General features: G+C 44.5%; 6 protein-coding genes and 1 long non-coding RNA gene across 11 annotated transcripts in view; 6 read left to right on the forward strand and 1 right to left on the reverse strand.

Moving 5' to 3' along the window:
• Positions 1-9909: 9909 nt before the first annotated feature.
• On the reverse strand, positions 9910-15207 carry LOC116734705 (prolyl-tRNA synthetase associated domain-containing protein 1-like). The gene is made up of 4 exons (XM_032586236.1): positions 15026-15207; positions 11804-11929; positions 11615-11704; positions 9910-11529 (listed from the first exon to the last, which is right to left on the reverse strand). The coding sequence occupies exons 1-4, from the start codon at positions 15104-15106 to the stop codon at positions 11317-11319; spliced, it is 510 nt and encodes a 169-aa protein (XP_032442127.1). The 5' UTR covers positions 15107-15207; the 3' UTR covers positions 9910-11316.
• Positions 15208-25603: 10396 nt separating this feature from the next.
• On the forward strand, positions 25604-40322 carry LOC116734645 (melanopsin-A-like). Its single transcript, XM_032586155.1, has 10 exons — positions 25604-26089; positions 27616-27749; positions 28170-28373; positions 35262-35433; positions 35533-35688; positions 36843-36950; positions 39125-39317; positions 39388-39552; positions 39854-39910; positions 40002-40322. Exons 1-10 carry the CDS (start codon positions 25953-25955, stop codon positions 40164-40166), a joined length of 1491 nt encoding a protein of 496 aa, XP_032442046.1. The 5' UTR covers positions 25604-25952; the 3' UTR covers positions 40167-40322.
• A 1555-nt stretch (positions 40323-41877) lies between these two features.
• LOC116733696 (uncharacterized) lies at positions 41878-44017 on the forward strand. The gene is made up of 3 exons (XR_004342090.1): positions 41878-42163; positions 43616-43762; positions 43864-44017. It is a non-coding gene; the product is annotated as an uncharacterized LOC116733696 (long non-coding RNA).
• A 3177-nt stretch (positions 44018-47194) lies between these two features.
• LOC116734569 (LIM domain-binding protein 3-like) lies at positions 47195-67653 on the forward strand. 2 transcript variants are annotated; one of them, XM_032586046.1, is made up of 14 exons: positions 47195-47280; positions 49461-49596; positions 54033-54184; positions 54300-54369; positions 56456-56478; positions 58034-58222; positions 59496-59647; positions 59719-59761; positions 61826-62034; positions 62854-63220; positions 63294-63474; positions 64448-64568; positions 65745-65860; positions 65927-67653. In XM_032586046.1, exons 2-14 carry the CDS (start codon positions 49501-49503, stop codon positions 66014-66016), a joined length of 1809 nt encoding a protein of 602 aa, XP_032441937.1. In that variant the 5' UTR covers positions 47195-47280; positions 49461-49500; the 3' UTR covers positions 66017-67653. The 2 variants fall into 2 exon arrangements, with proteins under 2 accessions (XP_032441937.1, XP_032441938.1); XM_032586047.1 differs by lacking the exons at positions 59496-59647; positions 59719-59761.
• A 2848-nt stretch (positions 67654-70501) lies between these two features.
• LOC116734128 (bone morphogenetic protein receptor type-1A-like) lies at positions 70502-93511 on the forward strand. Of its 2 annotated transcripts, XM_032585305.1 has the most exons (13): positions 70503-70731; positions 75213-75291; positions 82908-83157; positions 84582-84744; positions 84969-85071; positions 85174-85273; positions 85343-85430; positions 86351-86486; positions 87996-88188; positions 89051-89348; positions 89480-89655; positions 91997-92127; positions 92237-93511. In XM_032585305.1, the coding sequence occupies exons 3-13, from the start codon at positions 83103-83105 to the stop codon at positions 92360-92362; spliced, it is 1569 nt and encodes a 522-aa protein (XP_032441196.1). In that variant the 5' UTR covers positions 70503-70731; positions 75213-75291; positions 82908-83102; the 3' UTR covers positions 92363-93511. The 2 variants fall into 2 exon arrangements, with proteins under 2 accessions (XP_032441195.1, XP_032441196.1); XM_032585304.1 differs by having other exon boundaries at positions 70502-70731; positions 85174-85430.
• A 4075-nt stretch (positions 93512-97586) lies between these two features.
• LOC116734572 (protein ZNF365-like) lies at positions 97587-102105 on the forward strand. The gene is made up of 6 exons (XM_032586050.1): positions 97587-97849; positions 99570-100174; positions 100249-100558; positions 100636-100807; positions 100928-100968; positions 101226-102105. Exons 2-6 carry the CDS (start codon positions 99580-99582, stop codon positions 101434-101436), a joined length of 1329 nt encoding a protein of 442 aa, XP_032441941.1. The 5' UTR covers positions 97587-97849; positions 99570-99579; the 3' UTR covers positions 101437-102105.
• Positions 102106-106688: 4583 nt separating this feature from the next.
• Positions 106689-114739, forward strand: part of LOC116733687 (acylphosphatase-2-like) — an 8694-nt gene continuing 643 nt past the window's right edge. The window contains exons 1-4 of one of the 3 annotated variants that reach the window (XM_032584494.1): positions 106704-106938; positions 107070-107086; positions 107514-107623; positions 114027-114562. In XM_032584494.1, coding sequence (XP_032440385.1) covers positions 106881-106938; positions 107070-107086; positions 107514-107623; positions 114027-114141 — 300 coding nt within the window. In that variant the 5' untranslated portion in view covers positions 106704-106880 and the 3' untranslated portion in view covers positions 114142-114562. Of the gene's footprint in view, positions 106939-107069; positions 107087-107513; positions 107624-114026; positions 114563-114739 lie in introns of those variants that run through there. The other 2 variants (XM_032584493.1, XM_032584495.1) reach the window with 2 other exon arrangements.

Consider the following 114739-nt stretch of genomic DNA (forward strand, 5'->3'; position numbering starts at 1 on the left):
AGCTGTTAGCGGATTAGCAGACGTGTGATAGGCCTGTCGCGATAAATGATAAATCAATTAATCGTACGATAAATTAAAACTATCGACGTCATTTTAATTATCGGCATTATCGTCTCTTCCCGCCTTTTTCTCTTTCTGTTGATGACACCGAATGAAAAAGGCTCAACTCCGGTGCTCTCCACTGACTCCTCCCTTCCTCATTTCCTTAGTGTAAAGCCCAGCGCAGACGATACGATCTTAGAGCTGCCGGCCGATTGTCGGCCCATTTTCAAACCCTGACAGACCCACACATTAGCAGACAGAAATCCTAGGTATAACGGTTCTATCAGGTTCGTTCCTGCCCTGTGGTGTCCAACAATGGGCACAAAATAATGGCTACAAGTTCAGTGAACTAATTTTAAAACCAGGCATTAATCAATGCTTTACTACAATCTACCTGCAATGCATGTGGCTAGTGTCAGCGTAAAGTCCTGACTGAATGAAAATCATTAGAACCTATTTATGTCACGTTAATGAAGAACAGCTGAAAAGTTACCGGGTTTATCAACTGCGGTAGTAATTTCGCTCCAACTCCTCCTCTTGTCATTTCTATATTCTTTGCATGTTGAATAAACATTAATGTTGTTTCCACATATCATCTCCAATGTCCGCTGCGCCGTGTCAACTGTTTGGGATTCCCCTCCGTAATTTCCCCTCAGAAAGCAGGGAGGGGAATCCACGCTTTCTGATTGGCTGCCTGTCACATTCAACAGGTTGAGTTAAGATCCCAGTTGGGGAAAACCCCTGATTTAGATCAGAGAGGCAACAACGATCTACCGTAACACACCACACAATCTTAGAAAGACCAACGTTTTAAGATTGTTGTATGGGGAAAAATAGGAGCAAAAAATCATGTAGTGTGAAATATTGCATCAGGTAGTCGATGTGCCCATCTTCTCTATTTAAATCTAATTATTACTGAAGGGCAACATAATATACAGACTTCATAATCTGCACTATTTTGGTTGAATGCAGTATTTATTTCCACTTTGGCTTTATGTTGTTTAGTTTTTTTTCAAGTGAGTTTTTTGTTAATGGAGACTGAGAATCCATTTTATTTTTGTTTTTGGTTGTTTTGTTTATTTTGTTTATCATTTCCAGTGTTAAATATTCTTTTGAAAATAAAGTGTATCTATCTTTGGCAGGAAATCGCATCATTATTACATCATTTCCTTTACATCAGTGTAAAAAGGTCTTCAAACAATATTATCGTTTATCGCAATAATTTTTGAGACAATTAATCGTTCAGCAAAATTTGCTATCGTGACAGGCCTACGTGTGTAAAACATGTCTGATCCGGAGGCCGGGTCCAGGTCTGGCCCTCAGCCTGTCAGCTGCAGCAGCCACCACCGTGCTTCCTGCTTCCTGTCTGAACGGCCGGGACGTTTCTCCTCAATCCAAAGCTTCCAGGATAATCTGGGTGGATTTAATCCAGACTCACCCTCAGAATAACCAACTTCAGATTAACGAAGGAGGAAACAGAAACCAGCAGATCGATAGGCAGGGCAGTGACCTCTATAGGTCGGAGGTCGTCCTGCAGGTCAGAGGTCGTCCTGGCGACGCTGCAATTGGACTGTTCTGTAAGACCCGATTAGTCACTTTACTGCTGCAGAACCAGAGATAATCACAGGAAAACACAGAACCCAGTTTTTTTTTCTTCACTTTGTAACGTTTGTTTAAAAGTTGCTATAAATTAAAGTATCATCATCAGAGTGACGACAGGCAGGTGGAGGCTGCGTCATGCTGTGGGACTGCCACTTCCTGGAGTTCTAAACACAAACCAGTACGGTCCAAATGGACCAACCAGAACCTTAGCTGGCTGGTCCGTTCTGGTTCTGGGTCGATAAACCTGGATCAGAACCCGGCTGACACTTCTGCTAATGCGCTAACAGCAGAGCTAACTTTCAGCTTAGCTCTTAGCATTTAGCACTTAGCTTCCAGTAAAACAAATTACAGATAAATTTTAAACTTTAACTGAATAAACTTCAGCGTTTATATTCATAAACGTTTACATAGATGCTGTAAATTAAATCTGTTTATGCAGCTTTTTCATTTCCTCTCTTCACGTGCAGCAAATGATGCTTATTCTCTACCCAGAATGCATCACTACAGCCTGTAGTGGGATTCAACATGGCTGAATTTAGCACTTTAGCATTAGCATAACCATGGTTTTTAATTAGCACTTCATGGTTAGAGCAGCTAATGTTTAGCTAGCTAGCCAGCCGCTGGATGTGATCCTCTCCAACCGGGTCACAATCAGTCCGGTCCAGTCAGAACTTTACAGAATATTCTGACCTTATGAAAAATCAAAGTCACTTCCTGTTGGTTCTGTACGGTGGCCAGCAGGTCCAAGTGAGCAGGAAACGCATAAACAAAGCAAAACACAAAAATACAGAAAAAAACCAAATGCAACAGAAAAAAGCTGCAGATACAAACATCGAGTATCAAACACTGTAAACTTTCTCCACTAAACGTAAATCCTCCAGGCCACCAGGGGGCGCTGACCTTCAGTGAAGATGAGCAGTTCAGATATCGTCATACTTCATGTGTTTCTATTTCATAGAACAGCAGAATATTTACCGGCTGCAGACGCCCCCTGGTGGCCTGGAGGATTTACGTTCTATGGAGAAACTGTAGAGTTTTTTACTTCCTGTTTCCTGTTTGCCACAGTTCCCTTCCTGTTCCAGACTTCCTCTTCCTGTTTCTGGAGTTCACATCATTCTCCATAGTTCTAGAGAACAAGGTTCTGATCCGATCTTTTGTCTGAGCTCCACCTGAACAGAACCTGGACGTGTAAACGGATCAGAACCAGATCCAAAGTTCTGGTTTCACTTTAACAATCTGGGAGGAGCTGCTCTTCCTCATGGTTCTGCTGCTGACCCGTGATGCTTCAGAACCGGTCCGGTCAGAACCACTCTCTGCCTCAGGCATCAGTTTTTACTGATTGACCGGATCCAGAACCAGGGTTCTGTTCTGGTCCGGACAGCTGGAGTCTCCTCAGTGTGAAGAACGGCGGTGGCAGCATCATGACTGGGAGCATCAGAACCGGCTGGTTCTGGTCCAGATCGAGTCCGATGGAGAAGAGCTGAGCAGTCAGTATGTTACCGGCTGAACGGGTCGATCAGAACCAGCTTCTGGCACCAGAATAAAAACATCCAGAACCTCATTAATGGTCCCAGTAACACCAGAACCCACAGGCCTTAAAGCTAGAGTTCTGACCCAATAGAACCAGGCCGGGTCGGGTTCACCAGAACCGATGGACTCTCCTGGTCCGAGCAGAACCTGGTCATGATTCCAGATCAATTTGAGTTCTAATTGATCTGGACCGGGGCTTCTAGAACTTCAGCAGAACCGCAGCAGCTTTGGGTTCAGGATGAGTCCAGAACCTTCAGAACCTCCAGAACCGGGTCTGGTCTCCTTCCTCAGCTTTCAGGAAAGTTCTGCTCAGATCAGAACTTTCTGGAGGAACGCAACAGAAACTTTGTTCCAGTCACAGTAGAACCAGAACCGGGTGAAGGACCAGAACCATGTCCAGAACCGGAACCAGGAGCAGAACCATGTCCAGAACCGGGTCCAGGACCAGAACCAGGTCCAGAACCGGAACCAGGACCAGAACCAGGTCGGTGTGGGAACGGCTCCTCCTGCTGTTCCCGGTGGGACTCATCCACAGCCGGGAGTCCAGAACCCACGAACCCACCCGGATGGCTCTCATCAAACCCGAACCATCCGGATCCCTCAGAGCCGAACCCGTCCCGGACCCGGGCTGAGCAGAACCGGCCGAACCGCAGCGTGAAGCGGCAGTTTTCCAGCCGGAGTCCGGAGCGGGAAGCATGACATCACTTCCAGCAAACTTCAGGGAACAAAGAGCCCGGAGCGGACCGGAACCGGGCCGGAACCGAACCCGACCAGCACCGCAGGCCGGGACAAGGTCGGACCGGAGAGGACCGCAGCTCCAGAACCGGAACCGGACTGCGGAGCAGCGGCGGCTCCGTGGCAAAGCATCACAGCGAGCAGGACGCGGTCAGAACCGGAACACCGAGGTTCGGCGGAGCGGCTCACCTGCGGCCGGAGGGGGAGACCTTCACCCGGCCAGGATGCGGGGCGGCCCGGGGCCGGACGGCAGAGTCTGGACCCGGACAGGACGGACCGGACCGGACCGGAGCGGAGCGGCGGGTATTGTGCTGAACGGAGGGGGCGGAGTTACTACCTGCAGCACGGGCACGCGCACAGCCCGGCGCGGGCACGACCGGGAGCGCGCCGGGCTGTGCGCGTGAGGGGGGCAGAGACCCAGTGGACTCGGCAGACCCGGTCCATTGAGGTTCTGGTGGGTCCAGGTTTGATAACCTTCAGGTTTCTGATCGGATGAAACTTTCTGCTTTGTGACGTCATCATTTCCCATCAACATCCCATAATAGAAACTGGATCCGCTTTGTTAAAGTTTGATGTTTTTCTTCTTGTTAAAAACAGAAATAAAAAGTTTCCGGAGGATCAGAAAGAATGAGCCGGTGGTTCTGACGGCTGCAGAGCTGCGGCCTAGTCAAAGTCCAGGAGCAGAGAAACACGGTGGAAACCAGCTGGGATTATTTCCTTATGAGGGAATACATTCAGATAAATGTTTAAATAAATCAGATCTAAGTTTCTGTTTTTCTGGAATCAGTTTTTTTTGTTATTTTCAGTAAATTTAAATATTTTTTTATTTCTTTTGTTTTGAATTTTGACTTTAAATGAGATAATTTAAGATATTTTATGAATTTCTTCACCTTCTGCCTGTTTAATAAATCTGTTCCTACATTTCCTGACTTTTTATTCACATGTTTTATTGTTTTATCATTTCTGTTTGTATTTTATTTATCTTTGTTTATAACTGAACTCTGAGTTTTTATTTCACATTAAAATAAAAACTCAGTTCTGGTTCTGAAACAGAACCAGAACCAGAACCGTTCAATATGATTCCTGCTACACAAATATTCACACAGAGGAAAACGATTCTAGGGGAATAAAAATAAATTTAATTTTTAACCAAACAAGGAACAAAAAATTCCAGTAAAAAAAAAATAATCTAAAAATATGATTTAATTCTTTTTTATTTTATTATTTTCTATTTATTCTTCTTTAATTATATAAATTTATCCCCAAATATAAAAATCCCAAATCAAAAGTAGGAACTAACAGTGAAAGGCTGGTTTGAATTAACCTCAGTTATTCTCTCCCTCAGCAGCCGGTTGGACCGGGTCGACCCACCAGAACCGTTTGGACCTGGAACGCCGCTGTGAGCTGACCGAGCAGCCGGCGGCTCTGAGTATTGATCAGGTTATTGATCCGATAGAAGCTGTGAGAATCGACCCGGCAGCTCTCTGCTGACTCGTTGGTTCTGATCCTGACCCGTTTACTACAAACAGAACATACTGCGGTTCTGATGCAGACCCAAAACCACAACAACACGGACAGAGTCAGGAGGAACTGGGCCCCGGGCCGAGCTGGATAAAGAGGCCCCATCAGGCCTCAGAACAGGAAACATCAGATCTGATCGTTGGGTTTGGTCTCGGTTCTGGTTCTGGTTCTGGTTCTGATGCTTTAATCGGTTCAGATTCTCTTTTCTCTGTTTGTTTCTTTCTGGTTTTCTTGTGAAATATTCAGTTTTTATCTGAGCAGAACATTTATTCTGAGCATTGGTTAGCTACGCTAACCATAAAGCATTCATCATAAGCATTAGCTATGCTAACCATAAAGCATTCATCATAAGCATTAGCTATGCTAACCATAAAGCATTCATCATAAGCATTAGCTATGCTAACCATAAAGCATTCATCATAAGCATTAGCTATGCTAACACTAAGTCACTACACCAACATGGTATTTAGCAGAAGCTAATGCTAAACCCGCTAAATTAAACCATGTTGAAAAATCAAAACAATTATCTGTAATTTTTTATGCATTATTTAATTAACGGCTCTGGTTGTTTGTAAACGATTTGTTCTGTATGTTTCTTCCATTTGTTTGTCACCTGCTCAAAGTTTCTAGAAAAAAGTGAGAGGAGGTGAGGAGAGGAAATGAAACAGACTGCCAGCCCTTCAAAATAAAAGCATGGACATAAACATAAGAATTTACAAACCCAAACTTCAACACTGATGTTGAAATTTATTCAACTGAAAGTTTAAAAAAATTAGCTGAGTAAATTTAGAATTTATCAGGGAAGCTAACTGCGCTAAAGTTTAGTCAGTGTTAGCAAAAAGGCTAAAGTTAGCTCCAGTGTTAGCGCAGTCAGTGAGACGGAGCGAGCTGCTCTTCTCTGGTTCTGATCATAAAACAAACAGAAACATTTAAACACGCTAGGACAACCAGGACCAGTCCCATCTGGTTCTGCAGCACTCGGGTCATCAGAACCCTCCAGAACCAGCTGCAGGGCCGGCAGAGAGTTGGGATGTCTGGTGCAGCAGCAGCTCTGGGTTTGGGTGGAGATCTCATCTGAACCGCAGCTCAGAACCTCAAACATTCCTCCTCCGCCTGGCTTCTATTAAACCGGGCCCAACCGGGTCCAACCGGCTCAGACGGGCTGAGGCTTTTAAACAGCCGGGTTCTGCTCATAAAGAACCGAGACCTTTAGACTCTTCTGGGTTCAGCAGCAGCTGAAGGTTCTGGTTCTGAGTTTATTAAGATCTACAACTTTCAGGTCCAGAGTCACATTAAAACACTGAATCAGAACAAAATCTGACAGGTTCTGATGGGGTTCTGATGATCCGTTCAGGTTAAAACTTTCTGACCAGCTCAGAACCAGAACCAGAGCCGGGTCAGAACCCTCCTGCTTCCTGTTTCCTGCTGTGGAAAACGACCCGCCTGTTTTCAGTTCCTGCTGGGTCGGTCCGCTGAGCCGGGTCAGAACCGCTCTGGACCTTATCTCTGCTGCAGCAGCTGCTGCTAAACCCAGCGAGCAGAACCGGGCCTGAGCGGTTCCGGTTCTGCTCTCGTTCAGCAGAACAAACAGAACCGGTCCAGATGGAGGCCGACGTTTTTATTCCTCTAATGGAAAAACATCAGAGCAGGAACGGCCACACAGAGGTCAAAGGTCACAGCATCTATTGACCTGATGTTTTCCTCCAAAGAAAATCAGATTTTTCATTTTAAGTTAATATTTTATTAATTTTAAAGCCTTTTGTTAGAATAATGTTTATTATTTTGGTTCTGGAGACACTTTGTGGGCGGGGCTTAATTTATAATTATTTGAAAAGAAAAAACCTGAAAACTGATTAAAAGCTTTTTAATGTTTCTAATTATTACATTAATTTTATTTCTCTGTTGATTTATTTTTAGTCAAATTTTCCAGTTTTTTGTGATTCCAAAGAAATTCAGAATTATCTGCATCTGGAGGAGATCCAGTCTGGACCAGTTCACCAGCGGAGAATCTTCCTCAAACCGAAACCAACAGGCAGAAAACATTTGAAAACGAAGCAGAAACTCGATGGGAGAAACTGAAGGGAGATGAGAATCAAGCAGGAACATGAAGGTAACGGCCAGGTGAGTAAAGGTGAGCCTGACTGCAGTGAGGAGTCGGCCATCTTGTTCAGGTGGAACCAGAAACAGCTGGTCGAGTTTCAATGATGATCAGAGGAGGAGAGTCAGAACCATTACAGTCTCACAACAACCAGTTTGGTTGAACCAGCTGAACATTAAACATCCTGTCAGGTGACACACACACACACACACACACACACACACACACACACACACACCTGAGAGTGTATGTGTGTGTGTGTGTGTCACCTGCATGACATCACCTCTGTTATCCCACATCACATCCTAGCTGTTTACTCTAGCAGTCATATGATGGTGACACACACACACACACACACACACACACACACACAGAGTTTGTTCTCAGCTCCAACTCGCTGCAGCTCATTCTCACAGCCGGCCCTAGACATACGTAGACTAGCAGCCCCATCAGGAGTTTGAACCAGAGATCTAAAAGGTTTATGTTTATTTAAATTACATTTAATCCAGCAAAGATCAATGAAAATATTTTCATAGTTTAAAGATTTAAAGGAACAGTAGTTTGCGTTTTTCTGCCACGCTAATTGCTGCTGGCTAGTCTGAAGGAGCTGAGTGGGGGAGGAGCTGCGCCTCGAAGGCGGGGCTAGGTCCAGCCAGGCGTTTAGCACAGCTGAATGGTTGCCATGGAGACTGGAGCAGCTCCAGAACATGATATAATCAACATGTTTGTGTTAGTTTTGGATTCTTCTGTGAACCTCATTCAGTCGTTTGTTTGTTGTTGCCTGTTGCTCAATAAAGTTTCTTGAAAAAAAAGAGAGGAAGTGGAACTGCTGTGTAAACAGACTTCAAAGTAAGAGCATGAACATAACCGTGTAGCTACTAGGATTCTTATCAGTCAATAACCAAAACAGATGTCAGCTGAATGTTTACAAAACAACTAAATAAATCATCACTTTAGAAATTTATACGGAAAATTCATTTAGAGCAATCCAAAATAAAAGTTAGCAAGATGCTAAGCAAAAATATTTCTTCGTCTATTAGCAGGAGAGCTAACAGACTCATCAGAACTGCAGTTTTATTAGCTAACAGGTGTTAGCCTTTTGTTTTGGTTTAAATATTTTATAAAAGTGATTATCTGATGATGTCATCAGCCTGAAGCGACTCTGACGCAAAAACTGGAGTTAAAATTACAGGAACATTTTTAATGCTGGTAACATTTTAAAAAACAACCTGACTTTTTATTACAGCCTGAAGTTAATGTGGTTAAACTGAACTAAATCTGTTTCCTGATGAATGACAGCAGAACCAGTTTATCAATCTGAGATAAAACTTTATTTATCTTAAATGTTCTGCAGGAAGGAAACATTTACTGAGCTAATCCGGTTCTGGAAGATTTAATCATAAAATCAGTTTAAACTGGAGATTATTTCAGATTTTAAAACTTTACTGTTAAAATTTGATCTAAATGTTCAGAACCGAATCAAACAGTTAAAACCTGTGACGGAGTTTTTAAGTCTCTATTTGCCCATCTGGCTCTGATCGATGCTTCACCTGAGTCTCCATCTGATCCGGAACCAGAACCGCAGAACGTTCCTTTAACGGCCCGAGACCGGCTCACCTTCACTCGGCCTGCTGCTCCTCCTGCTGGGTCTCCTTCCTCCTCCTCCTCCTCCTCCCTGCAGGAGATTCAGCCAGGAATGACATCATCCTGTCAGCAGCACACCTGTTTCCTCCTCCTGCCGCCGGCCACTTCCTGGATCCCTTAAAGGGCCAGCAGCAGCGCCAGGACAACAGGTGGCAGGGCAGAACCGGACCAGAACCGAACCAGAACAAAACCAAACCCTAACAATGAAAAATGCACATTTGGTTCACACATATTTTCACATGTGAAAACACACCAGAACAGAACCAGAACCGGAGCGTGTGAAAGAACCCTGGGAACCGGGTTCTGCAGGTCACCGCCATTCAGCTGCTAATTTTATCCAACAATGCAACAATACACAGCCTCATTAGCCATGCAGACACACACACACCCCGACACACACACACACACCCCGACACACACACACACACACACCCCGACACACACACACACACACACACCCACACAGACACACACACACTCATCGCTCCTTGTTGCTCTGATTTATGCCAAACATTCCTGAAGTTTAGAATATAAATTAAATGTTGATCATTTTAACAGATTTTGAACATTTCTAGAGGTTCTGTTTGACCCGCTGGACCGGGTTCATCAGAACCTGCAGAACCAACAAAAACTAAAAGATTTGATGAGTTTTCTCTGTTTGGACTAAAACAGAAAATAAGGAGATTATTGTTTATGTTCATTTGATAAATGAAAAATAATGAAAAGTTTGTCAGTGATATAGATTAAAAACTGATTTATTTCTATTGATTGATTTTCTGCTTCCAGTTAATAAAATCAGAACCTTTTAATAGATGTGAGTTTAAAACCTGTTTAAAGTTTTTGCTGTAATCTAAACGGGCCTCATCAGAACCAGATTCTGATTGATTCAGCATCATTCTCTCTTATCTTATAACCAAGTTTACGGTTCACTAAACTTTATTAAATCAGGTCATTTTGTTTCCTGTCTGGTCTTTCCAGAACAGCGCCCCCGGTGGCGGCGAGTTGGATCGGTTCTGCTGGTTCTGGACCGTTCTTCTCTGTGGTTCTGGATGCTGAGCAGCTGGAAGGATTTTCACTCTTTACATTCAGACTGTTGTCATGATGCATAACCATGGCAACAGGGTTTTTTTAGCACGTTGATTAGAATCTCAAAAGCCCCAATAGTGGCTGACCTTTGACCCCAGAGGAGACGATGCAGAGAGAGGAGGAGGAAGTCCATCTTATCCCCTACTCCAACATCCTTCTAACCAGATGATCAGTGAGATTTAGCTAGGGAAAGCAAAAGCAAAGGAGGTGGATTAGCAGAGATGCTAACGGCTCTGCTAATGTTACTGCTGCCTGGATGTTAGCTGTTAGCATGTCAGGAGAGTTATGGCAACATTTAAGTTTCCTTTGGGATAAATATCTTTTTTTATTGAATGAATTTGTTTTTTAAATTTGTTTCTGTAAATTCATGATAAATGAGTTTGTTTCTTCACTCTTTGGGTTTTTGTTCAGTAAAAACAGAACTGTAATCTGATTACATTAAATCAGAATTTCTGCTGCTTGTTTTATAAACATGTTTGACTCAAATATTAGAGAATTGATTAATGATTAATTCAGATTAATAATAGGACCAGCATGCAGTACCTCACTGACACCAGCAGGGGGAGCTGCAGTTCACAGCGCTGGTTGAATCAGCAGCAGATCCTCTGGGTTTGCCTCCACTTTCTGAACCTTTATGAAATATTTTCATCTTTCTGGATGTTCTAGTAGAACCTGGACCGGGTTCTGGACCCGGAGCTCGGTTCCGAGTCCGAAGGAGGAATCTTCCATCAAGCATTTTGCTTCAGTTTGGGTTTTAATCGGGTTCTGCGGACGGATCGTCGTTGTGGATGGGTTTTAATAAAAACTGGACATTTATCTACAAGATTGTTGACAACCAGAGACAGAACGAGACCGAAGACGGAACCAGAACCAGAATCAGAACCTGGAGGTCGGGTTTCTGGACCTCAGGCTGAAGTTCTTAGAACCAAACTAAAACCATCAGGAGTCGTGTTAAAAAGTTCTGTTCCCTCCAACTCCCAACCTGAAGCTCAGGTTCAGAAAGACAAAAGTTCTAGTCCAGAACCAATACCGGGTCCAGAACCAGAACCGGGTGGTTGCTAGTCGAAGATCTCCAGGACGGGTTCGTGACCCGTCTCCCTGAGGAAGCGCAGCAGGTCCTGCGGCCGCAGCCCCATGGTGGCGCTGTTGGTCATGGGGTGGAAGTAGACCAGCTGATGGCCGCCGTCCAGCAGGTCCCGGTCCAGAACCAGCCGCACGCTCCGGTCCGAGTCGAACAGCAGCGCCAGCGCCGAGGCGCAGCCCTGACCCACCTGGGGGAAGAGGAAGATGTCAACACGGAGTCCGCTCCGACTCACCAGAACTGCCACCAGGACCGCCATCAGAACCCGGACCCACCTTGAGTTTCTCCATCATGGCGGCCTCGTCGGCGAAGCGCAGGTTACCGCTGCCGACGCCGAGCTTCTTGGCCAGATCGTTCAGGTTCACCTGCAGACGGACAGGTGAGACTGGGCCAATGAGAGGCCAGCTGGGCCAATGAGAGGCCAGCTGGGCCAATCGGAGGTCGGGAGGCGGAGCCGGACTCACCTGGCGGTCGTGGCGAGCCGACACCAGCCACAGGCCTTTCTTCTTCTTGTCCTTCAGGAAGAGGTTCTTGGTGATGGCGCCGCTCACGTCCTGCAGGTGAGGCATCATCTCCTCCACCGTGAACACCTGCAGCGACGAAGAGGAAGACGAAGAGTCACCTGGAGGAAGAATCACTTTACCTGTTCTGAGTGAAACTCCTGATCCAGGTTTTCTTTCTGACTAAACTTTAACAACGTCACGTCAAGTAGAGTAGACGTGTCCTCAGAACGTGCTCTGGGGAGCTGGCAGCAGTGCTGACGGACATCTTCAACCTGTCCCTGGCCCGCGCTGTGGTACCGACCTGCTTCAAGTCTACCTCCATCCTCCCAATCCCCAAGAATCCCAACCCAACCAGACTCAATGACTACCGCCCGGTAGCCCTTACCCCCATCATTACCAAGTGCTTGGAGCGGCTGGTCCTAGCACACCTCAGATCCTGTCTCCCCCCCACACTAGACCCCCACCAATTTGCATACAGGCAGAACAGGAGCACAGAGGATGCAGTCTCTATAGCGCTGCACTCTGTCCTTTCTCACCTGGACAGTAAGAACACTTACGCCAGACTGCTGTTCTTAGATTTTAGTTCAGCATTCAACACTGTCATCCCATCACAACTCATTACCAAACTCACAGACCTCGGCATCAGTCCACTCATGTGTAACTGGTTGCTCGACTTCCTGACCAGTCGACCTCAACATGTCCGGCTGGACAACCACTTCTCATCCACCATCATCATAAACACCGGAGTGCCACAAGGCTGTGTGATGAGTCCCTTCCTCTACTCCCTCTTCACCTACGACTGCAGACCTGTCCATGGCTCTAACGCCATCATCAAGTTCGCAGACGACACCACGGTGATCGGCCTCATCAGAGATAATGACGAGGCCGCTAACAGGGAGGAGGTAGACCGTCTGGCTGAGTGGTGCGACAAAAACAACCTGCAGCTGAACACCGAGAAGACCAAGGAGCTTATTGTGGACTTCAGGAGGAACGCTGACCCACATCCACCCATCCACATTAAGGGGACAGTGGTGGAGCGTGTGGACACCTTTAAGTTCCTGGGAGTCCACATCTCCGAGGACCTGACTTGGACGACCAGCTGCTCCAAACTCATTAAGAAGGCGCATCAGCGCCTCTTCTTCATGAGGACCCTGAGGAAGAACCACCTGTCCTCAGAGATCCTCAGGAACTTCTACCGCTGCACCATTGAGAGCATCCTCACCAACTGTATTACAGCTTGGTACGGGAACTGCTCTGTCTCCGACCGGCAGGCGCTGCAGAGGGTGGTGAAAACTGCCCAGTATATCGCCGGGGCACCGCTCCCTGCCATCAAGGACATCTACAGGAAGCGGTGTTTGAAAAGGGCCGGGAAAATCACAAAGGACTCCACTCACCCAGCACACACACTCTTTTCCCTCCTGCCCTCTGGGAGGCGCTACAGAAGCCTACGGACCAGAACCACCAGGCACCAGAACAGCTTCTTTCCCACAGCTGTCACGCTTTTGAACGCCTCCTGACATAAAACATAAACTATAAGGACTGTACTCCCCTATCCTCTCATACAACAATAACACATGGACTATCCTCACACACACACACATCACGGACTGTTTTCTTCACACACACATACAACCTGTAAATTTTATCTGCCATTATTTATCTTGTATTATATTATATACATATATAATCCATTCCCTAACATTCTTGTATAATCTGTATAATCTGTGCATATAGCTCCCATATTTATATTTATACACAATATCTATATCTCTTGCTATAACCCCTTATAGTCCATACATACATAGTCTTGTACATCTGTAAATAAATATTTATATCTCGTAGAGCACTTCTGGATAGATGCGAACTACATCTTGTTGCTTGTACTTGTGACAGTGCAATGACAATAAAGTTGAATTCTATTCTATTCTATTCTATTCTATTCTAAAACCTCCAGCTTCATTAAATCAAACCCAAAAATTTATAAAGTTATTCAAAAATTATCAGCAATAATCTGAGTTATTTAGCCTCTTATAAACTAAAATCTCTCATTTCATTTTCCAAAGTTGTGTTTTTACCAAGTTATTAATTCACAGTTTCAAACTAAATGTTTAATAAGCAAGAAAAGTAAATATTTAGCTTCCAATTAAATATTAGTTAGCATAAGTGAATTAAATATTTAGTTTATAATTAAATGTTTAGCTTTAAACTAAATATTACTTAGCTTTGACAAACTGAATATTAAATAGCAAACTACAAAGACACACTTATTTAGCAAATACCATAATATAATATTGAGCTTCTAGCTAAATATTAGTTAACATCATCAAATTAAATAATTACCTTGCTAAATACATATTTACCTTGAAATTGTGACATTTAGAAATCAATTAAGAACATAGTAAAGTTAACACAAGTTTTCCCTCTTATGGAGGCTGAATATGTTGATTTTTGTTTAATTTTACAAACGGAACCAGGTCCAGTTCTCAGCTCTGATTCTGCAGCTTTAGATTCAACACATGCGGGTCGGTACCGGGCCTCTGCAGCGCTGGATGACCTGTTGGACCCAGATGTGTGTTGGACTCTGGGAAATCAAGAAGCTGCATAACGGGATGTGTTATGGTGTGGCGCCCTCTGCTGGTCCAGATGGATCAGCGCTACTAAAACGAGTCAGTCATGAAAACTGAACGTTTCTGAAAAGTTCAGAAAAGTAATTTAATTTATTATATTTAGCACAAAAACCTGGTCAGTTAGAACCGATTCAGCAGAAATCACAATGAAGTTAATAAATAAAAACCTAAAAATGAAAACCTGCAGATTATTGGATTGAAAACGTTTTGCAGCAGAATGCATCCCAGAATAACCTCCCAGCACATGACTGAAGGTGATCCAGGTCTGCTGAAAGGTTCGGCTGATGAACCGAACCCAGTGGGTCACTCTGTACGTGTCCATGTGGAGAAGCAGAAACTTCTTCTGAACTGAAACTGAAGCACAGGAAGGCCCGCGATGCTGAAACATGGCGCCGAATTACAGAGCGAGTCAGAGGGAATCAGAATATGAAGTTATTTTTACTGTCAACTTTTCAAAACGTTCAAATAAAGAGGATTTAGTTTAAACAGACAGAAACGGTACTGCGATTCAGCAGGTTCCACCTACAGCCTGAACAGAACCGGTTCCGGTTCTTACCGGAGGATGCTCCACGCAGCTGGTCTGGATGTTCAGCTTCCGCAGGAAGTCCTGCAGCTCGGCCCGCAGGTCTTCATTCATTCTGGGTTCTGGTTCCGATCAATGAGGACCGACTGGATCGGACCCAGAGGCAGGTACAGCTGCGCCTCTTCTTCTTCCTCTGTAGCGCTGAAACGCTGCACTCTGCCCCCTGCCGGAGGCTGCAGGTAACACACGGAGCCTCCGGCTGACTGGAGTTATGAAACGGAACCACTAAGCCTGAACTCTGACCCAGTTCGGCTCCTGAAGCCATCAGTCTGATGAACATTATGAAACTGCAGAGATTCAGGTCATGTTCTACAAACTCACCTTGACCAGAACCAGAAACCCAACAGAACCGGGATGAGGAACAGACAGGATCCAAACTGGACCCTGGAGGAATCAGAACCAGAACCTGCGGCTGGTTCAGCTGAGCAGAAGTCCTGAGACCTCTGGTGAACTTCCTCCAGAGCAGAGAGAGAAACGGGCCGGCGCCTCGGCCCGGACTCCAGGAAACGAGAAAAAAATTTTATTGTCCCAAAATGGAGAAAATTCTCCAGCAAAGAGACAAACTGGTAAAGCAAACAGAATCCCACTAAGACAGAATAAAACCAGTAAAAAGAATCAAATTAAAACATGAGGGGAATTTTCTTACACTGCTCAACAATGATTAAAAACCCAAAATGTTTTTAATGCGCCTGGATCTGAACTGACCCACCAGCTGCTCTCTGATGAACATTAAACTATGAATTGTTATTATTATTATTTCCCCAGTCCCTCCAGAAGCTTCTCTCCCAGTAAAACCAGTATTAATGGAACCGCAGAGTTTAGATTTGTGTTAAAGTTCTGATTTTTATGATCTTTGGCTTTATTTATCTAGAAATCTGCCGCAATAATAAGATTTAATTAATTAGATTGACTGATGAAGATCAATTTTTCAGATTTTATTTATGATTTTAAACCAAAACAAACATTTTTATTAAAAAATAAACTCCTTCCTCAGCAGAGGAACATCTGGATCCTCTGGAGGATTTTCCAGATGTTCGTCGTCATGACGACCCACAGAACTACAGCTGATCTGCCACCAGCAGGAGGGACGGGGTTCTGATCGGTTCTGATCGGTTCTGATCCAACATCAGGAACAAAGCTGGCTGCCCGACCCAGAGCATCTGAACCCTGAAGATTCGAACTCCATCAAACAGAAGCAGAACCTGCAGAAACGGATCAGAACCAGAACCTTCAGGAGAACCTGGACCCAACAACACCTTAAAAATAAATAATATAATTATTATTATTTTCTCCTTTAGTTCTGATGCATTTTTCCTCCTTTATGTTGAGATTAATTTTAATCTCCTGATTCAGTTGCTGATAAAAATGGAAAAACTATTAGATCTAAAAAATAAATTCCTCTAAATGTTCACTAATTACTTGTTTTTTCCTTAAATTTTCCCCATAAATGATCCAGAGATCGTCTTCCTGCTGATTCTGTCACATTATTGTTATTCTCTCTAATATTGGAGCAACTGGTTGATAAATACTGTATGATCAGTTCCTGGTTATTGATTATTGCTTTTCCTCTGGTTGAGATCGTAAACACTGAGTCATTTCCAGACAAAGGAAATGTAATCAAGTGAAGATGAAAGGAGGCCTAACTCTGAGCCTTGTGGTTCTCCAGAGTCCAAACTGTTTTTCTGGGTTCAGAGGAAAACAGTTTTTATTAAAATATGATCAGCAAACCTCCGTCTGACATCCTGGCTCTAAAACAAAAAATACTGTAAACATGATTTCATTCCCAGATATTGATGATAATTTTTTCTGTTTTTATTTAGTTGTAACAGAAATGATTATTATACTGACCTGTCCAGGTGACCCTGCCGCTCGCCCGGAACGTTAGCTGGAGAGGCAGCAGCTCCTCCTGACCTCCTGACCTCCTGACCCCACCAGGGACAAGGTGTTAGAAAATGGATGGATGGATTATTGTACTTTTGATAAAACTGTAAACAGATTTAACCAGAGTTCTGGTCAGCTGGTCTGGTTCCAACCCGAGTTCTGATTGGTTCACCTTTCTCACCTGTTGTCCAGGTTAGAACGTGGAGGGGTGGGGCTAGGGGGAAAGGGGCGGGGCTCCAGAGAGAGAGAGAAAGAGAGAGAGAGAGGTGGATAGCAGTCCTCCTCCTCCTCCTCCTCCTCCTCTTCCTCCTCCGCCGCTGCTGGCCTCCCGCGGCTCCAGCTCCTCCTGCGGACCCCACGAGGCGCTCTGCCGCGCGCTCCGGACACTCTGGCGCTGTCCACGGTTCCCGCGTGGAGCGAGCCCGGCTCGGCTCAGCGGATCCAGGATCTGCACCTCCACGGAGCGGCCGGACCCACGGTGAGCAAAGTTCACTGGGATCAGAGGGGAGGAGAGAGGAGGCAAGATGATGGAACAGGATTAGATCATGTTTAGATCATTTTTAGATCACCTTTAGATCATGTTTAGATCATCTTTAGATCATGTTTAGATCACGTTTAGATCATCTTTAGATCATTTTTAGATCATCTTTAGATCACGTTTAGATCACCTTTAGATCATGTTTAGATCACCTTTAGATCATGTTTAGATCATGTTTAGATCACCTTTAGATCATGTTTAGATCATGTTTAGATCATTTTTAGATCATCTTTAGATCATGTTTAGATTACGTTTAGATCATCTTTAGATCATGTTTAGATCACCTTTAGATCATGTTTAGATCATGTTTAGATCATCTTTAGATCATGTTTAGATCACCTTTAGATCATGTTTAGATCATGTTTAGATCATGTTTAGATCATGTTTAGATCACGTTTAGATCATGTTTAGATCATGTTTAGATCATGTTTAGATCACCTTTAGATCATGTTTAGATCACGTTTAGATCACGTTTAGATCATCTTTAGATCACGTTTAGATCATGTTTAGATCACGTTTAGATCACCTTTAGATCATGTTTAGATCATGTTTAGATCATGTTTAGATCACGTTTAGATCATGTTTAGATCATGTTTAGATCATTTTTAGATCATTTTTAGATCATCTTTAGATCATGTTTAGATCACGTTTAGATCATCTTTAGATCATGTTTAGATCACCTTTAGATCACGTTTAGATCATGTTTAGATCATGTTTAGATCATGTTTAGATCACGTTTAGATCATCTTTAGATCATGTTTAGATCACCTTTAGATCATGTTTAGATCATGTTTAGATCACGTTTAGATCACGTTTAGATCATCTTTAGATCACGTTTAGATCACCTTTAGATCACGTTTAGATCACGTTTAGATCACGTTTAGATCACCTTTAGATCATGTTTAGATCATCTTTAGATCACCTTTAGATCATGTTTAGATCACGTTTAGATCACGTTTAGATCACGTTTAGATCATCTTTAGATCACGTTTAGATCATCTTTAGATCATGTTTAGATCACGTTTAGATCATGTTTAGATCACGTTTAGATCACGTTTAGATCACGTTTAGATCATATCAGGCTGCAGGTTTTGATCAGATGAAATGATTTGATTGATTCTGACATCAGAGATCAGGAACTGAAGATCAGATTGAATTTATTTAAATGAAGAAATGTTCCTTTAATATCCGGATCATTGATTGATTGATTGATTGATTGATTGATTGATTGATTGATTATTCAAGGCAGGGAGATCAGGAGGTTCAGCTGTTTTGTTTCTTCTTTCTTTATTTTTTTCAAGTTTATTTTTGTTTTAAATTGAGACACAAGCTGAAGGCAACAGAATAATTAACATAATTAACGATGGTACATCTTCTTTCTATCACCTGGATTAGAACTTTAATCTACTGAACCGGACCAGTAGAACTGGACCAGTAGATCCAGACCAGTAGATCCAGACCAGTAGATCCAGACCAGTAGAACCGCACCAGTAGAACTGGACCAGTAGATCCAGACCAGTAGAACCGCACCAGTAGAACTGGACCAGTAGATCCAGACCAGTAGATCCAGACCAGTAGAACCGGACCAGTAGATCCAGACCAGTAGATCCAGACCAGTAGAACCGGACCAGCTCATTGAGCTGATCACCTATATTCAGAGCTTTTGGTGCTCAGGTTCTCTGTCTCTGTGGGTTTCCTCCTGTTGCTCAGTGGGTCCGGTTTGGGTCCACCTTGTTGCTCCAGAACCTGCAGAACCTGCAGAACTCCGGGTTCATGCTGCCCTCTGCAGCGGCTGCTCTCTTATTGACGTTTGTTCTCAGAACATCAGTCGATGCGTCGCTGAAGCTCAGTGATTGGTGCTGCTGCTTCCTGCCAACTTTCCACTGACTGGCTGCTGGTTCTGGTTCTGTTCTGGTTATTTGGACCATCGGGTCTGAATGTGAACTTTATCAATAATTCTGTTTAAAAGGATAAATATTCAGCCTGTCTTTTGGTCACGACTCATAACAGAACATCGGTGCTGATTCAGGTCCTGAATTTCCTGATGAGGGCTAAATGGGCAGCTGCCCAGGGCGGTATTAGACAGGGCGTCTGGGAAATAGAAAATAAAACATATCTTATCTCTGTTGTTTCTGAATGTTTCTGTTTCAGAAACATATCTGTTTCTGAATTGTGCAGTAGTGGAGTGAGTCCTGGTGAGTACCTGAGGTCAGGGTGATTGCCTCAGGGCGGCAGGAAGAGGGGCGCCATTTCTGCAATAGCCTCCACTGATTGTGACAGATTAGATTTAACTGTAGACACGTCACCACGGTGACCCCTGACCTGCAGAACGACATGGTTCTTCTTGTTTGGCTATATTTCATATAAACAATGTCACTGGTTTGGGGCGTGCTGTGGTGGCGCAGCGGGTTAGCACGCCCCACGTTTGGAGGCCTTAGTCCTCGACACGGACGTCGCGGGTTCGACTCCCGGTCCCGACGACCTTTGCCGCATGTCTTCCCCCCTCTCCTCACCCTCCTTCCTGTCGGCCTACTGTACAAAAAAATACGAGCCGCTACGCCGCAAAAACTCTTCGGAGAAAAAAAAAGGAAAAAAAAAAAAATCAATGTCACTGGTTCTCACCACTAGCTCACAAACATTACTTCTGCTGACGTTAAAGTGCTGCAGCAACATGGTATTTAGTGGAAGCTAATGCTAAAGCGCTAAATTTAACCACCAAGTGTCACAAAGAGAATGTGAAGAGAGGAAATGGAACTGCTGTGTAAACACATTTCAAAATAAGATCATCAATATAAACCTCTAACTACTTGAAGAGTAATTAAACATAGATGTCAAACTTTATTCAACTGCAAACTTTCTGATCAACTGTCGCGGACAAAAACTATTTCCAATCACTGTTCAGGTGAAATCTGTCAATCAGGTTGATTCATTTATTGAATAAACCTGAGAGCCTGTAGGACAATCAGTAATGAAGCAGGTCTGGATGAAAAGCTGCCAGGCAGAGAAACACATGAGTTTTATACAAAGGGATAAAAGATCCAAAGCCTGTGAACAGTTTGGTTCCCCTGCAGCTGGGAAAACAACGTCCAACCTGGTACATGTAACCCAAACAGTTTTAACTTGGTGGGAACATACAGGAACTTAGAATAAACATGTAGCAATACAACTAGCAGGTGTGACTTTATTGTAATTTTTCCACATCATCAACAGAGTAAATTAGTGCTTTAGAATTTATGCTGAAAAATTAACTTAGAGGAAGATAAGTGCACTAAATGCATATAAAGTTATAAAAAGTGCTAAGCGAAAAACTAGTTCCACTATTAGCAAATTAACTGTTAGCACCATTAGCGAACATTACAATCCACAGGCAGAGCAGAGCGATTTATCTGGACCAGAACTCTGCAGAGCCTCTGCTCTGGACCGGGACAGGAGAGCTCCTGCTGGTCAGCGCCACCTGCTGGTCTGGAGTTCCTCTGCAGTTATTAACAAAAAACACTCAGCCGTTTTTTGAATAAATAAAATGGAATCAATAAATATTCTGCTGGCATCTGGAAAACAACTTATTTCAAAAATCTCAAAACTGTTTAGTCGCAATTTGCTACCTAGCAACCCCGAGCCAATCCAACTCCTCACCTGGCAACCAGGTGGAGCTCCGCCCACTTCCTTCCTGACGCCGCAATGGCGGCTGGAGAAGGAAAAGGTTGTTTTATCGGCTGTAATCAAAGTCCAGTTATTTTCTCCCAGTTACGCAGAGTAGAGCCGCGTCGCTTCATTTCAAGCAGAGACATTTGCGATGTTGAAAAAGAAAGTTGTAGTTCAGGAAGGATTAATCTGAAAAGTATCAACATGGCCGGATTAACCAGGACCTGGACTGAAGGAGCAGCTTCTGTTCTTCACTAATCTGCGGATGATGTAAGCTCATAATGATCTGTTGACTGTTTTTGTTGTTCGCCATGAACATTATTTGTCAGTTAGCATAAGCTAACGCTGAATGCTAGTCTGTGCTAGCCGCGTTTCTGACGTCACGTTACTCAATATAACTACTGTCGCGTTAAACTGGATGTTTGTTTGTTAAACATGGCGGACAGCTGGACATTACCCACACTTTTTTATTTTTTATTGTTTTACATATTGAGAGAAGTGCTTCTCCTCTAACCTCGTAAATTTATTTTAAAAAACGGTTTTGTTCTAAATTATCCTGCTAAATGTAATGAACATGTTTTGTTTAGGCCGTTTAGACCTTAAAGCCTGGACTTCCTGCTTCACTTCAGGCATCGTTTCTAAAATGGCCGCCTGTAATAATTTGATGATCTGCTGATATTTGATGCAGCTCCAGTTGTTCACATCAGAGCTGCTTTAATAATCCGGTGGCCGGGTTCTGGTTCTGGTTCTGCCCACATTCCTTCATGGCTGCAGCTTATTTCAGGGTCGCTGTGTCAGCAGCAGCGAGGCGTGAAGGATCTGGGCTTTTCTTTTCTTCCTCACCAGTTGAACCAGTTGAACCAGTTAAACGTTCAGAACTGGACTTTATCTGTAATAAAACATCCGTCAAACAGCGTGATTGAGGCTGACCCTCCAGCGCTGTGCCAGTAGGAGGCGCCATCATGGCTGCTGACCCAGAGAAGAAGAGTAGGCGGTTCCGACCCATTGGACCTGGTGGTCCTCCATCTATGGAGCCGTTTGAGCTCCTCGCCGTCGCTCACATTCCTGCAGCCTGAGCGGCGCGTTGACCCGCCGGATCAGCTGCTGGACCGGACCGGGAGGTCTCCGTGGAAACAGGAAGATTAGAACCCTCTGATCAGCTGCCGAGGTCCTAGTTAAAGCAAACATGTTGATTTTCATTTTGCATCTGCTTCCAGTCTGGGTCCAGAACTCTGTAGAACCTCCTCCTGTACAGAGAGGCGTGTTCTGATTGGTCAGCAGTTTGTTGCCATGTTTTACAAAAATATTGATATTTTCCTTCAACTGGTCGACTTCCTGTTTCCGGGTTTTTATAACCGTTTGTCCAACTTGGTGAGGAATTCTGACGTCTTTATGATTCTTAACTAAATAACTCCAAACTTATCATCTGCAGGCAGGTGGCGCCCTCTCTGTGAAAACAAAATGGAGGATGTAGAAAGATGGTGGAGAAACACTTTAGTGTTTCTGTTTGTCGTTCAGACCGGATCCTGAGGATCCTCTGCTCACCGATCAAATCAGGAATCGTTTTAAATCAAATCTTCTCCCCAAAGATCTGATTCAAAATGTCGGACGGTAAAATGTTCGCTCAGCAAGTTAGCTAGTGCTAGCTAATGTGTTCTAGCGCTAGCTAACCTGTTCAAATAATGTTAGATTCTAATGTTTGGCGCCCCTTTCTGATGGTGCCCTGGGCAGCTGCCCATGAAGCCCAGAACCTGTTCAGATGTGTAAAACTTTTCCCATGTTGCTGTTCCGGTGAGCAGAACCTCCAGAACCAGCCAGTCCAGAGCGGTTCTGCTGAGAGCCTCAGAGGTAACGATGCAACAATCAGACGAGTCGGGAGGAATTCAGCTCCAAGGTCTGCAGCGATGATTCAGAACCAGAGCGGCAGCTTCATTCAGTCGCTTTGTCCAAACCTGACTCCAGTCTGAGGAAAACATCTGAAAAATGTTTAAGAACATTTAAAAACATCAGAAAACGTCTGAAACTGTGGGAAAACGTCTGAAACTGTGGGAAAACATCTGAAAGTGTTGGAAAACGTCTGAAAGTGTCGGAAAAAGTCTGAAAGTGTCGGAAAAAGTCTGAAAGTGTCGGAAAAAGTCTGAAAGTGTCGGAAAACGTCTGAAAGTGTCGGAAAAAGTCTGAAAGTGTCGGAAAAAGTCTGAAAGTGTCGGAAAAAGTCTGAAGCTGTGGGAAAACGTCTGAAAGTGTCGGAAAACGTCTGAACGTGTCGGAAAATGTCTGAAAGTGTCGGAAAACGTCTAAAGCTGTGGGAAAACGTCTGAAAGTGTCGGAAAACGTCTGAAAGTATCGGAAAACGTCTGAAAGTGTCGGAAAAAGTCTGAAGCTGTGGGAAAACGTCTGAAAGTGTCGGAAAAAGTCTGAAGCTGTGGGAAAACGTCTGAAACTGTGGGAAAACGTCTGAAAGTGTCGGAAAACGTCTGAAACTGTGGGAAAACGTGGTTCTCCCTGCAGAACGAGCTCCTTTGTCTCTCCAGCGTTCCGGCTGTTGTGTCGCTCTGCGTCTTGCTGACTTTTGACCTTCTGTCCAGCAGTCAGGACGGATTAGGAAACCTCTGTGCAAAGACAGGAGAGGGCTCGACCCGCTGAGACGGGAACATCCAGAACAGAACTGGATCGGAGCGGGATGTTTGACCCAAACAGAACCAAACGATCTGATTATTGACAATAATGTAATTTATTACTTTAAAACTGAAAGTATTTGGGCGTGCTGTGGCGGCGCAGCGGGTTAGCACGCCCCACATTTGGAGGCCATAGACCCCCGGACGTCGAGGGTTCGACTCCCGGTCCCGACGACCTTTGCCGCATGTCCTCCTTCAAAAATGGCGCCGGCTCAGCTGGCTGCCTGCAGACGCAGCTCCCGTCGTGTGTGTGTTAATCTGTGTATAAAAAATTCTTGCTGTAACTGCGAAATAATTTCCCTGCTGGGATGAATAAAGTAATTCTTCTTCTTCTAAATGAAAACCGACTCTAATCCTAATCTAACCTCTCAGATTAGACCAGATTTAAATCCAAATTTAGAACAAAACAAACATTAAAAACTTTTTAGTTTTGGATCAGCAAATGTTTTCACAAAAACCTGACGACCTTTGACCCCAGCATCAGGAGGTAATCTGAAGTTTTTCTGCTGTGATTCGGAGGACAGACCTGCTGCTGCTGACCTTTGACCCCTCACTGATCCTCACTGCCCTCAGAGGGATCACTGGAAGAGCAGCTATGGGGTCAGAGTTCAGGTCAAAGTTCAGCTGTGGTTTATGGCCGAGGTTCTGTTGTCATAGCAACAGAGACTCTAACCGGTTGCTACGGTAACAGTTCAGTCTGCATGAACATTTAGAAACACACTTGGTGTCTTTCCTCAGCCATGTTTTTTTACTTTCTGTTTAATTATTAAAACCATTTATTGAATAATTTCTGCTGTGAATCGTTACAGAACCCGGATCACATGCGACCCAAATCCTGTCCTGGGAAACGGTTCGATGTTCTGAATTCATTTCATTTCAGCCCAAAAGAAATAAACTGGATGTTTTTCTTTTCATAACTGAAAAAACTTCCATCTCCTAACAAACAACATAATTACTTTAATTATAATCCTTAGTTTATGATTTATTGCTGGAATGTTTTGTGGTTTAGAAACTTTTCTGCCGATGGGACAGAAAGTTTCGTCTGATTTGGTCGTTTTATTCCTCAGTCGGTAGATTTAGCAGAAATGAAGCGTTTTAAACGTCCTGAATCCTGAGAGACGTTCAGTTTCTCACCTGATGACGTAAAAAGGACGAAATGAACCTGACAGAAAACATCTGGATGAAGCAGCAGGGCAACAGCTGGACAGGAGGAAGATGATGATGAGGAAGACGATGCTGTCGCCGCATGTTGAGCCTCGCCACTGGTTGCTAGGATACCAAGGTTACTGCGATGCATTCAGGGTCTGTGTGTAAATCTGACGTCTGACCGGTTGGAGGGCCGACTGCAGCGCAGAGGATGAGGAGGACATCCTTCATCAGTTGATCAGCTTATCAATGTTTTCTGGATTGTTTTGAGAAGCAGAGAAGTATGTAAACTTCTGACCTCCCCCTCAGAGGTCTGACCCGGCCGATCGGATGAAAGATGGCGGTCGGTTAACGAGGGCGGGTCTGGTGGGGCAGACATGAGCAGCAGAGCGCAGAGCTGATCCATCAGTAATTAACTCCGACTGCTGAAGGTCAATCAGCTCCTGATGAGGTCAGCAGACATCAGAGGGAAACAGAACCGTCTGCAAATCAGAAGAAAAAATTAATCTCCCAGCAGATTCCTCAGAGTAACGATCAGATCTGTTCAGCAGGAAGTTTACCAACAGAAAAACCCAAAACTTCCACTGACAGCCTTTTACCTGAAGGTTTCAGCTAGATGAAGCTAGATGCAACGCTGTTTGTCCACCAGGTGGCCATGTAGCCTCAGCTAGCTGTAACTCTGTTTGTCCTCCAGGTGGCGATGTAGCCTCAGCTAGCTGTAACTCTGTTTGTCCTCCAGGTGGCCATGTAGCCTCAGCTAGCTGTAACTCTGTTTGTCCTCCAGGTGGCCATGTAGCCTCAGCTAGCTGTAACTCTGTTTGTCCTCCAGGTGGCCATGTAGCCTCAGCTAGCTGTAACTCTGTTTGTCCTCCAGGTGGCCATGTAGCCTCAGCTAGCTGTAACTCTGTTTGTCCTCCAGGTGGCCATGTAGCCTCAGCTAGCTGTAACTCTGTTTGTCCTCCAGGTGGCCATGTAGCCTCAGCTAGCTGTAACTCTGTTTGTCCTCCAGGTGGCGATGGCGGCCCCGCCCCCCCAGCCGTTCCCCACTGTGGACGTCCCTGACCACGCCCACTACACCATCGGCTCCGTCATCCTGGCCATCGGCATCACGGGCGTGCTCGGGAACTTCCTGGTGATCTACGCCTTCAGCAGGTAGAGAGAACACTTCCTGCGACCAAATATGGTCAGAACGGTTTCTGACCAGTGGTTAATGAAAGGACCTCTAAACGTTGTTACATTTTAATTTAAATGTTTGTGATCGGCTGCTTGGTTTAATAAAGTAATAGTTTGATAATTACAAAGCAAAACAGTAAGCTAAATATTTTATTGTTTAATTTAGACTAAATTTGGAGGATTCTGTTCACTAAAAAAGAAAAGATCTTAGATCTGAAGGAATTTAACTGTGAGAATTAAAAGGAGTAATTTTTGTTTTATAACAGAAAATACCTAAAGATCTGATTTCCTCAAGGAAAAGCCCAGATATCAGAGATGTGTTGGTGAACAGGTGTTGTTCTGTTTATCGACCCGGCCCATCCATCACTGCTCAGCGAACATCTTTGTTTTTGTTAAGGAGCGATTCGATCGGCACGTTTCCAGGACGAATTAACCATCCGTCCTCCCTGGAAGTCCGGCCCGGTTTCTGACGTCCGCTTCATCCATCCGACGTTTATTTAGAGGGAAACCATCAGATTTAATTCTGATGGTTCTGACCCAGAATCCTTCCATCAGAACCACGAACCGAGTTCATCCTGAAATTAAAACAGGAACCCAGAAACAATCTGAAAACCTGAAATATTCACATTAATTCTGTTACATTTACATTTTTAAAGTTAAAAAATTATGAAAAGAGTTAAAATAAATTCATGTAAATATAAAAATTGATCAGATCTGCTGTTATTGATCGGGTATCACTGAAGGTAGATTCAGTTTGATTTGTGTCATTTTTTCTTCTTCAAGAAAATATTTTATTTTTGCAGATAAACTTTTAAAACTGATTTGGCAGAAATCCTGAATTTAACCTGGATCTACGGGGTTAAATCAACACCAAAAATGTTACAGCATACCTGGGAAAAAATCTGATGAAAAAATAACTTAAGAGAAAAATATCAACTTTTGATCTTAAAAATAAAAATGTATATATATTTTATTCAATCATTTTTGTAGTTTTCTCAGTTTAACATGAAACCTCTGTATTCGGTTTTAACTTAAACATTTTCATCTATTTCTTGAAATGATAAACATTTAAGGATTTCTGGCCCAGATTTGGTCAAAACATTAAAATCTGCTGAAAAGAAGAAGAATTTCAGATGATTGACTGAGAACGATTCATTCAAAATAAACGGTTAAAAATCAAATTATTCAAATCAAATGAAACATGAAATATTTTCAAAACGTTTTAAATCAGTAAAGGTTTCCCTAACAGCACAGAGGCGCCGCCTGCTGGCATAAATGTGCATTAACATGATGCAAGAGAAGTTTTTATTTAATTTCTCATTTATTTATGTATTTGTTTTTAGTTTTTATGTATGCATGTATTTGTATTTTAATTTGTTTTAATTGTATAACTTTATTTACTTTAGTAAATTTTTGTTTTGTGTTGGTTTTTAATATATTTCTGTTTTATGTGTTATTTATTGCTGCTTTATTTAGTATTTATTGTGTTTCTGCGTTTCCTGCAGGAGCCGCAGCCTGCGGACGCCGGCCAACATGTTCATCATCAACCTGGCCGTCACCGACCTGCTGATGTGCCTCACCCAGTCGCCCGTCTTCTTCACCACCAGCATGAACAAGAGGTGGATCTTTGGAGAGAAAGGTAACCATGGTAACCAGCTGGAGCCAGCAGCAGGGGGCGCTACAGAGCGGAGGAGTTTCTGTCTCATAAATGACTCTGGATCATTTTTCAGTTATTTAAAAATATTTTAACAGTTTTTGGATTTTCAGAGTAAATTTGCTGCCAGATATTTGTCATTTGGTCGCCATGGTTACAGAGCTGACAGCTTAACATGGCGTCGGTTAGAGAGCAGTTACAGAGGCTGAACACCAGGGGGCGGCAAACTGGAACCGTTCCTCTGACTGGTTCCGGACTGGTTTCTGCTGTGTTCAGATCATCTCTTCCTGTTTCCTGTCCATCAGCCTCACCGAGTCCAGTGTTTGGTTCTGTTTGTCAAGACTGGCTGTGATTCTGTTTTCGAACCAGAACCAGAACCGACTGATCCGTCATTCTCCTCTGCAGGCTGCGAGCTCTACGCCTTCTGCGGCGCCCTCTTTGGGATCTGCTCCATGATCACGCTGATGGTGATCGCCATCGACCGTTACTTCGTCATCACGCGCCCTCTGACCTCCATCGGCGTGTTGTCACGGAAACGGGCGCTCCTCATCCTGCTGGCGGTGTGGACGTATTCGCTGGGCTGGAGCCTGCCGCCGTTCTTCGGCTGGAGTGAGAACGCACGATGATGTCATCATGACGATGATGTCATCGTCATGATGACATCATCGTCATGATGACTGTCACTAGACAGTTTTTGTGATAAATGTTAATATTGTTTTTAGACCTTTTTGCAGCAATATGATAATAATGACAAAATAATAAAGTTTATATTCTAATGAACTTTTAACTCTCGTATAAAATGGAAGACATTTTGGGCTTCCGGTTTGCCATGCGGACAGGTTAGACGTAGCAACGGACTGCTCCGGAAAAATCCAGACTTTTAACTAAATTCACCCCACAGAAAACTAATTCTACGCCGCCTATCAATACAAAAAACATTCTTGGCAAGTATTTTTGATTATTTGCGCACTAGAGATGGCCTGTAAGAGCGCGAAAGGAAGTAAGAAGGAGGACGCTAGCTTAACGCTAGAGGCTATCACCGCACTTTTTCAGCAGCATGGTGAGGATCTGAAATCTGAGTTCAAGTCTTCTGTCAACATGCTGAGCTCCAAGCTAGACCAGGTGCGGCAGGCCCTGGAGGAACAGGCAGAGCGTATCTCCTCCTTGGAGCTCGCAACAGAGGATCTGGGCCAGCGAGTGGCTAGCCTCGAAGACTCATGTGCTGCTCTCCGTGAAGACAACGCTAAGCTAAAAAGTAAAGTGACTGACCTAGAGAGCCGCAGCAGACGGCAGAATATTCGCATCCTCGGTCTGCCCGAAGACACTGAAAGTGGGCGCCCTACTCAGTTTTTTTCCAACCTTCTCTGTGAGCTATTTGGGAAAGAGGTGCTCCCATCTCCACCAGAGCTCGATAGAGCGCACCGTTCTCTGGCAGCCAAACGGCCCGCAGGACGTCCTCCCCGCCCGGTGATCCTTCGCCTGCATCGATACCTGACTAAAGATCTCATCATTCGGGAAGCCAGGAAGAGAGGAAAGCTCGACTACAAAGGTGCGTCTCTTCGTATTGTGGAGGACTACAGTCCAGACGTCCTGGCCCAGCGCGTAGAGTATAAGGACATCATGGCGGAGCTCTACAAACGGGGCTTGAAGCCGGCTCTTCTCTTCCCAGCCCGTCTCCGCATTACGCAATCCAGCGGTGCCAAAAAATTTTTAGGTTCTGTGGAAGAGGCTCAACAGTTCATCAAGAGGCTTCCAAAACCACAGGAAGACCAATAAAGGAGCAACGTTTTGCCGAGGGCTTTCTTCAGAAACACAGGCAGGCTGCTTTTCCTCAGGACGCAGTAGGTACTGTAAAAATAGACTTGTCATATTGCCGTATTTCCAATGGACTTTTTCTGGCCATCCTTTTGGCTGGTATTGGACTTAATGAATGGAAGGGCAGCTCTGTCATTCCATTTCTTTTTTTTTTTTTTTTATATTAACATTTTTATTGAGAAAGCACATTACAATACAATTATATAATTACACCGATTACATTCACGTTTTTACATGCTTCCTCTGTTTTCTAATTTAGACAAGAGAGAGAGAAAAAAACAAAAAAAAACAAACAACAAACAAAAAACCAAAACTTGAATGGGAGCGGCGGGGCGGCCTGAGTACCAACCCATAATTGACATATCAAATTAGAGCATAAATCTGAATGACAGCAAGGTTTACGAAAAATCAGACACAACAGGTTTGACATATTCTGTCCACTTTGACCATATCTTGTAGAAAGTATCTCTCTGCACATTAATGGAAAAAGATAGTCTCTCCAGTACATAGATCTCTTTCACTACATTTATCCAGTCATCAGTTGTTGGAGGTTCCCGTTTAAGCCATTTCCTTGTAAGGGCCTTTTTGCTCCCGGCCAGTAAAATGAACAGAAGTTTTTGATCGTTGTGGTTCAGTTTGTCAACCGGTATGTTACATAAAAATATGCATTCAAAAGTTAAAGGAAAATTAGCAGTGAAGATGTTCTGTAAATGATTATGGATTTGAGACCAATATTGCTGGATGGTTTGGCAGTCCCAGAAAATATGGAAATGATTGGCATCATCCCTTCCACATCTCCAGCAGGTAAAACCCCTTCCCTGGTATCGTTTCTGTTTTGGGGTTATGAAAAATCTTATAATATTTTTCCAGCAGAATTCACGCCAAACCTTCGATCTTGTTGTTGTCCATGGTATCTTACAGATGTGGCCCCAATCATCTTCTGAGATTGTCAGGCTGGCTTCTTTTTCCCACTTCACTTTAATATAATCAGTGCTGTCTTTCTTACACCGCAGGATGGCGTCATATAACCTGGAAATAGTTTTACCTGGTTTTGATTTAGTTAGTAATATAAACGTTTCCACAAATCTCAAATTATGTTCATTCCATTTCTTGTGGTTGCCTCAATTTGTATTGCAATACTACTTTCCTATGGTGTTTACGACAACCAGTAAACTATGTCTCAAAATCTATATCAATGTGGGGGGGTCTATACCTACTTCATACCCACTAGGAGCAGTGGTTAGTTTGCTATAGAAAGTTCAGTTTTTTTTATTCCAAGGTTATTGGTTACTGGAAGATTGGATCTCTAAGAATGTTAATTTTGAAGAGCTTGCTGCTACATTGTTATTTTTTGTTTAGCAGCTGTTTATGTTTGGGGGAGGTTTTGGGGGGGAGGCTAAGGTCACTGCCAGGGGTCCTGCAAGGTACTGCAACCTCTCTTCACCTCTTTTGTTCCAATCTCTGCCTGCCATACTGCTATCGTACTTATCAAAGTAGGACAACATGTACACTCTGAAATCGTATGAGTCAGTATTTAAATTTTTTAAGTTGGAATGTCAAAGGCTTAAACCACCCAGTGAAGAGAAGGAAGGTTTTTTCCCATATTAAACGATTTAATACAGATGTGGTGTTTCTGCAGGAGACTCACATCAGGACCTTGGACGGGGGTCGTCTCCTGGCTTGCTGGAAGGGACAATGTTTTCACTCCCATTTTCAGGTTAAGGCGCGAGGGGTTTCTATACTGATCAGCCAGGGCACTCCGTTTGAGGCCGATAATGTGGTGGCTGATAAACATGGCAGGTTTATTATTGTAAGTGGGAAACTGCATGGCACTCTGGTCGCCCTGGTCAATGTTTATGCTCCTAATACAGATGATGAGAATTTTTTTAAACAACTATTCTCTTTCCTACCTGACCTCAATAAATACTCACTGGTCCTGGGGGGTGATTTCAACTGTTGGTTGGCCCCAGCTTTGGACCGCTCATCCCTTAAAAGTAATGCCATAAGCAAATCTGCATCAGTCATCCAAACCTTTTTATCTGAGTACGGGCTGTGTGATGTGTGGCGTACTTTAAATCCTGACAAGAGGGAGTACTCATACTTTTCACATGTACACAAAACTTACTCAAGAATTGATTATTTTATTACAGATTCTAAATGGCTGCAGCAGATCCGTTCCTGTGACTATCATAGCATAGTTATCTCAGACCACGCCCCACTCACTTTGTCCCTGTCCCTTCCTCACCTCCCCCTAAGAACTGGATCATGGCGTTTCAATTCAACCCTACTGTCTGATGAAAACTTTGTAAAGTTTATTCAGGATGAGATACGTTTCTTTTTCGCCACTAACTCCTCCCATGAGACCTCCAGCCTTGTGGTGTGGGATACTTTTAAGGCCTACATTAGAGGCCAGATTATTGCCTACTCAGCCAAAATTAAAAAACAGTCCACCTATGAACAGAACAACCTAATTCAACAAATCAAAGAGGTTGATATAAAATATGCTCTGAATCAGTGTCCTGAACTGTTCAAAAGGCGCGTTGAACTTAAAACAAGGCTTGATCTATTGACAACACACTCAGCTGAACGCCTGCTCTTACACAACAAATCCAAATTTTATGTGCATGGCGACAAACCCGATAAACTATTAGCGACCATGCTCAAGGGCTCTAGGGCAAGGCAAAATATCTCTAGAATTCGAAAACAAGATGGCAGTATAGTCACAGATCACGGTCAGATTAATGATGCATTCAGGGACTTCTACGAGGAGCTCTACAGCTCACAATCACAGACCAATTCCAACATGACTGTTGATTTCTTGGCTAAACTTCACATCCCTGTAATTTCACCAGAACTTAAGAACAGGTTAGATGAACCCATTTCCCAGGCAGAAGTCTCCCTAGCAATAGCCTCAATGCAGTCTGGCAAATGCCCAGGACCGGATGGTCTCCCCTCAGAATTTTTCAAACAATTCTCAGACTTACTCTCTGTGGAGCTCAGCTCCACCCTTACTGACTGTTTTAAACAAGAGTCCCTCCCTCAGTCATTTTATGAGGCTTGCATCACTCTTATTTCAAAAAAGGGCAAAGATCCAGTGGAATGCACCTCATACAGACCTATCTCTCTCCTAAATACAGATGTCAAAATCTTAGCCAAAATTCTTGCCCGTAGACTTGAAACTGTTTTACCATCGGTTATTTCAAAAGACCAAACAGGCTTCATTAAAGGTCGGCACTCATATTTCAATGTTAGAAGGTTGCTTAATATCATTTATTCCAGCGCCTCAGATTCAGATGAGTGTGTTGTCTCTCTGGACGCTGAAAAAGCCTTTGACCGGGTTGAGTTTGACTATCTTTTTGCGGTCCTTAGTAGATTTGGCTTTGGAGGAAACTTCATTTCATGGATCAAACTATTATACCAGCAACCGTCTGCCACAGTTCGTACCAATTTTCAGACCTCAAAACCTTTTAAATTACAAAGAGGCACCCGTCAGGGCTGTCCTCTTAGTCCCCTGCTTTTTGATCTGGCCATAGAGCCCCTCGCCATTGCACTTAAAACCAGTAAAGAGATTTCCGGCATTTGGAGGAATGATATGGAACATAAAGTGTCGCTTTATGCAGATGACCTTCTACTTTTTGTTTCCAAACCATCAACCTCATTGCCTTTTGCTCTCGACATATTTAGCCAATTTGGTCAGATTTCTGGGTATAAGCTGAACCTCACCAAAAGTGAGCTTCTCCCAATAGGTAATAAAGCCAATATGTCAGATTTAGCCAATCTGCCGTTCAGAATTGAAAGACAAAAATTCACATACCTTGGTGTCACAGTGACAAAAAAACATAAAAACCTGTTCAAAGAGAATCTGATTCAACTGTTGAACCAAGTGAAGGGATCTCTCACAAAGTGGACGCCCTTTTCCATGTCCCTTGTGGGACGTATCAACTCAATTAAAATGAATATACTGCCCAAATTTTTATACCTCTTTCAGGCATTACCTATTTTTATTCCTAATACTTTTTTTAATGAGCTAGACTCGACTCTCTCGTCTTTTATTTGGCAGGGTAAACGCCCAAGGCTTAATAAATTACAACTCCAAAAACCTAAACAGCAGGGGGGGTTTGCCTCCCCCAATTTCCGGTTTTATTATTGGGCTGCCAACCTTAGATGCTCAGTGTTTTGGTATTTCTACTACAACCTGGGTGACTGTCCTGACTGGGTGGCTATGGAGCTGCGCAGTGGTAACAATATATCCATTCCTGCCTTGCTCTGTTCCCCACTTTCACTCTCTTCAGTTAGCGCTATTTCAAACCCTGTAGTGAAACACTCACTGAAAATATGGGGCCAATTTAGGAAATACTTTAAACTTCATGACTTTTCCCTCTTAAGTCCAATTGCACTTAACCATTTTTTCAAACCATCTGTTCAGGATGGGGTGTTCCTAGAGTGGCACCGGAGGGGGCTTACTTATTTTAAGGACCTTTTTTTAGAGAAGAATTTGGCATCCTTTGAGGAACTTAGCACTAAATATGGTTTACCTAAATCCCATTTTTTTAGATATTTGCAAACCAGAAACTTTATTCAGTCTCACTTATCAGGCTCAGTTTCTCTGCCAGAGTTTACACTATTGGAAACCATCCTATTATTGAACCCGACTCGTAAAGGGCTGGTTTCTTGGCTTTATGATAAAATGTTGAGTATGAAAGAGACCTCCTCACCTGAACTTAAAACTTCATGGGAAGAAGATTTGAATATATCTATACCAGATGAGACATGGGACTCTATACTTAAACTGGTGAATACAACGTCTCTGTGTGCGCGCCATTGTCTCATTCAGTTCAAAATAGTACATAGAGCCCATCTCTCCAAAAGCAAACTGTCTCGTTTCTATCCAGAAGTCACCCCATACTGCGACAAATGCAAAACTGCTGTAGCCACACTAGTTCATATGTACTGGTCCTGCCCCGCTCTTGGTCAGTTCTGGACAGATGTTTTTCGTACGATGTCCGGGTTGGCCGGGGTGGTGGTAACACCTGGCCCCCTCTTGGCTCTCTTTGGGTTCAGTGGTGGGGGGTTGCCTTTATCGGCCTCTAAACGGCAGGCCCTGGCATTTTGCTCACTGATAGCGAGGCGCACAGTTCTGACCAGGTGGAAGGGTGCTGCCCCTCCAACTCATAAACAGTGGCTATGTGACCTTATGTCGTGTTTAAAACTGGAAAGGATCAGATGTTCTCTTCAACACGCAACTGGTAAATTTGAAAAAACATGGGGACCCTTTCTTGACTCATTTCAAAACATACAATAATGCTCCAGATTAATTAAGTTAATTAATTTTATTAAAATGTGTTCCGTTTCTGCCAGGGATAGGAATGTAGTGGGTGGACCTACTAGGCAGTGACCTGGGTGGGCTAAATGGGATTACTTTGGAGGGATTATTTTCTCTGTGTGTATTATTTTATGTATGTGTTAGATACACTTCTTTGTACTCACAAACTGTATGTACTAAAGGAAAAAAAAACTCAATAAAAAGACAGTGATTAAAAAAAATGGAAGACATTTTAAATATCTAAAATAAAGAAAACAAAAACAAACGGCAAATAAAATGATGAAAACTCTGGAAATAAAATGATCCTAAAATGCTGGTTGAGCAGAAAATCAGACCTGACTCTCTCTATCCCTCACCAGGTGCCTACGTACCTGAAGGTCTCCTCACTTCCTGTACCTGGGACTACATGACCTTTACCCCCTCGGTGCGGGCCTACACCATGCTGCTCTTCATCTTCGTCTTCTTCCTGCCGCTCTTCATCATCATCTACTGCTACGTCTTCATCTTCAGAGCCATCCGCTCCACCAACCGGTTGGTCCCGGTTCTGTTCAGGTGCTGTGGGGTCGGAGGCCCAGGAACCCACCGTGTATGTGTGTGTGTGTGTGTGTGTGTGTGTGTGTGTGTGTGCAGGGCGGTGGGGAAGCTCAGCAGTTCTCGGGACGCGGTGAAGAGTTTCCATCGCCTGCAGAACGAGTGGAAGATGGCGAAGATCGCTCTGATCGTCATCCTGCTCTACGTTGTGTCCTGGTCGCCGTACTCCGCCGTTGCCCTCACCGCCTTCGCAGGGTAGGACACACACACACACACACACACACACACACACACACACAGCTCTGTGGAGGAATAGCTGTATATTTTAATTAATTATCATATTTATGATCATTTTAAGAAACATCTGAAACAAATCAAGCTTAAGGAAAAGTGAAGTTGGTTTATACAGTTTCTATCTAAGGCCAAAGCAGTGATAGTAAAGTCTTCTGGTCAGTTTTCAGGTAAGAAAGTAAAGATTTCTATAGCAAATTAGAGACTTAACAAACCGGCACCCTGTCATGAGCCTCTGGTGACACATTACATTTAATTAAAGCCATCAGTATTGTTACTCTGTGACCCGGTCTGAGGTTTCCTCCTGATAATGGCTTCGTGACGGGGAGACATTAAACATTAAGCTAATGCTAACAGCTAACGCTAACAGCAGAGGTACAGTCTAATACTGTCTCCTTCATTTGGCTCAGACTCTGAGAAAAATGAGTCACAGTAGAAGAAGAAGATGAAGGTTAACCAGGTTTGTTTGGGTTTTGATTTGACCCAATCTGGACATGAAGCATCTATAGACACCAGGACTGAAACTATCAGATTAATTTAATAAAAGAGAAACAGAACAGTAAGTAAACCAAAACTGAACAATAAATATAAACATTTTACATTTAAGATGAAAAAAAAAATCTTCTTGGTGTTTAAATTTGTTCCACCAGAACTCCCAGTTCAGCTTTAGCTTCAGCTGCTTCACATTCTGGAAGAATCTCCAGTTCATCACATTTTCTATCCAGTCATTAATCAATAATTCATCACCAGATCGGCTCTGCGCTGTTCAGTCCATCATGAGCTTCTCACATGATGTCAGGAGGATTTTAGCTGCAGATGCATCTTTTACTACAAAAGATCAAACTTTCACCAGAAATGAGTTTATTACTGGGAGAAAAACTTAGATCAAGTAAAATCTTCCTCTTTTGACCAGCTGGGGGCGCTCTTTTATTGAAACCAACCATTAACCAAACCGTGGGTTTGTCGGGTTGGTGCCTGACAGACACAGCTGAGGGCTTAACGAGGCGTTCTGATTGGTGCCTGACAGACACAGCTGAGGGCTTAACGAGGCGTTCTGATTGGTGCCTGACAGACACAGCTGAGGGCTTAACAAGGCGTTCTGATTGGCTCTACTTCAGGTACGCGGACATGTTGACCCCCTACATGAACTCCGTCCCCGCCGTCATCGCCAAGGCCTCCGCCATCCACAACCCCATCATCTACGCCATCACACACCCAAAGTACAGGTGAGACCCGCTGGGCCAGCAGGGCGGCGCCACACACTGTTAGCATTTAGCGATTAGCTGGGTTAGCATAATTATCACTCCAATAAATTTACATTTGAAACTCTGATCCATTTTAAATTCTTAGACATTTAGAACGGCCGAAGGTAGTCCACGTAGACAACACTCCTATGCAGTCTAGAGATTGTCCAAATGGCCTGAATGGATTGTAAGTACCCTTAAGTACCCTTAAGTACCCTTAAGTACCCTGGTAATGGCCTCAACGCATCTCACAGTTGCACAATTGTTCCTTAGCCCTCTGATGCATGAATTATGATCCTTTGTGTCAGAATTTTTTTTCCATTTTTAAAATTTTTTTTCTTAAGGCATAAAAAAAGGTAGGAACATTTTTTTTGTAAAAATATATTTTTTTAAATTTTTTATTTTTATGTGATGAATTGTAATTTTGTCCAAATACAAAGTTGTTATTTGAAAAATACATCAGTAGTATTGTTCCTTAGGGGTTATCTGATGTCATAATATATTTTTTACTTGCAAGAGTCGTCTACAGTAGAAGGAGGACCGGGTCGGTTCTCATGCTTTTTTGTCTGTCGGCCATATTGTATTTAACAAAAATAATTTCTTGCATTTGCAGCTGATGGCCAGCAGTTGATGGTATATTTTATGATGCATTAGTGTCCACTTCAGTGGTCTGTGTGCATTTATAACATAAAAATCCACAGGAAGTAGAAGAAAATGGCTTTTAGATAGCTGTCCACTGTAGTGACCACTATGCATCAAAGGGTTAGACTTAGACTTAGACTGGATAATGCAGCACAACATCAGCTGCAAAAGGTCACATCTCTCCAAAAACACTTCATGTATGCTTCAAAACTAGACTGAAGAGCATTACCTACAGGAGATCTGATCTCCTGTTGGTATCATAGATACCCACCCCCAACATGGACTATTCACACTCCTACCTCCTGGCCTGACGGTCAACGACCACATGTACAATAGAAGAATAGAAGCATAGAAAAATGGATGAATGGAGGCTAATTTGAGCCATCAGTCGTCAGTTTGGACTCAGGGTCTTGTGGCCCTGTTTCAGCCAGTCTGGGGAGAAATCGAAAACCTAGCCATCCTAGTGTTAAACACAAGTTGTTTTTTAAAGCTACAGCGCTCTTGGTGGCCCCCTGCTGGCCCGGAGGCCCTAAGACAGGGGTGTCCAAAGCGTGGCTCGGGGCCGTTTGGGGCCCTTTGAGTGATTTGTTCTGGCCCCCATAAGTAGTTCAAGAAATTTGTTTATTAAACTTTTTGTTTTTAATCAGGGTAAAATTATTACCAAGATAATTTTCCTACAATGGAAAATATAAAGTACAACAGAAATTATTAACCTGATTATAACCAGGTTTTTATAATACATAGAAAAATGTTTATCCAGAAAGTTTTACTAGAAAAACGACTTTGCTGAACTCAGATCAGCTTTTATTTTACTTATTAATCATGTCTAAATATAACCAATGATCCAAATCTTGTTTAATAACTGTAAATACATTTGTTCACTAAACCTAAAATAATTTGAAACATTTTAATACATAAAATGTCAATAAATTATTTTAATTATTTTTTCTTGGCCCACCAGTACTTTGACTAGACTATTTTGGCCCAAAAGACAAAAAGTTTGTACACCCCTCCCTGAGCAGCAGCTTGGTTTGATTTGTAATTATTTTTTCTCTGTTTATTTTATTTCTCTTTACAACAAGAATCTTAATTATTTTATATTTATTTCATTGTAAAAATGTGTTAAATCTGTAAAACTGCCAGTGAAGCAGAACACACTCCTTGTTGATTTAATTATTAAATAATTTAGTTGATTTTGTGTGAATTTTGACCCGTTCCAGACGCCGGGTCTGATGCTGCGGTTCAGAATGAGGGGATAAACAGGAAGTGGGTCAGATGAGGCTCCAGATGAAAGCGGTGAAGCGGCGGCTGATCGGATCGATCAGGACGTTAATCTGGATGAACCTGAATCATCCTAATGGCTGCTAACTGGAGCGCATGAATTAAACTCCACAGGATGAGTTTTTACAGCGCTCAGGTTAACGACCCGGATCCATCAGGGGGATCTGGCGCCGCCCCCGCTGGTCGGACCTGCTGGTGTTAGTGGCTCAGAGTTTCTTCTTCTGTGGTTCCAGGCTGGCTCTGGCCAAGTACGTCCCGTGTCTGGGCGCGCTGCTGTGCGTCCGTCAGCGCGACCTTCGCTCCTCCAGCAGCAGCTTCCAGTCGACGCGCCGCTCCACCGTCACCAGCCAGAGCTCCGACATCAGCAGCCAATACCGGCACGGCGCCGCCAAGGCCCGCCTCTCCTCCGTCTCTGACAGCGAATCGGTGAGACCCACACTGCAGCGTTTCCTCTGCGGACAGGAAGTAGCATTGAGCATTAGCGTTCCCGTTGCAGGGTCTGACGGACACGGAGGCCGACCTGTCCAGTCTGGGCTCGCGGCCGGCGAGTCGCCAGGTTTCCTGTGACATCAGCAGAGACACCGCCGAGCCGCCAGGCAGAAAACAGTCGACCAGCTTGAAGGCCAAGCTGAGGAACCACGACTCAGGAATCTTTGAAAAGGTAAAACACCTGATCTGGATCTGGATCTGGATCTGGATCTGGATCTGGATCTGGCTTCACTTCAGATTTGCGCCGTCTGATCTCTGTAACGGCGCCATCTGCTGCTGTGGGACGTCTGGAGGGACGTTGTCCTTCAGGACACCAACCTGGACCTGACAGGACACTCGTCTCCTGCAGATCTTGGTTCCGGCTCTCTGGTTGACTGGGACATGTTCCAGTTTGTCCTTCTGGACTTCAGAGACCGTCTGTCCTCTGTCTCTGGTTTGTCCCAGCTGACATCTGGTCTCTTTGTGTCCTCCAGACGTCGTTTGACACCCTGTCCATGGGAGGAGTCGGTGAACGCAGCAGCGTCCCAAATGTGAGTGGAGACGACCGTACATTACCTCCGGTCTCCTCCATGTTGTCCTCCTGCTGACCTCTGACCTCTATGTCCCTGCCTCCCTGGACAGAGCGGGGACGCCTCAGAGGGACACCTGATGAGGGGACAGATCGGCCGGATCCCCAGCATCGTCGTCACCTCTGAGACCAGCCCCTTCCTGTCCATCGGCCGGGCCGGGTCGCGGACGTCCCGGCCCAAAGCCTCCAGCGGCATCCTGGGGGCGGGGCCAGGGTAGAGCCCCGCCCACCGGTCATGTGACCGGCTCAGATCCAAGCTGATGAAACCAGAGTTTATAAATTATTCAAGTTTAAAGTTATTTTAATGCAACAGAGATCTGTCGACCTTCATGAAGACTGAGGGAAAAACTAAACTAAATAATAAACAAAACTAAATAATAAACTAAACTAAATAATAAACTAAACACTAAACTAAACAATAAACTAAACAATAAACTAAACTAAATAATATCTGACAGTCATTTTGTTTCCAGTAAAAATGGAAAAAATCATAAAATAAGATCATGTTGGATCTGTTTTAACCAAAGATCTGATTCCAGCTTTTAAGGTTTTTGTGATGTGAAAGTAATAAAACTAAAACTGCAGTGGTGGGCGCTAATCTGCTAATCTGCTAATCTACCAGTAGCTGAGCTAATGTTTTGTTTAGCGCTTTAATGTTAGCTTCCACTAGATACTGTATTGTAATTGAACTTTAGCATTAATGAAACTAACAGTCATGACTAGTGCATCAGCATTAGCAAAGCTAAGCTAGCATTAGCATTGTTAGCATTAGAGGAAGTAATGTTTCTGGTTAGTGAAACTAAACTTTGGTGTTAGCACATTAGCGTTAGCTGAACTCATGTTTATGATTAGCGTTTTAGCATTAATGGAACAATATAAATGGTTGCTGCATTAGCATTAGCACAGCTAACCTGTTAGCTAGCGGTGCCCACCACTGATGAGCAGTCATTGAAAACAGACCAAATTAATCAAGTTCAGCTTTAAACAATTGATTCCAGATTCAGACAGAAACATGTTGGGACAGAATCCGGATCGGGTTTAACTGAGATGGTGAGGGAGCAGAACCAGCTGGGAGCAGAACCAGCTGGACGGTTCTGATCAGATTTATCTGCCAATGTGATCAGAAAACTTCTGCACACCTGTACAGATGTCCTCTGCTCTGATTGGTTGGTTCCGACTGAACCACTCCTAGTTGACCCCAAAGAGACCCGGTCCAGAGTCGGGTTCTGATGGTCGGGTTCTGATGGTTTGTCCCCTGAGGGGAGGAAACCAGATGTTCATGTTTATTGTTGTGTATTTATGGGATGTTTCTCCTATTTCACTTTTTATTGTTCTGAATGTTTAGATGTTCTCTGGTTCTGGAACCCAAAGTCGGTCCAGCTGAACCGGAACAGAACCCTGTCCTGAAGCTGATTGGTTCCAGACGACATGATGTCACCATGTGACCCCGTTTGGGTCGGGATGTTCCGGTCCAGCGGAGCTGGAATGTTCTGCTCTTTGTTTTCTGGACAGTTTTTGTTTGGTCAGTAAAACTGGACCAGAACCTCCGACTGAACCCGGCTGCTAGAACAGAACCTTCAGTCCAGAACCTTTGAGTGGTTCTGTCACTTTATTTCCCCCATCCTGCGGAGTAAATATTAATGTTTGTGATCCTGGAGCTGTAAATGTTCTGAGTATTTATGCTGACCCGTATTGACCCGGTTTATTTTTCTAAATAAAGATCCGTTCTCCAGCCCAGCCGCTCCGTCTGGTTCTGTTCTAGAAATATCAGTGATGGTCTGCAGCTCAGATTCTAATCTGAGAAAAAAGAATCAGGACTAGGAACGTCTCCAGTCTGGTTCTGGTTCTCCTGGATCCTTCGGCAGAGGCGGAGCTAGAGGGGGGGCCGGGGGGGCCAGTGCCCCCCCAGCCATCTGATTGGCCCCCCCAGCGGCCCCCCCGAATGATCGACATGTCACGACACCCAGTCATTCCTTCACAGTAGGTAGCACTATGTACCACAATGGGTTGTGACACTTGTGACTGTTGTGACTGCTCAAAAGCAGCAGGGGGCGATATGCACCATTTACGTTTATTGTGATACACCATTTGGACACAACAGAGTTGACCCAACAGAAGAAGAGAAGGAGAACCGCGAAGAGACGATAGAGAAATATTGTACATCTAAGAGGAATACAGTCGATTTGACTCCAAGACGGATAATCTGACTTCAAAGGTAAGTTTTACAATGGTTTACTACTACCAATAAAAAAACCCCGTTAAAAACATTTTGTGCTCAGCCAGGAAATAGTTTCTGGTAGTTGAGTTACTACTATAAGTTGCGAGCATCAAGCTAACAATGCTACAGCTATAGACATACGTAGACGCCGACTTAGTGAGCGAGTCGGCCAGTTGCTATGATACGTCACGTCTGCCAGTCAGACTCAATGCACGCAGAAGCAAAAAGTATTGTAAAGACGCTGACGTGTTTCAGTGTGTTTACCACTCACGTCTGCCTGAACAATGTCGGGAGGATAAATACGGGAAGTAAAAAAAAAAGTATCCAACGTGGTGCATGTGTTATCAGACAGAATGGATCACGACATTCCTGATTATATGACCTGCCAAAATCCTCTGGTCTGTAATGCTCTTTCTTTCTAACAGCGATTTCTTATTAGCTCTCGCATTAAATAAAACTATACAGAATGAAAAATGTTAGCTATACTAAGAAAATAAAAATCAGAGTAGTTACTTCTGGCCAATATAATTACATGGGAAATATTTATTGGCTCAGAAGCTGTCGTTTGGCCACAAAGTCAAGAAATTCTGTTCATAAAATTGTGTTCTTTCTTTCTTACCTGTGAAAGGTAATGCTAATGGAGCCAGCTTGTACTATAAAATGAGTGAAAAAACTCCACACAAGTTCCCCACTGACATTTGCTATTTTTACTAATTCTTTTCTAAACATTTTCTATGAAACGGCAACACTTTGTTAGAGGTTCCGTTTCCCCTAGGAAAGGGCATGAACTTGTGACAATTTAATCTGTTACTCTTTTTGCTTTATTATGTTTTCCATGAAATGTTTAATTTATTTAAATTCTTATGTGTTTAGCTTTGTCATTTTCTTTTATGTTTTCTTTTATCTTATCGCTGATGTTTAGCACTTTATTTCAGCTCTGGCTGCTGTTAAAGTGCTTTATAAATAAAGTCGATAATGATCATGAACAAAAACAGGTTAGTCGGTCCAGTAGCTGAGAAGTTTGAATGCTGAACATACAGCCACAGTCTGTTTCCCCTGACCTACACACTGGAAGTGGGGATCTATTAACACTAAGTAATAGGAAGTGATACTTGGCATAACATGACTGGCTTGTTTTTTTTCCTAGGGTCAGTTGAGAATGAAAAGACAGGGAGGCAGGATAGACAGCTTCTTTATAAAAAGAAGCAAATCGGGCACAGATCAAACAGGGTTCAGCTCTGACATCAGCAGTCCTGGTAGCTCATGTCCTGAGAACAGTCACGAGAAAGAAAGTCTGGCAAACACCAATCCACCATCACCAGGTCAGAGTATCTACAGAAACAGTCAAATTCCTGCCCCGTTTTAGGTTATTTTTACTTGCTGGCTTCTGCTAATGTGTTTCTTTAATTGTTGGTTCAATTATGTTAATGTACTGTTTTTACAACGTAGTTCCATCAAAGGAGGAGTCTGAAAACACAGAAAGCTCTGCGCCTGACCAGGATGATGATGAGCCAGAAGGGGCAATTGCAGGAGATACCACTGATCTCTTCTCAGCAGTGTCCAGCACTCCTTTTGCTTTTCCAAAAGGACCCAGTGGTAATTTTACTTACACTAAGACCTGCTTAGTAGCTGCACAATTTACATGACATAATGATCATGTAAATTATGTGTACATAACCATTGTGTTTGTATTCCAGATATTTCAAAGTCAAAAGAACAGGGCCCTGTTCAGCCAAGTTTGACAAACTTCCCCAGAACTCAGCATGGAACAAGAAAGAGAACTTTTCACAGCTCCTGGTACAAAGACTATTCTTGGTTAGAATATTCTGTTATTAAAGACTCCTCCTACTGCTTTGCCTGTAGGCATTTTTCTTTGCCTAATGCACCAGATAGTGTCTTTGCTTCGCATTCCGGCTTCAGTAATTGGAAAAAGGCATTGTCCAAGGAGTCTGGATTTAAGCTTCACTCAAAGTTAGAGCACCATGTAAATGCAATGTATGCATGGAGTCAATATAAAAGGGCTAAAAGGGCTACTTGTACCAATGATAGTTTAGGAGTCAGTACATTTGGTCATAGCTGCATTAAGTTCGAAAATAAAATGCACATGTAGCATCTATTAAATAACAGTTTCCATAACATACAACCTTCTTTTTTGAGATATTGTAATTGTGAACTGTGTGACACTGCATTCTCATTGTAAGTCTTGTCTTGTTACAATGGTGTCATTTAGAGGTTAATGTCCACTTATGCTTTGTGTGGCATGCATTGATAATAAACTGCAAATTACATGAGCAAATCTCATTTCATGAGTCTTTATTTATATATAGTATGTGAATGAAAGTACTTTTACTGTATTGTCATTGTCATAGTCAGTGGACCCCTTACAGATAGCCCTGGCCCCCCATTCGCCCCCCCAGAAATAAAAGTCTAGCTCCGCCACTGTCCTTCGGATCAGATCCATCACCGGTTCTAAAATATTCTGGTTCTCCAGAATATTTTAGAACCGAACTCGTCTGTTCGGTGTCGATATAAACTGGCTGTAATTGATGTAGAGCTGCTGGCAGAAGAATCGTTTGGCTGAAGGCCGAGCGTCTCCGTTTCCATGGAGATGATCGGCACAGCGATGGATCCCGACCCGGAAATAAAGTTCAGTTAGTTCACAAACATCAGAACAGGAAACTCACGATTTTCATTTAAATGAAATCCAAACTGAATATTTAAGGTCTGATGACTTTGCATAAATCAAAAATCAATCAATCAATCAAATTTTATTTATAGCACATTTCAGCAGCAAGACATTTCAAAGAGCTTTACATCATTACAAACACAGAAACACAAAGCAACATAGAATCAATAATCAAAACGCAGCATTAAGTCAAGTTCCATCAATAAATTTGTAATTGATTACATTTCAAATACAATCCTAAACAGGTGGGTTTTTAGTTGAGATTTAAAAGAAGTCAGTGTTTCAGCTGTTTTACAGTTTTCTGGAAGTTTATTCCAGATTTGTGGTGCATAGATGCTGAAAGCTGCTTCTCCTCGTTTGGTTCTGGTTCTGGGGATGCAGAACCAGAACCAGAACCTGAGAGGTCTGGAAGGTTGATACAACAACAGCAGATCTTTAATGTATTGTGGTGCTAAACCGTTCAGTGATTTATAAACTAACAACAGGATTTTAAAGTCTATTCTTTGAGCTACAGGGAGCCAGTGGAGGGACTTTAAAACTGGTGTTATGTGCTCTATCTTCCTGGTTTTAGTCAGAACGCCAGCAGCAGCAAATAAAGAAAATGTATTTCAGAAATCTTTATTGTACTTATTCAAACGAACAATTATTGGCAAACTTATTACTTAATCAAAAAACAGAATGGAGAGTGAAGAGTTTTAATAAATTAATGACATTTCAATAATTTCATCTATCTATCTATCTATCTATCTATCTATCTATCTATCTATCTATCTATCTATCTATCTATCTATCTATCTATCTATCTATCTATCTAAATTGTGTTTCTCTAAATTATTCTATATTAAGAATAAACTAGAGATGATATACATCGTGCTATTAACATTAGCTTTAGTAGAGGTAGAGATACAGACTGTTGTTTCTAGTTATGCCGGTTTCACGTTGCATTTGGACTGGAAACTCAGATCTGGCAACCCTTCCGAACGGCGCCATGTTTGTTATTTATGAGCGTGAGGCGCATGCGCCGTGCTGGATAGCGACATGGCGCAGCTTCGTCATCGTCGTTTTAAAAAAGAGGCGGCTCGCTCATTAACTCTGAACCCGGATTGAAAACTGGATGTTCCTGATCTCCCAGGACTCCGACTGAGCGGCCAGAATAAGTTACTCAGAACTTTTATGATTATCCTGAAATCATCTCCGTTTTGACGGAGGCCTCCTAGTTTGGCGCCTTGTACTTGACCTGCTGAAGATGTGAAGGCCAACAGGCCGCGGAAGCGCCATGTTTGAAACCGCTGCTTGTTTTTCGGTAAGTTATTTACCGAAAAATAAGTTGCATGTTTTTTTCCATTATGGAGTTATGGAAGCTATTTTTGTGTTTAAACAGCAGCAGAAGAGGAGCGACCGTCTCAGCGCGGTTCGTTTGGCTGCTGACTTACCTGAAATATCTGAGAAGAAAAAAATGGCGTCTGGAGCTAGCAGCAGATCGATTATGGATATTAAGGCGGTCTACAATGAAGCTGAGGATCCTTCAAGCTGCTGGGGATCCACCCGACCCATCAATGGTTGGTTTGTTCCAGCAACTGTTCCGATGGTGGGTTCAGAAGACATCTCAGAGTAAGATCTGCTGCTGGTTTGATGCTAAGGTAATGCTGTTGTTGAAGACCTAAGTTAGACCTCCTCCTGATTTGGTTTGATTCTCTGTTGACAGTCGATGAGCTGAGAAGGATCCTGCTGTTGAAAATCCTTCTGTTCATGAAAAATCAGGTTTTTCATGAATCTTAATGTTTCGTTGTGAAATATCTGAAGTTTTATATCTTTTTCTTTAGGATATTAATTCAGCACAAACCTCTGATATAAACAGAAACTTTCTGTAAGAAGGAAAGAAATAAAAAAATACATCCAGACTATTTGGACTATTTCTGAGTTATTATTGGGGGCAATAAATCATCTGGCAGTTTAAACTGTGTTGTTTAAAGGGCCGTTTCCATCTCAGCCTGACAGACAGACAGAGTTATGAATAAACATTGAGGCTCTTTAAATGTGTATACGTTTGAAATATTAAATTGACATTTGTGACTGTATGCAAAATAGAGCAGCATATTGGAGGGAACACAAAGCAGGTTTCCTCATGTCCCTTACAGGGCTCCGTATGAATACTTTATGTTTACATTAATTCTGTATTATTTGTGTTTTAATGAAGCTGTGTGTGTGTGTGTGTGTGTGTGTGTGTGTGTGTGTGTGTGTGTGTGTGTGTGTGTGTGTGTGTTGTTTACAGTAGCTCTGAGGCTCCTGCCTCTTTAAATCAAAATCCCGTTAATGAAAATCCCCTGTAGCTCCCCCCCCCCTCCGGTCTCCCTCCGCTCCGTGGCAGGGAGTTCGGACGGGACCGGAGCTGGATCCCGGACCGCCGCAGACCCGTGCTCCCAGCCAGGTACGGTACCGTTCACCTTTAGCTGCAGCGCCCCTCCTCCCCCCGGGTCACCGAGACTGCCTCCTCCCCCCGGCAGCTGCTGTCCGAACCGGACGAAGCTGCGCTCTGGGTCTGGACTCTCCCCGACAGGTTCGGGTTGATTTCGGGGTGTTTGCTGGTTTCTGTGCACAGGGCGGCCCTGCTGGGCGGAGCTGAGAGCCGGGGCGGGGTTACCTGGCTCAGGTGGAAAGTCATCAGCCTGTTTCTATGAGAGGCTGCAGCTTTTAGTTCACAGGCTGAAAACATTTCTCCAGTCAGTTGCTCTGCTGGTTCTGATCCGGATCTCCTGGGCTGGTTCTGGTCCAGTTCCTCTGGTTCTGTCAGGCTGATGGAGCAGCAGAGCTGACCTTTACTCAGCCTGAGCCCGAGGAGGGGACGCTCCATTTACCAGCCGGTCTGACCTTTCAGACGGGGCCACTTTATTAGGTACACCTGATGGATGGATCGAGCAGCTGCTCTCTGTGGTTTCCCTTCAGAGGCTGGCCCGGTTCTGCAGAACCATTGATCTGGATCTCTGTTAGGGTCCACAGGTTGGTCCGATTGGGAGGAAGGGTGGATCCAAAGCCTGCAGATCCTCAGCAGCATCTCTGTCAGATTCCTCTCTAAACTTAGTCGGTGACATTCGACGCTGAGCAGAACCAGCTGCTCTGGGATCAGCCTCCCTGCCCTGAACAACAGGCTACATGCTACAGGGTACAGGCTACATGCTACAGGTTACAGGCTACATGCTACATGTTACAGGCTACAGGTTACATGCTACAGGTTACAGGCTACATGCTACAGGGTACAGGTTACATGCTACAGGCTACAGGCTACAGGCTACAGGTTACAGGTTACATGCTACAGGTTACAGGCTACATGCTACAGGGTACAGGTTACATGCTACAGGGTACAGGCTACATGCTACAGGTTACAGGCTACATGTTACAGGTTACATGCTACAGGTTACAGGCTACAGGTTACAGGCTACATGCTACAGGGTACAGGTTACGTGCTACAGGTTACATGCTACAGGTTACAGGCTACAGGTTACAGGCTACATGCTACAGTTTACAGGTTACATGCTACAGGTTACAGGCTACATGCTACAGGTTACAGGTTACATGCTACAGGTTACAGGCTACATGCTACAGGTTACATGCTACAGGTTACAGGCTACATGCTACAGGTTACAGGCTACATGCTACAGTTTACAGGCTACAGTTTACATGCTACAGGCTGCATGCTGCAGGTTACATTCTACAGGGTACAGACTAAATGCTACAGGGTACATGCAACAGGTTACAGGCTACATGCTAAAGGTGACATGCTACAGGCTACATGCTACATCCATGATCCAGGTTGGGGTTAGCATCAGGGAAAGCAGTTATTCGAGGTCTTTTTAATGATGGTCATCTAGACTGAAACCAACTGAAACCTGGTGAGGATCCGTTTCTACTCCTGGTTCTGGATGGTTCTGGACTGATGGCATCATTCCTCAAACTAATCAGGTTCACGAGTAAAGCCGCCTGAGAAGCTGCTGCATTGAATATGCTAGTCACTAGCAGCTAGTGTTAGCTTTGGCTAAGCTAGCATTAAAATTTTTGTTAGCATTGGGTAGGCTAACAACTAGCATACCAGGGATTACTGCTGGGCAGCGCTGACTGACAAGACATACTGGATCCAGTAGGTTCTGGTCCTAGAGGTCCCAGTGAACTGGTTCTGGTCCCACTGGTTCTGGTCCAGTGTTTCAGTGTTTCTGTGGTTCTTGTCCCTGTGGTTCTGGTTCTGGTTCTGGTCCCAGTGAGGTATTTGGCCTCCTGTCGCTGACCTTTTCCGTATCGGACCTCTCGGCGCTATCAGCTCCAGATAACGAGACGTTTCCTGCCGGCTCCTGATTGTGTCCGTGGGAGACCCTGTAGAGCCGGTGGGTTGGGGGTCTGGAAGAATCTGAGGGTCTAAATTAACCCGGTGAATCACGGCGAGCCTGGCATTCCCCGTCTCTCCTTTCACGCCATATAAGTCCTAGCCCTCCTCCCGGCCCGCGCCCCCTCCCACAATGCCGCGCTGCGATCCCCGACTATTCTTAGCGCCGCTCCGCACCGCCTCGTCTTCCTCAGCCTTCCTCCTGCCTGTCCATTCAGACGGTTCCTCTCTTCCAGAGCGTCTCTGCGGTTCGGAGCCGAGGACCCGCCTGGAGGAATGAGCTGCTACACGGTGACCCTACCGGGCCCCGGGCCCTGGGGCTTCAGGCTGCAGGGGGGCAAGGACTTCAACATGCCGCTGACCGTCTCCAGGGTAAGCATGGGGTCCGATCCGCCAGGGTTCGATCCGGCAGAGGGGTGTCAATACTTCTGGAGAGGTTCTGGTTGGACTGAGAGTCTTTGCTGAACCAATCAGCCTCCAGCTCCGGTTTCATCATCAGGGAGACGTTGCAGTGAAGCTGCTTGTTGCTCCCCATCAGCCCAGGACTTCCTGCTGAGTCGGGCCTGTTGCTGTGGCCCCTCATGGCCCCGGCAATCCTCCATAGCCCTGGTGGCCCCCCATGGCTCTGGCGGCCCCCCATAGCCCTGGTGGCCCCCCATGGCTCTGGTGGCCCCCCCATGGCCCCGGCAATCCTCCGTAGCCCCGGCGGCCCCCGATGACTCTGGCGGCCCACCATGGCCCCCCATGGCCTCCATGGCCCCTGAAAGCAGAGCTGCAGCTTCTAAAACTGGACCGGGTTTATGTTTCCAGAGCTCGGTCTCTGAACAGCCGGTTCTGTCTTCACTGCTGACATCTGCTCTGGTTCTGCTGGTTCTACTGGGCCCGTCTGTTGGTGACTCTGGAAGGAAACTCCAGAACAATAAAAACGGTTTTAATCCAGAAGTGTGGTTCTGCTGAGGTTCTGGAAGCTCAGGTTGCTCTGACAGTGACCAGTGGTCGGCTCGGCTAACTGAAATTAGCTAAGCTAACCCTAAAACGCTAATCATAAACATTAGTTCTGCTAATGCTAACTCATTCATTCATTTGTTCTGCACTTGCTATTTGTTCAGTTCAGTTTATTTATAAAATAAACCAATGCAAGGAGAGGAAACAACAAACTTCAAAATAAGAGCATGAATATAAACGCCCAACTACCTGAAGAATTATTAAGTCGATAACTAAAACTTCAAATTTATGCTTTATTATCTGTTTGGAACAGTTAATTTAGGGGAAGCAAAGTGCGGTAAACATTTTCAAAGTTAGCATAGCCGCTAACTGAAATGTTAGCTCTGCTATTAGCGGAGTAGCGTAACTGTGTCCTCCACTGCTAGCTGCCTTCAGGTCATCTGCATCGTTGGTTCTACTGTCTTCCTTCCTCTTGACATCAGTCCTTAGATTCTCTACAAGGTTCTGGTCAGGCCTGTTAGCTGCTGTTGCCATGGTGATAAACTGGTACCGTTTGTAATGTGGGTCGGTTCCAAGTCCTGCTGGAAATTGAAATCAGCGTCTCCTTAAAACTTGTTATCAGAGGGAAGCGTGAAAAGCTTCAAAATGTTCTGATAAACAGCTGAGTTTACACTTTTTCCTTCCACTGAACTTTCCACTCATAGTGTCCCAGCTCTCAGTAGCAACCCGTGTCGTTAGAAATGAGTGTTTTCTGAAAGGTTCTGATCGGTCCAGTAGAACCGCTCTGTCATAAAGAAATTTTTATTGGTTTGATCTGATGGTTCTGTTGGTTCTGTTGTGGACCGGTGTCTTACGAAGCCTCTCATGTTCTGATTGATTTGGACCCGACATTTTTATCCAGAGGGAAGCAGCAGCTCGGTTCTGGTTCTGGTCCCAGGTCACCTGGTTCAGATGTCAGAACCTCATGTGGGCGCCTTGAGGTTCTACTGATGTTGGACTTTAAATGTTCTGAAGGTGTCAGGAGAACCAGAACCATCAGTGAGACATGAAGCGCTCCTGGAAAAATTCATTTCTATAATTTATTTATTAATCTGGATTATTTAATGTTCTAACGGTATCATCAGCTGTTTCTGGGTCAGAACCATCACAGTTCTACCATTTTAAAGTCAAAGTTATTCCCACCAAATTAGCCTGGAAGAACCTCAGGTGGTTCTGTGGTTCTGCTCCAGTCTGCAGGAGGTTCAGGTAATCCAAAGGTTGATGTTGCCATGGTAACCAGCAGGCTTTCGGCTGCTGTAGCTAAGCTGCCTACAGGGGCCAGAAGAACCTTTTTGGAGCAAACATCAGGTTTTCTCTGGTTCCTCGTTTATATGGGTCCAAACTGCAGGAAAGTTCTGGTATAAAGGTTCTGTTGGGTTAAGTTCTGAATGGAAACCCGTCCAGTAAAAGGTTCTGGATGAATATGAGGCAGAAATCTGAGAGGTTCTGTTCATCAAGATGAATTAAAACTTTGAGAAAGGAAAGTTCTGGAACATCTGCAGAGAATCAGAACCGCCTCTGATGAATACCAGGTGGTACCAGCTGCTCTGACGAACCAGTTTAACAGAACCAGAACCGGCCATGTGGTCCAGTTCAGGAGTTCAGTCAGATTTGGATCATTTAGCCAAACTGCTGAGCAGAACTTCAGCTGATTGTAACAGTTAGCAGCTATAATTTGGGTTAATCAGAGGAAAACGTGGGTTCATTATTCAGTCATACGTTCACCATGTGATTCATTCATTCATTCATAAATGTCACAGTTTACAGCAAAATATTGAATTAGCGAGTTACATATTTACGTTTTACCAATTAAATGTTAAAACATTTCTACAAACATCTGAACTGGTTTCCCTTTAAACTGGTTTGTCCATCAGCTGAACTGGATCCAGTGACTCAGAGGGAAAGTTTGAATTTCTTCTCTCCTGTATTGTGTGATGATGCAGCTTCCCTCTGATTTCTGCTGGTTTTTGCTTCATGTTTTTGCTGCAGCAGCAGAGCGCAGCGGCTCTCTGCTCTGCAGGCGTCGCTTTTCCTGCAGCTCCGTCTTCAGCTGCTCTGTAAAGTTTACAGTGAAAGGCGAGCCGGAGGAAACCGGAGCCGTGCTGTAGCGCGGCGCTGACCCGGCCAGCACCGACCCGGCCAGCGGCTCCCACAGCTCCCATTACAGCAGCGGGGGCATCCCACATCCGCAGAGCCCAAATTAGACCTGCAGGGATCCAGGTGGATCCTGTAGTGAAGAGGTCAGAGGTCAGAAGGAAACCCACCAGTTTTATACCAAACAAATACAGAAACATCATAAATATTTACTGATTTTAAAGCGTTTTAGACCTCCGGGTTAAAGCTAAGCAGATCAGATTTAAGGCCATAAATCAGAAATATTAGATTATTGAGAGAGAATCCATCCCAGAACCAGAGGAGCTAACCAGAACCAGAACCAGAACCCTTCACGTCGGAGCCAGAACGCCGTAGATCACTGCATAATGGGACATCAGGGATTAAAACGTCAGAAACTAGATTAAACGTCTGCTGCAGGACGTAAACAACAATAACGTCTTAAAGGTCACAGCAGAAGAAGAAGCAGCTGCTCTGTCCGCCATGTTGGATAAAACATGGCCGCTCACTGAGCGCGGAGCTGATCTGCACAGTCAGTGGCTGAAATGAGCAATTTAGCATCTTAGCATTAGCAGAACTAATGGTTATGATTAGCGCTTTAGGGTTAGCATAGCTAGCTTTTAATTAGTGGTGGTCACTACAGTATAATATGGACACAAAATAATTTAAAAAATAATAATTGACCATGAATGATCCAGAAACCTGATCGTCATGGAAACGAGAAACAGTGACAGGAATATTAAATATTATAAAATTACGTTTAAAAAAATTCAACAAAGAGCTTCAGGTAGATTAACTAGTTAAAATAACTGATTTAACCCTGAACTGAAACTAGATAAAATATCTGATAACTTTATTAAAACATGAAAAATGTTTTGATGTGATTTTATAAATATTTCTGTTTTTCTATATTTCAGCTTCCTGTTGGTTTTATGTTTAGAGGTGAATAAGAATAAACTTTATTTGTTAAATTATGATTCTTCTCTTCCTGTTCAGGGATTAATGGAAGCAAAATAAATGAATTTATTCAGATTAAATTACCAGAGAAATGTATGAATCTGATCTGCACGACTCTAAATGAGCAGAACCAGACAGAAAGTTATGAGCTGAAACGTTTTGGACCAGCTGATCAGAACCAACCAGAACCAGGGATTATGGCGGCCGGTCCGGTCCGACCCGGTTCGTCTCTGGGCCAATCCCCGGCGGCCCAGAAATGTGAGCCATGCAGGCTGCGACCCGTATGTGGGTCAGAGAGGCTCCTGGGGAACCGGGCCGCAGCGCCGCCTCACAGGCCCGGCATTGTTCGGGCTCAGTGAGCAGCTTTCTGTTAAACTCCACGATCTGGTTCTGATTAATCCGGCGGCCAATCGGACCAGGAGCTGAGCTGGGGTCACGAGGTTCTGGAGGGTCAGAGAAGTTCTGAAAGGTTCTGGAGGTTTCCACATGATGGCGTCATGCTGGAGGTTAAAGGTGACTTCTGACAGGTCATGTTCACCTGGAAGGTTCTGGTCCGGTTCTCCCCTCTCAGCCCACTCTGACCTGGTTCTGTCTCCCAGTGAGATTATTTGTCCCCAGATTACAGTAATCTGAGTGAACGGATGATAAATCGATCTGTTCTCATTCCACTGATTGTTTCTTGGAACGCCAGCGGTAATCTGTCGTGGCGCTGACCCGTTCTCTGTGTTCTGGCCCGGTTCTGTCTGTTGAGACAGATCACGCCGGGCAGCAAGGCGGCGCAGGGGAACCTGATCCAGGGCGACGTCATCGTGGCCATCGACGGCGTCAGCACCGAGGGGATGACCCACCTGGAGGCCCAGAACAAGATCAAGATGGCGCACCACAGCCTGGCGCTCACCATGACCAAGTGAGGACCAGAGGTCCCCTGAGGTCACCTCAGGGTTACCTGAGGTCACCTCGAGGTCACCGGAAGTCTTCTCACCTGCAGAACCAGCAGCGCTCTCATGTTTTTTCCTCTGCAGGTCGAAGCGTCCCGTTCCCATGGCGCTGCCCAGAATGGACGCCATGATTCCCATGATCCCTCACCAGCAGGTAGCTCCGCCCCCTGACTACAGCTTCACTGAAGCATCAGCTGCTCATGGTTCAGAAACTCTTTGCTGCCTCCAGTGGCGACATGAGGAACTGCTACAAATGGCTATAAAAACCACTTGCAGCAGAAAGTCTAAACTCTTAGAATGTTGCATTAAAGTGGAAACGTCTCACCAGTCGTCTCTCACAGTGATGTAATGATTATGGCTGCAGCTGACTGGTTGCCATGGAGATTAACTGAGGAGCCCAACCAAGTCATAGAGGTGATTGTACTTTACAGAAACTTCACATTTATTCTTAAAACATCCGTTTCTCATCAGTCTGATCTGATATTCTGATTTTCTGAGAAAATGAATTTTGGGTTTTCTTTACCTGAAGCCATAATCAATAAAACTTATAAAGGCTTAAAATATTTTAGTCTCTGTGAGATGAATCTATTTAAAATGTTTTTCACTTTCTGAGATGACTGGTGAGAAATATTAAACTTTTTCACAATACTCTGATGTTTTGAGATTTATTAAAAATAAGATGAGATTTATTTGTCATTGTCATCAACAGATTACAACGAGATTGAGATTAAATGAACGGAGACAGTTGATCTATTTCTACTGCTGGATTATTAATCTGTCTGCTGCACCAATAATCAAACAATAGAAAACTGATAGATTTAAATTAAAGCAACAATGTCGGATGAATCATTCCCAGCAGCGCAGGGCACTCTGGGTAAATACAACCAAAGCTAACGTGCTAGCCTAGCGCTAGCAGCAGAAATGGCTCCTGGTCTTCAGCCAAAGACTAAAGAGAAATCCTCCAACACTAAAATCTGACGCCTCCATCTTGTTTCCATCTGGTGAAGAAGGAAGTTGCTCTCAGCGTCTTCAGAGGTTTTTGTGTCGTTTCCTTCAGTGGTTCTTGGTGCAGCGCCCCCACAGGCCAGGAGGGGAACAGGTTGGTTTGACTCAGAACCACAGCAGCTGGAGGTGGAGCAGATGTTCTGGTTCCAGTAGAACCGGGTCAACCCGACCATCAGCAGGGAAACAGACTGAATGTAAATGTTTTGGGTTAGAATAAAACCTTCGCCGTTAAATCGTTGAAAGGGATTTCAGTTGCAGTTTTTATTTCTGTTGTACCAAAAATCCTCAACATAAATCTGATAGTTTGAAGATAAAATATACCAAGCGAATCGTTAAATATGGTCCAGATTTATATTTTTTAACAAAGTGTGATTTTAGTTTTAAACTGGATAAGTCCTGCTGTGAGTCTGTCTCTCAGATGACCCCTCATGTCTCCTCCTCCGCCCGGCGCCGCAGGTAAACGGCCGTGCATCGGTGCCGCCCCAGCCTGCGGCGGCTGGCTCTCCAGGAAGGAGCGGCGCGGCGCCCAGCCCCCGCCACCGGGGGCAGTATAACTCCCCCATCGGCCTGTACTCAGAGGAGACTCTGAGGGAGATGGCGGCCATGCAGGCGGGGTACGTAGAGAGTATGCCACTAACGCTGCTGACCTTTGACCCCTGGGAGGAGGAACCAAACCTGATCAGAACATTTAGACATGAAACGTTTAGCTGAAGCGGTGAGGTCAGTTAATGCAGAGCGGCGTTCCTGCAGCGATTCTTCAGCTGGGTTACCGTGCCAACGCCGAGGCCGGACACCTGTCGGAGCCAGGGCGTCTCTAAAGGTCAGGGATAACCTGACCCCACCCCAACACGCGCCACAAGGGTCCAGAACTGAAATTATAGACGATGGTTGACTTAGAGAGGGATTAAACCAAAACATGCTCAGCATTTAATCCAGAAGAAACCAAACCTGGAGTCAGATTCAGCAGCAGCCAGAGTCTGAACAGGCCAGAGATCTGGAGCTGCTCCGGTTTAAACACAACGAGAACCAACGCGTTCTGGTTCTGGAACCAGATTACAGGTGGTACCGGCCTGTTTGGAGGAGGATCTGAAGGTTCTTGATGAAGAACGCCTCCTGCTGTCAGGACGATGTTCCTGAAGGACGCTGATCTTCATTTCTTCTTCATGTGAAGTCCTTTATTCAGCCTCTGATGATTTTTCTTCTTCTTCTGTTTCTGTCGTCTGTTTGTCTCCAAGGTTTTCTGCCCCGCTCCTCCCAAGTTAGTATCCTGTCTCTGCTGTGTGTCTGACGGTTTGCTGTGGTTCTGCTGGACGTCTGTAGATTAGCACGAATCTTTAGCTGCTGGAACAAACCTCAGTGGGTAGTTCAGTGTTTTTAGGAGTGAAAATGTCTTGATTAGAAAATGTTTCAGGATTTAATCTCTTAATCCCTTTTATTTCTGTCTCAATGTCAGATTATCACAGTATTCAGCGTTTTACACCAAATCCAGTTCAACAGAACTTCTTAGTTTTAGCTTTAAACCCAAAACCTTCCTGCAGACTGCATGCTGCCCGAGTGCATGAGCTGCATCATTATTATAATTATTATTATTATTGTTATTATTATTATTGAAAGATTTTTCCACAGTTAGAAGTAAAGATGAAAGTCACAGAATTGTTCTGGGAAAATGGGACATAGTTTTAATTCTTTGTTTGTGACGTTTATTCAGTTCCAAGTTTGGTTTCACGAATAGTTTTCTAATCAATTTGAGGACATTTAGTTATGTTGATTTACAGTAGAGTTTCCAATGCATCCCAATGTGTTTCCAACGCATCTTCAACACGTCCAAAAGACGTCCCCAGTGCTTCACAAACACGTCTCCAATGCATCTCCAACGCGTCCCCAATAAGTCCCAAACGCTTCCCCAATCCCATCCCCAATGTGTCCCCAATGCGTTCCATAGATGTTCCCAATGCGTCCCTAATGCATCTCCAACACGTATCCAACGCGTCCCAAACTCTTCCCCAAGCCCATCCCCATTACGTCCCCAATGAGTCTCCAACAGATCTTTAACACGTATCCAACGCGTCCCCAATAAGTCTAAAATAATTCCCCAATGCGTCCCCAATAAGTCTAAAATAATTCCCCAATGCGTCCCCAATTCGTCCCAAAGGCGTCCCCAATGCATCTCCAACACGTCTCCAACGTGTCCCCAATGCGTCCCCGCTGAGTACCAAACGCTTCCCCAATCCCATCCCCAATGCGTCCAAAAGACGTCCCCAGTGCTTCCCAAACACGTCTCCAATGCATCTCCAATGTGTCCTCAATGTTTCCCAAATGTGTCCCCAATGAGTCTCCAACGGATCTTTAACACGTATCCAACGCGTCCCCAATAAGTCCCAAATGCTTCCCCAAACGCATCCCCAATGTGTTCCCAATGCATCCTAAACGGGTTCCCAATTTGTCCCAAAGATGTCCCCAGTGTGTCCCAAAGGCATCCCCAATGCATCTCCAACACGTCTCCAACGTGTCCCCAACGCGTTCCCAATGCGTTCCATAGATGTTCCCAATGCGTTCCATAGATGTTCCCAATGCGTCCCATAGATGTTCCCAATGCGTTCCAAACTCGTCTCCTATGTGTCTTGATGTTCTGGTTGATTCCAGTCCAGTCCTGCTTGCTGGTTCTGAGGTGAACCGGGCCTGTGGTGTGTTTGCTGTGAGCATGCAGCTTTCTGGTTGGTTCTTCTTCTTCTTCTTCTTGTTTTAAACACAAACCCAGTCGTCCAACCGTCCTGTCCTCCGTGTCTTCCTGGTCTTGTCCGTCCTGCCCTCAGTGCCGGCTTCAGCCCCGGCGTGCTGAAGGACTCGGGCCTGTCGGCCCAGAAGACCATCGAGGTGACGGGTCCAGGCGGGAAGGCCACCATCATCCACGCCCAGTACAACACGCCCATCAGCCTGTACTCACAGGACGCCATCATGGACACCATCGCCGGCCAATCGCAGTCCAAGGGACACGATGCTGGGTAGGACGCTGCCCGATGTCCAACTCTTTGGACAAGTCGGTGCTTTGGGTAAAATCTGACCTCCGTGAAGGTTCTGGTTCTGTTGGGTCCAGTTCTAAGCAGCTGAACTGCCTGAGCTCAGTCGTCCACTTCTCAGCTTTTATTCTCCTGTTTCATTCAAAGGTCCGTTTATTGACTTCTCACTCTGCTGGGTTCTTGGTTCTGGTTCTGTGAATTCTAGGAGATCCAGACTCTGGTTCTGGTTGCTCTTCTTGATGACCTTTGCTGTCGGAAGGATCAATAATCACCCAAAATATCAGGACATAACAGACGGTTCTGATGCTCTGATGGTGTTGGTTCTGTTCTGGTATCAGGTTGTTTTTGTTCTGGTTCTTTCCTGGTTTCAGTTCTGTAATAATGTTCTGGTTCTGGTTCTGATCAGCTTTGGTTGGCCTGTAGGTTCTGCTGTCGTGGTTCCCTTCATTTCTTATTTCACTGTGATGGACAGAAAATACAGAAACTGATTTTTATTACTAATTATTTATATTTAGAACAAACAATAAAAACTCATATTAAAATAATTTCTGATGTGTAAAAAGACAAAAACTTTTAGAAAACAAACCAGAAAATCTTAAAAACATGAGTATTAGGCCAGACTGAAAAAACTGAGCATGAAGTCAGAACATCAGCAAAATAAAAATACGATTTTCCTGAAAATAAAGTTATAAAATTGTTTGTCAGGATTTCAGACTCCGTCGTTTCAAACTTTTACTGACAATAATAATAATTTGATGCTGAATTGTTAAAAGATTAAACGTTTTCTTTTTTATTAAATTGATACCAAATATAATTTCACAAGATGCTCAAAATTTCTTATTTTATTTTTAATAATTTTTCTTGGAGGAGTTGTCATAAAATTATAACTTTATTCTAAAATATTTCTCAGCCTGATCCTACTTTATTTTATCTTTAATTAGAAACACGTGAGATCCTGTAAGAGCTGAGATTGACCCTGAATGACCCCAGATTGACCCCAGATTGACCCTGAGGTCTGGAGGTGAAAAATGTCGACAGAAGAGAAAAACTCTGAATGTTCTGATCCGGTTTCTCTTCTGGTCATTTCCTGATTTTTTTCCTCTTCCCATCACTAAGCATCAAGTCCAGTCAGTGTGTCTTTAACCAGTCAACCCAGTTAAACCAGTTAAACCAGTTAACCCACTCAGATTGAGGATCCGGAGCTCTTCCAGCTCTGGGACTGATCGATGCTCCTGACCCGGTTCGGTTCTGGTTGCAGTCGTGTCTCTGTTAGCGACCGGCTGGTGGACAGCGCCTCTCCGGTCTACCAGGCGGTCCGGACCACAGACCAGAACCAGAACGACTGGAGCCGCCGCAGCGCCCAGTCCAAGACCTTCCAGCTGCTGGCCCACCTGACCCACACCGAGCCCAGTAGGTCTGGTTCTGCTGGTTCTGGAGGAGAAAGGCGGAGCGATCAATCGGTTCTTTATTTCTGCTTCCAGCTCAGCAGCAGGATGAGGATGAGGAGGTGATGAAGAGGAGCAGGTAGACTCGGCCTCCTCACCTTAGCCCACCCCCCACCCCCACCCCCCACTGACCCAAACCTCACCTGGAGGTCCAGCTTTTCTCCACCTGCATGCAGTGAGTGTGTGTGGCCAGCAGGGGGAGCCGCTGCTCTGCAGGCTGATCTGGATCCACTGGATCTCTGGAACCGAGACGAAAACGGATCCAAAATAGATCCAGAATGTCAGAACCTCATGATGGGAGCATAGAGCTACAGATCCAGAGTGGATCAGTCTTCTCTGTGTGAACCATGAAGAGGTTCTGACCCGGAGAACACATCGGGTGTTTCAGTCGCCTCACTTTATTTTAACAGGAAAACTAAAATAAACACATAGCAGACAAACATTAATAAAACTTAATATTTTATAATAAATCGTCTCTGTGCTGCCGGGTTTCTAGCATCAGTTACCATGGCAACAGACACAGGAAGTTAGAAACCTGAGCAGAATGTAAAGTTTCTCTGTCATCAGGTCTCCTGTTGCTTCAGAGACGTTTCCGTTTGATTATTATGAATCTCTGAACCTAAAATCTCATCGACTTCCTGAGATTATCCTCATGCTGACCCGAAACCTGAGGATGGAAACCGATTCTCTGAATGTGAAATCCTTCAGTCCGAGTTTCTCTGGAGGCAGAAACAGCAGAGAAGCATCATGTGACGTAACAGGCTCCGCCCACCGGCCCGCCGCCTCCGCCGCCCCCAGGCTCTTTGCTCATCATCCTCCATTAATCCATCGATCCTCCAGGCTCCACTCATCCTGGATCGATGGCAGCAGAGGTCGGCTGTTTCCTCCAGAGAGTTTATTTTGTCTCTGGGAGGAAGAGGAAGCAGATTAGATCCACATGAAGGTCGACTTCCTGCTGGAAACAGTTTAATAAACCTTCAGTTCATTTAACTCCTTATGAAACAGCAGAAATGTTCAAATGGCAGCTTCACAACAGTAAGAAACAGGACAGTTTTAATATTTCTGATGTTCCTGTGCTTTTATGTGAAATCCTGCAAGAAATAATAAAACTTGTTTCAGAACCACGAAAAATAACAAACATTATTTAATATTGTTTGGTTATTTATTTCTAACAATATTAATTCAGAAGCTTTAACCCTTGAAGAAAAATTTAATTAACTTCACAGTTTAAACCTTAATGTCACAAAACAGCACCTTTTATTAAACTGTAATAAAGATTAATATTTAACTTTCACTGCATTAAATCTTTCATATATATATATATAAATACATACATATACAGTATATATATATATATGTTTATGAGAACAAAATTTTTTTTGCCTGTTTTTGCCAAAATAAAAGAAAGATGTTTTTGAAGGAGAAAATCCCAAAGTCCACAATATTTTCCAAGGATAAACATAATAATTAATTAATAACATTGATTATGATGGATTATAACACATTTTACCATTAGATCCAAAAAGGATTCAGAATTTAAAAAAACAGTAAAAGATGTGAGGAGGAGTCTAACATGGAGATGATGTCATGGAGGAACGTCTGACCTCTTCCTCCTCCTCCTCTTCCTCGCCGCTCCAGATCTAATAAAGCTCTAATCACATTGATCCAACATCCAGCTGCTGCTCCCAGTCTGGATCCATCCTGAAACATTCCTGACTCCCAGCAGATCATCTGTCCTCTGATTGGATGAAACTCAGCAGATCATCAGCAGCTTGTTGATGTGAATGTAGAAGGTTGACAGGACGCAGTAGAGGTCAGAGGTCAGAGGTGAGGAAGTGTTGGGAGTTTTCCTGTGGATTTCAGTCTGCAGAGAGAGAGGCGGTGCGTTTAAGTGTTTCACAGAGAGTGGGACATCAGGCCGCCTGCTGAGCTGATTGGTCGATTAAAGAGGCAGAAATATTAATGAAGAAACTTTGGGATGGATGGAGAGAGAGATCACTACCAGGTCACTCCAAACAGCCAATCAGAGGCTCTGTAGCCTGACCAATCAGAGGACAGTCTGTGATGAAGACTCCTCCTTCAGATGAAGGTTTTGCTGTGGGAGTTGAACCTTCGACCTCAACGCGTTTCTGTGCTTTTCCAGCCAGTACGGGATGGCCCCGCCCACGCACCAGGCTCCACCCCCTCAGCAGTACCAGCCAATGCCGCAGCAGTTCCAGCCGATGCCCCCGCTCTACCAGCAGCCCCCCCCACTCCAAGCCCCGCCCACCCAGCAGAGCTCCATCCAGATCCCCGTTGGCTCCGCCCCCCCGAAGGTGGTCAGCACAGCCTGCATCTTCCCCTCCCAGCCAGGTGAGGCAGCATGAATGTGGCGGCCACCAGAGGGCGCACATCAGCAGATATCAGGCGTAACCAGAACACCTGGCAGTCAGCGTGAAGGTCAGAGGTCACCATCGCTGATGCTCAGAGTCTCAAAAGGCTTCAGCAGAAGTTAAGGTCATGTTGAGTTCAGGAACCAATCCAGTACACTACTAGGTACTACTAGCTACAAAGCTAACCATGCTAATTGCTAGTGCTATACCGTCACTGTATGCAGCAGAAGCTTATTTAAAAGATAACACTGTATTTAGGAGAAGCTAATGCTGAAACCAGAGTTATTTCTCTCCTAGCTTCTGTTTTATAGTTGTTGAGTTTTGCTAGCGCTGATGCTAATTTAGCCTCTGATGCTATTTTAGCCTCTGATGCTAATTTAGCCTCTGATGCTGTCCTTACAGTACAGGACAAAGGACAGGACATGTTAGACTGTTTACTATTCTGCAGTGATGCATTCTGGGTAGCAAATCATTTCTCTACCTCATGTTCTCCACCATTATGAGGACAGGAAATGGAACTGCTGCTTAAACAGACTTCAAAATAAGAGCATGAATATAAACAAACTGGAAGAATTCCAAACAGTCGATAACTAAAACTTCAGCAAAATGTCAAACTTTATTCAACTAAAAGTTTCAAAAGAAATACTCAAGTAAATTAGTGTTTTAGGCTGTACCTTAGTTGAAGCTAAATGCGCTAAGCTCTTCCAGAGTTAGGCCGTCTGTGTTGGGTAAAAGGTCTCTGTTCAGTTTGTGATGCTATCAGACGGTATGCTAACGACCATGTTGCCTGTGGCTCCAGCTCCAGTCCCGCCCCAGCCCCGCCCTGCAGCAGCCGCGCCGGCCCCGCCCCCTGCCGCTCCTCCTCCGGGTTCCTCCACCGCCAACCGACCGCCCTGGGTGACCGACACCAACTTCGCCGATAAGTTCGACCCTGGAAAGACCACCTCCTCCTCCGTGAAGGTCCAACCGCTTCCTCAGGCGGCCCCGCCCCCGCCGGCGTACATCCCTAACCCGTCCCCCGCCGGGCCGCCCGCTCCCAGCCCCGCCCCTGTCACACCGAGCCCCGCCCCTTTCCTTCCTGTGGCAAGGGGCGTGGCTCAAAGAGCAGAGAGGTTCGCCGCCAGCAGCCGCACGCCTCTGTGTTCAGCGTGCAACAGCGTCATTAGGTACGGGCCTTGGCGTTCATCAGAGCGGCTCGTTACGGTCCATAGTGTGTGACGGTGTTGCTGTGGTCCCCAGGGGCCCCTTCCTGGTGGCCCTCGGCCGGTCCTGGCACCCCGAGGAGTTCAACTGCCACTACTGCCACGTCTCCCTGGCCGACGTCAGCTTCGTGGAGGAGCAGAACAACGTCTACTGTGAGAACTGCTACGAGGAGTTCTTCGCTCCAACCTGCGCCCGCTGCAACACCAAGATCATGGGGGTGAGGCAGACCAGGGGTCATAGGTCATCCTGACTTTCTAATGTAGTGGTTAGAAAGTCACATTGCACGTGTTTTGACTTTAAAGCTCTGAGCTGATCGAAATGGGAACACTGCTAACATGAATGAACACGTTTGTTAACAAAGTCTCCACATAGTTAGCAAGCCAGCTAATGCTAATGCTAGCACCAAGAATGTCACTGAATGCAACTCAAAAATGGCAAAAACAACGAGAAACATGCAGGATGGCTTCGTCCTCAGGGAGCTAACCGCTAGCATACAGAGCTAACATTAGCAATAGCAGAAGACATGATGCTACTGCTAGCAAAGCAATGATGTCATAGCAACACAATAATTCATGTCTGAATTAAAGTTTTATTTGTGGCTTCCTCTTTGCTGCGTGGCCGTTTCCACAGACAGAAGGAACTGACCGTCAGTGTTTTGGTGAATCCTCTTCATGCTAGCGGAGGTTACTGAAGCGTTTTGTCTTTTCACAAATAGAAACTCCTCCTCTGATGTGGGAACATTTCCAAGAGAAATAACATCTAACCTGGTACTATGAAGAGGTTCTGATGCTGGAGGACGATTGTAATGAGTTACATGTCTTAATTCACCAACAACCAAACATTTTGACCTCCATTTGTAGTTTCAACATCCTTCAACTTTGACTACAAAATTACTGCAAGAAATAAAAATGGCAGATTTGTGAAATTGGTTGGTGAGAAATCCAAACAGAAAATAGAGAAATCTATGCAGAGAGCAGATTCATAATCTATGCTTTTCTAGAAACTCGAAGTATATGAAAAATATATTTAAGGGCTAAAAAAAATAGAATTTTGCATTGTACGTCTCCTTTTAACATTACAATAGTTTATTTTTCTGATTTTTGAGTTTCTGAGGCCTTGGTTAGTATTTCCTCTGCGGTTTGTTGCCTCTGGTGTTTTCTGAGTGAAATAATGACCACATGCTGTTGCAGGAAGTGATGCACGCCCTGCGACAGACGTGGCACACCACCTGCTTCGTGTGCGCTGCCTGCGGGAAACCGTTTGGAAACAGCCTGTTCCACATGGAGGACGGGGAGCCGTACTGCGAGAAAGGTACAGCGGGCCGCTCTGGGGGCAGAACCGGGTTTATACTGGAGGCTTAATGTCCACAAACGGGGGACATGGTCCTCATGGTCCTCATGGTCCTAATGGTCCTCATGGTCCTAATGGTCCTCATTGTCCTCATGGTCCTAATGGTCCTCATGGTCCTAATGGTCCTCATTGTCCTCATGGTCCTAATGGTCCTCATGGTCCTCATGGTCCTAATGGTCCTCATGGTCCTCATGGTCCTCATGGTCCTAATGGTCCTCATGGTCCTAATGGTCCTCATGGTCCTAATGGTCCTCATGGTCCTCATGGTCCTAATGGTCCTCATGGTCCTCATGGTCCTAATGGTCCTCATGGTCCTAATGGTCCTCATGGTCCTAATGGTCCTAATGGTCCTCATGGTCCTAATGGTCCTCATGGTCCTCATGGTCCTAATGGTCCTCATGGTCCTAATGGTCCTCATGGTCCTAATGGTCCTAATGGTCCTAATGGTCCTCATGGTCCTAATGGTCCTAATGGTCCTAATGGTCCTAATGGTCCTCATGGTCCTAATGGTCCTAATGGTCCTAATGGTCCTCATGGTCCTCATGGTCCTAATGGTCCTCATGGTCCTGACAGGTGCTGCTGGTTAAAGTGGAGGAGAAACTAGATTATTAATCGGTAGGAAGTTGGTCGAGAGCAGCCGTTTTCGTTGTTATGGAGATGAAGATTTGTTTCATAAACTGATCTGTGATCATTTTAATTTCAATGCTGGTGGTGCTGCTAACTAAAAAGTTAGCTAACTCTAAAGCGCTAATCATAAAAATGATGTAGTTTCGCTAATGTTAAAGTGGAACGCCATCATAGTAAATAGTGGAAGCTAATGCTAAAGCCAATGATAAATCTGAATTTATCTGCTGTTTGAATTTAAATTGTGTCCATAAAAATGAATTTAGGAGAAGCTAAGTGTGCTAAGTTAGCAAAAACACTAAAGCTCTGAGCCAAAACCTTTGCTATTAGCAGATTAGCAGAAGTGTTCCCACCACTGGTTCTGACTGATCCACTTGTAGCTTCAGCATCCTTGATCCTTGGAATAAAAATGGTGAATTTGCTGGAAGTCCATGACCTTGTTTAGCAGTTTTGCAGCAAATACTAGCATGTTAGCGCGTTAGCAGCTTAGCGCTGTTCCGTCTGCTCTGTCAGATTACGTCGCTCTGTTCAGCACCAAGTGTCACGGCTGCGACTTCCCGGTGGAGGCTGGAGATAAGTTCATCGAGGCTCTGGGACACACCTGGCACGACACCTGTTTCGTGTGCGCGGTAAGAGCCGGCTCAGAGGCAGAGGTCAGAGGTCAGGCCGTCCCCTAAGTGCTGCTGTCTCTGCAGGTGTGCCACATGAACCTGGAGGGTCAACCCTTCTACTCCAAGAAGGACAAGCCTCTGTGCAAGAAGCACGCCCACGCCATCAACGTGTAGAGCTGAGCTGACCGAGCAGCCGCCGTGCTAACCGCCTGCTATTGATGATGATGATGATGATGATTCTGCTTCCAGACAGGAAGTCCTGCTGCTGCAGGTGACCGGGGGTCAGGTCAGAGACAGCCGGCTCCATGCTGCGCCTGCAGGGCAACATAATCCCTCAAGTTACAGACGATGGGTTGATGCTGGAAAACAAATTATTTTTAACGTCACTTTTAGTCGTTTAATAAAGTTTGATGTTTTAACACAAAGTTTTAGATTTTAAATCTGTGCCATCTTATTTATTCTAGACAGAAATCATAATTTTCTGTTTTTATTTTTTAATCAACCTGCAGAAGTGCCTGTTTGACTTTATGACTTTTATTACGTATAAAGAAGCTTTCAGCTCAACAAGAGGAGTTTGGTTCTGGTTCTGGTTCTGGTTCTGGTGCCGATCACTGACTGAACAGCATCAGATCCAGAAACTCTCCGCTGTGAAGCTTTTCTGTCTGCAGCAGCTTCATCTCAGACCCAACAGGACAAACATCCAGGAAACGATAAGGAGGCGTTTCCTGGACCTGCAGGGGGCGCTGCTGCAGACTGAGCTGATGGCGCCGATCCGCCTCCGTCTTTAACTGAAACCTTTTCTATTTATTGATCGCTGAGTGTATTCTGAAGTGTTTATTTTAGATTTTTTCTATCTGAACTGTAAACGTATCTGAGCTGCTGCAGATCAGACGCTCGGGTGTAATGGGTCCGTTCATACTGCAGAACTTCAGAACCACTTCCTCTGGATTACAAGAGGCTGCAGCTTCAGGTAAATTACACATAAACAGAAATAATCCAGACAGCAGTGAGTGTAGAGACAATCATCTCTCCACTATCTGCTGTAGTTAGAGGAGCGGTAAATCTGAAAGTTTGATCAGAATCTGGATCAGAAACCAGATTCTAATCCAGAAAATTCAAGGTTGGAACTGAGATTATTTTGGACCACAGAAACCACGCTGCTAACTATAAATACTGTTTTAGCGTCTCCTGGTGGCTAGTAGAAGAATTGCAATTAGATCTATCTTTAACCTCCATCTCTGCTGCTTCTTTTAGTTAATAAGCACCAGCAGGTATCTTTTAATATCCAGACCTCTGCTGTCAACCAGAAAGAACATCGTCCAACAGGACAGAATCATCTGCATAGAGGCGAATATTAAATATCAAATGCTATGTTTGCTAAACCGCCGCTGCGTTGGCTGAGTAGCTGTTCAGAAAACAGAAACCTGCTGCCAGAGACCTGAGGTGAATATTTCAGGTGGTCTGCATTATATCCTGGGATGTAATTCAGCTACACAACAATTTTAAACAATGTTTGAAAGTTATTTTGACTTTAATTCTCGTTGTATATTTGTAACAACTGGTTTGTGTTTTCTGATCGGACTCTGTAATTTGGTTTAACGTTCTCACAGAAATCATGAAAGCTGTTAGTTAACAAGGTTTTTGCTAATTATTGGGCTAAAATGCTTTTTATTTATGGATTTATACTCATAAACGTTTTTATAGCAGCCTCTACTGGCCGCTGAAGAAACTGCAGCCACACCAAGCCAAGAAAAAAAAAACGTAACTAAAGTCAGATCATAATTTAAATTTGTATTATTTATGGAGCAAAACAAAACCAGAATGATTTCTGATCCGTGTTTGTTTAGGCCATGCGAACAGATTATTATAAAACCCGGCAGCAGTACCTTCAGCGACCACAGGTGTCGCCAAAACCCACCTGAAAAAACGTGAGACGAGTCAGTTCAGTACGACGGAGTGTGAGGGCCAGAATACAATTTTTTAACTTGCAGAGATAACTCATAAAAATTACCAGAAGAAAGTCGTAAAATTATGAGAAAATGTTTAAATTGGAGCAAAGTTTGGGCAGAGTAGTGAAGATTTGATGTGACCCTCTCAGCCAGTCTGTGATTCTTTTTCCTAAATAGATTAAATGATTCAAAGTCCTGATAATAAATGTTAAAATATTATTTCCTTATTTGTCAAATGGATACCAAAGCATAACTTCATAACATGCTGAACATTCCTCATGTTAACGCAGCGCTAAGACTGACTTTACATGTCAGTCCTCAGAAAATTATGACTTTATTCTGATAATATTATGACTTCATTCTGGTGTTATTACAACCTTATGGTTGTTCGACCTTTTTCTTGTAATATGACTAATTTCATATTATTAATTTTTTTTTCTGGTATTAGTCGTTTATACAACTTTTTTCTGCCAATATGAGTTTATTCTTATATTATTGTGAATTTATTTTTGCGATATTGCAACATTCTTGTAATATTATGATTCTATTCTGGTGTTTTTAGACTATTCTTGTATTATTACAACTTTATTGTGAAAATATGACATTATTCTTGTATTGTTTAAACTTTATTGTAGGACTTTTTTGTTGTGATATTCTGACTTTATTTTCAAATTATTTTGACTATTGTCATATACTTTCTTTCTCATATTATTACGACTTATTTTGATAATATTTTGACTTTATTCTCGTATTATTACAACCTTTTTCTTGTAAAATTCTCTTTGTTCTCATAACAACATTCTCCCATTTTTAGGTTCTTTCTATCTTCTGTCTGGTTGTAGCGCCTCTAGTGGTGATTTAAGGAACTAAAACAGTCTGAAGTTCTGCAGTGTGAACTCTGTTTCACTGAATGTTTGATTCTTTTTTAAAGATTATTTTAGAGTTTCTGTGCGTAGATCCGAGTCGTTCAGAGTGAGTCTTTGTGCCTTTTCTCCTCAGCAGCTCTGTTCGTGTCGGACTCGGTTTTTTCTCCGCCTCGTTCGGAGCGACTGGTACATGATCTGTGTTGAGTTTTTACTCCGTCTCGTCCTTTTATACGGTTTGTTTTCAGGGTGAATGCAGTGTGCATGCAGAGCAGCGTGTGGCAGCATGTCGGTGTTAGTTTAGACAGAGAGAGAAGTGTTAACCGCACCGTTTGAACTAAAGCTGCCTGGTCTCATGTTAACAGGTGGATAAAACGAATAAAGAGAGCACCTCAAACACAATTACCTGGTCGCTTCATTCTTTGAAATCCAATCATTCATTGGTCAGTAAGAAACCAGATTCATTCAACCATGGAAAACATTTAAATAATTGAAAATAAGGAGTATTCTTTCTGTTCTGACATTATTCAGTTCCTGTTTCAGGTTTCTGACTAATCTGAGCTGCAGATTTCAAAATCACAATGATTCACTTTTAACCGACAATTATTGCAACAATCCTCAGTCTATATTTATATTTATTGCTACTAGAGGGAGGCAGAGTGGCCTTTGGTGTTGCTTTCAAAATAAAAGCCCGTCCAAATAACTGGTCGGCAATTTACACAGAGGAGGAAATATGCAAGGATGTCTCACTCTGCTTGTTTTATAACATACCAAAGAATTGCAGTTTTATTTTTCTAAAAGAATTTTTTAAAGCGTAAAGAGGACAGAACTAAACCTTGTGAAATTGACTAAACTTTACTGTCACTTTAACTGTTTTTCCAGCCAGTGAACAGAGACACCAGCTTTTGAAACCAAACATATTTCTTTAATTATTCAGTCGTGTAGGAAGGAGATTTAAAACTCAGGGTTTTAAATGAATTTTCAAATCAACAGGAAAATGGTTATTAAATCAGGAGTTATGTGAGGTTTGCTGCTGGTTCTAGTTCAGTAATAATATTTTTAGATTCAGTTGTTAAATTGTGAAAATGAAGTAGCTATAGGCTAGTTATTTAAAGTAAATTTGTAATAGTGTGTTTTCAGGGGTATATTAAACTCAATTTAATTAAATTATAAATATGTACCTTTCTGTTATAGTTGCACTTAATAATTATGCAATATTTGATGTTTTGTTTTTATTTTTAATACACTGGAGGTATTTCTGTGTGGAATATTGATGAAACAGATTAATTTAATACAGTTTGGAATAAGTATAAGAAAATGTGGGTAAAGTAAATTGATGTAGATACTTTCCAGATATACAGTGATACGTGTGGCCTCGTTTATCAAAATTTATGAAAATTAACTGAATGTACATTTTAGTTTACTTTGAAAATTCAGCTTTCTTTCACTCTGGTTTCCATTGTTTTCTCTTCCTTCTCTGAAAACTGAAATAAAACAGTAACTGAAATCAGGAATCTTAGACCCACCTCACTGAACAACCCAGAGTTTAAGATCCAACATGGCGGCAGATGACTAAAAAACCGAAAAGAAGCACAATGCTAACTACCTATTAGCATAGTAGGGATTTATGTGGGAACATCTTCCAGATTTATGTAACAATAAATCGAAAGCAACATTTTTCATGACAGAAATCACAGAGGGTGATGCATCCTATAAAACAAATGATCTATGTCAGATTTGCTGTCCTTCAGTTTTACAACAACAAATCAGAGTGAGTTGTCGTGTTTTAGAGAGGACCTCTGTCTCATTTGCCTCTCCTTCGTAATGGCAGCAGCAGAAACAGAGTGAGGCGTCCTGTCTGGGGGAGGATCTCTGCCAGGTTTGTAACAAGCAGCAACAGAGTGAGAGATCGCGGAGCTGGAAGGAGGACCGATCCTGGAAATATTTCTGGAAAAACGTTTGGAAATAAGATTTTCTGATCGCTCCCAGCCGCCCCGGCTCTGGATTTATTTATCTGGATTGTTTGGAAGAGAATCCTGGAATCATTTGGGAATAAAGACTAGAGATCAATATAAAGGTAAGGGCAGATTTAACCTAATGTAACCCAGAAGTTGTCTCCTAACCTGCGGCGCCGAGTCTCCTCAGCTCCGTCTATGTTCTGGAGCAGCCGCAGCCCGTGGGTGGAAAACAGCCCAGATTTAAAGCGGCCGAGCCTCCAGGACCACTGAATTAACCCGGATTTAGTGATAAAACTTGATGTTTCATGTTAAAAACCTTTTCCAGCGGTGGGTTTGGTTAGAGCGATTTGAAATGAGAGTGGAGTCAGGGGAACAGATTGGGTCTCTGAGTTGGCGCCAGGACATAGACGGATCCTGCCGTCGTGGAAAAAAGTTTGTTCTGAGCGCAGCTCGTCTTCCAGCTGATTTTATGTCTAAAACATCAAATAAAAGCATTAAAAACATTAAAACGCGTTTTATTTCAGTTTATTAATCCTGGGGAGGGTCGACTGGACGATTTTATCCGAACTTTATAAAGTTTGTTTACCACTAATTAGCCGCATTCCTGCCTGTTAGCTCCGCGGCTAACTCCGCTGGGAAACCTCCTGGAAAATCAGGATTTTTCCAGCTTAATGTTTGGGTTTGTGCTGGTTCTGGTGGAAGTCCGGCTCAGTCAGGATGTTTCTGGGTCGGTTCTCGTGGTTTTGTGTCTGTTTAGCTCACCTGGCCGGTCCTTCATTTTCAGCTGCTTTCTTTGAGTGAACGGAGCCAAACCGAAACCTCCCAGCTGGTTTAATATCAGTTTATTACTGTAACCATGTTTAGTTATTAATAATAAAACAGTTTATTTAATAAAACGCTTTACAACCCTCTAAAATTGACCTTTTCAGTACAGACCAGGTGTTTTAAACACCTATATTTTTTCCGGGCCGTTTTCCTGTAACTGGATCTGATTTTTGGACTAAACCCAACATGTTCTGGCGGTTCTGTTCGGGTTCTGCTGAGATCACCTGTCTGGACCTTCTGCAGGTCGTTTCCAGCTGTTTTCACATGTAAAATGATCACATTTTGCTTTAATTTCTGTGAAAAGGCCCTGAAACAGAGAAACTATTCCTGTTGAGGTGAAACTGGGCCCAGTTCCAGAACCGCTCTGGTTCTGGTTCTGAGTTCCAGGTGTTGGATTCTGGTAGTAACTGTAACAGAACCTTTAGTAATGTCTCCTGTTCACGTTGGGATGAATCGGATCAGAACCAGGTGGATGTTTGGGTGATTTTTCCTGATCCAGGATGGATTCCCGACTTGTTCATCAGAACCAACCAGCCCACATCACCACTCCTCCTCCTCCGTGTCTCCTAAGGGGAGCAGGAAACTCAGCTCAGGTTCTGGTGGAGCTTCCTGGTTCTGGTTCTGTCTCCAGAGAAACCAGGCTGTGATTGGCTGGAGGAGCAGCTGGCTGTCCAATGGATGGGAACGCTGGAGATTCCTGGATGTTCCTGGAGATTCCTGGACGCTCCTGGAGATTCCTGGACGCTCCTGGAGATTCCTGTGGAGCAGATCTGATGGAGCAGATCTATCTTCCTGCTCCATCCTTTCTGCTCCGGTTTGGTTTTCCCAGTTTTTTTTCTGGCTCAGTTTTCCCAGTTTTCCTGGTTTTTCCTTTCTTTTTGGAGCGTTTTCCCCAATTTTCTGTCTCCTGGAGTATTTTTCCGGTCTTACCAGTTTTCCCATTTTTCCTCTCCTCCTGGCTCAGTTTTCCCAGTTTTCCCAGTTTCCCTCTCCTCCCCCTCCGAGCCTCGCGCTGCAGAGTCGGGATCGGGTTTCTCAGGCGGCTGAGAGGCGGCGGTGGAGGAGGAGGAGATCAGGTTTCTTCCTCCTCCTCCTCCTCCTCCTCTTCCTCCCCCATCGTCCTGGAGACAGAGTGGCTGAGCCGAGGAGGAAAACATGCAATCCGGCCCGCTCCTCTTCCTCCTCCTCCTCTTCCTCAGCGCTGCTGCTCAGCAGATAAATAAAGGCAGTAATGGCAGCCGGCGCACAGAGCAGCCATTCTTCTTCTTCTTCTTCTGGTTCCAGCTGAGATCCAAACTGATTCTTTTTCCACTGAAATGATTCATTTTACCTGAATCACATCCATTAAACTGAATCACTTTCCACTGAATCAGCTTTAAATGAATCGGTTCGATCCAAAATACTTTCATCTCTGTTTAATTGATTCACTGGAACTGAATCACTTCCAGCTGAATTAAACTAATTTACTTTGACTGAACCACTTAATGACTCACTTTAACTGAATCTGTTTCACTGAATCACTTTGATATGAATCACTACAATTGATTCTCTTTAACTGATCCAGATTTATTTGAATCACTTCCAACTGAATCAGTTTCATGGGATTTAAACTGATTCACTTTAATTGATTCACTAATTCACTGTAGCTGAACCAGTTCTAACTGAACCAGTTCCTCTGAACCTGTTCAGTTCCTCCAGTCAGTTCTTTTCTCTCTGATGAAATGAATCATTTTTATTTCTCCATATTTTCTGAACGTTTCGTTGAACTGAAACCCAAACTCACCGGGTCCCGGTTCTGCTCTGGGATTCTCTGGGTATCTGATCAGAACCGGTTCAGATGAGTCCTGGTACCGGGTCTCAGTTTGACCTGCTGCTGCAGCGGGTTTATTGGGTCAGGTTGGTTCTGGAGACAGACCGGTTCTGATCTCCACTAAATGATCTGAACAGACTGGGCTGAGGTTCTGGTTCTCCTTCCTGTCGGGTCATGACTCAGAGGTTCTGGTTCTGGAAGGTTCCTCCCTCCCGCCAAGGTACTGTCTGAAGGTCGGTCCGACCTCCAGGTTCTGTTTCCTGTCGTCCTGTGATTCTATTGATCTGTTGAAAACAAACGGGCCCAGCGGTTCTGACCCGCTCCGTCAGCCTCAGTTCCTGCAGGCTGCAGCAGTCGGGTCCAAACCTGCTTCCAGCTCAGCGCTGGGTTTTCCTGGAGGCTGTGAATGCACCGCAGCCTTTTGATGCTGCGTTCAGGAACCGAATTAACGACCCAGAAAAATCAGATTTTCTCCTAAAAGAGCTGAAATCTGATTTTTATTAAATATCTGTTTTAATTAAATATCTGTTTTTATTAAATATCGGTTTTTATTAAATATCGGTTTTTATTAAATATTGTTTATTAAATATCATTTTTTTATTAAATATCAGTTTTTATTAAATATCGGTTTTTATTAAATATCGGTTTTTGTGTCATTTGTAAAATGAATGCAACAAATTTTGTGATATTAAAATGGTTTTATGAATATGTTTTATCAGCTGGATCCCTGGAAGATTAGTGACTAAAGTCCTGGAAATTAACTGGGATCCTAATAAAAAAATTTAAAAAAAATTCTTGTAGCCAGAACCGGGCCTCCAGAACTGGGCCTCCTCTGTGCGCTGCAGTAAATCCTGAGTGTTTTGGGAACGCCGGCGTTCCTGATGGGATAAAAACAGCAGCAGCTGCTGAGTCAGTGGAGCCGCGCCTACTGGACCCAGTTCACCACTGGGTGGACTGGGAGGTGAGCGCCATGTTGCTGTAGAGGCAGCAGCTGCCTGGACGCAGCGCGCTGATGCCTGGTCCGGTCCGGTTGGGCCTGGCCCGGCCTTTGGTGAGGAAAGAGTCCGGTTGGACTGATGGGTTCTGGTTGTCGGCCCGACTGCAGGTCTCGGGTTCTAGGCGGCGTTCCTCCGCTCTGCCACCAGAACCAGTTCCACTAGTTTCCACCTACAGGAGTCCTCTGCTGGTTGCCATGGTTTCCGCTCTGGGAGCAGGTCGGCCATGTTTGCAGTTCGTCATCATGTCAGAGATTCTCAGGTTGTTGTTCCTGGTTGAAATGTCTGAATGGAAAAGGAAACGTTTCATCTTCATACTTTAATTTACTTCCTTTACAGTAAAGATCTTTTAAATCATCCATGTAGATCTGCAGGTAGATCTGCAGGTAGATCTGCAGGTAGATCTGCAGCAGACAGTAACTCATATTAATATCCATCTGATATCAGCAGCTATTGTTGGGATTGTTGACATTTAGATTTCCTGCTTATTTTTTAAAAACCTCCATGTGTCTGATCATCAAGTTTAGTTTAACTTATTATCTTGTTTAGCTTAGCTTATCTTCTGCTAGTTTAGCTTAGCTTAAGTTGTTTTAGTTTAGTTTGTATTATTCCAGTTAAGTTTATCTTGTCTTAATGTAAGTTAAATAATCTTTTAGCTCATCTTTTAGTTTCGCTCCATGTTCTGTTTTCTTCCTGTTGCTCTCTGCACGTCTCCTGTCAGACAGTAGGTGGCGCCGCTGAGTCGATGCTCATATTTAGCTCTAACTGCTCTCTTATTGGTGCTTTTTGTTCAGTCTAGTATTTAGGTCCAATGTTCTGCAGTGAGTTGCTTCCTGGACCGGGTCCGGTCCATCTGGACTCTTATTGTGAAGGGTTTTGGAGCAGCTTCCTGTCTGGCTGCAGAGTGAACATTAACTCGTTTCAATGTTAATATTTTCATATTTCTAACCTCGTTGTGTTTGTTTTGCAGACCAGCTGCCTTCAGACTACATTTCCCATGGGGCCGTTCTCAGTCCTGCTCTCTGCTGCATCATGGAGCCTCCAGTCAGGTATGAAGACTAACTGCTCCTCCAGGCCCCACCCTGCTAATGAGGAGATTAACCTCTGACCTCTGGGCCTGAGTCAGAGCTGGCCAATCAGGAGGCCTCCTGGCTGTTGACCGCAGGCTGTGATTGGCTGATTGGATCCGTCTGCTGGTTTGATTAATGGAGGAGAGCCGCAGGGATTTTTCTGTTCGGGGCGGCGGAGTCGGAGGTTCTGCAGCAGAGCCGGGCAGTCTGCAGCGCCTAATAGCTGCCATATGTCCCCCCGCCCCGCCCTGTCTGGGCCGACCCGGCGGCTCCGGTTACAGCCGCAGCGCTCCGGGTTCTGGTTCTGCTGCAGGAGCCGTCAGGACCGACCTCTGGACCACCTAGCAAGGTCCGCTGCTGTGGCCGGGCTACCGTTGCCACGGCGACGCGGTGGATGAAACCATCCGGCGTCCAGACTCCGACTGGACCACACACACACACACACACACACTCTGTCTACTGCTGGCCGTGTTTACTCTGCTGTGGCTGAAGCAGAACCAGAGACAGAACTCCTCCAGGCTGCTGTGTGTGTGTGTGTGTGTGTGTGTGTGTTTTCCATTACCTGCTTCACATTCCAGCAGCCTGGGAGGAGGCGGGGGTTTGGGTTGGGTCGGGGGTTCTGGTTATCGATGTTCTCCCTGGCTGTGATTGGCTGGTTCTGCTGTCTGTGACTCGGCGGCAGCTGTGATTGATGGACCCGTTTCCATGACGATTAAAGTAATTAAACCTCCTCCAGGAGCTCGACAACGACCTGCTGTGTGACCATGACGAGGCGCCCCAGAGGATTGTGGGTAGTCTGTGCGGCTGTAACCTGATGAAGCTGCTGGTTCTGGTTCCGTTTGGTTCTAATGAAATCAGCGCCGCAGCAGACCGGCCTGGTGCTGAGGGGCTTCAGGATGTCTGGGTGGAATAGCAGCAGAGTGACAGAACGTCAAAGTTTTTTAATAAAAATATAAAATCTATAAAATCAGAATAAAGAACAACAATCTGTTCAGACTGAGCAGAGCTGCAGCATAAACTGGATTAATAATAAACGGGTTTTTATGGGTTAAATGTTCAGGATGATGTGAATGTGTTCCTGAGCTTTAAAGTCAACAGACTGATTACGATAAAACGGCAAATCCCAGGAGGGAGATAAAATCTGTAGACTCTATGGAAGGATCTACCGTAACGCTCGCTTGTGCATCTCAGATGCTGCAGCTGTTTGTGTTGCTTTGAGGCGTTTTATTTCTCTGGAAGAGCGAGTGCTGCAGGGAAACTTCCTGTCCATGTTAGATTAACTTCCAGTCGATGTTGGATTAACTTCCTGCTGCTGATGGATGAACTTCCTGCTGCTGATGGATGAACTTCCTGTCGCTGTTGGATGAACTTCCTGCTGCTGATGGATGAACTTCCTGTCGCTGTTGGATGAACTTCCTGTCCATGTTGGATGAACTTCCTGTCCATGTTGGATGAACTTCCTGCTGCTGATGGATGAACTTCCTGTCGTTGTTGGATGAACTTCCTGTCCATGTTAGATTAACTTCCTGTCGATGTTGGATTAACTTCCTGTCGCTGATGGATGAACTTCCTGTCACTGTTGGATGAACTTCCTGTCCATGTTGGATGGACTTCCTGTCACTGTTGGATGAACTTCCTGTCCATGTTGGATGGACTTCCTGTCCATGTTGGATGAACTTCCTGTCGCTGATGGATGAACTTCCTGTCGCTGATGGATGAACTTCCTGTCCATGTTGGATGAACTTCCTGTCCATGTTGGATGAACTTCCTGTCCATGTTGGATGAACTTCCTGTCCATGTTGGATGAACTTCCTGTCGCTGATGGATGAACTTCCTGTCGCTGATGGATGAACTTCCTGTCCATGTTGGATGAACTTCCTGTCGCTGATGGATGGATTGGCCTCCTCAGCCTGATTTTTGGTCTTTAATCATCTCAGTTTCAGACGTGTCACTCAGAGCGCTGATGCTCTTTAAGAGTCTCCAGGATACAATCCAAATGTTTCTTTTCTCCGTCCAACAGGGTAAAAAAAGGATTCGTGTCTTCAGGATGTCTTGTAAATGTGACGTCACAAGATGGCGCTCTGCTCCTCATTTCCTGCTCAGGTCACCTTGGTTCTTGATGCAGCAGCAGTTTCTAATGACATTAATCCAAATAATGTAAATCTCTCAGGGTCACACCAACCCTGTTTAGTCACTTTGATCCAACTGTAGTCTGTTTGCCTAGTCAAAGTCCAGTTCGGTAAGTGAGGTGTGAATCCGTAATCGTACTCTGGTCCTCCAAACCTCGGTCTGGATTCAGTTGAAGTGAACTGGTTTGAACGGCAAGCGGAACGGAGACCGCTCCAAAAGCAGGAAGTGGACTACAGCGCTGGGCATTCTGGGTAAATACAACCAAAGCTAATGTGTTAGCCTAGCACAGGGGAGCTCAACACGTCGATCGATCACGGAAGGTTTTGAGTGGATCTCGGCAGTAGGAAGCAAACTGAACGGCGCCATGAGGCTGAAACCAGAACTTCCTCTTCTGACACCAAGAACCAAAACGTTTGTAACTTAAAGAATTTTAAAAAAATCAACAAAACGTGTTGAAATTAATGACCCAACAAAAGTAATAATCTCATTGTTGTTTCAACAAGGTGTCTTTTAATTCAGTGCGTTTCGGTTCCATTAAAAAAAGGCGACTCAAAGACCGACTGACTAGCAGAGCAGGAGTTAAATTAATCAGCCATCGCTGTGTTCAGGGAGCGATTATTAATAATCGCAAAATTAAGATCAAGCCTAAAAACCTGATATGGTAACAGACTGAATGTTTTGTTTTTAACGTAATCTCTGCTCGGCTTGCTGGCGCAGGCGGTTGCCACGGCAACAGGTGTGCTAAAACGACAAAGAGAGACGGAGAGTAAAAAGGTAGAGCGGTTTTAAGTTGATCACCTGTTCAGGTTAAATTAATTTTCTAATCTAAAAAATAGTTTGATGCTTTCTGGCGTCTCGCTTTGAGCTCAGAGTCTGAAAGGATTTTCTATCAAACATTTTCGTCTCTTATAGATGTTGATGAAACTTTCTCCAAAATGACCTTTTTCAACCTTTCTAGCTCACTGTTGAAAATAAGAAGCTGACCTTCACGAATGACATTGAAATAAAATCCAGTCCAACATTTGAGGTGATTCCTCTGGATCCTGTTGGAGGAAAAATACCCTAACATCAGAAGATTTGTTTTTAACTGAGCAGAGCTCTTTCAGGCTGAAATTTCTCATATTGAGGTCATCAAACCAAAGTTCAGATCTCCCATAACTGACTGATACCTGCTGGCCTCAGGTTTCCAACCAGTTCCTGGCTGAGAAACCAGTAACCTCCTCCCAGTGTCAGAATCCCACTGAGGAAGAAACTGCATCAGGTTTCTATCACTTTAATATTTCTGCTATAACTGATGGATATAAAATAAGTCAATAGAGTTTCATTTACAGTTTTTATATCTTTGTGTCGTGGTAGATCTCAGCCGGCTGGTGAGAGAAAAAGTAAATCTTGGGCTCCTAGCCTAGCGCTAGCAGCAGAAATGGCTCCTGGTCTTCAGCCAAAAATCCTCAAACCGCAAAAATCTGACGCCTCCATCTTGTTTCCATCTGGTGAAGAAGGAAGTTGCTCTCAGTGTCTTCAGAAGTTTTTGTGTCGTTTCCTTCAGTGGTTCTTGGTGCAGCGCCCCCACAGGCCAGGAGGGGAACAGGTTGGTTTGACTCAGTCACAGCAGCTGGAGGGGGAGCAGATGATGGAGTTCTGGTTCCCCAATCAGACTGAGTCTACTGGACCAAACAGCCTTAAAAACATCAGAATCCATTACAGCCAACCTTGACATGGACGGGTAGGTTGTTGTTGAGACGCTGGGCGGGTTTACATGAACTCCTGGTTTGGTGGAAGGTACACATCATGGAGGCTTCCTGTTTACAGATGATCAGCTGTGATCTGTTATCAGCTGTAGTAACCAGGAACTCCAGGTTTCTACAAACACCATCCCAGATCAGCTGGAGGTGAAGTGAGGCACTGCAGGGTTGTTGGTTCAATCTTCTTTAAATGACTGAAGGATCAGCACAGGTCAGAAATCAGGAGGAAGGATGGAGAGGAGGGTGAAGATGCGGCGCTGGCTGTGACTCCGAGGATTCTGGGTAATCTTATGCTAATCCACGGCAGGGCAGGAGGCAGAGAGCAGTCGAGCAAACAATGGCAGTGGAGCCAGAGAGTCTGGGCTGCAGTCTCCCAGGCCCTGAAAGGCATGTCGGGCAGGGCGCCGGGAGGCTGCAGCACCCAGAGGCCCGCCTGCAAGGAGGGGCCCCCGCAGGGGCCGGGGAACGGGGCCAAGATGGAGGCAGGAGAGGGGGAGGCGATGGAAAACTGGAGGCAGGAGGAAGAAAACCAGAGAGTAGACAGGAACCAGGCTGAAGCTGTTCACAACCTGAACTCCTGCTTCCTGTTCAACATCTGAAGCTTCAGAGCAGCAGCTGTGAAGCTAACAGCCGTGATGCTAACAGCAGCTGTGAAGCTAACAGCCGTGATGCTAACAGCAGCTGTGAAGCTAACAGCCGTGATGCTAACAGCAGCTGTGAAGCTAACAGCCGTGATGCTAACAGCAGCTGTGAAGCTAACAGCCATGATGCTAACAGCAGCTGTGAAGCTAACGGCAGCCGTGTAGTTTGAAAGTTTGCTTCTGCTCAGCTCTCTGAAGGTCCCACCACAATATTTCAACCCGATTGCACTCTGGACTTTGACTAGGCCATTCCAGCTCCTTGATTCTTCTGTTCCAGTTGTTCTGTTCTAGATCTGCTGCTGGGTTCTGTTTGGACCGAGCTTTGGCTGTTGGACAGATGGACTCACCGTTCACCCTGAAATACTTTGGTCTACAGAGGAGATCAGGGTCCAGTCAATGGCTGCCCACAGCATCATACCTCCACCACCGTGCTGGACCATGATGGACAGAACCATCATGATCCAGCATCAGAGGACCAGAATCAGGTCCTTCAAACAGACGCAGCTATGCTAACCTCGATCCTCATCGGGCAAACGATGGACCCGAGGTGGTCTAAAGATGACCTTTGACCCTCACCAGACTGATGGACAGCAGCAGGTGCTTCTTGGAGGTCAGGTGGTAATTATTGGTAAATATTGGTAAATGATGGTAATTATTGGTAAATATTGGTAAGTGATGGTGATTATCTGTGATTGGCCCACATCTCTGGTTTCTGTCATCAGTTTGATCGCCACTAACATCTCAGAATATCAATCTAAACTCTGTTGTTCCCATCGCTTTAAACTGCTAGTGATGCTGTAGCTTCCTGCAGGAACTGACTGACGAGAGTAAAGGTCAAAGGTCTTATTATTTCCGTCTCCATAAGACCTTTGACCCCTGATCAGGTTGTGCGGTTCCCATTATCCTGACAAAGCTTCCTCCTTCACCCGATGGAAGCCTTCAGGAGCAGGAGGAACCAGAACCAGAACCAGAACCAGTCGGCGTGTTTCCTGCTGCCGTCCGGTCGGCGATAACGGAGAAGTGGAGGAATCTTCACCTGGTTGCCACAACAAAAACACTCGTCTGTTTGGGAGTCTTTGCTCCGCTTGCAGATGGAAAGGAAGACAACGGCAGAGATAAGGACACAGACCCGAAGTCCAACAAGACCCGGCAGGCCCAGTTTGAGCCCACAACAGGAACCCCCCCCGGCCCCCCACCTCCCTAAATCACCCAACACATCCACTTCCCTTTGAAAACACGGCTGGAGGAGAGAACAGCAGGGCCGGCGCCGCCTCCTCAGGGGCAGAACCTCCTCCTCTTCCTCATCCTCTTCTTCATCCTCCTCCTCCTCAGTGGAGTCGTGTTCTGACTCGTCTCTGAGTCTCGGAGCCTCAGACTTTGGCTTCCTTCACCTTCAACAACGCGGCGTTTCCCTAAACGTGTTTTGATGGTTTTATGAAGGAGTCGTGTTCACAGCTGGAGGTTTTAGAGCAGAAGAAGAAAGATGAACAGAAAGAGTCACTTTATTTTAAAATGAAGGAAAAACCAACAGTTTTCAGCTTATTTAAAGAAACGTTTGTTCTGTTGTAGAGATTGAGCTCAGATATTTAATAAAAACAGATCTGTGAGCTGTGATGGGATGTAAATAACAGAAACATCAGGAAAACGTTTCTGTTGTTTTCAGGCTGGTTTTATTTCATATAAATTTATTTCTGCCTTCGCTGAAACTTACCAAGTATTTCTGTCTAGTTTCTACTGCAAATATCTTAAAATACCTGAAATAAGAATAAACTGACAGGTATCTTTTTATCAAGATGTAACAGCTTGATTTAAGTCAATAATTCCTTAATATTGATTTAGAAAATGACTGATTCCATTTATAACAAGACATTTTCTGCCACAGTGAGATAATCTGCCAATGGAACTAAAACTTCAATATTGATTCATTTTGACTCTAAAAAAGTTTCTATATCTTGCTGAAAAGTTTCTCTAAGTTAATTTATTATTTCAAATGTATTGAGACGTTTGCAGTGGAAACTAAATATGAATATTTGGTCATATTTTGTGTTTTTGCAGCTTTATGACCTTGAGGAGGAAAATCTGAATTTTCTGAGTTCATGACGTTTGTAGAGCAGCTGCTGTTAGCCGTTAGCTGCTAATGGCTCAGCTGCTCTGTTAGCCGTTAGCTGCTAATGGCTCAGCTGCTCTGTTAGCCGTTAGCAGCTCAGGCTAACAGTGGAGCTGCTTCAAGCTTTGTCCATCTACAGAGATGTGTGAAAACTGGGTCAAAGGTCGGACTCCCCGCCCTCCACTTCACTAATTACAACAAGCAGAACTTCTCTGGGCAGAACCGGACTGTGGGGGGCAGCGCCGTGCTGGCAGGGGTCACAGGGTCACGGTGGGGGGGCTGGAGCCGGGCCCCTCAGGGTCCCACTGCTCCTCTTTAGCCCCAGGGGTTCTGGTCGGGTTCTGTTCAGTGAGAACGGGCCCAGATGGGAACAGCTTCATGGTTCTGTCTGGTTCTGACAGGACCGGGAAACGGTCGGCCGTCAGGAACATTTAGGAAAAATCAACCAGAAACGATTCAGTAGAAACCTGCACTGAAAAAAGTGTTTTTAATTTAGTTTGTATTTTTGGTTTATAAAGTAAGATAAAAAAATACATAAAATTTATAAATAAATGAAGTGATTGAATTACTTTAATAAAACGCTGCAGGTGTTTTAAAGTATTTTTTTAGCTTTTATTTATGTAAAAAAAATTAAACATAAAAAAATACAAAGTTAAACATTTTTTAAATCATCACAAATATGTTGATATGAGGCTGTGGAGGCGTTTTCTTTTTCCTTTTAGTATTTTAATAAGAGTTTAAAATTATAAAAGAATAAAAAACACAGTGGAGAAAAATAATAAAACCCAAATTAAAACAAGTAGAAATGTTTTAACGTTTCATTTAAATGTTTGTTTACATTTTTAATAAAATAAACATTAAATAACTTTGACCTTTCACCTCTGGGCTCAGTATCCTCTGGTTACCATGGTGATGAGGCCACCAGAGATGAATCTGGGTCAGAACTCTTTGACCTTTCTGGTGTTTCTCTTCCAGGGTTTCGGACCTACAGAACCAGTGAGACCCAGCAGAACCTGAGGTGTTGATTCTTCTGGACCCAGTTGTTCCCCTCCCCAACCTGCTGCTGCCGCCGACCCGCCACCAGCCCGTCCTGCTGTGGGCCGATCAGAACCAGTGTCTCTGGGAGCGAAGCTGCTGCTGTGTTGTTCTGGGCCCGGTTCTGGCTGCAGGATGGCGGTTCTGACCGGTCTGCTTGCTGCTCTCCTGCTGGCTCTCAGAACCCATGGTAAGACACCTCAGGTCCAGTTTGTCTGGTTCTGACTCAGAGATTCTCCAGAACCATTTCCCTGGAAGTAGAGCTGGTATCATCTGATCCGACCCAACAGAATCAATCTGGACCAGTAAAAAGTCTAATTAACTTTATAAAATAATTGGCCTTTGACCTGACATTCTGCTGGTCCAGGCCCAGTTCTAGTGATCCGAGGCCTGGTTCTGCTGGTCCCAGCGCTCTGACTCGCTGCCCGCCCCCCTCCCCCTGCAGGAAGCTGTTGAACTGATTGCTGCCGCTCTCACTTCCTCCCGGCTCATAAAGCGTTTCCTGTATGGCGCTGCCGGCCGCCGGCGGCGCGAAGCGATCCAAACAGCCATTGTTCTCCGGAAATATCCCTGATGGCCCCAGGGGGCCGCGCAGGCTTTGAAGCCCGGTCCAGTTCTCCCTCTGAGCGCTGCGCTGCGACGCCCCAGCTCTGGTTCTGGTTCTGGTTCTGGTTCTGGTTCTGCCCGGTGCAGCAGAACCTCAGCAGACATTACAGAGAAGAGTGAGCCCTCTGTCTGCTCGTCCAGCTCTGTTCTCCAGAACCGCCCCGACCTGCTGCTGGACCTTCCCGTCCTGGTCGGTGATGAAACCTGCATCGTCATGGAAACCAGCTCACTTCGGTGACAAACGCAGCTGCCGAGTTACCCAGCATGCTTTGCCAGACCTCAGGATGCTGCGACTAAACGCTCAGTTTCTATAGTTACTAAAACTAACCAGAACCTGAAACAGAGGAAACATTTTCTTTAACTGGAATAAATTAAAACGTAATTAAGAAAAACTATAACTAACTGGAAATATGTCGCACTTTTCTAAAACTAAAACATTCTGATGATCCTGCAGCTCAACGCTGGACTGCAAAACATCAACAGTTGTAGAAAACTGTTAGAAAACAGAAACTGGTTGATCTGTAACTGAATAGTTTCTGAAAATGGAAACTTCTGTTGAGGATTAATTAGACAATCTATGTAAACATAATCACAATACAAACTTTGACCTTTTTGTACCTAAAACTGAAACAAAGTATGAAAAAACTAATAAAAACTGAACTAAAACTAAAGAATATTTAACTGATAAAAACCAGCAAACACTGTAAAAACTAACAGACTAACTGAATTAGACAAAGTCAACTGTAATAAAAACCCAAAGTTATTTTAACTGGTTGGAGGGAGACGGCGGCCATTTTGCTCATCTGGAGGCCCCGCCCCTCTGATGACTCAGAGCCAATCAGAGGCGGTTTTAGTTTGATCTCAGTTTCAGCCGGTCTGATTGGATCTGATTGGATCTGATCGGTTATTGATCAGATGGTACCGTCAGCTGATCAGGATCCTCTAGAGGAAAGAGGTCTCACTCTGATGAAGTATTTCAGCCTGTAACTGTGGTTCTGTCTGGTCCAGCTGCAGGTCAGAACCCGGACCATGTTCTGCTGGGGACCGGCGTGAACCCGGAGGCCCGGCGACCCGGAGAGGACTCCACCATCGCCCCCGAGGATCTGCCCCGCTTCCTCAGCTGCTACTGCTCCGGACACTGTCCTGACGACGCCATCAACAACACCTGCCGGTGAGTACAGCGGGAACAGAACCAGAACCAGGAGCAGAACCTGAATAGATCTACACCAGAACCAGAACATGAGGATCAGAGAGCTGCAGAAAGCTCTGCAGGGCTTTGAGTTCAGATGAACCTCTGGTTCTGGTTCTGGTTCTCCTCTGGTTTTGTTCCGGTCCTGGTTCTGGTTCTGGTTCTGGTGTGAAGCCCAGACTAACAGCGGGTCTCTGTGCGTTCAGAACCAACGGTCAGTGCTTCGCCATCATCGAGGAAGACGATAACGGAGAGATCCAGCTCGCCTCCGGCTGCATGAAGTACGAAGGCTCCCACTTCCAGTGCAAGGTAGGGCCGTCTCCATGGCAACCAGACAGGAAGTGACCGTCCTGGAGTCTTCCTCACCTGGAACCTTCATCCTTCCTGTTCTGCTCTCTGATTGGCCGACAGGACTCCCCCAACGCTCTGCCCAGGAGGACCATCGAGTGCTGCAACACAGACTTCTGCAACGAGGACCTGAGGCCCACGCTGCCGCCACGGGTCTCCGCCGGTAGGTGGCTTGTCGGGTCGGGTCTGCAGAACCCGACCCGACCTCTGACCCACCTCTCTATCTCTGCAGAAAGCAGCTCTCATTGGCTGGCCTTCATCATCTCCATGACGATCTGCTGCTGCACCCTGATCTGCCTGTCAATCGTCTTCTACTACAGGTTCATACAGACGGATCGTTTGGTTAATCTGAGAGATTATTTAGAGATTTTCTCCTGTTTTTATTGTTTAGTGTCTCTGAATCTTTATTGTTTTATTTACTTTTTATTTTATTGAACCAGGAAAATCCCTCTGAGAGTCCAGTTTAAGACACAGAGCAGCAGAGCAAAACCTAAAAAATGATCATAAAATGATCAAAAGATTCCAGTTAAAACATTTACAGATGATTCCTTCTCAGTAAAACAGCCTGAAAACATTTAGAGACGACAAATCCTCCAGATTTCTGTTTCTCTGCAGCTGCTTCCAAGAAGATGAAGCAAAAACTGAAAAGATTTATTTACAAGTTTGGAGTAAAATAAGTTCCCACAATGAGACAAAATCCTTCAGTTTGACTTTCTATTTATCAAAGCCAACAAATGGAAAAAGTTATCAATATAGTTTAATAAACTAGAGTCTTAATCTGGTTTCTGTTGAATTTACTTTTTCTATTAATGTTGAAAATCCTTCAGAATTTCATGTTTTATTGTTTTTATGTGCAATAAGTCTCATATCTAATAAAAATGGACACAGATCAAAATTTTTGCTCTTTTTTAGTCTCACAGATTCATTTAAATGAGTTCTTTAATTTTCGATTTATTAAATACCAACATATAGTTTTTATAAACAGTATCAAGATGTCAAAGGTCTCTAGCACAGTTATTAAAGTAAAATAATCAACTCCAGATTATTATAAAAATCTGATCTGTTTGTCCAGAAACGTTTCAGCTGCAGAGACTCGGTACTTTCTGGATGTTTCCTAGTCAGTTAGAGAGAAGAAGCTGTGTGTGTGTGGGGGTGTGTGTGTCTGTCGGCGTGTGTGTGTAGGTGTGTGTGTAGGTGTGTGTGTGTGTCTCCCCCTCTCAGGCTCTCTGTGTGTTTCCAGGTACAAGTGGCAGACGGAGCGGGAGCGTTACCCCAAAGACTTGGAGCAGGAAGTCTTCATCCGAGGAGGAGAGTCACTCAAAGACCTCATCCACCAGTCGCAGAGCTCGGGCAGCGGCTCAGGGCTCCCCCTGCTGGTAGGAAGCAGAACGACACTTCAGCATTACACCCACAGCCAGGACGTCAGGTTCTGCTTTCAGCTGCTTGGTGGGCTGGATCAGAACCAGATGGTACTGCTTTGTTTTGTACTGTTACATCCCGGTCCACTAGAGGGCGCTGTGATGCCAACAGCTCATGTTACAGGGTTTATACTCTTTATGTTGTTTCAGGGATGATTCAGTTATTTTGATCCTGGACCACAGCAGGTCCTAAAGGATCAGAGGAGAGCAGAAATCTAGATCAGAGTTTATCAAACCTTTTCAGGCTGAAAACCACTGAACCATTTAACAAAGACCAGCTAATATAAAACACAGCATCTTAATGAGTACAGCCTGACATTAAAATATTAGACTCTTGGCTCACTTTTTGTCTCTTCCTGGTTCAAAATATCCTGAGGATATTCTGAAATATTTACAGACTCTGAAATATGCAGATTTAAGCTTTTAATTCTGTCAGACAAATGGAAATCAGCAAAGAAGTTGTATTTTACAAACCAAATGTTCTGTGCATTAATAACCTTTTAGAGCTATGTGTAATTTAGAAGCACAATAAAAGAAAATCAGTTGCTTTGTCAGGAACTAAAATCCTCTTATGAACAAATAAATGTAAAAATTATCCATAATTTCTGTCAGTTCTATTTATATAATGTTTACATTTGCTGATTAACTCATTTCTAATTAAAGATAATAATAAAGCTGTTGACATATGAGCAGAGCATCATAAGCAAGCTAAGCTGTAGAAACAAAGAACAGTTCTCACCAACTGAGTCCTACTGTTCAAAAGAATCAAATGGTTAGTGAATGAATCAGTTCTCACCAACTGAGTCCTACTGTTCAAAAGAATCAAATGGTTAGTGAACGAATCAGTTCTCACCAACTGAGTCCTACTGTTCAAAAGAATCAAATGGTTAGTGAACGAATCAGTTCTCACCAACTGAGTCCTACTGTTCAAAAGAATCAAATGGTTAGTGAACGAATCAGTTCTCACCAACTGAGTCCTACTGTTCAAAAGAATCAAATGGTTAGTGAACGAATCAGTTCTCACCAACTGAGTCCTACTGTTCAAAAGAATCAAATGGTTAGTGAATGAATCAGTTCTCACCAACTGAGTCCTACTGTTCAAAAGAATCAAATGGTTAGTGAATGAATCAGTTCTCACCAACTGAGTCCTACTGTTCAAAAGAATCAAATGGTTAGTGAATGAATCAGTTCTCTCAGCAGGTTTGACTTGTTTCCTGTTTTCCTGGCCTTGTTTTCTCTGATTGACCCGGTTATTCATTATTATTATTAAACTCAATCCTTTGGTTACTAACTGAACTCATCTCACTGTGAGTTAACCATCGTTTACATGCAGTACCTTGCAGGCCACCAGGTGGCGCTCTGGCCCACAGGTTGTTGCTCTCTCCTCCTCCCAGCGTAGAGATTCTGCTCTGTGGCTCCAGAAACATTAACTTGGTGTCTAACCGTCGCTCTGCTCCGCTCCTGCAGGTCCAGCGGACCATCGCCAAGCAGATCCAGATGGTGCGTCAGATCGGGAAGGGTCGCTACGGCGAGGTGTGGCTCGGCCGCTGGAGGGGAGAGAAAGTGGCCGTCAAGGTGTTCTTCACCCGGGAGGAGGCCAGCTGGTTCAGGGAGACGGAGATCTACCAGACGGTCCTGATGAGACACGAGAACATCCTGGGTAGGTTCCTGAGGCCGGACGGGTCGGGGGCCGACCCGGGGGGCCGACCCGGGGGGCCGACCCGGGGGGCCGACCCGGGGGGCCGACCCGGGGGGCCGACCCGGGGGGCCGACCCAGGTCACCTGAGGTCATCAGCTCCAAGTCAAACCGTCAGTCAGTCAGTGGTTCTGGGCCGAGACCCACAACCTGCTGTTCTGTTTTGTTCTGGTTCCTCAGGAGCTTCAGTCGGTTCCTCAGAAACTCTGACTCAGTTTTTCCTCTTTTCCTTGTTGGAGCCACATGGAGATTTTTTAAAGGCCATTTTGGTTTAGAGAGACTTTATAATCTGTTTTATTTATGATTATTTTCTTTCTTTATTTTGTATATTTAGAATATCTTCCAGTTCCAGTGTTGAGTTTTCTTATCTTTAATATTATATTACACAATATTATTGTGTACAACAATAACTTTTTGATTTATTGCCACCAGAGTTTATTACCACAGGCTGATGTTGACCTTCGTTTCCATGTCTCCAGTGTTTTGTTGTTTTTCTCCCATGGTGATACTTTTCAGACTCTGTTGGTCCGTCTGTTAGCCGACCCGACTCCTTAGATCTTTACTTGATTTCTAACGAATCAACTAAAGATCCAAGTCCAGCTGTCCTGCTGGGTTACCGTGGAAATGGGCCAATTCTTCCCGTTTCTGTTCCTCTTTCCACAGCTGCTCAATATAATGTCAGCTGTAAACATGAAACATATTATCTTCTAGTATTGACTGAAACACCAGAGTCATGTGACCACAGGTTCATCAATAACGGGTTTTAGAAAACCGAATCCAGAGTTCCTGATGTTTAATAAAATCTGAACGTTTCTCTGCTCTCCAGGCTTCATCGCAGCGGACATTAAAGGTTCTGGCGCCTTCACGCAGCTCTTCCTCATCACAGACTACCATGAGAACGGCTCCCTGTACGACTTCCTGAAGGTCAACACGCTGGACGCCGCGGCGCTGCTGCGGCTGGCCTACTCTGCTGCCTGCGGCCTCTGCCACCTGCACACCGAGATCTACGGCACGCAGGGCAAGCCGGCCATCGCCCACCGGGACCTGAAGAGCAAGAACATCCTGGTGAAGAAGAACGGCACCTGCTGCATCGCCGACCTGGGCCTCGCCGTCAAATTCAACAGGTGACCTTCAGATGAGACCCAACGGGTTTCCTGTTGCTTCAGTGTTTGGTTTTCATTTCCTGAAGCCAACACAGTCAGAAGAAACGTCTCCCTGATGAGCTTTCATTAAACTGTGACCTGTGTTGCTATAGCGACACCAGCGAGGTGGACGTCCCTCTGAGCAGCCGGGTCGGAACCAGGCGCTACATGGCCCCGGAGGTTCTGGACGACAGCCTCAACAAGAACCACTTCCAGGCCTACATCATGGCCGACATGTACAGCTACGGCCTCGTCGTCTGGGAGATGAGCAGACGCTGCGTCACCGGAGGTACGGTCCCCCTGAAACGAGCTGCGGTCAGCGCAGGGCCCGCTGAGTCAGCGTTTACACACAGCATCACTCGTCCTGCCTCACTTCATCTAGATCAGTAAACTTTATGTTTCCATGGTAACTTGTTGGTCACACTTTATGCTGCTGAGGTCAGTTTATTTATGTTTCGATGATGAAAATATAAAACAATAAATCAGAAACATTTCAGTGATGAGAAGCTAGAAAACTGACTGAAATGAATAATGCTGCAGTTATTGATCAAAGGCTACTTTAAATATTCAACTAGCAAAATGTTCACATCATTATTGTTTCCCTTCATTTCCTCTCACCAGCCTGCATATAAACTCCACATGGTCCTTATGATCAGCTTGTGTCTGTTAGCCCAGCTGCTAATGCTAAAGCTAGCAGCTCTGCTAACGCTGAGGCCGGGTCGTCTGTTTGAAACTGGATCAAACTTGATCTACAAGCAGCACGCAGAATGAGATTAGCAGGAGCGACGACATTAGCCTGTCTGCCTTCATGAATATCCCAAACATTCTGATCATCTGACGGTGAGAAACACTGGGAGGATCAAAAACTTAAACCTGATTCTTCATTCACCATGTTTGAAAAGCAGCAGGTAAAACTGTGTAGCAGGATGTACAGATACGATGACAGAACATTTAAGGAATAGAAGATAAAAATGATCAAATATGGATTAACGTCCTGATTTTGAGCTGCAGGATCTCAATGTGATTCTAGTTCATCATCACTTTGTTACATCATAACTCTGATTTCATTGCAAAGCAAATTTTAGGCTCCTGAAGAAAAAGTGAAATGAGTTTTACAATCTGATGGCACAGATTACATTTATCTGCTGCACGTTTGACTAAATCTGCAGGTAAAACATGTTGATGTGTCAGATTAATGCAGCCGGACGGCTGACAGTGTTTATCAAATTAAACCAAAAGAAAAAACTAAATGAATGGGTGACGTCACTCAGTCCAACAGGAGTCGATTGCTAAAAGTCACACGATCCAAACTTTTTCTCACTAAGGCAAATTTTCAGCTTCAGTGCTTTAGTTTAATTGTGTCTGTTTTTATCAGCTTCCAGTTGTTGTTTGTTTTGGGACTAAAGTTTTGTGGAGAAATCCTGTCAGGATGTAGAAAGTTCACCGTTCCTCCATCCTGAATCAGCTGAGAAACTTTTACTGAAAACCAACTGATGTTTTTACTCCTCTATATCTATATTTTTCTGGACCTTCAAACATTCCTGTTTATTAAGCATTATAGAAAACCTCTGATTTCTAAGAGCTATAACAGAGTAATCTGAATTATTCACATATTTCCAGTCGGTTCATTTCTGCCGCTGCTCAAAGTGAAGACAAGGAGAGAAATAATAAACATCAGCATCGCTCAATGATGTCTCAGCGGCAGACTCTCACCCTGCCACAGTAGATGCTGGCAAGCTTTACGTTGCCATGGTGATAAATTTGATAAAGGCAGCGAGGTCGAGGGAAAGTTTAGACCGAATCCTCCAGAAAGCAGAAGATTTTCCAGACGGCCGGTAAGATACAGCTTCAGTTTATTAGCTTAGCTTCAGTTTATTAGCTTAACTTCAGCTTATTAGCTTAGCTTCAGCTTATTAGCTTAGCTTCAGTTTATTAGCTTAGCCATATTAGCCATATTTCTCTATTTTTGCTGTTCAGCTGCTGTCATTTGGTCCTATGCTAATGTTGCTGTGGTTAGCATGATGCTAATGTTGCTAAGATTTGTTTTCTAAATGAATGATTCTTCTTTCTGCTGCTGTTCTATTGTTTGGTTGATATCGTGATGTTTGCTGGGTCATGTTAGCTTTAGCTTAGCTCCAGAACCCGGTCCAGAACCCGGTCCAGTCCCTCTGATTTCTGGGTTCATTTGATGTTAGTAACTGTGATTATTCCATCCTGTCAGCGTGTTTTATTATTTCTGGTAGAAATCTTCTCCTCTCTGCTGTTATTAGTTGATTCTCTTCAGTTTTCATTTGTTCAGTTAAACTCAGATTAGTTTGATAATTTTCACAGTTTTGAGTCTGATTCAGTTATTAGCTGTTGACACTGATTTAATAATTAATTTCTTCATATTTTGCTGAACTGACCTTTGACTTTTATCTAATTTAACAGTTCATGTTATTTTGCTGTATGAAGAATGTTAATTCATTATGTTTCTGCTCCATCGTTCATCTGAATCCTCATGCTGAACCATGAAGGAAAATCTTTTGGCTCTTTTCCTGAATCAGGAATATTTTCTGCTGCTCTTTGGGTTAAATGTTGACCAGAGGGAGGATCAGCTGACTGACTGCAGGTGTTTCCTCTCTGTTCAGGTATGGTGGAGGACTACCAGCTGCCATATTTCAACATGGTGACCTCTGAACCCTCCTATGAGGACATGCTGGAGGTGGTTTGTGTTAAAGGCCTTCGGCCCTCAGTGTCCAACCGCTGGAACAGCGACGAGGTGAGACAGTAGATGGAGAATCTGCAGGATGTTCAGACTAAAGCCAGAAGTCTTTATTGTTGCTGCTTGTCTGGTCAGGAGGTTAAAGGTCCTGTCGTTGCTTCCTCAGTGCCTTCGAGCCATGCTGAAGCTGATGTCAGAGTGTTGGGCCCACAACCCCGCCTCCCGCCTCACCATCCTCAGAGTGAAGAAGACTCTGGCCAAGATGGTGGAGTCCCAGGACATGAAGATCTGAAGCAGATCCTCGTCTTCCTCCTCCTTCCTCTGCTGCCTCCAGATTCACCCGACTCATTCAACCTGGACCGGACCGGACCGGACCGGAGCGCTTCTCCCAGGCTGCCTCCTTCATCTGCAGGAGGAAGAGGAGGAGAAACGGGGAGATGGAAGGAGCTTCCTCAGAGCTGAACTGTGTCCCTCCTCCTCTTCCTCCTCCTCTTCATCCAGATGAGACAGCCGGCCTCGACGCTTTCTGTGAAAGCCAAACGAGACGGAAAGATCCTGAACTGAGACCAGCTGAGCGGAGAGAAGCAGCCCAGTTTAGATGTTGTTTGTTTCTCCTGCCATCCAGGAATTGATCTTCATCTCCCAGCAGCTTCTTTCTGGACCGATTCAGAAAAATCAAAGTTTAACGCTGAGCTTCGCCTGAGAGCTCTGGAGTCCAGGTCTGCCGTCCTGTTTCTGTCTGTCCACTTCCTGTCAGTTTCTCAGTCAGACACATAGGGGCGGGGCTTCAGACGAAGCTCCACCCACTATCTGATCAACACAGGAAGTGACAGAGTTTGAGAACCAATCAGGTCAAAGAATCCTGCAGGTTTTCATCACCAAGTCAGAAATGAGTTGAACTTCAGAGGAACTGCTGCCTGGAACCATCTGCTCCCCTCTGATGGATGGATGTTTGATTTGTGATGTGGTCACATGACCTGCGTCCTCTCTGGGTCCTCCAGCCTCCAGTTTGACCACCACAGACCCTGGAGCTCCAGTGAAACCATCAGGAATGTTGGACCTTTCATCCTGGTTCTGCTCCGTTTACCAGATCAAATCTCTAAACACTCCAGAAGGTTCTGATCCCAGAACAGAAATCTGTTTCTGCAGCTCTGCTAACGGTTTCCCTCCACTTCCAGTCTTTGTGCTAAGCTATGCTAACAGCTCCCTGAAGCTGAAAATGTGGGACTGTCCCTTTAAGTGGAGCAGCAGGACGCTGCGGTTGCTGCAGCTCTGTGTAAAAATAAAAGGCCAGAATAGGAAGAAGCTCTCATGTGGAAATGTTTCCTGTTGTTCTGTTGTTGTTTGTTGCTGCATGTGTTTAACAAGAAAATGAAAAACTGCTCTTCAGTCTGTCCAAGTCAGCAGTTTGGAAGTAAAGAAGCTGAATTTAGTCCAGAAACTGTGGCTGTCGACTCTTCTTTCATTTGTTTCTGGTGATTCTTTATTCAACTGAAGATAAATCTCATTTCAAAAAATCTCAGAAAGAAAATGGAAATGATTTACTGTAAAATGAGTTTTTCTTTTAAAGTCACTGTGATATAAAATCAGTCTGTTGTACTGAAAGCAGCATTTTAATGAAATATTAACATTTCAACAGAGAAACAAAATGAATGAGCATCAAATGAGTCAAAAACAAAAAATAAATGTTTATTTCTTACTAAAACTCATGAAGTGGAGCTGCAGTAAACACAAGGTGAAGATTTAATCGAAGATGTCTGAGCTGAAGCAACTTCTCAAGACAGAAATGATGATAAATTTATCCAAACTGAGTGACTCACTCTAAATGGATTGATAATTAGTGAACAGATTTTTATGAATACTGTGAATCTGATGTTCACATGTTGATCAAATGCATAAAGCAAAATGAGAAACATGAAATGTGAAACTCTCCATATCCAATTTATATCCATCAGGATGTGAAATTATTTTAACTTGATCAATAAATACAAATGACTTCTTTTCAGATTTTATGTAATGTCAAACAACGCTGTTAAAATAATTTTTAAGATCCACAATCAGTTAACATTTGTACAGAAGGTGGTAAAGAAGAAACTTCTCAAAATGAATATTCACCAAGTATCTGCAGCATCAAGGACTTAAAGTGGAAAAAGTTCCCAAGGAATCATTTAGAGTTTCAAACAGAAACTGAATCCATGAAACTGAAAATGTTTCTGAGTGAAAGAGACAAACATGTAGAGACTGAACTGTTCAACAGAGAGAGTTTCTCTGACAGGAGGAAATATTTAGACTGAACTCAGCACAGAACCAGTGAAGAACTAGAGATCCAGAACCCAAACCCAGCATAGAGAGGTTCAGTGAATGTGGTTTTATAGGTGTAGATGTGGGTCAGGGAGTCAGAGGAAACTTTGTAGAAGGACAGAATGCCAGCAGGACAATCCACATACACACCTACTCTGTGAGAGAAACAGGAGGAGGGGAGACGAGGTTGTATGTTATTGTGCCTCACATAGCACTCATCCTTACGACAGGTGATCAGACACCAGGAATGATCATTCCCTCCAAACCAACAGGCTCTACTGTCTCCTTTCCTCCTGATTCTTCTGTAACTCACTGAAATATCAACTCTTCCTCTCCACTCAACCTCCCAGTAACAGCGACCAGTCAGACCAGTTTCACACAGGACATTGTGATAAAACTCAAATCTGTCTGGATGATCAGGATATAACTGATCCTCCTCTACAAGTGTCAACTTCCTGTTGTCTTCAGATAGTTTCAGTTTTCTGTGCATCGTGTTTGTGTCGATGGTGAGTTGACAGGAATCTGATGGAGAGAACAAACACAGTCCAGCTGCAGTTATTGATCATTTATTGATCTTTGATTATGTTTGAAGATGGTTGAATGAAGCTGCTTTGTTGTCATGAATCAGATGAAAAACACACTTACATTTCCTCAGACCTGGTGTCAACCATCGGACTCCATCAGGCTCCACCCTGAAAGGAGGAGGAGGGTCAGACCATCAGACTCTATCAGCAGCAAACATGGACATTACATCTCTAACACACATTGTCTTCACTGAGACAGTCCAACATCTGGACACTTGTTGTAAAGATCTAGAGAAAAAGAAACAGCTGAGAGCTGATGATGATGATGATGATGATGATGATGATGATGATGATGGGATGATGATGATGATGATGATGTAGGAAGGACAGTTGGTGCTGCTGCAGCTCCAACAGAGGAGAAAGGAAATCCCTCAGTAACAACCTGGAGAAACTCACTGAAGCCTAAAAGGACATCAGGAAACATTTCTGGAAGCTCAACCTGATTTAATCATCACCATTAAAATACAATCAACCTAAACTCTGATCAACACCTGGATACCTGTTCCATCCACACAGATGAAGCAGCGAAACACCAACAGCTGCTGCTGAAAACCTGCTGTGGTCTCATTGTAACATCCAGAAATACAAACATTAAAATGAGAAGCTGCATCACATCCAACAAAGAGTTCAACAAGAATCAAAGATTTGATCTCTGAGCTCAGACTCAAACCAGGGAGAGGCTTCCATCATCACACACCTCTGACTAACACCTCCAACCTCTCAGCACTTCCTCTACCAACCAACACCACCAGGAGGCGCTGTAAACATTTACAATGAGGCCAAGAAGAAGCAGCATCCTGAATGCAGCAGCTGCAGCAATGGGTTGTGAAAGAGTTTAAGGAGCAACAAGAACCAGCAGATCCAAGAGTCCAGAGAGTCTTCATCATTTCTCCTCTTCCTCCTCCATCAGTTCCTCCATACCTGAGAGTTTCCAGTCTCCACTTTGGATCCTTCAGTCCAGCCGACAGCAGCTTCACTCCTGAGTCTCCTGGATGATTGTAGCTCAGGTCCAACTCTCTCAGATGGGAGGGGTCAAAGGTCAGAGCTGAGGCCAGAGAAGCACAGCCTTCGTCTGAGATCAGACAACCTGACAATCTGCAGACACACAACAGAGGGAGAACCTGAAGTCTGAACTGGACGTTATCATAAGGAATATATATATTTACACATTTAAACAGATAATTCTTCACTAGTTTCTGTGGAAACTACAAACTGACACAATCTCAACCTTTAGTTTTCTTCAAACTGGAACTAAAATACCAAAGATGAACTGGTCCCAGTGGATCTACTGGTTCTGTGTTTAGGAAGCTTTAGCCTGATTTCACAGCTGACAGTCCAACAGGCTCGGTTCGTTGGGAACCAAATTACAACATTTGTTATAATCTGAATGTTATATTTATTATTTGTTATAATCTCAACATTTGTTAAAATTCATTAGAAATATGACATTCTACAGACAAATGAAGCAACTGGTCCAGGTCTTTGTCATTTATTGACAGCAGCTGCAATGTGCAACAGCAAAGGTCATTTTATTTCTATAGCACATTTTCAGCAACAAGGCAAAACAAAGAGCTTTACAGGAATTAAAAGGAAATAGAAAGAAAATAACAAACCAAAGGAAAAAGCAAAAGAAGAAAAATAATCTAATGTTGATCTAAAGTCTGTAAGCCAGGAGTTCAGGGTTGGTAGATAACAATAAGTTTCCTCTGGTCAGCCTGTCCGACCCAACTCTCCAGTCGATTCAGTAATATGTCATGGTCAACACTGAGGTCCAACAGAACCAGCACTGTGGTTCTCCCACAGTCCGTATTTATATGGATGTCATTGAACACTTTGACTAGGCCAGTCTCTATGCTGTGGTGAGACTGGAAACCAGACTGGAAGGAGTCAAAGAGGTTGGTTGTCATTAGAAAGCAAATATGAAAATAAAATTCAACATGTTGCTATTTTTTTTACTGTTAAAAATATAACAGGTTTAATTCCCTTCAGTGTCAGTTTGATTTAGATTCAAACTCAAAATGATTTCTAGTAAGAACTTACATGTTAGTAAAATTTAAAAAATACTTTAAGCAGGAATAAAAATTTTTAGCTGTTGTTGTTTGATCCCTGATGCTGATAATAAAATTAACTTATAAGTATGGTACTTTGAGATTTTCAGTCTTAACTATTAACTTACATTTTTATTGACATTTTCATTTTTAAATGTTAATTTAATTTCATTTTTAAACCTGTTTCTGGGTCATGTATGTATCCAGGGCTGCAGCAGGAGGAGCTGAACAACGAAAACATGCAGAAAAATAAAACAACGTTTTATTCGTTGTTTTATAAAACATGATTATTGGTTTATTATTGGTTTATTATTAAACCAATAATCATGTTTTATGAGCCAGTTTTTACTTCCGGTTGATGGATTCCGAGGCTTTTCGATGTTACCGGATGTAGTTCGCACCTTTTGTTTTCTAGTTTATCATTAATGAAATGTTTTGAGTTTATGTAGCACTGCGATGTTAATCTGGCGAGATAATATTCAGATTATTAAAGATTTCTCTGTTCTAAACAGAAACAGTGACCGTCAGCTTGGTTTTATTCTGAAAAGCCCAGCCGGAAGTGTGTTGGCAGCAGCGTCGTCAGCTTGCTGATGATGACATCATGGAGGTCCGTCTCTGTCTGCGACATGACTCCTTCAGCCGGAGACGCTCCGCCTAAACCCGCTTCAGTCGGTGAGAAGGAGCCGCTGGTTCTGGTTCTGGTTCCGGTCCGGTCCGGCGTTACTGGGTCACAGCGAGCTGCTGCCAGCCGGGGCAGAACAGACCGAGGACGGACTGACCTGTTGGAGCCGGAGAATTAAACCCAGATTAACCGGAACCATGCTGGCCCGGTTCGGCTGATGTTCTGTGAGTGAAGCTGCAGTTCGGATCAATCAGACCCAATTAGTCTCATTTTTCATTCATAATTAGCGCCATTCTGATCACTTAATTTCTGTGCATCAATAACTGATTTAATTTGATGCTAATCAGAGGAAACTGATCCAGGAATCATTAAATATTAAAATAACTGATCAATAAGAAGAGATCGATTTATTATCTCACCATTAATTATTATCCAACATGTTTTTCTTTATTTCATCCTAATTTATTTCTGTCTTTAGTTCATGTTGATCTGGTTTAATCTCTGGAAACCTTCAGGTTTGTCTGCATGGTGGTGGCTCATCATGCTGCGGGCCTGGGCTCTGATTCAGGTTCTGAACAGAAACTCAGTGTGAACAGAGAGATTCTTTCCGGAAAGAACTACTGTAGTTTAAAGTTCTGATCCGTTTGTTCACCAGAACTCATTAAGGTCTCGGCCCACAGCATCACTCCTCCCTCAGGTCTTTTCTAACTCCAGGAATGAAAACGTTCTGCGCTGAATGTACAGATTCTTGGCAAAGATTGATCTGATTCTCTGAACAGAGTCCTGATCCTGAACAGGTTCCTGAATCAGTTCAGATTCTTCATCTGAACGTCTAGACTTTTGATTCCTGATCTGTTACTGAACAGATTCCTCATTCACTGAACAGATTCCTCATTCACTGAACAGATTCCTCATTCACTGAACAGATTCAGTCGGGGATTAAACTAATCCGACCTTGGTGAACCGACCCTGATGCAACACTTTGTGTGAATTGGATCTGATCTTAGAATCGGTACCGGCCAAAACCAGAACCAGCAGGTCAGGTTCTTTAAGGAGGTCGGATGGAGAACTGCAGCCGGTTTAGTTCCAACCAGAACCAGAACTGCTGTTAGATTTACTGCTTGGAACAAACGATGCAGCGATAAATCAGTAGATGTTTTTAATTTTGTGTAATGCAGGAGTAAACGTTCTTATTCCCTAATCTTAATCTCGGTTAAGAAAGGTCTGGAAATCGCTCCACATTTCCAACAGTTTTCCTGATTCTGATTTTGCAGATGTATTAAAAATTCAATAAAATAAAAACAGTCAGTGATCGGCCAGAAAACGGCATCAGCTCCTCTAATTCTAACCAGAGTCAGTCAGGTCATCCTTAAAAAGCCTTAAAATGTCTTTAAAGATGTAAGTTGGCCTTAAATACGTGAATCAGGTCTTAAATTGAATCGTGTCAGGACTGTTTTTATCTGGTGTGGAGTTTTTCTGTTGAAGACTTTTCTGTCAGGCAGTTTGAGTCACTCTGACATTTTCATCCGGTTCTGTAACTCAGTAAGTAGCTGCTAATGTACCTTTGCTAGCCCGCTAGCTTAATTTGCATCTATCATAAGTGCAAATTCATCCAAAGTTTGATGGATGATGTTAATTTTTGCCACTGACTCACTTCTGTTCCCAACCTATAAAAACTATCATTCCTAATAGTTACACTTTATTTGGTCTTAAATTTCATTATAAAGGTCTTAAATAAAGGCTACTTTAGACTTTTCTCCAGGCTTCCTCAGTGTAGCAGGTAGAGGATGAAAGTCGTGTTGCACCTGTTTGGCTCAGTTTCTGTCATTATTGAGATGAGCAGAAAACTTCAGTCCCTAATGAACCTTCAGCTGTCAAAGGGAGGAAGTTGAACGTTCGGTATGAAACGTGACGGTACCAACAGGTTCTCTTCCTGTTCTTCAGGAGTGGAGAGATGCAGCAGAAGTTGTGCTCCAGAGGTTCTGGCTCCTTCCTGTTGGAGAGGAACGGCCAGGCCTGCGGCGCCCTCCCGGACTCCGTCACTTCCTGTGAGCTCCCGTTCCGATGCCCCCGATGCGGCGAGCAGCAGCGGTTCCGCAGCCTGGCCTCGCTGCGGGCCCACCTGGAGTACCGCCACTCCTACCGCTCTCCGGACGTGGTGTCTGGAGACTTCAGCATCACGGGGTCGCACCCTGACCCGCTGGCGGCCGCCATCGCCTGGCAGGACGCCAGCCTCCCGGCCCGCAGGGGGCAGCACGGCGCCGCGCGGCCGCCTCACGTCCGCTCCCTCAGCGACAGCAGAGACAGCGGCTACCTGCACTCCTACGGCGCGGTGAGGAGGCGCACCCAGAGCGTCGGCGTGGGGACGCAGGAGGAAGAGGTGGATGATGAAGATACAGGAGAGGAAGAGGAGGATGGAGAGGAAGCAGAAGAGACCAGAGACGAGTCGGAAGTCAAACATTCAGACTCAGGACGCCTCCGTCATCTCCGGTTCCCTCCGGCGTCCCCGGACCCGGACCTGAACCCGAACCTGGACCTGGACCTGGTTGGTGAGTTTCTCCTCCAGCGCGTCTCCTCGTCCACCAGCAGGAAGTTAACGTCTCTTCTTCGCCGTCTCCACCAGCGCAGAGCTCCTACTGCGGCCGGGAGACGGCGGCGGCCTCGGCGGCGGTTCGGCGGCGGCTGGCCGGCATCCTGCGGGCCGCCGACGGCACCATGCAGCGGCGCCTGGCCAAGGTCAGCACGGAGCTGGCCCGGACCGACACCGAGCTGCTGTGTGAGCGCGCCCACTCGCAGCACCTGGCCCAGGAGCGGCAGCAGGTGGCGGAGCGGGAGCGCTCGCTCAGCCGGCAGGTGGACGTGGCCGTCATGGTGATCGCCGCCCTGAGGGAGCAGCTCAACGCCTCCGAGAGCGAGCTGGAGCGCCGGGAGAGGTAGGGACCGGCCGGGTCCGACCGGAGCGGGTCACAGCGACCGGCCTCCGGGTTGACCTCCTGCTGGTTTCCTCCAGGGAGGTTCTGACCATCCAGAGGTTCCTGGAGGCCGCGGCCCGCCAGGAGACCAGCGGGAAAGTCCGGATCCAGCGCTTCATCGAGAACCTGCTGGGTCGGATCGCGCTGGCGGAGAGGCTGGTGGAGTATTACCAGGTGAACGGCGGGCAGGCGCAGGGCGAGCGCCACAAGGTACAGCAGCACCCCCTGGTGGAGGGGCGACTCTGGCTTGATTTCAGATCAGTTTTGTTTCTGTCCTTTAGTTTTTCTGATTCTTTATTTGTAGTTTTTCTTTTCCTCTCTTGTCCTCAGCAGCAGCCTGACGACGGCCGACACAGAATCACTAAAAGCAGGTCAGCGTTTCGTTTCTGCGTTCAGCTTTCAGGCCAAAACAATCGAATGAAGAACCTCGGATCAGCAGAACCTGAAGGACGGATCAGATCCGTTTTAATCTGGAGAAACATAAACTAAACACTTTCCTCCTCTGGACCCAGACCATGATGGAGCCACCGCCGTGCCTCATGGTTGGGTCAGTTGGTTCTGCTGGTTCCTGGTCGGTGGGAGGTTCTGGATCGTCTCCTGACCCAGTAACCGTCTCTGATTTTTCCAGGTCGGCCGGGGATCAGCTGTTCTCCGGTCTCCATGACAACAGGACGTCCTGCCGGTTCGGCGGCGGGCCGCCGGGCTCCAAAGCGGGTCCGGACCGGGACCGGGAGCGCCAGGAACGCCTGGCCCAGTCCTCCAGGCTGTTCTGCCGGCCGGAGCACAGAGACGACATCTGGAACCAGCAGCGGCGCCGGTCCACCGGGTACGAGGCCTAGAACTGTGGAGACGGCCCAGACAGACGGGCCTGAACAGAACCTCAGCAGAACCGGCTTCCCTCAGTTCCTGTGGGCGCTGAATCGAATTCTGCTGGTACCTTTTAGTTGTGGATGTTTGTCTGCTGAGGTGAAGTGGACCAGAAAACAACCCGGTTCTGATCGTTAGCAGAACCAACAGAAGTACCAACCGGACCAGGCTAAATGTACCAGCTGTGTTCGGTTCCGGATCAAACCTCTGCAGGGCGGTTCTGGTTCTTCATACATCAGCACAAACCGATCGGGTCAGAACCAAAGTATTTATTAATCAGAAACTCTCCATGTCCTCGGGTTGAACCTTTTCATTCTGACCCGGTTCTGCAGAACCTCCAGGAGTTCTGCATGCAGGCAGCAGAACTTCCTGGTGGATTTCTCTGGGCTCGGTTGCTTTTTCTGTCCGGTTTTCCAGACGACGGATTCAACAGTTTCCAGGTTCTGATCCAGGTTCTGATCCAGGTTCTTCTGGACCTTAAAGATGTGAATCAACATCCTGAGCAAATATTTTCTGTCCAACAACAGATGTTGACCCGGTCCTCATCACAGCGTTGGTGTTCAGCTGGTTCTGATGGTCCGATCGTAACCACCGTGTGAAAAATGGGTTTAAATGATCTAGAACCCAACAGAACCGGAAGAGAAGGTTTGTGTTCTGAACCAGCCGATCCTGATTGGTGGAAAATGTTCCGGATGTTTCCCTCATTCAGGTTCTGGTTCTGATTTATTAAATGTTCTGTAAATAAAACGACTCGATAAGCTGGAAGACGACGGACAAAAACACCGAATCCTGACAAGTTTCCCTCCGTTTTCTCTCCTCCTGTTGCAGTGGAGTCAGCAGGTGGACGGGTCACCTGGACGGGTCACCTGGACAGGTCACCTGGACGGGTCACCTGGACGGGTGACCTGACCGGTCACCTGGACGGGTCACCTGGACGAGTCACCTGGACGGGTCACCTGACCGGTCACCTGGACGGGTCACCTGGACAGGTCACCTGGACGGGTCACCTGACCGGTCACCTGGACGGGTCACCTGGACGGGTCACCTGGACGGGTCACCTGACCGGTCACCTGGACGGGTCACCTGACGGGTCACCTGACCATCGCAGGGCCACACAGAGAGTTTCTCTCACCGAGGGAGAATTTAAAGAACCCAGTTAACCTGACGTGTTTCTGTACTGGGAGGAAGCCGGAGAACCAGAGAACCCAGCATGGAGACTCCATGCAGAAAGACCCCATCGGGAATCGAACCTGGGACCTTCAAGGCAACAGTGCTACCCACTGCACCACTGTGCGCCCCCCCCCCACTTATTTCTGCTCTATTTTCTGGTGGAAAATCTTAATGCATTGAAAAAAGACAAACTTATTACAAGGAGGGAAAAATGTTTTGTTACCAGTGGAATAATCGACCACTAGTCATTTCTCACTGGTTAGTTTGGTCTTTTTTCTTATTTACAGATATTTACACTAAAATCTAAACTAAAATACTTGGTAAGATTTGGTGTTTTTGCAGTGTGAAATAATGTTGAGAAAATTTTCACCAACAAACTGAAATTTCCAGATTAATTTAAATTATTCTTGGATTTTTACTGATTTGGAAAATTTGTAAATTTGCAAGAAAAAAAAGATTAAAAAAGCAAAAATATACAACATTTATAAACTAGATTAATCTAGTTTATAAAGATTATTAATAGTCACAGAATAATCTGACTATTTTTAATGGCTGTAATTTTCGGAAGGTGCTGATATCCTAATCTAAAATCAGACGTTTCTGCCTCGTAATCAATTTAAATTTTTAATTTTCTCATTAATTTACAACTTTTTACACCAGTTTTTATTTCTTGTAAATATGTAAAACTAATTTATAAATTTCAGAGTTTTTTGGTGTAAATTTTCTTCGATCTAAAATCGCCCTGATGCTTGGCCAGACGCTCGTCCTGACGGTGGTTTAGTGGTTGCCATGGTAACCCCTGACCTCTGACCTGTCCTGTAATGGAGGTTTTAGTTTTTCTAGAACGCTGTTGAATGTTTGGTGGAAGGTAGAAACCCGTCGTGTCCAGCCTCCGTGGTAAAGCATGCTGTAGCTGCTGGTGTCTCTATATCCTGCTGTGTGTTTTCTAGCAGACTAACTTTATTTTGGCGGTCTGAGCAGGAAGTTGCACTTTGCTGGTTGTTTTCACGCCAGGAGATGAATGTAGCCGACAGTCAGCTCCCCAAACGGGTCGCTGACCGGGTCTGTTCTGAGAGGCCGCTGGGTTTCCATGTTGTGTTCGTGTCGCGTGTTCTTCCCTCGGCCCGGTTCGGTCCGTTTGGACCCGGCTGGGAGGAGTAATCTCTAGTTTGGTGCCTTCGCTCCAGAACTCTGTAGTCTGTGAAACACTGTGAGGAGCTGCAGTCTCTGTCCTGTCATGATGTTCGATGGATTAAAGAACAAACATGAGACCAAACTGACCGCCTGGTTCTGAGTCATTCGGGTTTCTGCAGGTTCTAAAAGGTTCTGGTCATTTTAGTTGAACATGTTGGTCTAAATATGTTGTAATTTCCTCTCAGTATTGTCAACATGAGGCTGAAGCTGAGCAGTCGTTCAGCACGACGCCGTTATTTCCCCTACCCTACCCTACCCTAACCCCTAACCCCTAACCCCTAACCCCTAACCCGTTTCACTACATTTCTAATCCATCAGGTGTCTGATGAGCTTTCAGTCATAAACTGAGCTCTGATCATTTCCCCTCTAACACTTTAAATTGAAATTAAAGCAGAATTTCAACTTTAATTCTTTCTTAACCTTTTCTTCAAGGTGCAAATGCAGTTCACTCATAATCTGAAGATGCGTTTTGATCTGTTTTCATATTGGATCATTTAATGATCTTTGGCTGCAATTATTGCAGCTTTTAACTTATTTTATTTAGTAAAGTCTTTTTTTCCCAACAAGTTGTCTCTCAGCTTGTTTTTATAGAAAGTACTACTAGTCTGGTTTTTACTGCAGATTTTATATGAAGACTGACAAACAGGGTCTTCATATAACTTAGCTAATGTAGCAATGGCTAAGCTAACTATTGCTAAGTCAGCTAATCTGTAATAAATAATAAACTGGGTTTAACAGCATTTTATTATGATTAATTTGTGTTTAATTGGCTCTGAATGTTAGCCCTTTTTTTACAATTGGATGACAAACTGGACTTTTTCCCGTCATTTATAAAGTTTTGTGCTCACATTTATTGTTTTTATTATATTTGATATTTAGGTAAACTGAATAATTTGTACCACAGTTTGTTTCCCTCTGGTTCTCCTCATCACCTCTGGTGATTTCTACACTTTCATCCATTTATGGACGAACTTATCGCTGTTTTGACTGGACGGAGCATGCGCAGTCAGAGCTAGCATACGTCATTTACCCAGAATGCAATGCAGCGTAAGCAACATTTCAACGTCCGTGTGACAATATTTTATTAACATTTAGAAAAACTAACCTGCAGTATCGTTGCTGTATTGTTTCTACATTTAAAATAAGTTTTTCCTCAAATAAAGTCTATTGTTACAACTAACCATGGACTCAGACAAATAGAAAAACTCCTTTAAAATGGGCGGAGCCAATAGGATGGCGCAAAAAATCACAAAATGATCTATAAACATAATTTAAAATTAAATTAATAATTTAAAATACCCTGTTTTTCTTAATAATGTGCGCCTAAATATAATTTATTTTCACATTTCCACCTGTTAACCTTCCTCCAACAGACAGTTCACTTCCGGGTCGCCCCGTGTGAAGCTAACTAATCGTTAAGGAAAAAAATAATAAGCATTTGGCCTATCAGCTGAATAAAATATCTTCGGGGCTTGCCATACTAGATGCCGGAAGGTTTTGCGTTGCCATGGTGATAATTTTGACCAGAGCTCAGACCGAATCCTCCATCTTGAATGAGAAGCGGAGGATTTTCCAGATGTTCGGTAAGTTTCAGCTTCTCTTAGTTTTATCTTTCATTTTCACCGGTTCTGTTCTTCAGCTGCGGTCATTTGGTCTTTACTAATAATCAGTTATGAACTATAATAATCAGTTATGAACTATAATAATCGGTTATGAACTATAATAATCGGTTATGAACTATAATAATCAGTTATGAACTATAATAATCAGTTATGAACTATAATAATCAGTTATGAACTATAATAATCGGTTATGAACGTTGTGCTAACGTTGCTCTGGTTAGCATGACGCTAATGCTGCCATGGATAAACTTTAATATTTCTCTTTTTTAATGGTTAATTCCAGAAGTTATTGCGATAAACAATAATAATGTTGTTTCGAGTCCATTTTCCAGTAATATAAAGGTAATGAAATAATAATGCAACAACACATTCTCAAATATCCATAAGCTTTAAACTTTAATGAACATTTAACACTGGAAGACATTTTAAATATCCGAAACAATAGAAACAACAAATAAAATGAATGATGAAGTTTTAACTAAACTAAGTTTAGTTAAAACACCAAACTGAAGAAAGAGAGAAAAATGATAAAACATGCAAATGATTCATCGTGTGATTAAATGATTTATTGCATCAATTATAACAAACTGTCACAACATTTTAACAAATATGTAGAAAAACTTTGTTTTGTTTTTTAAAAATAAAAGTTACATGCTGCAGCTTTAACAACCAATTTAGAGAGTTTATCAGCCAAAAGTTGATTTGTAGTTTAGCTGCCAGTGTTTCAGAGCATCAAGAGGAATCTGAAGGAATGAGCAGACAGACACTAGGTGGCGCTAGAGGACCTGCCCTCTGCTATTGTTTCATGTTTGTAATAAATCTGAGTCCTGAAGCGTCCAGCGGCTCCATGGCAGCTCAGAGTCCTGATCTGATTCAGGTCTGATGAATCAGATCTCAGCTCCAGACCTTTAAGCTTTACACCAGTTATTTATTTTACTTTTAGGTTTTATTTATTCTGGGTTTACCGAAGTGAAGCACCGATCAACCGTCTGATATCTGAGTATCGGCTGATACTGCTGCAGAAAAACAGCTGAATTTATGTAAACACAGACATAAATTATTTTTATAACTCTGCATCAGTGCAGAGAAATTCAGCAGCAGCTTCAGAACCATCAGTTCAGCAGCTACCTGAAATAAACTGCAACAAACATTCAGTGGTTCAGAAAGTTTCATTAGGAATTTTAAATATGATGTCAAATAATCCGATTTCTTTGTTTTATCAGCAGTGATACAGACGCCAGCATCAGAACCTGAGAGTCTGAAAACCTTCCAGGTCGGAACCACAGAGACCAGCAGCGGCTCTGAGCGGAGAACTGTTCCTTTAAGAGCCGAGGAGGAGGAGAACCGGACCGGGTCGGTACCGGACCGGGTCGGTACCAGGCGGCTGCAGAGAGCCGGTGCAGCTGGTCCCGGGTCGTCTCGCCTCCAGGATGTCTGCGGGAAGCGGTCTGGAGTCGGTGGACTTTGAGATCTTCGGCCATGTTCAGGGTCTGTTTGCTCCTCTTCCTCTGCCAAGGAAAACGATCCTGCTGCTTAAATTAGACCAGCAGTCGGGTCGGGCTTTATTTATATCCTGGTTCTGGTTCTGGTTCTGAACGGACTCTGTTTCTGTTTTCCAGGTGTCTGCTTCAGAATGGTGAGTCTGATGCTGGAAAACATTTTATTGTTCTGATCCAGAGACCAAACCGTGAGGATGGAGCCGATCAATATCACAATTATTACTTATGAATTGATAGAAAGGAACCAAAGTGTCACCATCTGAGTTCTTACTTCAAGTTTTTCTATGTTTTCATCAGTAATGAAGATTTTTTCTGTTTTTTTTACCCACATAAATGAGTTTATAAACAAAACTCCATTTTGTTTTTTACCTCCATGATTAAAACTCAGATCTAGATCAGAAAAACGTGACGAACCGTTTTGAGTAAATATCATATAAATAAAACAGTGAATAGCCTGAGAGCCGCCGCTGCTGCTTCTCTCTGACTCTGGACTTTAACCAGCAGCTCCTCATGTTGGAGTTTCATGTTTTCATTTCAATGAGTGAAACGTTTCCTGTCCTGCAGTACACAGAGAAGGAGGGTCTGCGTCTGGGCCTGGTGGGCTGGGTGAAGAACACCGCCTCCGGGACGGTGGTGGGACAGGTGCAGGGACCGGCCGCCATGGTGGAGGAGATGTGAGACACACACACTGAGACACACACACTGAGACACACACACTGAGACACACACACTGAGACACACACACTGACCCAGAGGAGGGCAGAGTATCCAAATATTTCACTCTAGTCTAGTTAGATCAGGGTCTCAAACTCCAGGCCTCCAGTCGTTGTCCTGCAGGTTTTAGATGAGCCTCAGGTACAAAATGCTGGAATGAAACGGCTTCATTACCTCCATGTGTGGATCGGTTTTCCAGAACCTTAGTTACATAATTATTCTGTTCAGGTTCTGCAGCAGAGGCTCATCTAAAGGCTGCAGGGCAGCGAACCTCCAGGACTGGAGTTTGACATCTGAGTCAAAGTATCAAACTTCAATTTTTACTCAAGTAAAAGTAAAAAATATTTTGCAAAAAGTCTAAAGTTCTGAGTAACTGATCAAACATTTAATATTTAAATTTACATCATCAGATGGACCAAAATATTAAATTAAATGGGAATTTTGGTATTTTAATGACAATAATTCATAAAAGTAACAAAATCATGCAAAAAAAAAAATCCAAATCAGTTTCTTTCATTATAAAATCTCTGAAACTTTAACAGAAACTGCAGCTGTGTTTCTGTTTGGTGGATTTCTGGTTAAATCATGTTGGTTTTTCATTCAGTGGGAAGAAAAAAATACTTTAGAATAAAATTACTCCAGTAAAAGTAAAAAGTGTAGAGTAGTAAAAATACTATTAAAAGTGCATTTAAAAGAAAATAATAGTGAAGTAAATGTAATTTAGTAAATGTAATAACTCTGAGTGAAACACGCTGGACCAGGTTGGACCAGGGTGGACCAGGGGACCAGGTTGGACCAGGGTGGACCAGGGGTCCAGGGTGGACTAGGGGACCAGGGTGGACCAGGGGTCCAGGTTGGACCAGGGTGGACCAGGGTGGACCAGGGGTCCAGGTTGGACCAGGGTGGACCAGGGTGGACCAGGGTGGACCAGGGTGGACCAGGGGTCCAGGTTGGACCAGGGTGGTCCAGGGTGGACCAGGGTGGACCAGGGGTCCAGGGTGGACCAGGGTGGACCAGGGGACCAGGGTGGACCAGGGGTCCAGGGTGGACCAGGGTGGACCAGGGGTCCAGGGTGGACTAGGGTGGACCAGGGGACCAGGGTGGACCAGGGGTCCAGGGTGGACCAGGGTGGACCAGGGGACCAGGTTGGACCAGGGTGGACCAGGGGTCCAGGGTGGACTAGGGGACCAGGGTGGACCAGGGGTCCAGGTTGGACCAGGGTGGACCAGGGTGGACCAGGGGTCCAGGTTGGACCAGGGTGGACCAGGGTGGACCAGGGTGGACCAGGGTGGACCAGGGGTCCAGGTTGGACCAGGGTGGTCCAGGGTGGACCAGGGTGGACCAGGGGTCCAGGGTGGACCAGGGTGGACCAGGGGACCAGGGTGGACCAGGGGTCCAGGGTGGACCAGGGGACCAGGTTGGACCAGGGTGGACCAGGGGTCCAGGGTGGACCAGGGGTCCAGGGTGGACCAGGGGACCAGGGTGGACCAGGGGTCCAGGTTGGACCAGGGTGGACCAGGGTGGACCAGGGGTCCAGGTTGGACCAGGGTGGACCAGGGTGGACCAGGGTGGACCAGGGTGGACCAGGGGTCCAGGTTGGACCAGGGTGGTCCAGGGTGGACCAGGGTGGACCAGGGGTCCAGGGTGGACCAGGGTGGACCAGGGGACCAGGTTGGACCAGGGTGGACCAGGGGTCCAGGGTGGACCAGGGGTCCAGGGTGGACTAGGGGACCAGGGTGGACCAGGGGTCCAGGTTGGACCAGGGTGGACCAGGGTGGACCAGGGGTCCAGGTTGGACCAGGGTGGACCAGGGTGGACCAGGGTGGACCAGGGGTCCAGGTTGGACCAGGGTGGTCCAGGGTGGACCAGGGTGGACCAGGGGTCCAGGGTGGACCAGGGTGGACCAGGGTGGACCAGGGGACCAGGGTGGACCAGGGGTCCAGGGTGGACCAGGGTGGACCAGGGGTCCAGGGGTCCAGGGTGGACTAGGGGACCAGGGTGGACCAGGGTGGACCAGGGGTCCAGGGTGGACCAGGGTGGTCCAGGATGGACCAGGGGTCCAGGGTGGACCAGGGGACCAGGGTGGACCAGGGGTCCAGGGGACCAGGGGTCCAGGGGTCCAGGGGACCAGGGTGGACTAGGGGACCAGGGTGGACCAGGGTGGACCAGGGGTCCAGGGTGGACCAGGGGTCCAGGGTGGACCAGGGGTCCAGGGGTCCAGGGTGGACTAGGGGACCAGGGTGGACCAGGGTGGACCAGGGTGGACCAGGGGTCCAGGGTGGACCAGGGTGGTCCAGGGTGGACCAGGGTGGACCAGGGTGGTCCAGGGTGGTCCAGGGTGGACCAGGGTGGACCAGGGGTCCAGGGGTCCAGGGTGGTCCAGGGTGGACCAGGGGTCCAGGGGTCCAGGGTGGACCAGGGGTCCAGGGTGGACCAGGGTGGTCCGGTGGTCCAGGGTGGTCCAGGGTGGACCAGGGGTCCAGGGGTCCAGGGTGGACCAGGGGTCCAGGGGTCCAGGGTGGTCCAGGGGTCCAGGGTGGACCAGGGTCGCTGTCCTGCAGGTTTTAGATGAGCCACAGATACAAACCCTGGAATGAAACGGCTTCATTTGCTCCTCCTGGTGCAGATCGGTTCTCCAGAACCTTAATGACCTGATTATTCTGCTCAGGTGGTTCAGCAGAGGCTCATCTAAAGGCTGCAGGGCAGCGGCCCTCCAGTCCTGGAGGCGCTGGAGAAACCGTAGAGATGTCGGATCGTTTGCAGCCACTAGATGGCGCTGTTTGCCTTCACACAGAGCGACTCTGTCCCTTTAACCCTCTGGGGTCCAGGTCGTTTTTGACCAATTTGGATTTTACCCTAATAGAAACTATTATATTATATATAATATTGCCTTATGTGGTATCATTTTTTTCAGGACAATCTGAACTTTTTGAATTTACACTTAGTTTTTACTTTTGGACATACTGTGGCTGCAGTTTGGACCTTGAGTCACAGAAAAACAAAATCCGATTTGAAAAAAATGAAAATGTTTTCACTGTGAATCTGCCAAATATTCACAAAAAGGGGGAGTGGCTCCGCCTCACCCCGTAGTGATCGACTCCTTGCAGCTGCGCAGCGCCGCCATTCCCCTACTGGATCTGTGAGTAGCTGCCAGGATCTCATCGATCTCTCAGTCTCTGATACTCTTTGTCAGTTGCTAATCAGAAAGATCGATCCGCCATCGTCATCATGGCAATCCTCACTGCGCCCAGACTGCGGCTGCCGGTTTCCCCTCTTCTTCTTCTGGCACAAAACAGCGCCGCTGCCTGCAGCGCGTTCATTCTTCACATAATCCTTTATATACAGAACAGAAACCACTGAGATAAAAACAAATTAGGAAGTGGATGCCACCGACCCGATATCCAAACTTCACATCAACTTTGCCATCTCACTGCTTTTCCGCTTCTCTTTCACCGTAACTTGAGCAACTTTACTTCGTTTCTTAGCAACAAAATACAGCCCATAATTATTTGTTGAAGATGTGAGATTTCCAATAACAAAGGGATCTAATGTTGCGTTTCGTTTTTTGCGTTTGAAGCTCATTTCCTGTCACATTTCCAGAAAAGCCTGTTTTTAACATTTCTGACATTCAGCAAAATATGGTTTACTTATTTTAGCATAACTCCGGTTTTACGTGGCCTATTAACACAATTTAAAAGCTGGTGTGAAGTTTATAATGTGCTCTTTAAGCACAAGTTGAAGGTGAGACTGGGGGAGGCGGAGTCTTGCTGCTACGCAAACCAGACCTGTAAAAAAGAGGCGTCCATAGACTCCATCAGCTTCCTGATGAACTGATTCAGTTTGTTCAGCTTTAAATGTGACTTTATGATGTTTTCTGTTTCATAACTGCTGATGATTATATGAGCAGGTTTCATCGTTTTAAAGCATTTATATTATTACACTGCAAAAAATCAAAATCTTACCGAGTATTTTTGGTTGAGTTTCTGATGCAAAAATCTTCTTACACTTTAAATGAGACAAAATTAACTCAGGTAAGTTTTCAACCAGACACCGGAGTTTGTTTTAAGTAAATAACTCATTAATATTGATTTTAATAATTCCTCTGGCAGATTATTTTGTTTGACATTTTCTGATGAATCACCAACAGGAAGTCAGGTTTCCTGTTTATAGATGAAAACTATATTAAAAACATCCAGGTGGATAATTTTCATATTTCTTTATTAAACAAACTGAGGATCTGATTTACTAATAAAAACATTAAAACCAGTAAACTGCTGATCGGACCTCCGTACTGAAAACGGTTCAATTATCTGTAAACTTGAACATATAACAGCAGATTCTGGCGTTTCCATGGTAACCTCTTTAGTTCATGGTTAAACCGACAGGAAGCAGCAAACTCCTCCTTCCTGTCAGTTGCACTTTCACCACGACCTCACTTCCTGTCAGGCCTGGGAACAGGAAACGCATCAGGATACGAGACGCTGCTGGGAGGTTTAAAGTTTTACCTCAGGAAAAACTAGAGCAGGTGGTGGCAGAGTCATGCTGAGGGAACCAGGAGGATGGATGGAAACTGGGAGAAAAAGTAAAAGGCTGCAGCAGTGGAGAAAATATCAGCAATAATGAAGAAAAACCAGAAATGATTTCTAATAAAACATCCAGAAATAAAAATATGAATCTGATCTGAAGGGGAGAAAATCAGGCAGAATAAAAACTGCAGCTGGATTAACAGCAAACCGGATCAGGAAACTCAGATGAGCTGGGCTTTCAAAGTAAAAGCTCAAAGTCAGAAACAAACCAAATCAATGATCTGACATCAGTTTTTATTGTTTTACTGTTTAAACTTAATAATAAAGTTTCCTACCAACATGGCGGCTTCACTATCTGTCCATAGAAACATTCAGTTTTATTGTCTCTGTTGTTTAAAACAGAAAACTGAAATTTCCTCAACCAGAAACTAGAAGCAAAACGATCTGATGAGCTAAAACGTTTCTCACGTCTTTCTGCTTCCTGTCGTTTCATATTTTAGTTTCAATATAAATAAAGGACTACAGTTTTTTAGAGTCTCTAGTGGTTTTTCCTGATCAGTTTCAGATTTACGGCTTTTCTTCTGTCCAGAGACGTTTTCTGTGTGTGAGCGTCGGACGGATCGGCTGGCAGCAGATTATAATCCAGCAGATTAATTTCTGAGCTGTGGGTCAGATAGTGGGACGAGTTTCTGCCTCTGCTGACCCAGATCTGCTCTAATCTGCAGCAAGCCTCCCGTTCTCAGGGTTTTTATTTCCCATCATGCCCCTCTGCAGCCACACCAACCTTTGACTAGGCCAAACATTCCTGCTCTCTTCGTCTTAATCTGCAGCGGCTCGTTACGTTAATCTGCCGTTTGATTCATTAGTTCATATTTAAATCTTCATTTCTCCTCATATTCGTCGCTTTTTCTAGAAACAGTTTGAGCTGAAAGACGACCTCAGAAAACAGATTAAATTTACCCATAATTCCCTGCAGCGCTGGGTTTGAATAATCAGGATTTATGCCAGTTAATCTGAGCCTGGAGGAACTTCAGTAATTAGTATTATTTTAATCTTATTTTATAAAATAAAACGTTTTTTGTGTCGTCATTAAGATCAGAGAAAAAAAAAGACAGAATGTGTTAAAATTAACTTCTTACAGTAAAATAAAACCTGATTGTTCTGGTTCTGGTTCTGGTTCTGTTGGACCTTTATTATCCGTCTGTTCAGGATCAGAACCTCTTCAGTTTGACTCTTTAGATTTTATTTATCTCATGTTTGGATCCGGTCTGTAAAGTTCATTATTGTGACCTTTGACCTCTGAGTCTGAGCGTCGTTGAACTTTAAAGAACTAAATGTGAAACTAATTACAATAAAATCCTTTATTGTGAAATTCAACAAGCAACAATTTAAAGAAATAAATGATTGTAGATCTGGAAAAACAGAGTCTGAGAGCAGAAACCTGGTTCTGGTTCTGGTTCTGGTCCAGAAACATGTTTCTGGTTCTGGTCATTTTTTTTCTACATTTTTTCTAGAAAAGGTTTTTATTTTATTGTGAGAAACGGAGACGAGACGTTTGGGTTTGGATCCAAACTGGAGGCAGAAAACAAGAAACTTTAATGATGAAACTTTTTATTTCCTCCAAGTTTGGACCAAAACTTTGTCCTGAGAAAATGATTCAGAGCTACAAACCGTAGCAACCCAGAACCCGGTTCTGATCCGCTTTAGGTTTCAGTCACAGATTATTCTGGTCTGGTTCCTCTGCTGGACCTGAAGCTTAGTTCTGGATTATTATCTGGTCCTGGTTCTGGTTCTGGTCCAATGTGAGTGTACTGATCTGAACTGTCTCCTCCTGCAGGAAGTTCTGGCTCAGTAAAGAAGGAAGCCCGTCCAGTCGGATCACCAGGGCCCAGTTCACCAACCAGAAACCCATCGACAAGCTGGAGTTCTCCGGGTTCAAGACCCGCTTCTGACCCGGTTCTGACCCGTGGACCGGTTCTCCTCCTGCCTCTGGGACTGCTGGGAACGTTGGACCGACTCCAGCTGAGATCGGATCGGGCGGTTCTGTAGTTTAACGGTTCTGATCCACGGCTGAAGTTTTTTCTGTTTCTGTCCAGAAAAAAATTCAAATATTTGAGAAAAACGAGGAAAAAATTCAAACCATCAGGAGCCGAAATCAGTCGTCATGGTTACTTAACCTAGCGAAACCAGGACCAGAACCAGGACCGGGACCAGAACAGAACCGACTCAGACTCACGCCTGCAGTTTCATCAGTTTATTGAAAGAATCTGATTTGTAAATGTTTTTTTGCCTGATTTTATTTTCTGTTATTAATATAAATTATTGTCATTTTGGTCGTTAAAATTTCCATTAAACTTTATATTTTGTTCCGTCTGATGATGTCATTTTTAAACATTAAATGATTGATAATTTGATCAGTTACTCAGTAATTCAGGAGACGTTTAACCAAATACTTTATACTTTTACTTGAGTAAAAATATGTTGAAGTATTGATACTCTAACTACAGTATAATATAATAAAAGTATTGATACTCTAACTACAGTATGATA

Source organism: Xiphophorus hellerii, chromosome 15 (genome assembly GCF_003331165.1).
Source record: "Xiphophorus hellerii strain 12219 chromosome 15, Xiphophorus_hellerii-4.1, whole genome shotgun sequence".
Lineage (NCBI taxonomy): Eukaryota > Metazoa > Chordata > Actinopteri > Cyprinodontiformes > Poeciliidae > Xiphophorus > Xiphophorus hellerii.

Bases quoted from the DNA above. Each gene is read 5' to 3' on its own strand.
- LOC116734705 (XM_032586236.1), bottom strand. From the start codon at position 15,106: ATGAATGAAGACCTGCGGGCCGAGCTGCAGGACTTCCTGCGGAAGCTG. The intron at 11,705-11,803 runs GTGAGTCCGGCT...GTCCGTCTGCAG, and splicing joins CGGCTCGCCACGACCGCCAG to GTGAACCTGAACGATCTGGC. The intron at 11,530-11,614 runs GTGGGTCCGGGT...CTCTTCCCCCAG, and splicing joins CCATGATGGAGAAACTCAAG to GTGGGTCAGGGCTGCGCCTC.
- LOC116734645 (XM_032586155.1), top strand. From the start codon at position 25,953: ATGGCGGCCCCGCCCCCCCAGCCGTTCCCCACTGTGGACGTCCCTGAC. The intron at 26,090-27,615 runs GTAGAGAGAACA...CGTTTCCTGCAG, and splicing joins GTGATCTACGCCTTCAGCAG to GAGCCGCAGCCTGCGGACGC. The intron at 39,318-39,387 runs GTGAGACCCACA...TTCCCGTTGCAG, and splicing joins CCGTCTCTGACAGCGAATCG to GGTCTGACGGACACGGAGGC.
- LOC116734569 (XM_032586046.1), top strand. From the start codon at position 49,501: ATGAGCTGCTACACGGTGACCCTACCGGGCCCCGGGCCCTGGGGCTTC. The intron at 63,221-63,293 runs GTACGGGCCTTG...TGTGGTCCCCAG, and splicing joins GCGTGCAACAGCGTCATTAG to GGGCCCCTTCCTGGTGGCCC. The intron at 63,475-64,447 runs GTGAGGCAGACC...ATGCTGTTGCAG, and splicing joins GCAACACCAAGATCATGGGG to GAAGTGATGCACGCCCTGCG.
- LOC116734128 (XM_032585304.1), top strand. From the start codon at position 83,103: ATGGCGGTTCTGACCGGTCTGCTTGCTGCTCTCCTGCTGGCTCTCAGA. The intron at 83,158-84,581 runs GTAAGACACCTC...TGTCTGGTCCAG, and splicing joins GCTGGCTCTCAGAACCCATG to CTGCAGGTCAGAACCCGGAC. The intron at 85,072-85,173 runs GTAGGGCCGTCT...ATTGGCCGACAG, and splicing joins GCTCCCACTTCCAGTGCAAG to GACTCCCCCAACGCTCTGCC.
- LOC116734572 (XM_032586050.1), top strand. From the start codon at position 99,580: ATGCAGCAGAAGTTGTGCTCCAGAGGTTCTGGCTCCTTCCTGTTGGAG. The intron at 100,808-100,927 runs GTACAGCAGCAC...TCTTGTCCTCAG, and splicing joins CGCAGGGCGAGCGCCACAAG to CAGCAGCCTGACGACGGCCG. The intron at 100,969-101,225 runs GTCAGCGTTTCG...TGATTTTTCCAG, and splicing joins CACAGAATCACTAAAAGCAG to GTCGGCCGGGGATCAGCTGT.